The sequence below is a fragment of the Callorhinus ursinus genome, unplaced genomic scaffold (assembly GCF_003265705.2).
Source record: "Callorhinus ursinus isolate GAN/ISIS: 27379988/994484 unplaced genomic scaffold, GSC_fseal_2.0 scaffold71, whole genome shotgun sequence".
Taxonomy (NCBI): Eukaryota; Metazoa; Chordata; class Mammalia; order Carnivora; family Otariidae; genus Callorhinus; species Callorhinus ursinus.
In genome coordinates, this window is record NW_027397133.1 from 5,436,335 (window position 1) to 5,540,559 (window position 104,225).

The 104,225-nt window shown below is 40.2% G+C and overlaps 1 protein-coding gene and 1 pseudogene across 1 annotated transcript; both read left to right on the forward strand.

Annotated features, from left to right (window-relative positions):
- Positions 1-25,422: 25,422 nt before the first annotated feature.
- Positions 25,423-62,639, forward strand: ZNF235 (zinc finger protein 235). Its single transcript, XM_025849502.2, has 5 exons — positions 25,423-25,505; positions 26,958-27,020; positions 29,855-29,981; positions 30,957-31,040; positions 58,872-62,639. Exons 2-5 carry the CDS (start codon positions 27,006-27,008, stop codon positions 60,809-60,811), a joined length of 2,166 nt encoding a protein of 721 aa, XP_025705287.1. The 5' UTR covers positions 25,423-25,505; positions 26,958-27,005; the 3' UTR covers positions 60,812-62,639.
- Positions 62,640-75,740: 13,101 nt separating this feature from the next.
- On the forward strand, positions 75,741-77,599 carry LOC112806951 (interleukin enhancer-binding factor 3 pseudogene; annotated as a pseudogene).
- The last annotated feature ends 26,626 nt before the right edge of the window (positions 77,600-104,225 follow it).

The following is a 104,225-nucleotide window of genomic DNA, read 5'->3' on the forward strand; positions in this document are numbered from 1 at the left end:
TTTGCCTTTGGCTCAGGTCATGATCCCAGGGTACTGGGATCGAGTCCCACATTGGACTCTCTGCTCAGCAGGGAGTCTGCTTCTCCCTCTTCCCCTTCCCTGGCTCATGCCCTCTCTCTTTCTCTCGCTCACAAAAATAAATAAAATCTTAAAAAAAAGAAGTAGGTGAAGTGATACTTAAAGATGAACACAAAGAAGAAACATTTTCAAGGTTTTTTTTTTAAGATTTTATTTATTTATTTGACAGAGAGAGACACAGCAAGAGAGGGAACACAAGCAGGGAGGAGTGGGAGAGGGAGAGGCAGGCATCCCGCAGAGCAGGGAGCCCAATTCGGGGCTCAATTCCAGGACCCTAGGATCATGACCTGAGCCAAAGGAGGCGTTTAACGACTGAGCCACCCAGGCGCCCCCACTTTCAAGGTTTTATACAGGATCTACTCCTTTAGATACTGCAATGCTTTCTCCAATCCTCTGCTACTGAAGCTTTCATTCATCTAAAGAGACCACATTTCTTTAGAGTGAGCAATTAAAACCAAGGAAATTCGAGAAGTTTTTGCGGCTTCTACATGACCTGATTAACATTTGCATTTTTGTCGTTTCTTGGTACCTTGGAATCCACAACTCATGCCAGCCAACACTGTTAAGAGTTCCAGATGCATCCAGGTACACATGGAAAAAAGAAAGTGCAGTCCAAGTAAGATTGACATTGTGTTCCTTAAATTTGTTGTCCAGTGCAGTTCAGGCCAATCCTCCCTCAAGATCTCCATTTTTAACCTACACATGGCTTCCATTTTATGGTTTTTATTTTGTGTATTTCAAACTTTACTTTTCTCTCCTATACAAGATATTTTCTTGACCATTGCTGATTAGTATAGTTACATGTATAATTTTTTAAAAAGCGAGAAAAAGGAAAGACTGGGCTTGACCGGAGGCGCAGAATTCATCCAAAATGAGCCTGATTACAGGTTTCCACAATCTAAAAGTACAGCGTTCCTTCGAAACCTTTCCTAAACCAAAATGGCATGGCAGAAGAGTATCCTCCACTTTCTGAACATTGGAACTACTTAGTTTTTATGAAAGACTTATATTAGTATGGTAATGGCTTTTTTCGTAAAAGCGAAAATGCTCTTTGAATTTCTTCTGGGTAGCAAAGCCAGTACTAATGTAAGTCTTTTATAAAAGCAAAGTGGGGCAAAGCGAACTTTAGGAAACAAGAGATAGCTGTATTCAAAATACCAAAGGGCCAGCTGGCAGGAAGCACTTTTGCGCCAGGCAAGCGTGTCTGTGGCGCTCAGTCCACCAGACTTCTGGGTTTTTGGAGACGTTTCGGCTCCAGAAAGACATGTCTATGGAATATTTTCCCCTCCAGGATTCTGGGAAATTTAATCCCAAATAGTGTGGTAATCCACATCTCTGCCAGAGTGTCGGAATTCTAGTCATTGTTACCCTTGGGCATTGCAAGAAGCAGAGTCCAGACGCTCCCAATGGCCCCAAGCACTTGTGTCCCTGGGAAGCAGGACCCGTGGACTCGCTCTCCCCGGACACTCCGGAAAGTGGAGTTTAGAAGCTCGGGGTAGTGGGAGGACTTCTGTTCCCTAAGGGCGGGGCTGTGGGTTGTGTCCTCGTAGGCATTCTGGGAAATGTAGTCCCGGAACTCCATGTAGTCTCAGGCACTTCCGTTCCCGAGAAGCCAGTCCTGGGAAATTCTGGGAAATGTTGATCTAGAGGGGCTAGTGGGGGCGGGCACTTCCGGCCCAGGTGGGCGAAGTTGTGACCATCTTTTCCCTCCCACTGGTTGTCAGTCGGGTATCCCGCTTCACTTTGGAACTTTTTTAAACCTGCTCTTGAATCAGCAACAACTCGTAGTCAGTTTGGAGGGGTGGGGAGGGAGGAAGAGCTGATGCTTGAGCTATGGGGAGAACAGTTGTAGTTCACTTAGACGGAGCCTTCTCGCGTTTGGGAAGGTTCTTGCCTCCCTGGGGCGGTGCAGCTTGGGTTGCAATTATCCGCGTTCCACTCCCCGCCGCCTCGCCCACCTACCAGCCATATAACAGTACAACATTGGGAAGAGTTACTTAATCTCTCTGTGCCTTTGTTTGCTCATCTGTAAAATAAGTTGAGAATAGTGCCTTGCTAATAGTGTTGGAATGGCCAGTGTAGTTTGTTCCAGCAATGGTGATATTTCACAGCCTCCTTTCCTTCCCCAGCCCTGATTTCTCAAGAAGCACTGCGTGGAAGTGGAGGTAGTGACCCCTTGGCTCTTGGCAGCAGGGCCCCATGTGAGTAGGACTTAGCATTCTTCTCCTACAAAAATATTCACGTAAGTTGGAGAACATGTGGAATGTGTACTTGGTCATGAGTAATGCCAGTAAGTAAGCCTTAGTTTTTAAGTTCCAGTCTAAGGGCTTTCTTTGTACTGTGAAAAATAATAAAGGGAAACCTCATTTAAAATGGAGTGGGGAGACCAGAAAGGGGAACTCTCACACCCTATACCAATTGAGGTCAATCACAGAAAGAATTGTCAATTACAGACCCTTACAGAAGAATCTTCAACAGGAAAAGAATTAACTAAGGCCCCCACAGGAAAAGAGGTACATTGCATCTCCTACAAGGAATTGCCCCAACACCTTAGCCAATGAGAAACCTCATCACTCTGAACTGTTGCCTTTCTCCAATGGACTTTCATTCAAAACCCCTCCCAATTTCCTCCTTCTCTATAAAATAACGTGCCTCTCCTTTGTTGCTCTTGACTATGGTTTTGCCATAGCTTCCATGTCCCAAATTGCACTTGTCTGCTATTCCCAAGTAAACCCGTTTTTCCTAGTAAAATAACTTTTATTATTTTTTAAATTTATTTATTATGTTCAATTAGCTGTTTTATTTTTAAGGTCAACAATACAAATTACATTTAGAGTGGTGCTATGAAATGTATATTGCTATTTAGGAATTAGTACTTAAGCTTTTAGTTTATTAATTTATTTAAAAAAAAAAACCAAGGGAGCCTGGGTGGCTCAGTTGGTTAAGCAACTGCTTTCGGCCCAGGTCATGATCCTGGAGTCCCGGGATCGAGTCCCACATCGGGCTCCCTGCTCGGCGGGGAGTCTGCTTCTCCCTCTGACCCTCTTCCCTCTCGTGCTCTCTATCTCTCATTCTCTCTCAAATAAATAAATAAAATCTTTAAAAAAAAATAAAATAAAAACCAAACCTATAACATGAGACCATAAGTAACAGCATTTATGAGGAAACTGTATTTCCAAAAACAAATTTAATGAGAAAGGTGGTAATGTTTTAAATTTTTGTAAATCTCTTTAATTTTTCTGCCTTTAAGAAAAACAGCTAGATTTTCTTATCTTCTGTGTTCTATCTATTGTGATAATATTGTTTTGGTTGAAGTAGTGAAGATAATCCAGCCTCAGTTAACCCATAGTTACAGTTGGAAAATAATTACTTTATCTTTTTCAAACTTTATTTATTTTAGGGGTGAGGGGCAGAGGGAGAGAATCTCAAGGAGACTCCCCACTGAGCATGGAGCCGGACCAGGGGCTCCGTGTCATGACCCTAAGATCAAGACCTAAGCCAAAATCAAGTGCCAGCCACTTAACCAGCTGAGCCATCCAGGCACCCCAGAAAATACTTTAATACACTACAGTATCTTCTTTGATACTACACCAAAGCTCCACAAGTGATAGTTTCTTCTTCTTTTTTTTTAAGTAGACTCCATGCCCAGCGTAGAGACTGACAAATGATAGTTTCTTAAAGATTATTGCAATGTAGAACCTGAAACCATGTCAGTGTACTTTTTGTGCTCTGTTACATTAAAATCCTTTAGTCATCTTGTACTTTGAGGGTTTTTTTTTTAAGATTTTTTTAAATTTATTTGGCAGAGACACAGTGAGAGAGGGAACACAAGCAGGGGGAGTGAGAGAGGGAGAAGCAGGCCCCCCACCCCAAGCAGGGAGCCTGGTGCGGAGCTCGATCCCAGCACACTGGGATCACGACATGAATGGAAGGCAGACGCTCAACAACTGAGCTACCCAGGCGCCCCTTGTACTTTGACTGTTTTATACATTCGTGGTTTTGTGACATTATGTATTGCTCATTTAGAAAATATTAAATGGCTGCGTTTTGCATATCTTTCAGATATTGACACATTTGATTTTACAATATTTTAAAAAATTACAATCATCAATATCACCACTCATATCATCAGAAAAGTTTTGTTTCTAAAGACCTTAAGTCTTTAAGTAATGGGAACTTGTCAAGCTCTCAATGGTGCAATTTTTTCAAAGTTCTGATAATTTGCTTTACCTCATAAATTTTGTCATTGACAACAAATGCTGTCAGTAATTTTCTCTCAAGTGAGTCTTATTTTGTTCATTTCCAAAAGTTCTGCCAAATATGTAGGTGTGAGCAACTGTAGTTTGTCAGTTCTTTCAAGAGAGGGGTGTCCAATGGGAAAAGACGCCTAATTCACCTCATAGCTCAAAGAATGGCACAACTGCTTTTCCTATGAACAATCATTGTATGCAGCAGTGCTTTATGCTCATCTGATAAGTAAGTAAACATAAATTTTACCACAGAATATTACAAGAACATATACTCAAGGATTGAGATGCAATAAAATTTATAAGTTTACTATTTCATCAAGTAATTCTTAAGTGAAACTTGGGGCTCCTGGCTGGCTGAGTCAGTTAAGCGTCTACCTTCAGCTCAGGTCACGATCCCAGCATCGTGAGACTGAGCCCCACATCAGGCTCTCTGCTCAGCAGGGAGCCTGCTTCTCCCTCTCCCTCTAACCCTCACTCATGCCTGTTCTCTCTCTCTAGTGCTCTCTCTCTCAAATAAATAAATAAGTAAAATCTTTTTTAAAAAAGAGTTCATAATAGTTGCTGACTTACAAGTGTTTAGAAATCTAGAAAATATGATTAGGTGTACATGTTGTGCATTAAGATATAAGCTCTATGAGAGCAGAGACGTTATTCACTGCTGAAGCTACAGTCTTTTTTTGCCCAAAAAGCTTATGTTTTATTTTTTAAATATTTATTTTATTGCTTTAATTCCAGTACAATCAATGTACAGTTTTATATGAGTTTCAGGTATACAGTATAGTGATTCCCCAATTCTATACCTTACTCGGTGCATCATGGTAAGTGTTCTCATAATCCCCCTCACCTATTGCACCCATCCTCCACCCACCTCCCCTCTGGTCACCATGAGTTTTTCTCTATAGTTAAAGAGTCTGCTTATTTTTTTTAAAGATTTTATTTATTTATTTGACACAGAGAGAGAGAGAGAGAGAGAGAGAGCACGAGCAGGGGGGAGCAGCAGGCAGGCAACGGGAGAAGGGGAAGCAGGCTCTCTGCTGAGCAAGGAGCCGATGTGGGGCTTGATCCCAGGACCCTGGGATCATGACCTGAGCCAAAGGCAGCTGCTTGACCAACTGAGCCACCCAGGCGCCGCAAGAGTCTGCTTTTTTGTTTGTCTCTTTTTTGTTTGTTTTGTTTCTTAAATTCCACATATGAGTGAAATCATATGGTATTTGTCTATTTATCTTTCTCTGAATGACTTATTTCACATAACATCATACTTTCTAGCTCCACCCATGTTGTTGCAAATGGCAAGATTTCTTTCTTTTTTTTGTGGGTGAGTAATATTCCACATAGATATACATATATATAATAATGCTGCAATAAACATAGGGGTGCACATATGTTTTTGAATTAGTGTTTTTGTACTCTTTGGGAAATAACCTGTGCTGGAATTACTGGGTCATATGGTAATTCTATTTTTTAGTTTCTTGAGGACCCTCCATCCTGTTTTCCATGGTGGCTGCTTGAGTTTACATTCCCACCAACAGTGAAGGAGAGTTCCTTTTTCTCCACATCTTTGCCAACATTTTTTATTTCTTGTGTTTTTGATTTTAGCCATTCTGACAGGTGTGAGGTGACATCTCATTGTGGTTTTGATTTACATTCCCTGATGATAAGTGATGTTGAGCATCTTTTCATGTGTTTATTTCTGGGCTATTTTGTTCCATTGATCTGTGTTTATTTTTGTGTCAGTATTATACTGTTTTGATTACTATAGCTTTGTAGTATATCTTTTAATATGGGATTATGATGCTTCCAGTTTTGTTCTTTTTCAATATTGCTTTGGCTATTTGGGGTCTTTTGTGGTTCCATACAAATTTTAGGATTATTTGTTCTAGTTCTGTGAAAAATGCTGTTGGTATTTTGATAGGGATTGCAATAATCTGTAGGTTGCTTTCGGTACTCTGGATATTTTAACAATCAATATTCATTCTCCCAATCCATGAGCATGGACTATCTTTCCATTTGTTTGTGTGCCATCTTCAATTTCTTTAATCAGTGTTTTATAGTTTTCAGAGTACAGGTCTTCTTTCACTTCCTTGGTTAAATTTCTTCCTAGGTATTTTTTAAAATACCTTGTAAAATAGGATTGTTTTCTTAATTTCTCTTTCTGCCACTTCCTTATTAGTGTATAGAAATGCAACAGATTTCTTTATATTGATTTTGGATCCTATGACCTCATTGAGTTCATTTATCAGTTCTAGTAGTTTTTTGGTGGAGTCTTCAGGATTTTCTATATATAGTGCCCTGTCATCTGCAAATAGTGAAAGTTTTACTTTTTCCTTGCTGATCTGGATGCTTGTCATTTCTTTTTCTTGTCTGATTGCTGTGGCAAAGGCTTCCAGTGCTGTGTTGAATAAAAGTGGTGAGAGTGGATGTCCTTGTCTTGTTCCTGACCTTAGGGGAAAAGCTCTCTATTTTTAACCATTGAGTATGATCTTAACTGTGGCTTTGTCATGGCCTTTATTATGTTGAGGTATGTTCCCTCTAAACCTACTTTAAGAGTTTTAGTCATGAATGGATGTTGTACTTTGTCAAATGCTTTTTCTACCTCTACTGAAATGATCATTTGGTTTTTATCCTTTCTCTTGTGATGTGATGTTGATTTGTGAATATTGAACCACCCTCACATCTCAGGAATAAATCCCACTTGCTTGTGGTGAATGATTTTTTAATGTATTGTTTGATTCAGTTTGCTAATATTTTTTGAGGATTTTTTGCATCCATGTTCATCAGAGATACTGGTCTGTAGGGTTTTTTTGTAGTGTCTTTATCTGGTTTTGGTATCAGGGTAATGCCTCATAGAATGAATTTGGAAGCTTCCCTTTCTCTTCTATTTTTTTGGAATAGTTTGAGAAGAATAGGTACTAACTCTTCTCTCAGTGTTTGGTAGAATTCACCTGTGAAGCTGCCTGGTCCTGTACTTTTGTTTGGTGGGACTTTTTTGATTACTGATTCTGTTTCATTGCTGGTAGTTGGTCTGTTCGAATGTTCTATATTTCTTCTTGATTCAGTTTTGGGAGGTTATATTTTTCAGGGAATTTATCCATTTGTTCTAGGTTGTCCAATTTATTGGCATATAACTTTTTCATAATATTCTCTTATAATTATTTGTATTTCTGTGGCGTCAGTTGTTATTTCTCCTCTTTCATTTCTGATTTTGTTTGAGTCCTCTCTCTCTCTCTCTCTCTGATGAGTCTGGCTAAAGGATTATCAATTCTGTTGATCTTTTCAAAGAACCAGCTCCTGGTTTCATTGATCTGTTCTACTGTTTGTTTGTTTCTATTTCATTCACTTCTGCTCTAATCTTTTTATTTTCTTTGAAGTAAATATTTATTATTTAAAGGTGTGATCACTGTGGCCATATCTTTCTTTTTTAAATTTTATTTTATTATGTTAATCACCATACATCATTAATTTTTGATGTAGTGTTCCATGATACATTGTTTGCGTATAACACCCAGTGCTCCATTCAATATGTGCCCTCTTTAATACCCATCACCAGGCTAACCCATCCCCCCACCCCCTCCCCTCTAGAACCCTCAGTTTGTTTCTCAGAGTCCATAGTCTCTCATGGTTTGTCTCCCCCTCCAATTTCCCACCCTTCATTTTTCCCTTCCTACCATCTTCTTTTTTTCTTTTTTTCTTTTTTTAACATATAATGTATTATTTGTTTCAGAGGTGCAGGTCTATGATTCAACAGTCTTACACAATTCACAGTGCTCACCATAGCACATACCCTACCCAATGTCTATCATTCAACCACCCCATCCCTCCCACCCCCCACCACTCCAGCAACCCTCAGTTTGTTTCCTCAGATTAAGACTTCCTCATATCAGTGAGATCATATGATACATGGTCTAATCTTTATTTCCTTCCTGCTACTGATTTGAGGTTTTGTTTGTTCTTTTTCTAGTTCCATTAGGTATAAGGTTAGGTTGTTTATTTGAGATTTTTCTTGCATCTGGAGTTCAGCCTGTATTGCTAAACTTCTGTCTTGGAACAGCTTTTCCTGCATCTCCAAAATTTGGGACTGTCATGTTTTCATTTTCATTTATCTCCATGTTTCTTTTTATTTCCTCTTTTTTTTGAGCAGTACAAATAGGAAAGTTTATTAAAGTGAGAGTATACTCTTGAGACGTGAGAGTGGTGCCTGGGGTTTGGGTCTCTTTTATATTCAGTTAGCCAACATATAGAACATCATTAGTTTCAGATGTAGCATTCAGTAATTCATCAGTTGCATATAACACCCAGGGCTCCTCACATCACGTGCCCTCCTTAATGATTTCCTCTTTGATTTCTTGGTTGACCCATTCATTATTTAGTAGCATGTTATTTAACCTCCATGTATTGTGTTCTTTCCAAATTTTTTCTTGTGGTTGATTTCTAGTCTCACAGTGTTGTGGTTGGAAAAGATGTAAGGTATGACGTCAGTCTTTTTGGATTTGCTAAGACTTGTTTTGTGGCCTAATTCATTTGGGACACATTCCTCTGTCTCCTCATTTTGTCTAACTCTCTGTATCTGTTTCTATGGGTTAGGAAAGTCAGCTATGTCTCTTGATCTTGAAAGTAGTGACCATATGAAGAAGAGGTCCTGTAGTGCCCTGCAGTGCAATACCCCCTATTCATGAGAACCTGGCACTTCAAGTATGTTTCCTCTGTGTTATGTGCACCTGACTGTTGTGGCTGAGCTGCATTTGCCTTCAGTCCAGTCATGTGCAGTGCCTCTATTTCCTGGCTATGGGCAGGGTTTGGTCCTTGTGTTGTTAGTGGGAAGTCTGAGGCCACCTTGGGCTTGAGTTGGGTCAGATCAGGCATTTGCCAGAGATGCAGTAGTACTGAACTGCAAGGCACTCTCCCTGTGTTGTCTCCTGAGAAGCTTTCATTGTTTGGCAGGGCCTGCAATCAGACCAAATATTTGCCCCCCAGCCCATTGCTAGGGCCACAGTTGGATGGATATGTGTGCTTATCTTTCCTTATCCCTGGAAAAGGAGTTACTTTGGAGTGGTACCAGCCTCTGTTGTGGCTACTTGCAGACTGCCATGCTTGTGTCACCACTTTGGATGGACTCCTACTGAGGGTGTGTGCAGGAGAGTGCAAGGCATATGATGTTAGCCAGGTTTGCACAGGTCTGCTTTGGGGGACCTGTAGCCACTTTGGAATACTGCTGAGGGTGGGCTAGAGGGGGTCATCTGCAGGAGATGTGGTGGTGGAACACACTGTTAGCAAGCTAGGTGGAGAGTGTTCACACTGCACTGGTTCTTGCAGGTATCTGTGTATCTAGACTGGGGGTTGTGGAGGGAAATTGTGCCTGCCAGTTCTTTTGATCTTGCAGAAGTCTCCTAAAAATCCCTGCCCCTCTAGCACATGTTCTGAGATTAATAAATAAATCTCCTTCCCATATACCCCAGGCATTTTTCAAAATGCTGCTTCTATGCTGTATCTCAGTGGGGCTGTTTGTTATGCTCTTTTTAAGTGGGAGGGTGGGGAGGCTCTGTTTCCTATCACCCTCCAGTTCTCCCAGAGCCAAGCCCCACTTATTTTTAAAGTTCCAGGTATTAAAGCCCACTGATTGTAAGAACTCACGAGGTTAAGCCACTGGTTTTCAAAGCCAAATGTTCCTGGGATTTGTCTTCCCATTTGTCTTCCCCCATGCCTAGGGTGCCTGATATGGTCTGCTTCTCTCGCTTCTCTGTTCTTGAGGCATCCTCTCTCATGTACAGCCCTGCAGGTCAGCTTGGTTCCTATCCACATCTTCACCCTTCCTACCCTTTTTGATGTGTCCTCTTCTCTACATTTAACTGTAGAGAGTCTGTTCTGCCAGTCTAAGGGTCATTTTCTGGGTTACTTACACTGATGTGGGTGTTATCTAGACGTATCTGTGGGACAAGGAGAGCTTAAGATCCTCCTACTCCCCCCTTCCTGAAGCTACACAGTCTTACCACTGCTTAGCACTTTGTAGTTGTGCCCAGAACTTACTCGTTAAACAGGTAAAAGGGAGAAAATGATATTGAGTTAATCTCAAAAATTTCATATAAAATTTATTCAGAAGAATCCTGCAAAAGGTCTTAATAAAATGAATTCAGGTAAATAAAATGAAGGCCAGTGATACTGCAGTCTGTGGTACTAATTGGGCATGACACTGTTGTGATCAGCTGTATCCTCTCCAAGGCCTCTGTTCCTGTAGCTCGAGTATTTGGGGGGTGATCAAAGAAAAAGACATGACCACGAATTGGCAGTAACACACAATGAGTTTTATTTGGGTGGTGCTTTGACAGATATTCATGTGAGGGGGAAGTTTCTCACAACACAAGAGCTTCCAGAGACAACAGGGTTGTGGCCCCCACCCAGAAGACGAAGAGGCAAGGGAACTTGAAAGGGAAACAGAAACTGGAAAGGGAATTTATAGGTCCAAGTGATGGTGCAATAAGGAGTCTCTGGGGCAAAGACTGCAAAAGGTGGGAGCAGTTTAGGGTCTGTTATAGCTGTAGGATTTGCTTTATCTATGGCTGGCAGACACTGGCTGCAGTTTTGCAGAATATACAAAAGAAGCATGCCCTAAATGATTAAAAATGTGCTTATTTGGGCTATAATTAAACAATTGAATGTGTTTAATTGGATTTGAGTGTGGCACCATCAGGCTTCTAAGCTAGTGGTCCCAGCATGCTCTGAAGAACTGAACAACATAGGGCCAAGATACAGAGGCCATCTTTGGCTAATTTATAAAACAGTTCTCAAGTTGGTTTCTTATCATTTGGGATTCTGTCTAGTGTTCCACTGCTTATATACAATGTGAGTTTAACCATCCTTTGTGATTTTTATGACAGTACAGCCTAACTGAAAATTATTTTTGTTAGCTTTTCAGTAACAGGATACTACATAACACTTGAATCTTATGTCCCCACTACAGTGTTAAAGTAGAATTTTAATGTAACACTTAGAAAGTGTCAAAAGTACATAATGAAAAATAAAAAAAGTAGTTACTAATGACAAAAATTGTCATAGTAAACTCTCAATTGGTAATTGCTTTTTTATTCTGTATATTTTCTTTCTTTCTTTCTTTTTTAAGATTTTATTTATTTATCTGACCGAGAGAGAGATAACAAGAGCAGGAACACAAGCTGGGAGAATGAGGGAGGAGCAGGCTTCCTGCCGAGCTGGGAGCCTGATGCAGGGCTCCATCCCAGGACCCTGGGATCATGACCTGAGCCGAAGGCAGACACTTAACAACTGAGCCACCCAGGTGCCCCTATTCTGCGTATTTTCACTGAGGCTTTGATATGATTGTATTCAGAGTGTGGTAACATTTCTTCCATCAACTTTTCAGGTAGGGTTATGTTGAATTTAAAGGATAGTAGTTTTCTCAAGTTCCCTATCCAATATTCTCTCTCCCAACCCCCAAAGGAAAAGATTGTTTTTTTAATTGTTAGCATTTGGTCATTTAATTTTTCTTTTAAAAGTAGGCTCCATGCCCAGCATGGAGCCCAACATGGGGTTTGAATTCATGATCCTGAGACCAAGACCTGAGCTGAGATCAAGAGTTGGACACTTAACCACCCAGGCACTCCTGGTCATTTAATTTTCAAATGTATTCATTATTGGGACAGGGTTGACGTCTTTACACACTTTTCTCTATGGGTGCCAGTAAAAACATGCATAGAGGTTGGAAAGGAATTGGCCAGTATATTTTAAACTGTTTAATGTGTATCTCTTAGATCTACAAATCCTAGAATAGGAAATTTAAAACAGAAAAGATAAGTATTGTATCAATGATGTCATTGAGTTTTTACAAATGGTTATAACAAGTGTTCATCAATAGGATTCCGAAAAGATTTGATATATTCTGTAACAACATGGAGTTGTTAAAATGATAGCATAAACATGACAAAACATGGGACACCTGGCTGGCTCAGTCAGTGGAGCATGTGACTCTTGATCTCGGGGTTGTGAGTTCGAACCCCATGTTGGGTGCGGAGATTACTTAAAAATAAAATCTTAAAAAAAAACATGACAAAACATAATGTAATTTACAGAAAACAGGTTTTAGTTTTCACAGATTAATATCAAAAATATGTGTTTGTGTCTGTATACATGCATCAAATAACGTGCAGGATACCTCACATAATTATTCTGATAAGGAAGATTTTATGTGGGTTTCTTCTGTCTTTTAGATTTTGCAGTGAATGTCACTTTACCAAAGTAGTAAATCTATATGAAATGTAGTATCTGAAATTATTAAGTAAATATTAATCCTTTCTTAATTTCAGTTTTGGATTGTCCATTGCTAGTGAATAGAAATTTTTTATGTTCATCTTCTGTAGTCTTGCTGAGCTTACTTATTAGTTCTAATAATTTTAAGTCAACTTCATAGGATTTTCAATATACAAGATTGTCATATGCAAATATAGTTTTACTTCTTCCTTTTCAATCTGAATGCCTTTTTTTCTTCTTCTTGCCTACTGGCCCTGGCTAGAAACTCCAGTACAGTGCTGAAGTAGCAAGAGCAGATATTCTTGCATTATTCCTGAAACCATTCAGTGTTAGCTGAATGTGGGTTTTTCACAGATGTCTTTTATCCATTTGAGGAAGTTTCTTCTATTCCTAGTTTATGGACTTAATAATGTGGGTTTTGTCCTTTATTCTATCATTGCATTAATGATAACTCAGATATTAAACCAACCTTGCATTCCTGAGATAAATCCCACTGGTCATGCTGTATAATCCCTTTTATGTACTGCTGGATTAAGTTAGCCAGTATTTCATTCAAGATTTTTGTATCTATATTCACAAGGAATATTAGTCTTTAGTTTTCTTTATGATGTCTTTGTTTGATTTTGGTGTTAGAGTAGTACAGGCCTTTTAGAATGAGTTGAGAAGTTTCCCTTGCCTTCTATGTTCTGGGAGAGTTTGCAAAGAATTGGTGTCAATTTTTCTTTAAATATTTGGTGGAATTCACCAGTAAATCCATGGGCCCTTTTGTAGGCCTTTGAGGCTTACCCCAACCTGAGGAGGGCTCTTCTTAGCCATCTCTCTCTCTAAGAGGTATTCTGATTTGGTTGCTGCTACCATGGAGGTACCAGCTTCCTCTTAATTCCTCTTCTCCAAAATCTCCCTTGTTTTGAACAATGACCTTAGGCTTGAACTCACCCACACTCTTTCAAACAAAGTCAGTCCCTTTAGGGAGAGCTACAGAGTTCTCTGTTCTTATGGTCTACCTCTCCTCCTGGGCAGAATGACACTCCTCTGGGGCCCACAGGGGCTAGGACAGTGACCCTCCTCTCCATAAGCAAGGTACTATATAGGGATAGTAGCCCTTGGTTTATTAGCTAGCTTTTCCTGAGGTAAGACTTCTGTCCCACGAGCAGACTGGGACAGGATCAGTCAGGGTCCATTTTTCTGGTCCTCACTCCAAGTGGGGACTGAGTGTGGAAAGGAGTCCCAGACCTCTTGGCCATGCTTGCCTGGAATAGCGTTTCTGCAATATAAAGCTGGAGGGGAAGACAAATGATGTTAGCTTGTCCCTCCTGGGTAGAAACCATAGCCCTATACTGGGAAATGGAGGGATAGGGTCTTTTCTTCTTGGCCCTACTTGCCTAGAGTAGAGCTTATGTCACACTGAGCTGGGGGATTCAGTTAGAGGAGATGATTCATGGCTGACATAGCATGGACTCATTGGTCCTAATGAGATTTAGTGGATTTTCTTGAATAAGTGTTTCTCCATGTCCTGTATGCCTTTGGGACAATTTACAGAGACTAAGTGATTGTTGTTTTCAAATTTTCACCATTTTGGTGGTTTTTCTGGGGCGAGGCCCTGTGGAGCTCCTCACATTGCTATTCCAGAAGTACTTCTGAAAAACTTCACAAGAGACAGGGAATTAGATGCTTACACAACTGTGGGCAGGGCTAAGGAAAATAAAGATCAGCATCAAAATGGGTGGTTTTCAAGAGCTTCCCCTGAGACTTCTGTCAGTCATAAGACTTTCTGGGATGACTCCATCAACAATCTGAATTTGTAGCAGGAAAGTGGGTGATCTGGAAATTGTTTTATACTTTACTTCTTCCTCCAACCACCTTCAGAGAATAATTTCTCTCTTCTTCCACCTTCTAAATATTACACAAGGGCTTCCTTAATTGTTATTTGTAACTTAGAACCATGTTGGGAGGAGTATCTGGGAAATGGAGAGATACTGACTTATTTTCTTCAATGTAGAGTAGTCCTTAGAAGGGATCAGTGATGGTGCCAGGTCAACAACAGCCAATCCAACACAGGACTTTAAGGACTTGGCATACAGCACAAGTCTCAAGACACATCAGAATCCACACACCTGCGTCCAAACCATATAAAGGCATACCTCAGCGATATCACAGGTTTTGTTCCAGACCAACACAATAAAGTGAATATCACAATAAAGCAACTCAAATGAATTCTTTGGTTTCCCAGTGCATGTAAAAGTTATGTTTACACCATACTGTATTCTATTAAATGTGCAATAGCATTGTGTATAAAAAAGTACATACCTTAATTTAAAAATATTTTTTTTATTGTTGAGAGAGAGAGCACAAGTGGGGTGGGGGCAGAGGGAAAGGGAGAGAGAGAATCTCAAGCATGGAGCCCAATGCAGGGCTCGATCCCACAAATCCCTGAGATCATGACCTGAGTCGAAATCAAGAATCTAACACCCAGGGCGCCTGGGTGGCTCAGTTGGTTAAGCAACTGCCTTCAGCTCAGGTCATGATCCTGGAGTCCCAGGATCAAGTCCCACATCGGGCTCCCTGCTCAGCGGGGAGTCTGCTTCTCCCTCTGACCCTCTTCCCTCTCGTGCTCTCTATCTCTCATTCTCTTTCTCTCAAATAAATAAATAAAATCTTAAAAAAAAAAAAAAGAGTCTGACACCCAACCAGCTGAGCCACTCAGGTGCCCCTAAAAATATTTTAATGCTGAAAAATGTTAACCATCATCTGAGCTTTTAGCAAGTCATAATCTTTTGGCTGGGGGAGGGTCTTACCTCTATCTTGATGGCTGCTGACTGATCGGGGTGATGGAGCAGCTGTGGCAATTTCTTAAAATAAGACAGCAACAGGCGTGCCATGTCAATTGACTCTGCCTTTTACTTGAATCTTTAGAGGCCATTGTAGGGTTACTGATTCATCTATTTTCAGTGTTATTTTGTCAGGGAAGAAGGGGCCCTGCGAGAGGAAAGGAGACGGGACCAGCTGCTGAGTGGAGGAGTTAGAACACATTTATTGACTAAGTTTGCCATCTTATATAGGTACAGTTCCTGGTGCCCCAAAACCATTACAATGGTAACATCTAAGATCACCCATCACAAATCACCATAAGAAATATAATAATGAAAAAGTTTGAAATATTTTGAGAATTACCAAAATGTGACACAGAGACATGAAGTGAGCAAATGCTTTTGGAAAAATGGGGCCAATAGATTTGCTTGACACAGGGTTGCCACAAACCTTCAATTTGTAAAAAATATATATAAAATATCTGTGAAGCGTAATGTGATATGCAATAAAACAATGTATGCCTGTATGTGTTGCTGCAGTAAGGGCTACAAGTTCTTACCTGCTTGTAGACATCAGAGTGGTTGACCATCCCTATCAGTGATGTGTGAGGCAAGGGTTTTAGTGATAGCTCAGATGGAATATTTTCAGTGTGTCAAAAAAAACCCAAAGGATTAGAAATCAAAAGGAAAACCAACAACACACATATTTAAAAAATCAAAAGGTAAAATTAATAGAAAAAAATTGCCACAGGAAATGAACATGCAAGTCACTGAAATAAAAGTCCAAATTGTCAGTGAAGATATGAAAGGATATTCAACCTTCTTGGTAATTGAAGAAATCAAAATCACAACCAGATCCATCCCTCCAAGGTTATAAAAATTAATTTTGATATCAACTATTAAAGGAATGGAGAAGCAGCTACTCTCATAAACTGCTAGTGGAAGTGTAAATTAGTGCAGTCACTTTGAAGGATTACTCAGCAGTAGCTATGAAATACTTAAATGTGCAGACCACATGACCTTACAATTCCATTCCTAGGCCTCTTTCATAGAGGGTGCTCATACTTGAATGATCACAAGCATGCATGAACACGATGTTTTCTGCAGCTTTGTTGTAATAGTGAAAAACTGAAAACAATTTCAGTATCTTCCATCAGCAGGAAGATTAAATAAACCATATGGGCACATTTGTAAAATAATTATGCAGCATATAAAGTGAATGATATTGTTTTCATCTTATAACAACATAATCTACACATTTAAATGGATAGAAAGTAGTCTTAAAGGATAGATACTAAACTGATGTTGGCTTCTACCTCAGGGAGTGGAAATGGGAGAGTACTAGGCAGCTATGGTGGTCAAAGGAGAATTTTGCTTTATCTCTAATGTTATGTTTACAAGAAAATAGTTTATTGTTATTTTTATGATTAGAATCAGTGTGAACATCACTACTAACAATAATGGAAATTAAATTAATAAATGGCCCATGGCATCATAGGAATAGAAAATGCAGTTTCTCAAGCTTGAATGAATGGAGGAAATATTTCTCAAAGTTTAACTAAATATACTATCAACAGAAGTGTGTACTGGGTGATATTCCAGATTGGCATCCTTTCAGGGAAAGCAGGCTTTTTGCCCCACAGAGAGCCATTGTTGCAAGTTGGGTTCTTTGGGCAGAGGCTCTGAAATGGACATGCAGATTGTTGATACAAGTACTCTTGAGATCACCACCTGAGGAAGGGCCAGGAAGAAAGCAGGATTGGGCAGGGGGAGACACTGACCTGCAGTTCAGTCTAATAAAAGATTCATCAGACCCCTTGGGGAGCATGAAGATACAGTGGCCCTTCAGAGTTGTCCCAAGTTGGAGCAAAGCGCTAGGTCATTATACCCCCACGTCAGCTAGTCATTGGATGTGGGTCACCCCAGGAAAGACATGTGGCTTAGGAGATGTGTCACTTTAGCTGAGGAAGTTCCAAATGCACTTAAAATATTTGTTGAATGGGGGCCACTTGGTGGTTCCGTTGGTTGAGCATCTGACCCTTGATTTCAGCTCAGGTCTTGATCTCAGGGTCATGAGTTGAAGCCCTGTGTTGGGCTCCACTTTGGGCATGGAGCCTACTTAAAAAAATATTTGTAGGGGCACCTGGGCAGCTCAGTTAGTTAGGCATCCAACTTGTGGTTTTGGCTCAGGTCATTATCTCATGGGTCTTGAGATCAACCCCTGTGTCAGGCTCCATGCTCAGCCGGGAGTCTGCTTGGATTCTCTCTCTCTGCCCCTCCCCCCTTGATAAATAAATAAATCTTTTAAGAAATATTTGAATGAAGGAATGAATGGAAAAAAGTACAGTATTTCAATGCCCCAAGTTTATAATTCTTGCCAGACTTTCTCATTCTGGATATTTGCTTTCTCTTTTTTTTTCTTCCTTGCTTCCTTTCAAACAATTGATTTAAATTTAGTTACTACATAATCACAATTACAGCTGGGATGTATGCACCTCTTGAGCACAGCAAAACTTCTCAAACCTTGACATCAGACTGGATACTGACATCCGCACTTCCTCACTCTTGAGACACCCACTGAGGCCTTTTCCAACGAAGAGGAAGAAAGCTCTGGCTCCCTCACCTGGACTACAGGGAAGCCCATAGTGTTATTCACCTACAGGTCTGAGCAGCTGTGGGCTGTCTCAAAAAATACAGGTAACTGGGAATTAGGAGTAGAGAGGAAGGGGGGCCCATTCAGGACATCCTATTCCTGTAATGAGTTGTTTGTTTGACTGTTTTTCTATTGGCTTGTGCCTCTTCTAGTATTTTTAATATAAGCCCTCTGTCAGATATATATGTACTGTACATATCTTCTCCCACCCTGTGATTTACCTCTTCACTGTCTTATGACCTGTTTGTTTTTTTAAAGAAAAAATTTAAATGCATATAATATAACGAACCATTCTATACTTATTACTGAGTTTTAACAAATAACTCCTCATAGCTAATCTTATTTTATCTCTATCTCCACCTGCTTTTCCCAGCCTGTATTATTTTGAAGCAATTTCCAGACATTTCCTCCACATGTATCTCTAAGAGAGAAGAATTTTATTTTTAAAACATACCACAATACATTCTCTTCCTCTATTTCTTTTACCCCTTCTTCTCCTCTCTGCCCCAAAGAATAAAACATTCCTTAACATCAAATATCCAGTCAGTATTCATACTTTCCCGAATGTCTTAGAAATGGGATTTTAAAAGTATTTTTGTTCACTGTTAAAATGAGGTCTCATAATGTTTTGTGATGAACAGATGCATTCTTAATTTGAATAGGGTCTAATGTAGCAATCTTTCCTTTTATTATTAGTGGACTTAGGTGCTTAATAACTTTTCCTACCCTGAGATCATAAAAGTATTCCCCTATGTTATTAGGTGGTACGATGACTTCTGATTCTAACTACCCAGAGGTAGGTCAGACTGCACATTTTAAGGGCACAGTCCCCATAAGACTTCAAGTCCTCTCAAGAGCTGCAAGTTCAGGGGCTCCAATGCCACCATTGCTTCTGACCAGCTGACCACCAACCCCTCAGGTTTGATAATTCACTGTAACAACTCAGAACTCAGGAAAGCACTATATTTACAAATTATAGTTTTATTTTAACAAAAAGATATAAATCAGGACCAGCCAAAGGGAGAGACAAATAAGCCGAGGTCTGGGAGGGACATGTTGCCATCTCAGCACACAGATGTGTGACAGCACACAGACTATTGCCAACTAGGGGGGAGCACCTGGGTGGCTCAGTCAGTTGGGCGTCTGCCTTCGGCTCAGGTCATGATCTCGGGTCGTGAGATCAAACCCCAAGTTAGGCTCTCTGCTTAGCGGGGGTCTGCTTCTCCCTCTGCCTCTCCCCACTGCTTGTGCTCTCTCTCTCTCTCTAATAAATAAATAAAATATTTTTTTAAAAAGAATATTGCCAACTAGGGAAGCTCACCTAAGCTTCAGTGTCTGTAAACTTTATTATGTATACATGATCGATTGAATCATTGGTCTTGTGGCTCAATCTCTAGCCTCCTTCCTCCCTACAGATTGATATCACCTGGTTCAAAGTCCCAGCCCTCGAATCACGTGGTTAGTTTTTCTGGTGTGATCAGCCCCCATCCTGAGTCATCCCATCATCATAAACTATCTAGGGGCCCCCCATAACTCATCTTTCCAGCATAAACTAGCAGGTGTAGTCTGAGGGACCCCCATGAATAAGAAAGACTCCTATCACTCAGCAGATTCTAAGGATTTAATGGCTGTCTTCCAGGACCTGGAGACAGAGTTCAGCCAACCTATTTATTATACAGGTGCATACAATTTAGAATTGTTCTGTGTTCCTAGTGAATTTAACATTTTATCATTATGAAGGGTCTCTCTAGCAATGTTTTTTAAATGGCTGTATTGATATAATTCACATATAAAATTCACCCTTCTAAAGTATACAATTCAGTGGGTTTTCAGTATATTCATAGAATATGCAACCATTATTCTTACTCCAGAACATTTCCATCACTCCAAAATGAAACTTGATACCTATGCACAGTCACTCCCATTCTGCGTTTCTCCTAGCCCCTGGCAACTACGGATCTACCTTCTGTCTCTATGAATTTGTCTCTTCTGGACATTTCATGTAAATGGAATCATTTAATATGTAGCCTTTTGAGCTGGTTTCTTTTATTTAGCATAATGTTTTCAAGGTTCATCCATGTATCAGTACTTCATTCCTTTTTTATGCCAAGGTATATTCCACTGTGTGGATAGACCACATTTTATTTACCCATTATCAACCCATCAGTTGATAGACACTGGTTTCCACCTTTTAGGATATTGTGAATAATAGGCTATGAACATCCATGTGCAACTTTTGTGTGGTCTGTCAATGCTTTTTGCCTTAAAATATGTTTTGTCTGATATTAACATTAAAAAATTTGTCAGAATAATTTCAGGCTTAAGGTGTTATCTTTTGTCCAAAGAGGATATTCACCTGACTCTCAGGTAGCTGAGGGTATTAGCAAATTCAGGATTCTTTTTATACAGTTTCAAGGATATAGCTAATTTGGATTTGGGCTTCAGACCCCTGCCAGGGCAGATCTATAAGCTGTTTACTCTTTCCCCTAGGTGCAGTGGTTCCTGGTATCCAACACAAAATATAGGAGTTTTTTTTTATTAAAGATTTTATTTATTTATTTGACAGAGAGAGAGAGATAGCGAGAGCAGGAACACAAGCAGGGGGAGTGGGAGAGGGAGAAGCAGGCTCCCCGCGGAGCAGGGAGCCAATGTGGGACTCCATCCAGGACAATGGGATGATGACCTGAGCCAAAGGCAGACACTTAACGACTGAGCCACCCAGGCGCCCCAAAATATAGGAGTTTTATCAGTTACCTACTTTTGGCAGGTCCTGGACTCAAACTTTTATAACCCTATACCCATGCCCATGTCAAAAATAAGTGTCTTGCTTCTCAACCTTACTGTTTCCAGAACTGGCCTATGCCCCTGAGGGGAATAGGAGCTCCAAGTAACCAGCTTTCTCTCTAGATTTCCCTATTCTCCTGAATTACAGGCGTATTCATTCTGTACACATTGTCAGCTTACTGATGCTTACCAATAGACTTTGTGTGTGTGTGTGTGTGTGTCTAAGTTAATGGTAATTGCCTATTTTGCCATTACTCAAAATGGAAGCCTCTGTTATATTTTTTAATTTGGCAGTCATTTTTGTCTTTCCTTTTATCAGATTGATCCTGTTTAATATAAGAAACTGCAAAACAAATATTACCAAACATTTTTACTTTTGAGAGGAATCCTTTGATCTTAAAAATGGTTAATCCTTAAAATGGTTCTTTTCTTTAAAACCATTATTTTTCACATATTTACTGTTATTTTTCTATTCAGAGGAACACTGCCCAGGATTTGAATTGGCTTCATTTGGCCTTGTTCAGATATTTCCAGTATCATCCATGGCTTTTTTGTCAAAAGAGATGAACCTAAATCTAATCAGGACTTTAGATGTAAACTTTACAGGAATTGAATCACTATATTGTACACCTGAAACTAATATAACACTGTATGTTAACTAATGGAATTAAAAACTTGAAGAGGTGCCTGGGTGGTTCAGTCGGTTAAGCGCCTGCCTTCAGCTCAGGTCGTGATTTTGGGGTCCTGGGATTGAGCCCTGCATTGGGCTTCTTGCTCGGCAGGGAGTCTGCTTCTCCCTCCACTACTCCCCCTGCTCTTGCTCTCTGTCTCTTGAATAAATAACATCTTTTCAAACAAAATAAAAACTTTAAAAAATAGGGGTGCCTGGCTTGTTCAGTCAGAAAAGCATGCAACTCTTGATCTCAGGGTCATGAATTTGAGCCCCAAGTTGGGTGTAGAGATTACTACTACTACTACTAATAATAATAATAAACAACTTAAAATAATAAACTTTACGGGAAACACATAGGATGGAGGAACAAATTATTTAATGACACAAAACATAATTGGAGAGATCCAGGATGTGGGACATCATGACAACTGACCCGATTCCTCAACAGGTCAAAGGTTTGAAAAAAACAGAAGGGTAGTATTCAAGAATAAATGTGCCTGAGCAGATAAATAGAATGAATGGACTCTGTTTGGACATTGACTTGAACAAAGCAGTTATGAGATTTTGGAGGTAATTGACAAATTTGAATAGGGATTGGGTATGTCAAAAAGCAATTTCTGCTTACTGAATAAAACAAAGCAGAAGGATGTGTTTACTGCAAGGCTTTTGACCTGCAAACCAGGAAACTCGAGGCTACAGAAACAATGAGTTCTGAGTTGTTCACAGGCTAAGGGATATTTATGGGATAAATATAAAAGTCATTTGGCCTTTTTAGTTGATTGGTTGCCTAGTCATCTTCTTTCTTATTTGGATCAGGGTAGCTGAGTTAAGGAAAGGAAGTCCAGAGATGGCCATGAAGAGACCTGGCATTTGGGAATTGGCTGGTGTCTTCTGTTGATTTCTGGGAAGAGATGTAAATTCCTTGAAGGTTAGGTTATAAGTTTCCTTTTTTGCACTTGCATTAACCATCTCCATTTTGTCCCTGATATAAAGAGACTCCATCTTAGTTTGTTTCTGTAACCAAACTAATGTGAGTTTGCTCCTTGGTGAGTTACAGATAGAGACTGTACCAGGTGGAGTTGTCACACAAGGGAAATTTTATTTGCAGCAAATAAGGCGATCACAGGAAATAACTTCCAAAGCTGTGACTCCCCTAGCAGGGATGAGAGGTTTCTTTTTAGGGGTTAGAATGAATATTCAGCAAAGGGAGAGTTGTCATTGTATGCAAAGGTGGGCATAGGTTATGCATACTATTTAGAAAACATGCCTATACAGGCATTCTGTATTATGTAAATGAATCTTGAGTTCCTTCTAGGGTGAAAACCTTAGTAGTATAATGAAGCAGAGGTAACTGTCGGACAAGGGTAAGGGGCTATGGGCATTCTCTGAGACCCAGTATAAACTGAATGAAGGTCTTGGTCACATTGTCTTGGGTAAGGAACGCAGGGTCTTGCTTACTTTTGAAACAGCACTGGGAGTTCTACCACTGATTTATTGTCTCTGATATGGTTAGGCAATATCCTGGGCTGCTAGAGACAATTTTTGCATTTTCTTTGTTCCCTTAAAATCCACAACTACTGAGGTTTTTGCATTTCTTTGTAATTCTGACACCTCCTAGGAAGTTCTCAAAAGGTGTGCTAAGGCAAGTAGAGCCAGTAGGGCATGGATAATGGAAAATAGCTGGGGGTCTAAAGTAACTTCTGCCATGAAAGCCGTCTCTGCTTTCTTTTTCTGGAGACCCCTAACTCTTTCTGCTTACAGTTCTACAGGTATTAGGAGATATGAAGGATTTATTGGTAATTATTTATTGAGTGTGATAATGATATTGTGGGTTTGAAAGAAAATATTTTAAGCATATATTTAGCAAAGTATTTAGTGGTTAAAAACATGATGCCAGGGGTTTGCCTGGGTGGCTCAGTCGGTTAAGCATCTGCCTTCTGCTCAGGTCATGATCCCAGGGTCCTGGGATCGAGTCCTGCATTGGGCTCCTTGCTCAGTGGCGAACCTGCTGCTCCCCCTGCTTGTGCTTTTTCTCTAATAAATAAATAAATAAAATCTTAAAAAAAAAAAAAACATGATGCCAGGGATTTGTTTGAAAATTCTGTAACTAAAATTTAAAAATGACAGATGAATTAGATGGTTAAAACAGTATTAACTTAAATTTGGGATATGATTATATGGGGTACATTTCAGTATTCCCTGCTTTTGTATATGCTTGAAAACTTTCATAATAAAAAGCTACAGATGCGTTTCTGGCTGAGGAGAAAAGTTGTGGCTTCCTGGTTTCACTTGGGTTATCAATCACAAAATATTTATGTCTGGAGCAAAACAGTAAAAGTATGTAATGAAATAATCTGAAGCTGAACGTGAATTACAAAACAATTTAAATTTTATATAGACACACATCACTGTATTTTCTGAAATTCCCTGCAATAGAGCTATTTTCATCTGCCACAACTATAGAAAGAGAAAGAGAAAGAGAAAGAGAAAGAAAGGAAGGAAGAAAAAGAGAGAAAGCAAAAGAGAAAGAGAGAGAAAGAAAAGAAAGAAAGAAAGAGAAAAAGAAAGGGGAAAAAAAAAAAAAAAAACAACTAACGAACAGGATTAAGGAGTCACTTGCCCCCAGGACAGCAAACTAAGACTTATTTCCCAGGAGTGGAATTTTAAACCCATCAGCCTGGAATTCCCTGGTCAGCATTAGTGAGGTAATTTGCTTGGTAAGACTCCCTGCCTTCCCCTAAGACAAGGTAACCTGGCCTGAAATAATCCTTTCCTTCTTTCTTTTCTTTCTTTCTTTTTTTTTTTCTAATAACCTCCTTATATGGGAGCTCCCTTCCATTTACTAGAAGGGAATGCTGCTCAATTCATGAATCGTTAAATAAAGCCAATTAGATCTTTAAATTTGATTTTTTAACACAACTCATTTTTGTAAATGAAATTCAAGATATTTCTCTTTGGAGCATAATCAATGTTTGTATCAACTTTTTCTAAATTCCCAGCTTATTGGAATGAGTAGCTCATGCCACAAAACAGTGTCAAGTGCCCTTAGGTGCCTTGTGGAATAAAGGAGGCAGAGGAGTCAGATTCCCCTTATCTCTGTTCCCTCCCCTCCCCACAAGACACACTGCGTGGACAGCTTGGACAGTGAAGAATGAAACTTCCTATCTACCTCCCTCCCTTCCCACAATTTACCGTCTATGTTAACCTGTTAAGTTGTCATTAGCACGCCTTTACTATTCCAGGAGATTCCTGTCCAAGCAAATTGCTTGATTGTTCATCACGGGTTACATCAACTCTTCAATCTTCTATCAGCTCTTCAATCTCTTCGAAAGAAAGCAACAGTTGGCACCTAAAAACCCTTGCTGTTCCCCCCAATCCTGAACTGTAATACCATGATCCTTGCGCAAACCTAATCAAGTCCGTCGCATTGAAACCAAACTTGTAATTCTCAGTGAATTCCAACCTTGACTTCGTGGCCGCGTCAAGGGGCTGTATGTAAATTACGTTTATTATCGACGGTTGTATTGGTGATATCGGAGGAGCTGACATTTGATGCAGGTTTAAGATCTTAAGTTCGGCGTTAGGCGGTTCAGCCTGAGTCATTACGTTTTCCATTTTTAGCCTACCCCTTGCTCCCGCTAAAGATTTTGGTTAACTTCACAGTGCAAGCTTCGTTTTTCTCTTTTATTCCACCGAATTTTTTCAATTCGCGATTACTTTCTCGTGAGCTTTAAGAAATGTATAAAACAAAAATAAATCTGACAGTTACAGCGCCAGTGAATGACTCAAACTGAACCCCCTCTCGGTCCGAAACGAGAGCCAGCTGGTGGGAAGCGCGGTCCCGCGAGCTGCATTCTGGGAAATGTAGTCCAGCAGGTGCGCGAAACCCGAGGCGCTTCCCCTTGGGCATTCTGGGAAGTGTAGTCCAGCAGCTGGGTACAGTCGGAGGCTCGGCGGCATTTCCGCTCCGGGAAGGCGAGGTCGGGGCCGAGATTGCTGGCCGTGAGGTGAGTTAACCCGCGTCCCTGCGGTCCCTCCGAGGCTTCTCGGCCTCGGCGTGGGGCCAGCAGCCAGCCGGCCCTCGCTCCTGGGGAAGGGGAGCCGCGGCCGGAGGCTGAGGGCGGGGACAGAGGCAGCGGCGGCAGAGTGCTACTGCTCGGCGGAGCCTCCGCGTCAGGGCGGGCGCGCGTGGCTAGCGGAGTTTGAAGGTCTCCCGCGCTCTCGGCGCCCTCAGCCTGGGTCCTGGACCTGCCAGCTGGCTCTGCGTCCGCCTCGCGGTAAACCCTGGGCGAGTGACAGAGCATCTCCTTGCCTTGGTTGCCTCTTGGCTAAAGAGCGTTAGTGTCTTCCCAGTGGTGGTCTGAGAATTAGATATGAAAGCTAAAAATCAGTGCCTAGTGCAGTATTGGATGGATCCATGAATTCTGTCATCATACTCGGGCCGCCTGTTGTTGGGAAGATCCTGAGAGCCCGCGTGGGCTTGGAGCCCCACCTGCAGCTCCGCTGGCCCTTCACTGATCTCTGCTGCGGGGCCGGTCCTGGATTCCTGGACTCTTCCGAGACACTTGTTTAGGAAGGAGAGTTATCTTCAGCCGGACCCTGAGGAAAGTTCTCCGTGGTTTATCGCAGAGAAACTATCGTGATTAGGCTTCGCAGAGTACCTGCAGCGTAGCGAGTCCTTAACTGTTCACAACGTGTCGTTAATTTAACAGATGCGTGTCGTTAATTTAAATGCAACAGGATTTCTTAGTCTGCGGTTTTTATTAGTCGTTATTTGCCTCCGTGCACACGGGAGAAGAAACTTTGTTGAGGCCCTTCCAGCTTAATAACATGCTCAAGTAATTACACCTGTTAAAATGGTGTAATTGGGGGGGAAAATCATGGCAGCTTATCATTAGCCGCAGAACAAATTATCTCTGGGACAACCAGTCAGAATTAGACTTTCCTAGGGTAACGGTAACTCATGGCTCTGAATTCTGGGTTTCATAAAACACTCATTTTCTGAACACATCTGCAAGGGAGGTTTTATGAAGCACAATAGCATCTGCTTGTCTGACACTGCAGGAAATAGGGAATACCGGCATTATTATGATCCCCATTTACAGGTGACTGGATTGAGGCACAGGAAGATTAACACCTCGCTCAGGGTTTACACTGCTAGGAAGTAGAAAGCAGTAAGTAGAAATGCAAAACTTGAACCCAGGGACTTTGGCCCCATTAAGTTATATTAAATTATATTGCCTGGATGTCTCTCATTACCTCTCCTACCCAGGCTCAGGAATCTACCAGAAGCACTTGGGTTAGGGACTGTTCATGAACAAAGGCAGCTGACTGAGGGGGCCCAGGGGATGCTGGAATCCAGCCCCTGTTCTAAGTTCTGCCTGGAGAAAGCAGCTTCCTGTTGGCACAAAGCGCCACACCGACTACCAGCTCCCTCCTGATGACTTTCCCTTCCACAGTTTTGCCTTTCCAGAGCTCTGCCTCTCCCCAGAAGGAAAAGGAGAAAAATGACCAAGTTCCAGGTAAGTTGGGTTTGCCTTTCTGTTACTTAAAATGACATTTCATAAAGATTGGATGCATTTTTCCCTTGCCTGGGAAGGGTAAAAAGGGACCCAAGGCACCTAATTGTTGTATACCAGGCTCTTTTTATTTCCAAATAATAGTGTGAAAAGTAATAGATATTTAAAAAAAAATAACTCCCACATTACAAACGTGTTTACGCATCAGCAGTTTTAATTGTCCCGCATTCTTTCTCATTTGTGTTGACATGTCTAGATTTATAATCATAGTTTAAGTACCATTTTGGGTTTTTCAAATGTAATTTTATATTACCTACAATTTAAATGGTCACATCATTTCCCAAAATTTACCTACTGCTTTATCCCATTCTCCATTTATATGTGGATTTTACCATTTTAAAGATGTTTGCAACAACAGTTTGCTAACATATAACCTTTCTTCCTGTACAGAAACAATGAGATTTCAGCCTTTTTTTTTCCCCACTCTTTAAAGTTCCAGGGACTCCATGGTTTTCTCACATGTGGTGCCTCACATTTTGTGATAAGAATGTCTAAAGTACGGTTTGGTGCAGCAGAGTCCACCTCAGACTGAACTCAGAGAAAATAATTTTAGTTGCTTTCAAACAAGAAGAGTTAGATTTGGAGTGTGCCTGGCTGGCTCAGTCCATAGAGCGTGCGACTCTTGATCTCGGGATCTTGAGTTCAAGCCCCACATTGGTCATAGAGCTCACTTAAAAATAAATAATTTTAAATAATAAAAAAAAGCTAGATTCCCTTTTTTATTTTAAGTTAAACTGTGTGTGTATTATAGTTAGATGTTTATTTTATTCATTGACATGTTAATATGTTTAGTTTTAAAAATCCTTAGTACTAGGGATTTGCCAGGCATTTACTCTGTGGAACAGCTGTGTGAGGATATAGATGGTCTTACCTGCATTTTAACATGAAGAAACAGATTTGTGAACCTTCAGATACCTACTGAAATCCACTCAGTGCCCAGTGACACTAAAGTTTCTGTTGTCTAAGCAGGGAGTTTCAGGTGTTTAATCACAGTAAATGGAAAGACCCAGAAGAAAAGAGACTTCTATTTGGGGACCTGAGGCAGGCTGCATGTGTGCATGTCTGGTAGGCGGAAGGCTACAAAAATAATATTGTCCTCAGCTAATTCCTTTCCTTAGTGGCTTTCTCTCCTTTGTCAGATATATCAACTAGTTGTTTAATATATAGATGCTCAGAACTCTAGCTAGAGTTGAGATAATTTTTATTGCCATACAGAAAAAGTTGTGAGACATATAGGAAACAGGAGCTGGGGGTGGGGTGAAGGTGGGAATTTATACATACTAGGAAAAAGGCTTAATATTCTCAGTAGGAATTTTACTGATATATAAGATACTCCAGTAGGATTATAAACAAAGGAAATGAGCAGGTAATATATTTTAAAAAATCAAAAGATTTTTTATTATTTGAATATAGTAAAGACAATTTTTTTAAATTAAATAAGTGGAGGGCGCCTGGGTGGCTCAGTTGGTTGAGTGTTTGACTCTTGGTTTCAGCTCAGGTCATGATCTCAGGGTCGTGAGATCAAGCCCTGAGTCAGGCTCCGAACTCAGCATAGAGTTGGCTTGAGATGCTTTCCCTCTCCCTCTGCCCCTCCCCCTGCTCGCATACACACACTCTCTAAAATAAATACTTTTTTAAAAATTAAAAAAAATTTAGTGGAAAAATTTTTAAAAAGTTTATCACTTACCAAATTACCCAAGATTTTAAAAATAAGATATTGTCCAATTTTGGCCAGAAGATAGAGAATCAGGGATACTTCTAATCTCTTATAGGAAGAGTTAATTGGGAAAATTGTCATTATATTAGCAAAATAAAGGTGCATATTTTTCAACAGTGCAATTGCCACTTCTTGGAACTTATCCTAGGGAAATAGGAAGCCACAAGACAGTTGGCTGAGATCTGTATAAAAATGTTTTCTGCAGCATTAATAATTAAAAAACATTGTTTCATTACTTGGAATCATTAAATATATTCTAGATCACCACTTTTATGGAATACTATGCAACGAGGAACAATGATGGTAGCAGTAATAATGATGGCTGACATTTGTTGAGTACTTAATGTGTGTCAGATGCTGTCCCTAAGTCCTTTATGTATTCTCTTTGGTCCTTTCAAGTACCTTATGATGTGGTACTATTACACAGATAAGGACATTGAAGTATTGAGAAGTTAGGTGACTTGACCAGGGTCCCAAAGCCAGTATTGGACAGAGCCTTAGAGGCATGTAGTCTCCAGAACATATGCTCTTAACCTTGACACTGAATGCTGCTGTGGTTGACAGATAGGGCATGCTCCTGAGATCATAGAGAATGAACTGTGCGCCTGCCTGGGAGGGGTGCTGAAGGCCTGTTAGATGTGCACACGTGGACAAAATAGTGGTACTGCCCAGTGAGAGAAGGAGACAGGCACTATTAAATACTGTTGGGATGAATTCCTGCAACATTTCTTATAAAATTTGGCACTATCAGTCAAGTTCTAAAACGTGTATATACCATGATTTGATCATGACAGTTCTAGAGACTTAACTATATAAAGGGCACCATGTCACATGTACATAGGTATTTTTCTTTTTCTTCTCTTTTCTTCCCCTCCCCCCATGACTCTCGAATTTTTGGTATGATTGTGGAAGGGGAGGAGGAGAAACTATTAAGAAGAGTTGCTCAGATCCCTCAGAATCTGGAACAACTTCCCACATAGCTCCTCCACCTCCTCAGTGTTACCCTGCTCCCCGTGGCCACCGGGTGCGAGATTGAGGTTGCGTGTGCTCGGTGTTGTAGGAGACAGTGACATTCAAGGACGTGGCCGTGGTCTTCAGTGAGGAGGAGCTGGGGCTGCTGGATTCCACCCAGAAGAAGCTGTACCGAGATGTGATGCTGGAGAACTTCAGAAACCTGGTCTCTGTGGGTGAGCACAGGATTTTTCTGTAACTCATCCCCTCAAGCAGGGTTTCTTAACCTTGGCACTATTGACATTTGGGGGCAGATGATTCTTTGTTTTAAGGACTGTCCTGTGGATATTAGGATGTTTAGTGGCATCCCTGGCCTCTGCCCATTAGTTCATGGCTTCAGGACTCCTCAGAGACCAGAGTTTTCCAGTCCCTTTGGAGAATGGAGACAAGACATTTCTAGTCTTTTTCCAAGGCAGACGTTGTCACATGTAAATGAACTATAAATGAACAGTTAAGCTTGTCTTCACCTGGCTCCATATTTCATAGATATTTTTTATAAGCTTGTCTTCACCTGGCTCCATATTTCATAGATATTTTTTAAACGTGTAGATCATGACCTATTGGTGGGTCAGGAAACTAATTTAGTAAGTTGCATCAGCAGTCTTACAGAATACTTACAGTACTGAGTAATAGTATCAGAGCTCCTTAGAATGGTGCACGTTGGTGCACATGGTAGCAGTAACAGCAGGCTGTTTCTAGTGAGGGGTGTCAGACTGGGAAGGATGTGACAAAAACAGACATTGGTTAGAAACCGCTCATTTGAGGGGTGCCTGGGGGTATCAGTCGGGTAAGCATCTGACTCTTGACTTTGGCTCAGCTTACGATCTCAAGGTTGTGAGATGGAGCCCTGAGTGGGGCTCTGAACTTGGCATGGAGTCTGCTTAGATTCTCTCCCTCTGTACCTCCCTCCACCCCCTCTTAAAAAAAAAAAGAAGAAACAGTTCATTTGATCATTTATTTCCAGACTTTGTGTGGTAATGATGTATCTCTAATGATACCAAGTGTATTTCTTACTATGGGTGGTGATAAGAAAGTGTTTGATAAACACTGCTTTGGGGAGGGGTAAGCCTTATCGTATTATGGGATGAGAACCAAAATTTTTCAGTACTTTTGCCCTTAATGTTTTTCACTTTTATCTTATCTTTTTATAGGGCATTCATCCTCCAAACCAGATATGATATCCCAGTTGGAGAGAGAGGAAAAGCTTTGCATTAAGGAGATCCACACTGAGAGAGGTAGGCACTCGGGTAAAAATTGTGCAGCTGGGGTCTTTGTAGGTGGCAGCACCATCGTTCTGCCTGTATTCTGGATAATCTTCATGCAGCAGCCAGAGAGACCCTTTGAAAACATTAATCATATCATGTCACTCATCTGTTTCAAACCCTCCACAGGCTTCTCCCTTCCCTCAGAATAAAACTGAAAGTGTTCGTGGCACCAGGGTGGCTCAGTCATTTAAACATCCAACTTGGTTTGGGCTCAGGTCATAATCTCAGGGTTGTGAGATTGAGCCCTGCATTGGGCTCCATGCTCAGTTTGGAGTCTGCTTGAGATTCTCTCTCTCCCTCTGCCCCTGCCTGTGCTCTCTCTCTCTCAAAACAAAACAAAAACCAAAATGGGTGCCTGGGTAGCTCAGTTGGTTAAGTGCTTTCAGCTAAGGTCATGATCCTAGAGTCTCAGGATCAAGCCCTGCCATCAGGCTCCCTGCTCAGTGGGGAGTCTGCCTCTTCCTCTGCCCCTCACCCTACTCATGCTCTCTCTCTCTCAAATAAATAAATAAAATCTTTAAAAAAAAAAAACAAAAAGAAAAACCAAAGTGTTCAAGCGGCCTGGAAGGCCCTCTGGTATGTGCTCATTCCCCCAGCTTAAACATTCATTCTACCTTTTTCTCCAGTCATCTCCCCCCACCCCACTGCTGTGTCTGCCAGCCTCACTTTTGCCTCAGACAGCACAAATATGCTCTACATCAGGACCTTTTCCATTCTCTTCTCTGGCTGGAATGCTGCCAGCCCGTACACATCCAGTCGCTCTGGCTTTCTTACTCATGTCGGTGAGAAGTCCTTTCTTCCAAGGCCTTCTCTGACCACCGCTTAAAATGCCATCTCCCGTCACTCTCCATATCCTTGACTTGCCTTAATTGTGTGTAAGCGCTATACCACCAGGCTTACTAGCATATATGATGTTTAAATTGTGGTAAAATATACATAACATTAAATTTATTTTAACCATCTCTAAACGTACAGTACAGCCCAGCGGCATTAAGTACATTCACGTTGTTGTGCAACCGTCAACACTGTCCATCTCCAGAATGTTTCCATCATCCCAGACTGAACTCGCCACATCAAACAATGACTCCCTGTTCTTCCCTTACCCCAGTTCCTAGTAACCACCGTTCTCCTTTCTGTGTCTATGGATTTGACTCTTTCAAGTACCTCACATAAGTGGAATCATGCAGTATTTGCCATTGGTGTCTGGTTTATTTCTCTTAGCATAATGTCTTCGAGGGTGATCGTGTCGTATGTCAGAATTTCCTTTTTTCATGACTAATATTTCACTGTACATACCACATTTTCTTCATCCGTTGATGGACGTTTGGGTTGTTTGTACCATTTGGTTATTGTGAATAATGCTGCTGTGAACATGGGTGTACAAATATCTGTTCAAGTCCCTGCTTTCCATTTTTTGTGTACATACCCAGAATAGAAATGCTGGATTGTATGGTAATTTTAAAAAAATTTTTATTTGAGGGCGCCTGGGTGGCTCAGTCATTAAGCGTCTGCTTTCGGCTCAGGTCATGATCCCAGGGTCCTGGGATCAAGCCCCACATCGGGCTCCCTGCTCCGCGGGAAGCCTGCTTCTCCCTCTCCCACTCCCCCTGCTTGTGTTCCCTCTCTGGCTGGGTCTCTCTGTCAAATAAATAAATAAAATCTTTAAAAAAAATAAAAACTAAAAATTTTATTTATTTGAGAGAGAGAGAGTGCATGCATGCACGGGGTTGGGGGGGGCAAAGGGGCAGAGGGAGAGAGAGAAGCAGACTCCGTTGAGCGGAAGTCTACCAAAGGCAGATACTTAACTGACTGAGCCACCCAGGCACGCCTCATATGGTAATTCTATTTTTAATTTTTGAGGAACTGCCATACTGTTTTTCACAATAGCCACACTATTTTATGTTCCCACCAGCGATACACAGGATTCCAGTTCTCATCCTCACCGACATTTGTTGTTTCCTGTCCTGTGGGAGTTTTTTCTTAATAATAACCACCTTAATGGGTATGAAGTGGTATCTTGTTTTGATATGCATTTCTCCAATAATTAGTGATACTGAGCGTCTTTTCATGTGCTTATTAGCCATTCGGGTGTCTTCTTTGGAGAAATGTCTGGGCAAGTCTCTTGTCCATTTTTGAGTCAGGTTGGTGGTTTTCTGTTGAGTTTTAGGAGTTCTCTGTATTCTGAATATTAATCCCTTACTGGATATGTGATTTGCAAGTATTTTCTCATTCTGTGTGTGGCCTTTTTACTCTACTGATAGTGTCCTTTGATGCATAAGAATTTTTAATTTTCATGACATTTTCAAAGTGTTTCTTTTATTACCTGTGCCTTTAGAATATTATCCAAGAAATCATTGTCAAGTCCAGTATCATAAAGCTTTTGCCCTATGTTTTCTCCTAGTAGTTTTATAGTTTTAGCTCCTGTGTTTAGATCTTTGATGCATTTTGAAGTAATTTTTGAATATAGAATAAGGAAGCGTCTGACTTCATTCTTTTGCATGTGGATATCCAATTTCTCTAGCACCATTTATTGAAAAGACTGCCCTTTTCCCATTGAATGGTCTTGGCACCCTTGTCAAAAACCATTTGACTTTGTATGTGATGGTTTAGTTCTGAGCTCTCTAGACTATTCCCTTGGTCTGTATGTCTTTATGCCAGTACCCCACTGTTTTGACTACTGCAGCTTTATAGCAAGTTTTGAAACTAGGAAGTGATTACCTCCAACATTTTTTTTTTTTAAAGGTTGTTTTGGCTACTCAGGATCCCTTGAGATTCCATGTGAATCTTAGGATGGATTTTTCTGTTTCTGTATTGTTGGGATTTTGATAGAGATTGCACTGAATCTGTAGATCCTAAACCTTCCAATCCATGAACATGGTCTGTCATTCAATTTTTTTGTTTTTAATTTATCAGTGTTTTGTAGTTTTCAGTGTACATGTCTTTTACCTCCTTGGTTAATTCCCAAGTAGTTTATTCTTTATGATGCTATTGTATATGGAATTGTTTTCTTAATATCCTTTTAGATTGTTCATTGTTTATATATAGAAATGCAACTGATTTTGTGCATGACTTTGTACCTTGCTACTTTGCTGAATTCATTTATTAAACAGTTTTTATATGGAATCTTAAGCATTTTCCACATATCATATCATCTATGAACAGTTTTACTTCTTGCTTTCCAATTTGGATGCCTTTTATTTCTTGCCCATTTCTCTGGCTAAAACTTCCAGTACTATGTTGAATATTAGGGACAGAAGTAGGCATCCTTGCCTTATTCCTAATATTAGAGGAAAAGCTTTCATTCTTTCACCATTGAGTCTGATGTGTACTGTGTGTTTTTCATTTAAGACTTTTATTATGTTGAGGCAGTTTCCTTCTATTCCTAGTTTGTTGAGTGTTTTTATCATGAAAGTATTTTGAGTTTTGTCATATGCTTTTACTACATCAACTGAGATGGTTATGCCGTTTTTTCCTTTATTCTGTGAATGTGGCATATCACATTGATTTTTTTGTGTGTCAGACCATCCTTGCATGTCAGGAATAAATCCCACTTGGTCATGTGGTAGTATTCTTTTAATATACTACTGAATTTCATTTGCTAGTATTTTTTAGATCAGTGTTCATGAGGGATATTTGTCTTTAGTTTCTTTTCTTACTGTGTCTCTGTCTGGCTTTAGTGTCAGGCAGTACTGGCCTTACAGAATCAGTAGGAAGTGTTCCTTCCTCTGCCGTTTTTTGGAAAAGTTTAACAAGGATTGATATTCTCCATTTTTATTTTTTAAAAGATTTTTATTTATTTGAGAGACAGAACGAGAGAGATCACAGAGGGAGAGGGAGAAGCAGGCTCCCCGCTGAGCAGGGAGCCTGACATGGGGTCTGACCCCAGGACCCTGGAATCACAACCAGAGCCAAAGGCAGATGCTTAACCAACTGAGCCACCCAGGCACCCCAAGGATTGGTATTCTTTAAATGATTGGTAGAATTCACCAGTGTAACCATCTGGTCCCTGCTTTTCTTTGTTGGGAAGTTTTTGATCACTTATTCAGTCTTTGTAGTAGTTATAGGTCCACTTAGGCTTTCTGTTTCTTTGTGATTCAGTCTTAGGTTTGTTTCTAGGAATTTGTCCATTTTGTCTAGGTTATCCAATTTATTGGCATACAATTATTCATAGTGCTGTCTTAAAATCTTTTTTGTTCCTCTACAGTCAGTAGTAACATCCCCACTTTCTAATTTTAGTAATTTGAGTCTTCTCTCTTTTCTTAGCCACTCTAGCTAAATTTTTGTCTATTTTGTTGATCTTTTGAAGAACCAACTGTTGTTTCTCATTGATTTTCTCTATTGTTTTTCAATTCTGTATTTTATTTATCTCTGCCCTTTGTTATTTCCTTCTGCTAGCTTTAGGTGTTTAGTTCTTTTTCTTTTCTTTTTTTTTTAGAGAGAGAGTGTGCGCATGAGCAGGGGTGGAGGGCAGAGGGAGAGGAAGAGAGAATCTCAAGCAGGCTTCACACTCAGTGCAGAGCCTGATGTGGGGCTTGGTCCCATGACCTTGAGATCATGACCAGAGCTGAAATCAAGAGTTGGACACTCTACTGTTTGAGCTATCCTGGCACCCCAGTTTGTTCTTTTTTTAGTTCCTTATGATGTAAAGTTTCATTGTTGATTTGAGATCTTTTTAATTTTTTCCAGTATTATTGAGGTAAAATTGACATATAACACTGTCCACATTGTACAACATAATGATTTGATATTTGTATATATTACAAAATGATTAATAAGCTTAGTTAACATGCATTACCTCATATAGTTAATTTTTTTCCTTGTGATGAAAACTTTTAAGATCTACTCTTTAGAAACTTTTAAACATATAATACAGTATCGTTAACTATAGTTATCATGTTGTACATCTCCAGAACTTACCTTTTTTTTTAAAGATTTATTTGAGAGAGAGGAGGGGAGAGGCAGAGAGAGAGAGAGAAAGATAGGGAAGGACTTTTGCCATTTTATTTGTTTCATGTATGTCTTTTTTTTAATTTAAATTCAATTAGCCAATATATCATTAGTTTCAGATGTAGCATTCAGTAATTCATCAGTTGTGTATAATACTGAGTGCTCATCACATCACATGCCCTCCTTAATGCCTAGCACCCAGTTAAATTCAATTAGCCAACATATAGCACATCATTAGTCTCAGATATAGTGTTCAACAATTTATCAGTTGCATATAACACCAGTGTCTTAAACCTTTTTTGCCCCTATTTCATTATCACATTTGTTTGTGTTTGATTTTTTTTGTAGTGACACATTTCAATTCTATAATTTTTTAAAGATTTATTTATTTTAGGGCGCCTGGGTGGCTCAGTTGGTTAAGCAACTGCCTTTGGCTCAGGTCATGATCCTGGAGCCCCGGGATTGAGTCCCGCATTGGGCTCCCCACTCAGCGGGGAGTCTGCTTCTCCCTCTGACCCTCCCCCCTCTCATGCTCTCTCTCTCTCTCATTCTCTCTCTCAAATAAGTAAATAAATAAAATCTTAAAAAAAAAGATTTATTTTAGGGGCGCTGGGTGGCTCAGTCATTAAGTGTCTGCCTTTGGCTCAGGTCATGATCCCAGGGTCCTGGGATCGAGCCCCGCATCGGGCTCCCTGCTCAGCCAGGAGTCTGCTTCTCCCTCTCCCACTCCCCCTGCTGTGTTCCCTCTCTCGCTGTGTTTCTCTCTGTCAAATAAATAAAAAAAAATCTTTAAAAAAGAAAGATTTATTTTAGAGAGAGACCATGTAAGCAGTGGGAGGAGCTGGGTGGAGGGTAAAGAATCCTCAAGCAGACTCTCCACAGAGCACAGATGCAGGGCTCAGTCCCACGACCCTGAGATGATGACCTGAGCTGAAATCAAAGAGTCAGACCCTTAACCAACTGAGCCACTCAGGCACCCCTCAATTGTGTAATTCTTACACCAGTTCTAACATGTGGAGGTTATTGCCATACTAAGCAATTAGTCAAGATACCAGCTGGGTGTCATACATTTCTACTCAATTTTGACACCATCTGTCTAGAAATATAGCATCAGATCCTACAGGTTAAGGGCTTGGTCCTACAAGATTCTCACTCCTCACCCTTCAACGGCCTTTCAACAGCCAGTCACAAGTCCAGGTTGTTAACTGTGCTTTAGAGGTTCCTGCAGCCCCCACCTCGGGTTCAGTTAATTTGCTCAGTGGCTCACAGAACTCAGAGATATAGTTTATTTACTAGATTGTCAGTTTATTCTAAAAGGATATAACCCAGAACAGCCACACGGAAGAGATGCACAGGGCAAAGTATGTGGGAAGGGGTGCGGAGCTTCCAGGCTCTCTCTGAGCTCACCACTCTCCCTGCATGTCCACTGACCTGAAAGCTCACTGAACCCCTTCCTTTCAGGTTTTTAGGGAGGCTTCATTACTTAGGCATGATCAGTTAGGTCATTGGCTATTAGTGATTGATTCAGCCTTCTGCCCCTCTCCCTTTCCCAGAGGTCAGGAGGTGGGACTGAAAGTTCCAAACCTCTAGTCATGGTTGATTGCCCCACATCATGGCAACCAGCCTGCCATCCTTAGGGGATTTCCAAAAGTCACCTCATTAACCTAAACTCAGATATAGTTGAAAGAGGTTTATTAGAAAGTACAGGACCCATGTCACCTGTATGGCTGCAGAAGGGTTTCAGGAACTGAGAACAAAAGACCAAATATTATAACAGAGATATTCCTGTTGTTCTTTTGTCTTAGGAAATTCTAAGGGTTTTGGGATGTGGGCCAGGAACTGATGACCAAAATACATATTATAAATCACAATATCATATTTTATAGTATTCAGTGGATATGTTTTATTAATCTTTAATTTTTCAGAAGTTTATTTTTTGATGCTAAATAGAACTGTTTCATTTTTCAGTTATTTGCTTTTACAACTTAGGAATATAATCAGTTTTTGACGTCAACCTTGTAGGCTGCAGTCTTCCCATGTTGGTATATTCTAGAGGCATTTTTGTACTTTTTTTTACATTCCTAAAGATTTTCTATGTAGAAAATTGTGACACAAAAATGTACATTCTTTCTTCTTTTCCAACGTGAACACCTTTTTTTGATGGCTAGTTTGTTCACCTGAATGCATGTGGACAGCATTCAGTCTTTCACCACTGATAATGGTGTGAGCCACAGGTTTTCTTATTGCGTTGAGTTCCCGTCTGTTCTTAGTTTCAGAATTTTTATCATGAATGGGGATCAGTATATGTATATATGTATTTCATAATATGCTTAGTCTGCATTTACTGAGATGATCATAAGATTTTCTTCTTTATGCTGTGAATATGGTAAAATGCATTGGTGATTTCACATGTTAAAACAACCTTGCATTCCTTCTACTAAACAAAATTCAGCTGACTACATTTTCAAGATCTTACTGGCTTTATTCAGTGATTCATGAATCCGGCAACATTCATTACAGGAGATAGAAAAGCTCCCTGAGGAGCTATATAAAATAAGAGACTTTTATAGGCAGAAGGGAACAGGAACCAGGAAGTTAGATGAGGCAAAAAGAAAAAAAAAAAAGCCAATTGATTATTGCAGGGTTAGTTTCCCTTAAAAAGATAGCAGGGGTGGGGCACCTGGGTGGCTCAGTTGGTTAAGCGATTGCCTTCGGCTCAGGTCATGATCCTGGAGTCCTGGGATCGAGTCCCGCGTCGGGCTCCCTGCTCTGCGGGAAGCCTGCTTCTCCCTCGGCTTGTATTCCCTCTCTTGCTGTCTCTCTCTCTGTCAAATAAATAAATAAAATTAAAAAAAAAATAGCAGGGGTACCTAACTAGAGCAGATGGGGATTGGTTTAAGATTTTGTTTCTGGGTCAGCCAAAATTGTAATTAAGTCTCGGTTTGGTGGCATGGGGCTTGCAACTCCATTTGGGGCCTGTTGTCTTGTTTTAACATGTGGGGATTAACCCCACTTATTCATGTACTAGTATTCTTATTACGTTTCTAGAAACAAAGAAGATTTGACCTTTGTTAAGGATTTTTGCACCTGTGTTGAGGAGGGCTTTTGTCATTTTCTTGGGACTTGATGTCTTTGTCTGGTTTTGATATCAAGGTAACACTGCCCTTAAACAGTAACTTTCAAGTATACCTTCCTCTTCTGTTTCCTGAAAGGACTTTGTATAGGACTGGTATTACTCTTTTCCTGAGTGCTAAGTGGAATTCACTGGTGAAGTCATCTGGTCTTTTTGTGTGAGTGTGATAATTTATGAATTAAATTCCTGAACTATTTAGATTTTTTGCTTTTCTTGCAACAGATTTGGTAATTTGTATGTCTCAGGGTATTAGTACCTTCTTAAAAAATCTAAGTTGTTGAATATATCTCCTTATTTTAATGCCTCTAAGATCTATAGTAAAAGTCTATCTTTTATGCCTGAAGTTGAATTTTCCCTATTGTTTCCATTTATTTGATTTTTACTCTGATTTTCTTAATTTCCTCTTTCATGACTTCTTGAGATGGAAACTTAGAAAACAAAAAGTCTAAAATCAAAAATCTAATATAAACGTTTAAAGCTATAAAATTATCTGAATGCTATTTAACTGCACATCAGAAATTGTGATTATTTTCATCATTTCAAAATTTTTTTGAGAGCCAAATTGAGACTTTTTTAAAATTTATTATGTTCAGTTAACCACTGCATAGTATATCATTAGTTTTTGATGTAGTGTTCAGTGATTCATTAGTTACATATAACACCCAGTGCTCATCACAGCACGTGCCCTCCTCAATACCCATCACCCTGTTACCTCCTACCCCCACCTCCTTCCCCTCTGAAATCCTCAGATTGTTTCCTGGGGTCCATAGTCTCTCATGGTTCATCTCCCTCTCTGATTTCTCCCCCTTTGGATTTCCCTCCCTTCCCCTATGGTCCTCCGTGCTATTGCTTATGTTCCACATATGAGTAAGACCATATGATAATTGTCTTTGCTTGACTTCACTTAACATGATCCCCTCCAGTTCCATGTGGATGCGAATGGTGGGTATTCATCCTCTCTGATGGCTGAGTAATATTCCATTGTATATATGGACCACATCTTCTTTATCCATTCGTTTCATCTTGGCTTCTTCCACAGTTTGGCTATTGTGGACATTGCTGCTATGAACATTGGGGTACATGTGGCCCTTCTTTTCACTACATCAGTATCTTTGGTGTAAATACCTAGTAGTGCAATTCCTGGGTCGTAGGGTAGCTGTATTTTTAACATCCTGAGGAACCTCCATACTGTTTTACAGAGTGGCTGTACCAGCCTTGTATACCCACCAACAGTGTAAGAGGGTTTCCCTTTCTCCACATCCTCGCTAACATTTCTTGTTTCCTGTTTTGTTAATTTTTGCCATTCTAACTGGTATAAAGTGGTATCTCATTGTGGTTTTGATTGATATTTCCCTGATGGCTAGTGATGTTGAGCATTTTTTCATGTGTCTAAATATTTTCTAATTTTCCATGCAATTTCCTGTTTGACATGTGGGTCAGAGTGTATTTAACTTTGATATATTATTAGGACATTTCTGGATATCTTACTGGCTTTTTTTAAATCTAATTTTTTTATTGAAGTATAGTTGACATAATGTTACAGTAGTTTCAGGTGTACAACATAGTGAATAGACGACTGTATACATTGTTACTGTGTGTCACCATACAGCACTGTTACCTGACCGTTGACTGTGTTCCCTATGCTGTACTTTTCATCCCTATAACTCATTCATCCCACAGTTGGAATCCTGTACTTCCTACCCCCCCTTCACCTATTTTGCCCATCCCTCAACCCCCTCTGGCAAGCACCAGTTCTCTCTTATTTATGGGCCTGTTTCTGCTTTGTTCACGTGTTTTAATTTTTAGGTTCCACATATAAGTGAAATCAAAAGGTATTTGTCTTTCTCTGACATATTTCACTCAGCACAATACCTTCAAGGTCTATCCATGTTGTTGCAAATGGCAAGTTTTCATTGTTTTTTTATGACTAATCCATTATGTGTATGTATGTGTGTGTGTGTGTGTGTGTGTACATCTTCCTTATTGGTTCATCTGTTGATGGACACTTGGGCTGCTTTCATGTCTTGGCTCTTGTAAATAATGCAGTAAATATAGGGGTGCATATATCCTTTTGAATTAGTGTTTCATTTTCTTTTGATAAATATCCAGTAGTGGAATTACTAGCTTATGTGGTAATTCTAATTTTTTGAGGAACCCTCATACTGTTTTCCATGGTGGCTGCAAAAATTTACTTTCCCACCAGCAGTACACAAGGGTTCCTTTTTCTCCACATCCTCACCAAAACTTATTATTTCTCATCTTTTTTATTCTAGCCAGTCTGACAGGAGTGAGGTGATATCTCATTGTGGTTTTGATTTGCATTTTCCTGATGAGTGATGCTGAGCATCTTTTCATGGGTCTCTTGGCCATCCATAGGTCTTCTTTGGAAAAATGTCTATTCAGGTTTCTGCCCATTTTTTAATTGGATTATTTGGGTTTTTGGTGCTGAGTTATAGAAGTTCTTTATATATTTTAGATATTAACCCCTTATCAGAGCTATCATTTGCAAATATCTTCTGTTCACTAGGTTGCCTTTTTATTTTATTGATGGTTTCCTTTGCTGTGCAAAGGCTTTTTATTTTGATGTAGCCCCCATAGTTTATTTGTGCTTCTGTTTCCTTTGCCTGAGGAGATAATCTAGAAAAATGTTGCTAAGACTGATGTCAAGGAGATTATTGCCTGTGCTCTCTTCTAGGATTTTTATGGTTTCAGGCCTCACACTTAGGTCTTGCATCCATTTTGAGTATATTTTTGTGTATAGGATAAAGTGGTCCAGTTTTCCCAGCACCAGTTATTCAAGAGACTGTCTTTTCCCCATTGTATAATTTTGCCTCCTTTGTCATGCCCTCCTTAATGCCCTTCACTGTTTTACCTCATCCCCCCACCCCCCTCCCTTCTGTAAGCCTCAATTTGTTTCCCAAAGTCCAGAGTCTCTCATGGTTTGTCTCCCTCTCTGATTTCTTCCCATTCAGTTTTCTCTCCCTTCCCCTATGGTCCTCTGCTCGTTCTTTATGTTCCACATATGAATGAAACCATATGATAATTGTCTTACTCTGCTTGACTTCACTTAGCATAATACCCTCCAGTTCCATCCATGTTGATGCAAATGGTAGGTATTTATCTTTTCTGATGGCTGAGTAATATTCCATTGTATATATGGACCACATCTTTATCCTTCATCTGTTGAAGGACATCTCAGCTCCTTCCACAGTTTGGCTATTGTGGACACTGCAGCTATGAATATTGGGTGCAGGTGCCCCTTCTTTTCACTACATCTGTGTCTTTGGGGTAAATACCTAGTAGTACAATTGTTGGGTCATAGGGTAGCTCTATTTTTAACGTCTTGAGGAAACTCCATACTGTTTTCCAGAGTGGCTGTACCAGCTTGCATTCCCACCAAGAGTGTAGGAGGGTTCCCCTTTCTCCACATCCTTGCCAACATCTGTCATTTCCTGACTTGTTAATTTTTGCCTTTCTAACTGGTGTAAGATGGTTTCATTTTGGTTAAAGTGGTTAACTTTAGGGGTTCAGATTTGTTTTGTTTCACTGATTTTTTTTTTTATGGTCTAATTGTTTTTTCAGCAACTAAGAGAAGTGTGTTGAAATCTCTAACTGTGGTTTTGTCCATTGCTCAGTTTTTGCTTTATTTTGTAGTCTTTGTTAGATACATAGGCATTTGTAATTGTTACATTTTGCCATATTGACACTTTTGTTACAGCTCTGTCTTTAATGGTGTTCTATTTTGTAGTCACTTTTTTTCTGATATTAGTTTAGCCACTTAAGCTTTCTTAGGCTTTGCAGAATGTATTTGTATGTCTTTCTATTCTTTTAATTATTTGTATTTAGAATAGGTTTTTTGTTGACAGCATATAGTTGGATCTTTGTTTTTATGTGATCTGCCAACATCTGCCTTCTGATTTTAGAGTAGTACATTTACACACAGTGTATTTATTTATTTGGGTGTGTTTACATTTGCCATCATGCTTTTGTTTTAGTCTTCCATTTTTGCTCATCTGTTCTTTCCTGTAATATTTTGGGCAGACTGAATATTGTTTAGTTTTGCTCTAATGTCTCTATTGACTTGTGGCTGCTGCTTTTTCAGTCCATGCCCTTGGGGTCTTTGCTACATCAGCATAGTTGAGAGATCTGCCAAAGATGTGGGCAGAGTTTAGTCCTAGTTAGGGACTGACCCTCTGTGATTCCCCTACCTTTGATTTTTCTCCCTTAAATTTCCAGTGGTATTTCTAGCCTTGAGTTCTGACCTCTGACACCTCAAACTGTGTGTGGGTTAAGTAATGCATTGAGTCAAAAGAGAATCAAACGCAAATTTTACCCCGTGCCATTAATGGTCAGCCAGGGATTTGGGAGGAACTTAGATTAATGTTACTCCTGTGGCTGTCAGGGCAGAAATTCTGGAAGCCAAAGTTTCCTACTCCCTGGCCCTGAACAGTTTTAGCTTTTTTCTGTCTGATCTGGAAGGGGGGTTAATTTGGGAAGCACTCTAAAGCAAAAAAAGTCTTTAAAAGTTGTACAAAATTCTCATTCCCATTTGTAATCTCTCCCTCTCTCCCCTTCTTGTCCCACACCTGTCCCTAGGCAACTACTGATCTACTTCCTGTCACTCTACATTACTTTGAATTTAAAAAAATTTTTTTATAAATGGAATCACACAACATTTTTTTCAGTTGTCTTATTATACTCAGTATAAGTTGAGATTCACCCATGTTGTTGCATCTATCAGCAGTTCATTCCTTTTTATTTCCAAGTAGTAGTCCAGTGTGGATATACTACAGTTTATTCATTCACCTGTTGATGGAGGTTTGTTTCCAGCTTTGGGCTATTACAAATGAAGATCCTGAATGTTCTTCTATCCATGTGTGTATTGCCATAGGCCTTCATTTTCCTTGGGTAAGAATAAGGAATGGAATGGTTGGATCATGTGGTTGGTATATATGTTAATTTTCATTTTTTTCACTGATTGTGTACATATATATAACACACAATTTTTAATTTTTCACACCACTTTTAGGTTTACAGCAAAAGTGAGAAGATAGTTCCCATAGATCATGCACACATGCGCATGCACACACATCAGCTTTCCCCTACCAACATTTGATACTAGAGTGGTATTTTTGTCATAACTGATGAACCTACACTGATACATCGTTGTCGCCCAGTGTCTATAGTTTACAGTAGAGGTCACTCTTTGTCTTGTACGTTTTGTGTGTTCAGATTTATAATGGTATGTATCTACCCTTAAAGCACCATACAGAATAGGTTGCCTTACAATTCTCTGTGCTCCACCTGTTAATTTCCCTTCCCCTCTCTCCACGGTCAACTAGCGATCCTTTTGTCTCCACAGATTTGCCTTTCCCAGGACGCCATACAGGTAGACTCTTGGAGCCTTTAGTTGTTTCAGACTCACTTCTTTCACCTAGTAACTTACAGTTACTTGAAGGCTCGGTAGGTCTTTTATTTTGAGCACTGGATAATAGTCCATTGTCTGGATGTACCAGTTTATTCATCCATTCAGTTGATTGCTTCCAAGTTTTGACAGTTACAAATAAGGCTGATGTAAACTTCTGTGTGATGATTTTTGTATGGACGTGTTTTCAACTCATTTGGGTAAAGACCAAGGTCCACAATTTACTTTTGTAGTTTTAAGAGAAATTGCCAAATTTTCAGCAACGGTGAATTGAGAGTTCCAGTTGCCCTACATCCTCACCAGCAATGGTGTTGTCATTGTTTGGGATTTTGGCCATTCTAACAGGTGGAGTGGTATCTTAATTTGCAGTTCACTAAAGACATATGACAATGTCGAACACCTTTTCATGGGCCTGTTTGCTGTCTGTATAATTTTCTTTGGTGATGTGTCTGTTCAGGTCTTTTTACCCATATTTTATTTTTTTTAAAGGTTTTATTTATTTGACAGCGACACAGTGAGAGAGGGAACACAAGCAGGGGGAGTGGGAGAGGGAGAAGCAGGCTTCCCGCTGAGCAGGGAGCCCGACATGGGGCTCGATCCCAGGACCCTGGGATCATGAACCAAGCTGAAGGCAGACGCTTAACGACTGAGCCACCCAGGCGCCCCTACCCATATTTTAAGTGGATTGTTTTCTTATGGTTGACTTTGAAGAGTTCTTTGTGTATATGTTGAGTAACATTCCTTTACCACATATATTTTTCACAAATATTTTCTCCCTGTCTGTGGCTTGTCTTACTCTCGACAGTGGCTTTCACAGAGCAGAAACTTAGGAGTATGACAGTTTTGTATTTACATTAAGGTCTATGATTTAATCTTTGTGAAAAGTTTTTTTTTTTTTGCATGTGAATGTCCAGTTCCAGCACCATTTGTCAAAAAGACTATCTTTGCTTCATTGTATTGCCTTTACTTTTTTGTCAAAGATCAGTTGATTATATTTGGGCCTATTTCTTAGCTCTTTGTTCCAGTGGTCTATTCATCTGTTCTTTTGCCAGTACTACACCATCTTGAATACTGCAGCTTTAGATAGTAAACTTAGAAGTTGATTAATGTCAGTCCTCCAGCTTTGTTGTTCTTCAATATTGTTCTGGCTCTTCTGGGTCTTTTGTGTTTCCATATAAACTTTTAAATCTGTTTGTCAGTATCCACCAAATATCTTGCCAGGATTTTGATTGGGATTGCAAAGGACTGACATCTTGACAGTATTGAGTCTTTTTATCCCTGAATGTAGAATATTTTTCCATTTACTTAGATTTTGTTCATCAGAGTTTTATAATTTTTCTCATACAGATCTTGTTAGATTCATACCTACATAGTTCATTTTGGAGGGTGCTAATGTAAATGATAATGTGATTTTAATTTCAAATTCCATTTGTCCATTGCTTATGTATATGAGAGCAATATACTTTTCTATATCTTGTGTCCTACATCTTTGCTGTAAGGGTTTATTCCAAGAGTTTTTTTGGTTGATTCTTTGGGGGTTTCTACATAGACAGTCATATCATCTACCAACAATGAGTTTTATTTCTTCCTTTGCAATCTGTACCCTTTTTACTTCCTTTTCTTGCATTTGCTGGGACTTACAGTATTGAAAAGGGGTACACTTCAAATCAAAAGCGATTTTCAAAAAAGACATCCTTTTTCCTGATTTTAATAGGAAGGTTTTGGGTTTCTCACCATTAAGTTATGGATAAAGAAGATGTGGTCCATATATACAATGGAATATTACTCAGCCATCAGAAAGGATGAATACCCAACTTTTACATCAACATGGATGGGACTTAAGGAGATTATGCTAAGTGAAATGAGTCAAGCAGAGAAAGTCAATTATCATATGGTTTCACTTATTTGTGGAACATAAGGAAAAGCACGGAGGACATTAGGAGAAGGAAGGGAAAACTGAAGGGGGGAAATCAGAGGGAGAGATGAACCATGAGAGACTATGGACTCCGAGAAACAAACTGAGGGTTTTAGAGGGGAGGGGGTGCGGGGGTGGGCTAGCCTGGTGATGGGCATTAAGGAGGGCATGTACTGCATGGAGCACTGGGTGTAAAACGAAAACAATGAATCATGGATCACTACGTCAAAACCTAATGATGTACTGTATGGTGACTAACATAATAAAATTAAAGATATTAGCTGTTAGTTTTACAGTTGTCCTTTATCCAGTTGAGTAATTTCTTCTATATTCGTAGTTTGCTGAGAGTTTTTATTATAAACGAGTATTGGATTTTATCAAATGCTTTTTCTCTCTTGATAGTATCATGGGATGGATATTAATTTTCACGTTTTGAACCAGTCTTACATGCCTGGTGCACTTGGTCACAGTGTGTAATTCTTTTTATACATTGTTGCATTTGATTTGCTAATATTTTTGATGATCTTTGCATTTTTTAATTTAGGTTAGTCACCATACATCAATTTTTGATGTAGTGATCCATGATTTATTGTTTTCATATAACACCCAGTGCTCCATGCAGTACGTGCCCTCCTTAATACCCATCACTGGGCTAACTCATCCTGCCACCCCCCTCCCCTCTAAAGCCCACAGTTTGTTTCTCAGAGTCCATGTGTTAATGAAATATATTGGTCTGTAGTTTTCTTGTATCTTTGGTTTTGGTGTTAGGGTAATGATGGCCTCATAGAATGAGGAAACATTCCCTCTGCTTCTGTCCTCTGAAAGCTCTTGTAGAGAATTAGTATAATCCCTTTCTTAACTGTTTGGTAGAATTCACACGTGAACCCATCTGGGTCTGGTGCTTTCTGTTTTGAAAGATTTAGGTCTATTCAGATTGAGATTTGGCAAATTGTGTCTTTCAAGGAATTGGTCCATTTCATCTAGGTTATTAGATGTGGGCATAGAGTTATTCATAGTGTCTGTTATTTTCATGTCCATAGTATCTGTATTGATGCCTTTTTTTTTTTTTAAAGATTTTATTTATTTATTTGACACAGAGAGACACAGCGAGAGAGGGAACACAAGCAGGGGGAGAGGGAGAAGCAGGCTTCCCACAGAGCAGAGAGCCTGATGTGGGGCTCGATCCCAGGAGCTTGGAATCATGACCTGAGCCAAAGGCAGATGCTTAACAACTGAGCCACCCAGGCGCCCCCCTTTTTCTAATTTTATTGTTATGTTAGTCACTATACAGTACATCATTAGTTTTTGATGTGGTGATTCATGGTTTTTGTATAACACCCAGTGCTCCATGCAGTACATGCCATCTTTAATACCCACCCATCACCAGGCTAACCCATCCCCCCACCCCCTCGCCTCTAAAGCCAACAGTTTGTTTCTTTTTTTTTTTTAAGATATAATTGACCTAAGCACTAAAATTTTAAGGTGAATATCATGATTTGATTTACATATATTACAAAATGACTTACCATAGCAAGTTTAGTTAAAATCTATTACCTCACATAGGTTTTTAAAAAACGGTTTTTTGGGGCGCCTGGGTGGCTCAGTTGGTTAAGAGACCGCCTTCAGCTCAGGTCATGATCCTGGTGTCCCGGGATCGAGTCCTGCATCGGGCTCTCTGCTCAGTGGGGAGTCTGCTTCTCCCTCTGACCCTCCTCCCTCTCGTGCTCTCCGTCTCTCATTCTCTCTTTCTTGCAAATAAATAAAAATCTTAAATAAAAATCTTAAAAAAAAAAGTTTTTCCTTGTGATGAGAACTTTTAGGATTTACATTCTTAGCAATTTTCAAATATGCCATAGAGCAGTGTTAACCATATTCATTGTTACAGTACATCCTCAGTACTTATAACTGGAAGTAGGGACCTTTTGATCCCTTTCATCCGTTTCCCCCATACTCAGTAACCACAAATTTTATCTTTTTTGAGTTTTTTTCCTACCTATGAGAGATTATACAGTATTTGTCGGACTTATTTCACTTAGCATAATGCCCTTGAGGTCCTTCTGTGTTGTCATAATGGCAAGATTTAATTCTTACGGATGGCTGCAGAATATCCCCCCCCCCAACTTAAACACAATTTCTTTACGCATTCATCCATCAACGGACACTTGTTTCTGTGTGTTAGCTATTGTAAATGCTGCTGCAGTGAACATGGTGCAGATCTCTCCCCCGCATACTGATTTTGTTTCCCTCAGATATATACCCAGAAGTGGAATGCTGGGACATGTGGTAGTTCTGTTTTAAATGCTTTGAGGGGGGACACCTGGGTGGCTCAGTCAGTTAAGCATCTGCCTTTGGCTCAGGTCATGATCCCAGGGTCCATCGGGCTCCCTGCTCAGCAGGGAGTCTGCTTCTCCCTGTGCCTGCCGCTCCCCCTGCGTGTGTGTGTGTGTGTGTGTGTGTGTGTGTGTGTGTGTGTCTGTCTGTCTCTGCATCCTCTCTTTCTCTCTGACAAAATCTTAAAATCCTTTGAGGCACCTCTACACTGTTTTCCATACTGGCTGCCCCAGTTTACAATCCCACCAACAGTGCACGAGCTTCCCTTTCTTCTACATCCTCTCCAACATTTATTACCTCTTGTCTCTTTTGATGCTAGCCATTCTAACAGGCATGAGGTGGCACCTCATTGTGGTTTTGATTTGCATTTACCTGATGATTAGTGATGTTGAACATCTTTCATGTACAGGTTTCCCCTGCTCTCTGAAAGGGGGTTCCTATGGGAAAAAAATATATATATAAAAGGACGTCATTCATAACAGCAACAATGACAAAAAAGATAAAACTCTTTGGGATTAACTAGAAATATGCCAGATTTATATGAAGGCAATTATAAAACTTTCCTGAAGGCCATGAAGAATGGCCAGAATCAGTGAAGAGACATATTGTGGTCCTGAATGGGAAGAGTCAATCAATAGCTTAAAGAAGTCAGTCCTTCCCAGATTAATTATACAGCCAATGCAATATCAATAAGAATGCATGAATTAAAAAATATTTTGTAAACAAATGGCATAAAGAAACAATTACCAATAATTTCTATGGAAAGTTTTTGGCTGTTCCCAGACCGCAAAAATAACCTCTCTCAGGCTTTTTTGGTACCTAAGACACATCTTGCTAGTGGATGCACAGAATAAGTTGAGATAAAGCACAGATGCTCCCAGACACAGTTCAGAGCTATAGTGGCTTCAATGCCGAGATGCTGAATGGAGTTCCTGAGAGCCTAGCTGTTTGCCACTGAGGGTACACACTGCGTCTATAAGGGCTCACTGCAAAACAAACACTAAATTCGATGTTCACTTTTCACCTATTTTCATAAAAGTGAAAATCCTCTTTGGGTTTCTTTTGGTTAGCAAATACCAGTACAGATGTAGGTTTTTGTCAAAATGAAGAGTTAACACAAACTTTCAGAAAGCAGGTGATACCTGTAACTGTTGGCTATTTGAATACAGGCGTACCTCACTCTACAGCACTTCGCAGATACCGGGTTTTTTGTACTTCTATTTGTGGGTTTGTTTTTTTTTTTAAATGTTAGTCACCATACAGTACATCGTTAGTTTTTGATGTAGTGTTTCATGATTCATTGCGTATATACACCCAGTGCTCCATGCAGTACGTGCCCTCCTTAATACCCATCACCGGGCTAACCTATCCCCCCATGCCCCACCCCCAAAACCCTCAGTTTGTTTCCCGGTGTCCATAGTCTCTTATGGTTCATTTACCCCCCCCCCGATTTTCCCCCTTCTCCTAATGTCCTCCATGCTATTTCTTATGTTCCACAAATAAGTGAAACCATAGGATAATTGACTTTCTCTGCTTGACTTATTTCACTTAGCATAATCTCCTCCAGTCCCATCCATGTTGATGCAAAACTTGGGTATTCATCCTTTCTGATGGCTAATATTCCATTGTATATACGGACCACATCTTTATCCATTCATCTGTTGAAGGGCATCCCGGCTCTTTCCACAGTTTGGCTATTGTAGACATTGCTGCTATGAACACTGGGGTGCATATGGCCCTTTTCACTACATCTGTGTCTTTGGGATAAATACCCAGTAGAGCAATTGCTGGGTCATAGAGTAGCTCTATTTTTATACACTGAAGGTTTATAGCAGCCCTGCATCAAGTCTTTCAGCACTGTTTTTCCAACAGCATTTGCTTGCTTCATTTCTCTGTGTCACCTTTTGGTAATTCCCACAATATTTCAAACTTTTTCATTATTATATTTGTTGTGGTGATCTGTGATTATGCCTTGTTCCTGATCTGTAGAGGAAAGTGTTTCATCTGATTTTTGAATGTTAAACTAACCTTGCATTCTCGAAACAATCACTCCATGATTTAGTGCCCTTTTTATACATCATTGGATTTAGCTGGCAAAGCTTTGTATGGATCTGTAGTTGTCTTTTCTTGTAATGTCTGTGTCTGATTTTGGTGTCAGGGTAACGCTGGCCTGATAAAATACCTTGGGAAGTAGTCACTCTTATACAGACTCCTCCAGAAGAGTGAATGTCATGATTACAGTTTTGTAATTCAGCTTGAAGTCCGAATTTTGATGCCTCCAGCTTTGGGTTTTTTTCAGTATTCCTTTGGCTATTTGGGGTCTTTTCTGGTAGGTTTGTTTTGGAGATATTTTCCTTTGTAAGAGTTAGGTTTCCTTGTTTGCAACCAGGAACTGGGGAGCCTCCTCCCACCCTTGCCACACACTCACCAGGAGGGGTGGGGCGGGCAAAAACTCTGGGAAATTGGGGGCGGAGCAAGATGGAGGAGTAGGAGACCTGGATTTCATCTGGTCTCAGGAATTCAGCTGGATACGGATCAAACCATTCTGAACACCTACGAACTCAACAGGAGGTCAAAGAAAAGAATAGCAACAACTCTCTGAACAGAAAAGTGACCACCTTCTGGAAGGTAGGACGTTCGGAGAAGTGAATACGAGGCGATATTCGGGAGGGTAGACAGCAGGGAAGGGGGCCTCCGTCCGCCGCTTCTGGCAAGTGATAGAGCCCTGGAGCAGCCAGGGCGGGACAATTCCGCCTCAGGCAAAGACATTTGGGAACCACGGCAACAGGCCCCTCTCCCAGAAGATCAGCACGAACAGCCAGCCAAGACCAAGTGTACCCATCAATGAGAACAGAACTCCAGCACTAGGGGAATACTGCACATAGAATTCATGGCTTTTTTACCATGATTCTTTAGTCTTTCAAAGTTAATCTTTAAGTTTTTTTTGAATTTTTCTTTTTCCCTTTTTCAACCATTTTATCCTTTTAAAAAAACATTATTTTTAGAGTCATATTCTAGCCCTACAGTAGTTACCCTTATTTTTGGCATATATATATACATATATGTATATATAATCTCTTTAAAATTTTGAGATGGTTTCTTCTAACAGATCAAAATATACCCTAAATCTCTAGTGTATGGCTTTGTTCTAGTCTCCTGCCTGATCACTTTTTTTTAATCTTTTTTCAAACTTATCAATTCCTTTTATAAAATTTTTTATAATTTTCATCTTTATAGTCATATTCCATCCCTTCATCGTATCAACCCTTATATAGAAGTCTTTAAAATTTTGGGAGGCACTTCCTTCTAACAAACAGACCAAAATACACCCAAAATCCAGTGTGTGGCACTGATCTATGCACCAGCTGGATCATATTTGATCATAGTTTTTTTTTTTTTCCCTCTTTTTTCTTTCTTTCCCTTTTCCCCTGGTTTCAGGTCTTTTCTGATTTGTTTAGAGTATATTTTCTGGGGACATTGTTACCCTGTTAGCATTTTGTTCTCTCATTCATCTATTCTCCTCTGGACAAAATGACAAGATGGAAAAAAATCACCTCAACAAAAAGAACAAGAGGTAGTACCATCTGCCAGGGACCTACTCAATATAGACATTAGTACGATGTCAGACCTAGAGTTCAGAATCATGATTTTAAAGATACTAGCTGGGCTTGAAGAAAGCATGGAAGTTATTAGAGAAACCCTTTCTGGAGAAGTAAAAGAACTAAAATCTAACCAAGTCGAAATCAAAAAGGCTGTTAACAAGGTGCAATCAAAAATGGGGGCACTAACTGCTAGGATAAATGAGGCAGAAGAGAGAATCAGCAATATAGAAGACCAAATGATGGAAAATAAAGAAGCTGAGAAAGAGAGAGATAAACAACTACTGGATCACGAGGGCAAAATTTGAGAGATAAGCAGTACCATAAGACGAAACATTAGTATAATTGGGATCCCAGAAGAAGAAAGAGAGGGGCAGAAGGTATATTGGAGCAAATTATAACACAGAACTTCCCTAATGTGTGGAAAGAAATAGGCATCAAAATCCAGGAGACACAGAGAACCCCTCTCAAAAATCAATAAAAATAGGGCGCCTGGGTGGCTCAGTTGGTTGGGTGACTGCCTTCGGCTCAGGTCATGATCCTGGAGTCCTGAGATCGAGTCCCGCATCGGGCTCCCTGCTCAGCGGGGAGTCTGCTTCTCCCTCTGACCCTCTTCTCTCTCGTGCTATCTCTCATTCTCTCTCAAATAAAAAAAATTAAAAAAAAAACAATAAAAATAGGTCAACACCCCGACATCTAATAGTAAAACTTACGAGTCTCAGAGACAAAGAGAAAATCCTGAAAGCCGCTCAGGAGAAGAGATCTGTAACCTACAATGGTAGAAACATTAGACTGGCAACAGACATATCCAGAGAGACCTGGCAGGCCAGAAAGGACTGGCATTATATATTCAGAGCACTAAATGAGAAAAATATACAGCCAAGAATACGATATCCAGCTAGGCTGTCATTGAAAATTGAAGGAAAGATAAAAAGCTTCCAGGACAAATAAAAACTAAAGGAATTTGCAAACATGAAACCAGCCCTACAAGAAATATTGAAAGGGGTGCTCTAAGCAAAGAGAGAGCCTAAAAGCAGCATAGACCAGAAAGGAACGCAGACAATATACAGTAACAGTCACCTTACAGGCAATACGATGGCACTAAATTCATATCTTTCAATAGTTACCCTGAATGTAAATGGACTAAATGCCCCAATCAAAAGACACAGGCTATCAGATTGGATTAAAAAACAAGACCCATCGATATGCTGTCTGCCAGAGACTTGTTTAGGACCCAAAGACACCCCCAGATTGAAAGTGAGGGGGTGGAAAACCATTTACCATGCTAATGGACACCAAAAAAAAAAGCTGGGGTAGAAATCCTTATATCAGACAAATTAGATTTTAAACCAAAGACTGTAATAAGAGGTGAGGAAGGACACTATATCCTACTTAAAGGGTCTATCCAACAAGAAGATCTAACAGTTGTAAATATCCATGCCCCTAACATGGGAGCAGCCAGTTATATAAGGCAATTAATAACAAAAGCAAAGAAACACATTGACAACAATAATAGTGGGGGACTTTAACACCCCCCTGACTGGAATGGACAGATCATCTAAGCAAAAGATCAACAAGGAAATAAAGACTTTAAATGACACACTGGACCAAATGGACTTCACAGACATATTCAGAACATTCCATCCCAAAGCAACAGAATACACATTCTTCTCTAGTGCCCATGGAACATTCTCCAGAATAGATCACATCCTAGGTCACAAATCAGGTCTCAACCGGTACCAAAAGATTGGGGTTATTCCCTGCATATTTTCAGACCACAATGCTTTGAAACTAGAACTCAATCACAAGAGGAAAGTCGGAAAGAACTCAAATACATGGAGGCTAAAGAGCATCCTAATAAAGAATGAATGGGTCAACCAGGAAAGTAAAGGATTAAAAAAAATTCATGGAAACAAATGAAAATGAAAACACAACTGTTCAAAATCTTTGGGATGCAGCAAAGGCAGTCCTAAGAGGAAAGTATATAGCAATACAAGCCTTTCTCAAACAAGAAAGGTCTCGAATACACAACCTAACCCTACACCTAAAGGAGCTAGAGAAAAAAACAGCAAATAAAGCCTAAACCCAACAGGAAAAAGAGAAGTAATAAAGATCAGAGCAGAAATCAATGAACTAGAAACCAAAAGAACAGTAGAACAGATCAACGAAACTAGGAGCTGGTTCTTTGACAGAATTAACAAGATTGATAAGCCCCTGGCCAGACTTATCAAAAAGAAAAGAGAAATGACCCAAATCAACAAAATCATGAATGAAAGAGGAGAGATCACAACCAACACCAAAGAAATACAATTATAAGAACATATTATGAGCAACTGTATGCCAGCAAATTAGATAACCTGGAAGAAATGGATGCATTCCTAGAGATGTATCAACTACCAAAACTGAACCAGGAAGAAATAGAAAACCTGAACAGACCTATAACCACTAAGGAAATTGAAGCAGTCATCAAAAATCTCCCAACAAACAAAAACCCAGGGCCAGATGGCTTCCCAGGGAAATTCTACCAAACATTTAAAGAAGAATTAATACCTATTCTCCTGAAACTGTTCCAAAAAATAGAAATGGAAGGAAAACTTCCAAACTCGTTTTATGAGGCCACCATTACCTTGATCCCAAAACCAAAGACCCCATCAAAAAGGAGAATTACCAATATCCTTGATGAACATGGATGCAAAAATTCTCACCAAAATACTAGCCAATAGGACCCAACAGTACATTAAAAGGATTATTCACGACCCACACGACCCACCCACACACGACTAAGTGGGATTTATCCCTGGGCTGCAAGGTTGGTTCAACATCTGCAAATCAATCAACGTGATACAATACATTAACAAAAGAAAGAACAAGAATCATATGATCCTCTCAATAGATGCAGAAAAAGCATTTGACAAAGTACAGCATCCTTTCTTGATCAAAACTCTTCAGAGTATAGGGATAGAGGATACATACCTCAATATCCTAAAAGCCATCTATGAAAAACCTACAGTGAATATCATTCTCAATGGGGAAAAACCGAGAGCTTTCCCCTTGAGGTCAGGAATGCAGCAGGGATGTCCACTCTCACCACTGCTATTCAACATAGTATTAGAAGTCCTAGCCACAGCAATCAGACAACAAAAAGAACTCAAAGGCATCCAGATTGGCAAAGAAGAAGTCAAACTCTCACTCTTTGCAGATGATATGATACTTTATGTGGAAAACCCAAAAGATTCCACCCCAAAACTGCTAGAACTCATCCAGGAATTCAGTGAAGTGGCAGGATATAAAATCAATGAACAGAAATCAGTGGCATTCCTATACACCAACAAGACAAAAGAGAGAGAAATGAAGGAGTCGATCCCATTTACAATTGCACCCAAAACCATAAGATACCTCGGAATAAATTTAACCAAAGAGGCAAAGGATCTGTACTCAGAAAACTATAAAATACTCATGAAAGAAATTGAGGAAGACACAAAGAAATGGAAAAATGTTCCATGCTTATGGATTGGAAGAACAAATATTGTGAAGATGTCAATGCTACCTAGAACAATCTACACATTCAATGCAATCCCCATCAAAATACCATCCACTTTTTTCAAAGAAATGGAACAAATAATCCTAAAATTTGTATGGAACCAGAAAAGACCCCGAATAGCCAGAGGAATGTTGAAAAGCAAAGCTGGCAGCATCACAATTCCAGACTTCCAGCTCTATTACAAAGCTGTCATCATCAAGACAGTATGGTACTGGCACAAAAACAGACACATAGATCAATGGAACAGAATAGAGAGCCCACAAATGGACCCTCAACTCTATGGTCAAGTAATCTTCGACAAAGCAGGAAAGAATGTCCACTGAAAAAAAGTCTCTTCAACAAATGGTGTTGGGAAAATTGGACAGCCACATGCAGCAGAATGAAACTGGACCATTTCCTTACACCACACACAAAAATAGACTCCAAATGGTTGAAAGACCTAAACGTGAGACAGGAGTCCATCAAAATCCTAAAGGAGAACACAGGCAGCAACCTCTTCGACCTCAGCCGCAGCACCTTTTTCCTAGAAACATCGCCAAAGGCAAGGGAAGCAAGGGCAAAAATGAACTATTGGGATTTCATCACGATAAAAGGCTTTTGCACAGCAAAAGAAACAGTCTACAAAACCAAAAGACAACCGACAGAATGGGAGAAGATATTTGCAAATGACATATCAGATAAAGGGTTAGTATCCAAAATCTATAAAGAACTTATCAAACTCAACACCCAAAGAACAAATAATCCAATCAAGAAGTGGGCAGAAGACATGAACAGACATTTTTCCAAAGAAGACATCCAAATGGCCAACAGACACGTGAAAAAGTGCTCCACATTGCTCGGCATCAGGGAAATCCAAATCAAAACCTCAGTGAGATACCACCTCACACCAATCAGAATGGCTAAAATTAACAAGTCAGAAATTGACAGATGTTGGCGGGGATGCGGAGAAAGGGGAACCCTCCTACACTGTTGGTGGGAATGCAAGCTGGTGCAACCACTCTGGAAAACAGTATGGAGGTTCCTCAAAAAGTTGAAAATAGAGCTACCATACGATCCAGCAATTGCACTACTGGGTATTTACCCCAAAGATACAAATGTAGGGATCCGAAGGCGTACGTGCACCCCAACGTTTATAGCAGCAATGTCCACAATAGCCAAACTGTGGAAAGAGTCAACATGTCCATCGACAGATGAATGGATAAAGAAGATGTGGTATATACATGCAATGGAATATTATGCAGCCATCAAAAGGAATGAGATCTTGCCATTTGCAACGTGGATGGAACTGGAGGGTGTTATGCTGAGTGAAATAAGTCAATCAGAGAAAGACATGTATCATATGACCTCACTGATACAAGGATTTCTTAATCTCAGGGAACAAACTGAGGGTTGCTGGAGTGGTGGGGGGTGGGAGGGATGGGGTGGCTGGGTGATAGACATTGGGGAGGATATGTGCCGTGGGTGAGCGCTGTGAATTGTGCAAGACTGTTGAATCACAGATCTGTACCTCTGAAACAAATAATGCAATATATGTTAAGAAAAAAAAAAAGATAGCAGGAGGGGAAGAATGAAGGGGGGTAAATTGGAGGGAGAGACAAACCATGAGAGACGATGGACTCTGAAAAACAAACAGCATTCTAGAGGGGAGGGGGTGGGGGGATGGGTTAGCTTGGTGATGGGTACTAAAGAGGGCACGTTCTGCATGGAGCACTGGGTGTTATGCACAATGAATCATGGAACACTACATAAAAAAACTAATGATTTAATGTATGATGATTAACAATAAAAAATTTAAAGAAAAACTGGGAAATTTTGTAGAGCTTTGAGTACATCTTTTACTTGGTTAAACATTGTATTATTGCTGCAGCTTACCTGGTTTTCAGAGTTCTCACAAAGTCGTTGTCTGTGTGGTGTTGTTTATCTGTTGCTCCTGTGCGGTACCGAGGGCTGGACCATCCCATTCTGCCTTCCTGTTTACATCACTCTCTCGTTTAGCTCTTTGAGTGTATTTCAGACAGTTCTAAAGACCTTGTCTGACACTGCTGATACCTGTCACAGACTATTCGTTGCTGCCACTTTATTCCTCCAAATAGGCATTTTTCCTGTTTTTCTTTTTTTTTTTTTTTGGTATGCTTTTGAGACCAGCTCTTTTTTTCAGGGAAGACCTTCACTAATGTGCAGGGTATGTTGTGAACCCCGGGGTCTCCCCAGGGTGAGGGCTTAAGGTCTTCTCAGGAATGTTCTGAGCCTGTGTCTTGCCTGGGCTTATGTGTGTGTGTTTTTCTCAACTCTATCATATACAAAGATGCTTTTAAGTGTCTGAACCTCCCAAAGATTGTCACCCTAGCTTTATGGGGACATAGGTGTTCTTTTGCATTCCTTCACACGTAATCATTCTCCCCAGCCTTCTGCAGGTCTGTAATCCCCCTGCAGCTCCCCCGAGGCCCTGTCTCCAAGTCAGACAGAATCGACACTGGTCCCTCCAGCAGCCCCCAAACAGGTTAGACCAGTGCAAATAAAGTCTGCTCTGCTCTGCCCAGTTTGAAGTAGGGAATTGCGAGGTGGGCTCCTGCATCCCTCAGACTGTACCTTACCAAAAGTAAAACTGCCACTACATTTAAAAGTAGCTGCATATGGAGAATGGGGAAAAGCCCACACAGCCTCAAGGTAAGACATACTCAGTAAAGACCTGAGAAGACCTTAAACCCTCACTTTGGGCTGATCCCAAATTTCCTCCCATTTTAAGTGTATTTTTTTCTACTGGATGGTCCCTTGTTTGCTATAGATCTTTTTCAGCTAGCCTTTTTTTTTTTTAATGTTTTCTTTGGGGAACAAGGGCTTGGAGTTTCTGTTTACCACCTTGCTGATGTCACTCTTTCTGTCCCTAATTCTTTATCCTTATTCTTTCAGGAGGTAGGAATCAAAATGAGGTGGAGACTCTTCATGAAGCAGGAATAAGGTGCCTTTCGTTGGGAGAGCTTTCATGTTGGCAAATCAAGAGACGTGTTGTGAGCAAATTAAACAAAAATCAAGACTCTGTGATAAATATTCAAGGAAAGAGTTCTCAGTTCCCCGACCAGTGTGATTCCCCCTGTCAAGTGGGAGCAGGAATATGTATTCAGGCTTCTGTGGAGGACAGCTGTATCATGAATCTTCTAGAGGATCATTCCAAGATTATTGAAAAGCAAGAATTTCTGGCTGGGAGAGCTCATAATTCTTGGAGTAAAATATATCTCAGTGAAACACAGAATTACCAGAGAAGTTGTAAGACTCAGATGAAAAGCCAATTATGTATATTTGCTCCATACGTTAACATTTTCAGTTGTATTTCACACCACCATGATGACGATACAGTGCACAAAAGAGACAAAGCTCACAATAATGACTGTGGTAAGGTGTCCCCTCTTATCCAGCAGACCTACCACTGTAGTGAATGTGAGAAAGCATTCAGTGATGGCCCCAGTCTTGAACTTCATCAACAGGTACACTCGGGAAAGAAGTCCTCCCCTTACAGTGCACATGAGAAGGACACCAGTTATAGCTCAGCTGTTCCCATTCAGCAAAGTGTTTACACAGGAAAGAAACGCTATTGGTGTCATGAGTGTGGGAAGGGTTTCAGCCAGAGCTCAAACCTGCAAACTCACCAGAGAGTCCACACAGGGGAGAAGCCCTATTCGTGCCTTGAGTGTGGTAAGAGCTTTAATCAGACCTCACATCTTTATGCCCATTTGCCTATCCACACGGGAGAGAAACCCTACCGATGTGAAAGTTGTGGGAAGGGCTTCAGTCGTAGCACTGATCTGAATATTCATTGCAGAGTTCACACTGGAGAGAAACCTTACAAATGTGAGGTATGCGGGAAGGGCTTCACTCAGAGATCACATCTTCAGGCCCACGAGAGAATCCACACTGGAGAGAAACCATACAAATGTGGAGACTGTGGTAAACGCTTTAGTTGTAGCTCAAATCTTCATACCCATCAAAGAGTCCACACTGAAGAGAAACCATACAAGTGTGATGAATGTGGGAAGTGCTTCAGTTTGAGCTTTAACCTTCACAGCCACCAACGAGTCCACACCGGGGAGAAACCGTATAAGTGTGAAGAGTGTGGGAAGGGTTTTAGTTCAGCCTCAAGTTTTCAGAGCCATCAGAGAGTTCACACAGGAGAGAAACCATTTCGCTGCAATGTGTGTGGTAAAGGCTTCAGTCAAAGTTCATATTTTCAAGCCCACCAGAGGGTCCACACTGGAGAAAAACCATACAAATGTGAGGTGTGTGGGAAGCGCTTCAATTGGAGCTTGAATCTTCACAATCATCAGAGGGTTCACACAGGAGAGAAACCTTATAAATGTGAAGAGTGTGGGAAGGGCTTCAGTCAGGCCTCAAATCTTCAAGCTCATCAGAGTGTCCACACTGGGGAGAAGCCATTCAAGTGTGAAGCGTGTCAGAAGCGATTCAGCCAGGCCTCACATCTTCAAGCCCATCAGAGAGTCCACACTGGAGAGAAACCATATAAATGTGATACGTGTGGTAAGGCCTTCAGCCAGAGGTCAAATCTTCAAGTCCATCAGATAATTCACACTGGAGAGAAACCATTTAAATGTGAGGAGTGTGGGAAAGAATTTAGTTGGAGTGCTGGGCTCAGTGCTCATCAGAGAGTTCACACAGGAGAGAAACCCTATACATGTCAGCAGTGTGGTAAAGGCTTCAGTCAGGCCTCGCATTTTCACACACATCAGAGGGTCCACACTGGGGAAAGGCCATACATATGTGATGTCTGTTGCAAAGGCTTCAGCCAGAGATCACATCTTGTATACCATCAGAGAGTCCACACTGGAGGAAATCTGTAGACACGTGAGGTGTGGTGTAGCCTTCAAAGTTCACATCCTCCTCTCTACTGGAAAATCGATGCTGGGAATTGTGGGAAGTTCCTTCAGAATTCAGAAGCCTCAAGGAATCTTCACATGCAAGTAAGCTCTGTAAAGTGCTGTTTTAAGGACTCGGGAGATAAATTCTTTACAAACATCAGATTTCACAGAGAGAAAACCTATAAATACAGTCAATGTTTGAGTTCTGAATGTCCCAATTTTCAGGATGCAACGCAAAAGAATTTCAAAATTCATCTGAGTCTACCCAGGAAAGAGGCCTTATAAATGAAGATTAGGGGCAGAACTTTAATGAAAGTATCATGAGGGACAAGTAAAATTAACGGCAACGGCAATGTAACCTCCATGTAGGGAGGGATGTTTTTCACTGCTTTATCTCTACCATGTAGAAGTGTGCTTGGCTCCTAATAGATGCCCAGCAATTACTGAATAAAGGGAGAAAATCTATCATTAGGACAAGTATTTAAAAATTGTACTCCCCTACCCAGATTTCATAATAACATACTCAAAAGGAATCCTGCAAGTAGCCTTAATGAGATTTCAGGAAACGTTCAAGTACAGAAAATCATGTCATGCTGTCATCCACAGTAAGGCAAATTTGGATGAAATTTGTGAATGGCCCCCATCCTCCATCCAGCCCTGGTTCTTTGTAGTATGTCAGCCCTTGTGTACAGTGTAATATTTAGTATCATTAGTTTGTATTTTATAGACTGATAATACTGTTTTTAACTAATAACATACTACAATTTATATGCCTGGAAATTTTGGACCCTAATTCATTAAGGTAGGATTTCACTGTTACTCTTTGAAAGTGTTAAAAGTAGTTACTAATGACAAGAAGTTTTTTAGTAAACTTGAATTGTTAGTAATTGGTTTCTTCTCATTATTTCCCTTCATGCTTAGGTCAGATTGCCTTCCCTATGCACAGTCCTTCATCCAGACCTGTGTAGGCAGGGGCTTTGGCAGATTAATTTTGTCACACCCCATCCCCACCTCTCCCCCACCCCCCATGGAAGGCAGAGCAAGAAACCAGTTGGGTTTTTATTGAAATTTCATTAAATGTAACAATTTAGGTGGATTACTGTTTACAGGGCATTCTGTGTTCAATACCTCTTGTCAGGAGTGGACATTAACTGGTCAATATATATCAAAATACCCTTTGACCTGGCAATCCTAGCACTAGATGCTTTGCTTAGGAGATTATAGCAAAAGTGAGAGTGTACACAAGGATGTTTATACTGATTTTTTTAAAGGAAATAAGTATTAGCAAAGTAGTGGAATAAATATATTCTAATACACAGCCACACACACACAAAAAAAGGACATGGTCTGTAAGGACAGAGAACCATCATTCATGAGAAAGCTACATTAGAGCCTTCCCAGTATGTGTGGCCCAAGTAATAATATGTATACCTACAGATGTGCTTACATACAAGGAGGTAATATGTAGAGGGACGTTCATGGACATGCTACCTGGTTTGCTCTGGCAGAGAGGCTTAGGGTGGTTTTAGCTTTTTGAAAAATTATCTACAGTGACCATTATTACTGTTTACCAAAACAGTAAGACTGTGAGACAATAAAATTGCACAAATAAATATTCCCTAATGCTAAATCTAATCTAAATCTAAAGCTTGGGGTGCAAGCATCTGCCTTCAGCTTAGGTCATGATCCCAGGGTCCTGGGATCAAGCCCCACATCAGGCTCCCTGCTCTGCAGGAAACCTGCTTCTCCCTCTCCCACTCCCCCTGCTTGTGTTCCCTCTCTTGCTGTCTCTGTCAAATGAATAAAATCTTTAAAAAATAAAATAAAAAATAAATCTAAAGCATAAAGCTAAATCTAATAATCTTATCTCACCATAGGGCATGAAACCTATTTACAGATCCATATGAAAGGATGTTCATTGTTTCATTGTTGGTAATGGCACAATTTGCATTCATCCGTTAGATTGACAAAACAATTTAGGACTTATCCATTCAGTGGAATATTATGCAGAATGCAATGAAAAAATAAACTTATGGTTACTAACATTGGTAAATACCCAGGATATACATAGAAAAGTGGCCAGAGACATAAGGTTTTGTAGGAGATACATATACACGTAAATCTCTAATGCCCCCTTTAAAGGTAACCAGATCATATTCATACCTATAAGTGTATTGTGATCTATATGTAGAATATTCTCATATATGTATAAATATGATCTGATTTTTTATTATATTAGTCACCATACAGTATTTCATTAGTTTTTGATGTAATGTTCCATGATTCATTGTTTGCGTATAACACCCAGTGCTCATTGCAGTACGTGCCCTCCTTAATACCCATCACCAGGCTAACCCATCCCCCCACCCCCCTCCCCTCTGAAACCCTCAGTTTGTTTCCCCAGAGTCCATAGTCTCTCATGGTTCGTCTCCCCCTCCGATTCCCACCCCCCTTCATTTTTCCCTTCCTGCTCCTGATGTCCTCCCTGCTATTCCTCATGTCCCAACGTTCATAGCAGCAATGTCCACAATAGCCAAACTGTGGAAGAAGCCAAGATGCCCTTCAAGAGACAAATGGATAAAGAAGATGTGGTCCATATATATAATGGGATATTACTCAGCCATCAGAAAGGATGAGTACCCACCACTTGCATCGACATGGATGGGATTGGAGGGGTTTATGCTAAGTGAAATAAGTCAAGCTGAGAAAGACAATTATCATACAGTTTCACTTATAGGTGATCTGATTACCTTAAAAGGGGTTATTATAATACATTTTTAAACTTGTAATGTTTTGAGAGTTTTAAAGCCTATATTTTCAATGTATTCTCAACTTTCAAGAAAGATGCAAGAACAACAAAATTCCTATATAGCCTTAGTGTATCTACTGTGATTAGAGTCCAACCAGATCATTCAGTTGTCTAGCACCTGAGCTGAGAGAACCCAAACAGCTTTTGTTCCTCAAGCATGTCTTTCTAGCTTTATGTGGACCCTTTGGCATGGCCACTTCATACTGACTGGATGCTATGTGGAGGCTCAGAGTATCCCAAGAGAAACCAGCAGGAGTACTATGGCCTTGTCTAATCTACCCTTGGAGGTTACAGTGTTAGAATTTGAGGAGGCAGTCACAAAAACCTATCTAGGATCAAGGAGAGGGAGCATGGACTCCACCTCTTGATAAGAGAAATGTCAAGGAATTTGCAAACAAATTTTAAGACTACCAGACTTCGCTTATAATATTTTCTAATCTACAACTTATTCAAATTCCACAGTTGTCCCACATATCAATTTTTTTTTTTCCTATTCCAGGATCAAATCTTAAGATGGGTCATACCCTGCATAATGTTGTCATGTTTCTTTAGTCTTTGAATCTGGATCAGTTACACGGCCTTTCTCTGTCTTTCATGAAATTCGTATCTTCAAAGAGCATGGGGTATTTTGTAGATTATCCCTAAATATGGGTTTGATTCCTTGTGATTAAATTCAAATTAGCATGGCAAGAGTATTCCATGAGTGACACATAGTTCTCAGTGCATTACAACAGGAAACATGTTTTATCAGTGATAGTTTTGATCCCTTGAATATACTGATGACTTCAAGGTTCTCCACTATAAAGTTGCTGTTTTGCCCTTGAAATTAGTAACTAATTTGTGGGGAGATCTTTATGTAATAACTACCTCATTATCTTTCACCTACTAGTTTTAGTGTTCACTGATATTTTTGTCTGAAACATTACTGTGATGATTGCAAAGTGATGGCTTTCTTGGTCCGTCTTCCTCTTATACTTAGCGTTTGGCATTCTATCTGTAGAGCTTTCCCCTCTTCCCTAGGTCTCTTTTCTCTATCATCAATATGAATGCTTGTTTTCTGGTATAATATCATCTTGGGTTTATCTTGTATACTGTCTGCTGCAGCCACAGAGTCTACAGTAGAGACCTGATTCCTTTGAGTGGTTTGGTATTTAGAAACTAAGATCTGGGTGCTGTGTGTTATCATTATTGGGATACCAGTCTTTCATGTTTGTTTATGTATGTATGTGTAAAATGTGGATACCTTCAAGTAAGTATTTCTAGTTTTTCTGTATTCCATGTTAACTTCCAACAGTCAAATTGGCTCCTACTATCATCAATCTATTTACTGATTTGTTCAGTCTTCTAATACATAGCAAGTAGTTTGGAGTTGCTACACAAGAGCATTGTAAAAAAAACAAACCTGATTGTGTTCAGGATTTGTTTACAGTTCTTTTTTCTCTTTAGGCCAAGTATAGATAGACAAAGTACTTTGTTTAAAAGTTAGTTTGCCTATTTCTTTTATCTCCATTCAACCAGTTATATTAGTCATGTGAAACAAAGATAGATTATTTTCTTAAATGTTGATATTCTCTTTCAGGTTCTCCTCTCCCCATCTTGTAATTTATAAAAATTGGGAAGGGAATTAAATTCAGATGAAACTCTAGTTCCAAAAGTACCCTAATATATTTTTTATTTGTATTGATTTTATTTAGATATATGGTTTAGACATGTTTATTAAAGTTTTTGATTTACCGCCTTAGAAATATACAGTAAGTACATTTTTTCATGAAATTAATCTTTAATGACTGTATTATAGTCCTTTGGGTAGACAGGTCACAGGAATGGGGAGGTTATAATGCATGGTGGAAATTGGGTAGATTCACAAAAGTTGGATGGTTTGGAAATGGTTGGATGGCTTGTAAATGGTTATATTTTTCTTTATATTTGAAATGTGCCAGGATTAAAATTTATATATATTTTTATATATAAATGAAAAGAGAGCTAGTGAGTATAGACTTTTAGGGTCAAAGAAAGTTTACCAACTCCACAGTTGCTACAGTTGCTCTGAGGCTTGGACAGTTTAATGGGAAATAAATTCTACCTGTAAATGAGGCATTGTTAATAACATTATGAAAGTTCAATGAAGAAAGTTGTCACCCCACCAAGGACTCAAACTCTTCCAAATGGTATCCTGTTTTCTCTCATGCTCCTTGCACTATTTACCAGGCTTGGGCAGAGGATGTATGTATCTTTGTTCATTTTCCCTTCCAAATGATTATCTCCCTCTCCCCTCATTAATTTGCACAAACTACCCACTATTCCTTCATGCAGCCACCTATCAATCTGTTCATTCTTCCTTGTTCCTTGATTTTATCTCCAGAACCAGTCTTGCTACCTTGTCACTACTCTTGTCAGACTACTTGTAGATTATTATATCCACTTCCAAAACCCTGGCCTCTCAGTTCCTTGACTACTCTGCCACCAATGGTCTTGTCTTCCAAAGCACCTCAGCTCCTGGCTCCAAAGGTAACATCTTGCCAGCAAGAAAGTAAACGGAGGGAATGTGATGTAATGAGCACTGGGTGTAATATGCAACTGATGAGTAACAGAACTCTACATCTGAAACTAATGATATACTATATGTTAATTAATTGAAATAAGATAATGTAAATGGAAACCCCTCTGTAATCTCAGATTCAAAAATTCCATTCTATCTAATCACCAACTCTTGTTTTACCAGCTTATACCCTCTTTGTTCTCATTTTAATAACTCTTGGAACTCACAAGGACCTAAAATCCATTACTTCTACCCTGTTTTCACTCTCTCTTAATTCTCCCTATATCTGGAAAGGAGAACAGACTTCCATTTACATCCCAGTGTCCAAAACTGTGTCTCATGTCAACCTCTTAACACAGGAAGAAATACTTCAAGAGTGTTTATGTTTCCCAGTCTATAGAAGAGGCAGAGAAGAGCAAATTGGGTTAGGAATATATGCTAGATGAAGCAATCTACAATATGTGGTCCAGATAGGCTGTGACTTATGTGTATTTTTGCCCACTAGTTCCAACCCCAATTTTTATCTTTCACTTAATATTGCAATTCTCAGAAAAGGCTATTACAGTAATAATGCCACCACTAGGGATTTAAAAAAAAAGTTTCAGACTTTTGAGATTGATCAATTGTTAGAATAACTTATCTGTGCAACATTTCATGAGTTGTCATGATGTAGCTGGAAAACACGGCTTTAGAGGTGCACTGCTTAATAGTGTAAATATATGTAAACAAGTAACCATAAGTAACCATATATGAATTTTATGATAATGATAGAAGCATTTTAAATGTGCTGGCCAAGTAGTTCCTATTACATTAAAACTCCAGCTGATAACAAGTATAAATTCTAGACCAAATATTAAAACTATCCAAAGGCACTGGAGAATGAACAAAAGCAGGCAGATTCTGGAGATGGGTCAACAGTTGGAAGAAGGAAATAATATAAGGTCAGTTTCCTACTTTTTATGGCTTTAACCCTGAAAGCAAGTCCAGTCTGCACTATTTTAGGGCAGCTAAAACATACATGGAAAACCCTAAGTTTTCCAACAAAAGGGTACAAGGCCTATACGTAACTGCTATTGGAAAATGAGGTGTGTAGGATATTCTGGAAGAGGGCCAGGGAAGGGAAGCTCCAAATTCTGTGTAGAAGCACTTCCCAAATATGTGGCTGACTCCTCAGCTATAAAGGACAGAGAATATTTAAAGGAGCCAAGCCAATACTAACACAAGTGAATTAAAAATTGAGTTGCCACCCAGAGGAAAGTTGAGCCCAACTAAATTAAGTGCCTAATAAAAATATTTTTTAAAATACTCTGGAGGAACATAATGAAATCCAGTTTCCTCAGTATATTAATCATAATGCCCAGGATATAATTTAGATATTTGAGAAAATGAAAACTGGAAAACATGACCTATTCTCAAGAGAAAACAGATCAATGGAGATCGATGCCAAGATGATCCAGATGTGGGAATCAGACAATGATTTTTAAAAGCTATTATTTAAAAAAAGCTATTATAGGGCGCCTGCGTGGCTCAGTTGGTTAAGCGACTGCCTTCGGCTCAGGTCATGATCCTGGAGTCTCAGGATCGAGTCCCACATCAGGCTCCCTGCTCAGCAGGGAGTCTGCTTCTCCCTCTGACCCTCTTCCCTCTCGAGCTCTCTATCTCTCATTCTCTCTCTCTCAAATAAATAAAATCTTTAAAAAAAAAGCTATTATAAACTATGCTTAAACTGTAAAGGAAAATATCCTTACCATGAAGGAAAAAATAAGAAACCTTAACTAAGAAATAAAGACTATCAAAAAATAACCAAATACAAGTTCTAGGGGGTTGACAGAGGAGTAGGAGGACTCTAAGCTCACCTCTTCCCACAGATACACCTAGATAACACCCAAATCTGTGTAAATACCCCAGAAAATGACCCAAAGACTAGCAGAACAGACTCTCCAGAACTACATGTAAAGAAGAGGCCACATCAAAGAGGGTAGGAAGGGCAGAGACACGGAAGCTAAACGAACCTGTGAAACGGCCTGGGGGGGGGGGCAGAGGACACACCATGGATGCAGAGGGGGGAGAAAACCAGACCCCAATCCAGGCACCCAGGCATGGGGGACCCACACAGAAGAAAAATCTCCGTAACATTTGGCTTTGAAAACCAGAGGAACCGAATTTCATGAGTCTTTAACTATCAGCGGAACTGAACAACTGGAACTTTAAAAATTAGCAGGTGGCTCTGCAAGAGCTTGGAGGGCAATAGGAAACTGAGTTCTTATCCTTAAAGAGACAGCAAAACAAACAGCCCTACAGAGATACAGCATAGAAGCAGCAGTATGAAAAATGCCATGCATTCTCCTGTGGACCTGCCCTGCCCTAAGCAGGAATTTTGGGTGGCTGCAAGTCCCCTCTTTAGCTGACCAGTGCTGACCTTGCTGGTATCATGCACCCTGTCCCCACATTCTCCTGAAGACCTGCCCCCCCCAAGTATGTCCTTGGCCAGATCCTATCCAAAGCAGTGCCACAAGCCTGGCAGTGTTCAAGCATCCCTGACAAAGGCCACCACACAACCACACACACACCTGTTGGACTGTGGCCCCAGCAGTGGGCATGGGGGCAGACATTGTTTCTGAGTACAGACCCCACCCACCAATGAAAGCTTCTCCAGGACAACACAGGGAGAGTGCTGTTCAGTGCTGTTGCAGCTCTGGAAAATGCCTGGTCTGACTCAGTTTAAGCCCAAGGCAGCCCCAGACTGGCTCACTAACAACCCTGCCCTCAACAGGCAAAGAGAACCATTGCAGATGATTGGACTAAAGGCAAAGCAGCTCAGCCACAGCAGCAGAGTGCATATAACACATATAGGAGATACTCCTCTAAGTTCCAGGTTCTGGAGAACAGGGGACATTTCACTGCAGGGCACTACACTATCTTTTCTTCATAAGGCCACTACTCCCAAGAGCAGGAAACATACCTGACTTTCCTAACACATAGAAATAGTCACAGAGAGTTAGACAAAATGAGGAAACATAGGAATATGTCCCAAATGAAAGAAGAGGACAAAATCAAAGAAAGAGCTAAACAAAACAGAGATAAGTAATATGCATGATAGAGAATTAAAGTACTGGTCATAAAGATATTCACTGGACTTGAGTAAAGAGTGGAGCAGCTCAGTGAGACCCTTAACACAGAGTTAGAAAACATAAAAAAGAACCAATCAGAGATGAAGAACTCAGTAACAGAAATTAGAAATACACTAGATAGAATGAATAGACTTGAGGAAGCAGAAGAATGGATCAGCAACCTGAAAGATGGAGTAATGGAAAGCAATCAAGCTGAACAGGAGAGCAAAAAAAAGAATAATGAAAAAAAAATGAAAATAGATTAAAGGAACTCTGACACAATCAAGCCTAATAACATTCACATTATTGGGATCCCAGAAGGGGAAAAGGGGGCAGAAAAATTATTTGAAGAGATAATAGCTGAAAATCCAAATCTGGGGAAGGAAATCAGATCCAGGAGGCAGAGAGCCCCCAACAAAATCAACTCAAGGAAGTTCACATCAAGACATATAGTAAGTGAAATGGCAAAAAGCAGTGATAAAGAGGGAATTTTAAAAGCATGAGGAAAGAAAATAGTTATGTACCAGGGAAACCCCAGAAGGTATTCAGCTCATTTTTCAGCAGAAACTTTGCAGGCCAAGAGAGTAGAGGGTGCCATGATATATTCAAAGTACTAAAAGAAAAAAACCTGCAACCAAGAATACTCTATTCAGCAAGGCTATCATACAGAATAGAAGGAGAGATAAAGAGTTTCCTTTCCCATACAAACAAAAGTGAAAGGAGTTCATGGCCACTAAAGCAGCCCAATAAGAAACGTTAAAGGGGACTATTTGAGTGGAAAGGAAAAACCATAAACAGGAGTAAGAAAAACAGAAAGCACAAAAGGAAAAAAGTATATCTATAAAAATCAGTCAAGGGACTCACAAAATAAAAGGATGTAAATTATGACACCATAGACCTAAGATGGAGAGTTGAGGGGAGTAAAGAATGAGTTCAAACATAAGCGACCATCAACTTAATATAGACTGTAAATATGTAGATGATATTATATACAAACGGAATGGTAACCATGAATCAAAAACCAGTAACAGATATGCAAACAATAAAAAGTCAAGTATATCAATAAACAAAGCTAACAGAGAGAAGACAGCAAGAGAAATAAAATAGAACAAAAACAACCACAAAACAAGTAAACTGGCAATAAGTACACAGCTATCAATAGTTACTTCGAATGTAAATGGACTAAATGCTCCAATCAAAAGACAGTGAAAGCATCAAAAAATTAAAAATAGAACTACCATATGATCCATCAATTCCACTACCGGTATTTACTCAAAGAATACAAAAACGGTAATTCAAAAAGCTATATGCACCCCTGTGTTTACTGCAGCATTATATACAATAGCTGAATTATGAAAGCAGTGCAAGTGCCATTGATCAATGAATGGATAAAGAAGATGCGGTGTATATATGTACACATGTTCCTGACCACAGAGGAAAATCTTTCAGTTTTTCCCCACTGAGATGATATTAGCTGTAGGCTTTTCATATATGCCCTTTATGATGTTGAGGTATGTTCTCTCTATCCCTACTTTATTTTGAGGGTTTTTATCAAGAATAGATGCTGTACTTTGTCAAGTGCATTTTCTGCATCTATTCTAATCCTCTCTTCTATTAGTGTGGTGCATCAATATTGATTGGTGAAAATATTGAACCACACTTGCAACCCAGGAATAAATCCCATTTGGTCATGGTGAATAATTCTTTTAGTATACTGTTGGATTTGGTTTGCTCGTATTTTATTGAGAATTTTTGCATCCCTGTTCATGGAGGATATTGGCCTGTAGTTCTCTTTTTTTAGTGAGGTCTTTGTCTGGTTTTGTGTCAGGGTAAAGCTGGCCTCATAGAATGAATTTTCAAGTTTTCCTTCCATTTTTATTTTTTTTGGAATAGTTTGAAAAGAACAGGTATTAACTCTTTAAATGTTTGGTAGAATTCCCCTGTGGAGCCATCTGGCCCTGGACTTTTGTTTGTTGGGAGATTTTTTATTACTGACTCAATTTCTTTGCTGGTTATCAGTCTGTTCAAGTTTCCTATTTCTTCCTGTTTTGATAATTTATATATTTCTAGGAATTTAGCCATTTCTTCCAGGTTGCCCAGTTTGTTGGCATATACTTTTTTTTCTTTTACTTTATTTCCTGAACCCCCTTGTCTCCAAGTCTTAGTAAGCAACGGTTTCTTCATCTGAAAACTGTGGATAATACTTGTCCTGTCTACTTTAGAAGAGAAACAAAAATTATGTTTAATATGGTACTGGCACAAACAGACATATAGACCAATGGAACAGAATAGAGAGCCCAGATATGGACCCTCAACTCTATGGTCAAATAATCTTCAACAAAGCAGGAAACACTATGCAATGGAAAAAAAGACAGTCTCTTCAATAAATGGTGCTGGGAAAATTGGACAGCTATATACAGAAGAATGAAGCACGACCATTCTCTTACACCATACACAAAGATAAACTCAAAATGGGTGAAAGACCTCAATGTGAGACAGGAATCCATCAAAATTCTAGAGGAGAACAAAGGCAGTAACCTCTTCGACATCAGCCACAGCAACTTCTTTCAAGACCCGTCCCCAAAGGCAAGGGGAACAAAAGCAAAAATGAACTTTTGGGACTTAATCAAGATAAAAAGCTTCTGCACAGCAAAGGAAACAGTCAACAAAACAAAGAGGCAACCCACAGAATGGAGAAAATTTTAGAAATGATACTACAGACAAAGGGCTGATATCCAAGATCTATAAAGAACTTCTCAAACTCAACACCCAAAAAACAAATAAGTCAAAAAATGGGCAGAAGACATCAACAGACACTTCTCCAAAGCAGACAGACAAATGGCTAACAGACACATGAAAAAGTGTTCATCATCATTAGCCATCAGGGAAATTCAAATCAAAACCACAATGAGATACCACCTTACACCAGTTAGAATGGCAGAAATTGACAAGGCAAGAAACAACAAACGTTGGAGAGGTTGTGGAGAAAGGGGAACCCTCTTACGCTGTTGGTGGGAATGCAGAGCCACTTTGGAAAACAGTGTGGAGGTTCCTCAAAAAATTAAAAATAGAGCTGCCCTATGACCCAGCAATTGCACTCGTGGGTATTTACCCCAAAGACACAGATGTAGTGAAAAGAAGGGCCATATGCACCCCAATGTTCATGGTAGAAATGTCCCTAATAGCCAAACTGTGGAAAGAACTGAGATACAATTCAACAGATGAATGGATAAAGAAGATGTGGTCCATATATACGATGGAATATTACTCAGCCATCAGAAAGGATGAATACCCAACTTTTGCATCAACATGGATGGGGCTGGAGGAGATTATGCTAAGTGAAATAAGTCAAGCAGAGAAAGTCAATCATCATATGGTTTCACTAATTTGTGGAACATAAGGAATTAGCATGGAGGACATTAGGAGAAGGAAAGGAAAAATGAAGGGGGCGGAATCGGAGGGGGAGATGAACCGAGAAAGACTATGGACTCCGGGGAAACAAACTGAGGGTTCTAGAGGGGAGGGGGGGTAGCGTATGTGTTAGCCTGGCGATGGGTATTAAGGAGGGCACGTACTGCATGGAGCACTGGGTGTATATATGCAAACAATGAATCATGGAACACTACATCAAAAACTAATGATGTACTGTATGGTGACTAACATAATACAAAAATTATGTTTAGTATGAAAACTTACTGAAAACAGAAAAGGGATAACCTGCAGGGTTTCAAAGAAGTTACATATTGAGAACTCAGTTTTTCATAATATTCTAATTGTTTGTATTTCTGTGGTGTTGTTTGTTATTTCTCCTCTCTCATTTGTGATTTTATTTGGGTCCTTTCTCTTTGCTTTTTGATAATTGTCTGGCTAGGGGGTTATCGATTTTATTAATTTTTTTCAAAGAACAAGCTCTTGCTTTCATTGATCTGTTATATTGGTTTTTTTTAACTTTATCATTTATTTCTGCTCTAATCTTCATCATTTCCTTCCTTCTGCTGGCTTTAGGCTTCATTTGTTCTTTTTCTAGCTCCTTTGGGTGTAAGGTTAGGTTGTACCAAAAACCATAAGATACCTAGGAATAAACCTAACCAAAAAGGTAAAAGATCTGTACTCTGAAAATTATAAAACACTGATAAAAGAAACTGAAGAAAAGGACACAAAGAAGTGGAAAGACATTCCATGCTTATGAATTGGAAGAACAAATATTGTTAATAAAATCATGAATGAAAGGGGAGAGATCAAAACCAATACAAAGGAAATACAAGCAATTGTTAGAACATATTATGAGCAACTATATGCCAACAAATTAGGCAATCTGGAAGAAATGGATGCATTCCTGGAAACATAAACTACCAAGACTGAAACAGGAAGAGGTAGAAAATCTGAACAAATAACCAGCAAGGAAATTGAAGCAATAATCAAAAACCTCCCAAAAAACAAGAGTCCAGGGCCAGATGGATTCTCAGGGGAATTCTACCAAACATTTAAAGAAGAAATAATACCTAGTCTACTGAAGCTGTTTCAAAAAATAGAAATGGAGGGAAATTCCAAACTCGTTCTATGAGTTCTGTATTACCTTGATCCCAAAACCAAAGACCCCATCAAAAAAGAGAATTACAGACCAATATCTCTGATGAACATGGATGCCAAAATACTCAACAAGATATTAGCTAGTAAGATCCAACTGTACATTAAAGGGATTATTCACCACAACCGGGTGGGATTTATTCCTGGGATGCAAGCGTGGTTCAACATTTACAAATCAATGTAATAGAGCACATTAATAAAAAAATAAAGAACCATATGATCCTCTCAACTGATGCAGAAAAAGCATTTGACAAAATACACCATCATTTCTTGATTAAAACTCTTCACAGTGTAGGGGTAGAGGGAACATTCCTCAGTATCATAAAAGCCATCTATAAAAAGCCCTCAGTGACTATCATTCTCAATGGGGAAAAACTGAGAGCTTTTCCCTTAAGGTCAGGAACACGGCAGGGATGCCCACTCTCACCACTATTGTTCAACATAGTATTAGAAGTCCTAGCCTCACCAGTCAGACAACAAAAAGAAATAAAGGCATTCAAATTGTCAAAGAAGTCAAACTCTCTCTTCACAGATGACACAACACTTTATGTGGAAAACCCAAAAGACTCCACCCCAAAACACTAGAAGTCATAGAGCACTTCAGCAACGTGGCAGGATACAAAAATCTATGCACAGAAATCAGTTGCACTTCTATACACTAACAATGTGACTGAAGAAAGAGAAATTAAGGAATTGATCCCATTCACAATTGCACCAAAAACCATAAAATACCTAGGAATAAACCTAACCAAAGAGGTAAAGGATCTGTACTCAAACTCCAAACACTTATGAAATTGAGGACAGAAAGAGATGGAAAAACTTTCCATGCTCATGGATTGGAATAATAAACATTGTTAAAATGTCTATGCTGCCCAGAGCAATCTACACATTCAGTGCAATCCCTATCAAAATATCATTGACACTTTTCACAGAACAAACAATCCTAAAATTTGTATGGAACCAGAAGAGACCCCGAATCACCAGGGGAATATTAAAAACAAAACAAAAAACCAAAGCCGGGGGCGTCACAATGCCTGACTTCAAGCTCTATTACAAAGCTGTCATCATCAAGACAGCATGGTACTGGCACAAAAACAGACACACAGATCAATGGAACAGAATAAAGACCCCAGAAATGGACCCTCAACTCTGTAGTCAACTAATCTTCAACAAAGCAAGAAAGAATATCCAATGGAAAAAAAAGTCCTCTTCAAAAAATGGTGCTGGGAAAACTGGACAGATTTTCCAAATACCCAATATTAAAGGGGACTTTTTGAGTAGAAAAGAGACCGTAAGTGACAGTATGAAGGCAAAAAACACAAAAGCAGGATTGATGAATATTTCAGTAAAAAATCAGTCCAAGAACTCACAAAATAAAGTATGATACCATATACTTAAAACGAGTGGATGGGGGTGGGTGAAGTAAAGAACGTATTCAAACTTAAACATCAAGTTAATATAGACTGCTATATGCAGAAAATGTTCTATGCAAACCTAATGGTAACCACAAATCAAAAACAACTAATAAACAGGCAAAGAACAAAGAGGAAAAAATCCAAATATATCACTAAAGAAAACCAGCAAACCATAAAAGAAAGGATCAGAGAAAGTATTCAGAAACAACCACAAACAAGTAATAAATGGCAATAAATATATATCAATAATTACTTTGAATGTAAATGGACTAAATGCTCCAATCAAAAGACACAGGGTGACAGAACAGATTAAAAAAAAAAAAAGACCCATCTACATACTGTCTACAGAGACTCATTTTAAACCTACAGACACCTGCAGATTGAAACTGAGGGGATAAAAAAGCATTTATCATGCAAATGGACATCAAAAGAAAGCTGGAGTAGCCAACTTATGTTGGATAAACTAGACTTTAAAACAAAGACTGTAATCAGCAAGGGGGAGGATTCCGCTGAGGAAACGGAAGCAAAGCCGGCTGTGGTGGCCCCTCCGCCTGTGGTGGAAGCTTCCTCGACTCCCAGTGCTGCCTTCCCCTCAGATCCCACCGCCGAGAACGTAAAACAGCAGGGGCCGATCCTGACCAACCATGGCAAGAACCCTGTTATGGAACTTAACGAAAAGAGGCGTGGCCTCAAGTATGAGCTCATCTCCGAGACCGGGGGCAGCCATGACAAGCGCTTCGTCATGGAGGTCGAGGTGGACGGACAGAAGTTTCAGGGTGCTGGCTCAAACAAAAAGGTGGCAAAAGCATATGCCGCTCTTGCCGCACTAGAAAAACTGTTCCCTGATGCCCCTCTCGCCCTGGAAGCCAACAAGAAGAAGAGAGCCCCCGTCCCCGTCAGAGGTGGACCGAAATTTGCTGCTAAGCCACATAACCCTGGGTTTGGCATGGGAGGCCCCATGCACAATGAAGTGTCCCCACCCCCGAACCTTCGAGGGCGGGGAAGAGGAGGAAACATCCGAGGTCGAGGTCGAGGGAGAGGATTTGGTGGCGCCAACCATGGAGGCTACATGAATGCTGGCGCGGGCTACGGCAGCTATGGGTACGGAGGCAGCTCGGCGACAGCAGGCTACAGTCAGTTCTACAGCAACGGAGGGCATTCTGGGAATGCCGGTGGTGGCGGCGGCGGGGGCGGTGGTGGCTCCTCCGGCTACAGCTCCTACTACCAAGGCGACAACTACAACTCACCGGTGCCCCCGAAACACGCCAGAAAGAAGCAGCCGCACAGGGGCCAGCAGAAGCCGTCCTACGGCTCGGGCTACCAGTCCCACCAAGGCCAGCAGCAGTCGTACAGCCAGGGCCAGTACAGCAACTACGGCCCCCCGCAGGGCAAGCAGAAGGGCTATAACCATGGACAAGGCAACTACTCCTCCTACTCAAACTCCTACAGCTCCCCCGGGGGCGGGGGCGGATCAGACTACAGCTACGAGAGCAAATTCAACTACAGTGGTAGTGGAGGCCGGAGCGGCGGGAACAGCTACGGCTCAGGCGGGTCGTCCTACAACCCAGGGTCACACGGGGGCTACGGCGGTGGCTCTGGGGGCGGCTCCTCATACCAAGGCAAACAAGGAGGCTACTCGTCACAATCAAACTACAACTCCCCGGGGTCCGGCCAGAATTACAGCGGCCCTCCCAGCTCCTACCAGTCCTCACAGGGCGGCTACGGCAGAAACGCAGATCACAGCATGAACTACCAGTATAGATAAAGCCCCCCCCGAGGGGTGAAGATTTGTACCTTCTGCACTTACCCCTCGTTGTAAGATTCAGTTTTATGCATCACAGTTAACATGTCAGCTGGCCTCCAGGCCCCCTCCACCCCAACCTGTCCACGTTGCTGTGTTGTGAGGTGCAGCTGGTCACTGCCGTGACCCGTCCTGTGACCCATATTTAGCCGTGTTTGGGACTTCCATGTCTTCAATGGTTTGTTAGTTGCCATCACAACTTTGTCCGAGTAGAGTTTTTTGAGTTCTTGCAGTTACGTATCCCTCTGTCTATTTACAATTGGTGTTAGTGTTAACTCAGTTTGTCTTTAAATAGCTACAGAAGGGGTACATCATCTGTTAATGCTTTTGTGAAGTGAGTTAAACGAGCTTTCTGTATTTTAATGCTTTAGTGTTTCAGTTTTATAAGTGAAGATTTTATTTTAAAAACCAGTGGGAAAGAGTGGGTTTTTTTTGTATGTCTGGATCATTCAGGCAGTACATCTGAATTAAGCTGAATGTAGACAAATAAAGAAAAAGAAAACTCTGAAAAAAAAAACAAAAACAAAGACTGTAACAAGAGACAAAGAAGGACACAATAACAAAGGGGAAAATCCAAAGAGAGGATATAACATTTTTAAGTAACTATGTACTTAACATAGGAACACCCAAATACGTAAAACAATAACAAACTTTAAGTAACTAATCAATAGTAATACACTAATAGTAGGGGACTTTAACACCACACTTACATTGATGGACAGATCATCCAATAAGAAAATCAACAAGGAAACAATGGATCAGGTGGATTTAACAGATGTATTTAGAACATTCTATCCTAAAACAGAATACACATTATTTTCAAGTGCACATGGAATATTCTTCAGAATAGATCACCTATTAGGCCACAAAACAAGTCTTAACAAATTCAAAAAGACTGAAGTTATCCCATGCATCTTTTGTATCCTGAGACTTTACTGCATTCACTTATTAGTTCATATGGTTGCAAATGGCAAGGTTTTATTCTTTTTGATAGCTGAGTGATAGTCCATTGTGTATATATACCATATCTTCTCCATCCATTTATCAATCAGTGGACATCTGGGCTCTTTCCATAGTTTGGCTATTGTTGATAATGCTGCTATAAAACATCAGGGTGCATGTGCCCCTTCAAATCAGTATTTGTGTATCCTTTGGGTAAATACCTACTAGTGCAATTGCTAGGTCACAGGGTAGTTTTATTTTTAACTTTTTGAGGAATCTATACTGTTTTCTAGAGTGGCTGTAGCAGTTTGCCTTCCTACCAACAGTGTAAGAGGGTTCCCCTTTCTCTGCACCCTTGCCAACAGCTGTTGTTTCCTGTGTTAATTTTAGCCATTCTGACTGGTGTAAGGTGATATCTCATTTTGGTTTTGATTTGTATTTCCCTAATGTTGAGTTAAAATGCATTGTTTGATTTAGTTTGCTAGTATTTCATTGAGGATTTTTTGCATCTATGTTCACCAAAGATATTGACCTGTAGTTCTCTTTTTTGTGGTGTCTTTATCTGGTTTTGGTATCAGGGTAATGCTGGCATCACAGAATGAATTTACAAGTTTTACTTCCTCTTATTTGCAGATAGGAAAAAATAACATGATGGAAACAGATGCAAATACTAATTAAAAAAAAACCTAGAGTGTCTGTATTATTATAAGAATAGACTTTAGGAGGCGCCTAGGTGGCTTAGTCATTAAGCGTTTGCCTTCAGCTCAGGTCATGATCCCAGGGTCCTGGGATAGAGCCCCGCGTCGGGCTCCCTCCTCAGCGGGAAGCCTGCTTCTCCCTCTCCCACTCCCCCTGCTTGTGTTCCCTCTCTCGCTGTCTCTCTTTGTCAAATAAATAAAACCTTTTAAAAAAAAAAAGAATATACTTCAGAACAAAACTATTAATAGGTGTAAATAAAGACATTCCTCAAAGATAAAGGAGTAAATTTATTAAGAAGACATAACCATTGTAAATACATATACATCTACTTAAGGTACTTAAAAATACATGAATCAAAAGAGGATCGAAATTAAAGATAATTGACACAGCCACAATTGGAGTTGGAGACTTCTCTGTAAACAACAGAAGTAAACAGATAATCTGTAAGGACATAGAGAACCTGAGTTTACCAACTAAAGTGGTGCAAGAATTTATAACATGAGGTGTTTATATTGAAAGAAGAAATCAAGGACCTAAGCTTTCACATCCAAATACTAGAAAAAGAGAAGTCAATTAAACCCAAAGTTTAACTTGGAAAAAAATAATAAAGCAAAGACATGAACAGACACTTCTCCAAAGAAGACAGACAAATTGCTAACAGACACATGAAAATATGTTCATCATCATTAGCCATCAGGGAAATTCAAATCAAAACCACATTGAGATACCACCTTACACCAGTTAGAATGGCAAAAATTGACCAGGCAAGAAACAACAAATGTTGAAGAGGTTGTGGAGAAAGGGGAACCCTCTTACACTGTTGGTGGGAATGCAGAGCCACTTTGGGAAACAGTGTGGAGGTTCCTCAAAAAATTAAAAATAGAGCTACCCTATGATCCAGCAATTGCACTCCTGGGTATTTACCCCAAAGACACAGATGTAGTGAAAAGAAGGGCCAAATGCACCCCAATGTTAATAGAAATGTCCCTAATAGCCAAACTGTGGAAAGAACTGAGATACAATTCCACAGATGAATGGATAAAGAAGAGGTGGTCCGTATATACAATGGAATATTACTCAGCCATCAGAAAGGATGAATACCCAGCTTTTACATCAACATGGATGGGGCTGGAGGAGATTATACTAAGTGAAATAAGTCAAGCGGAGAAAGTCAATTATCATGGTTTCACTAATTTGTGGAACCTAAGGAATAGCATGGAGACCATTAGGAGAAGGAAGGGAAAAATGAAGGGGGAGGGAATCGGAGGGGGGAGATGAACCATGAGAGACTATGGACTCTGGGGAAACAAACTGAGGGTTTTAGAGGGGAGGGGGATGGGAGGATGCGTTAGCCCAGTGATGGGTATTAAGGAGGGCACGTACTGCATGGAGCACTGTGTGTTATATGAAAATAATAAATCATGGAACACTACATCAAAAACAAATGATGTACTGTATCGTGACTAACATAATAAATTTAAAAAATAAAAATAAATAAAGCAAAAATCATGAAACAAAATCCAGAAACAGAATGGAGATGAATCCGTGAGACAAAAATTTTGATTCTTTGACAAGACCAATAAAAATCAAATCTCTAGCCACTCTAATTAGGAAGAAAGAGACAAGATCAAAATTATCAATATCAGGAATGAGGGTGGGCCTCATTAGAGATATTAAAGACATTAAAAGATAAATTATGAACACATTTGTACCTATAAAACCTAGATGAAAAATTCCTTAAAAGATATAAAATACCCATTATAAACCCAAGAAATATAGAGCCATTCTATTCCTGTATTTAAAAAATGGAATCTATAGTTAAATGTGTTCCTTAAAATACAAAAAACTAATTAAAAATTCAAGTCTCAGATTGCTACATGGGTAGATTCTACCAAAGAGTTAAATTAATACTAATTCTATACAAAATCTTCTGGAGAATTGGAGGAAATTCTTTTCCATTCATTTTATGAAGCCAGCATTTCTTTGATATCCAAACCAAATATATTACAAGAACGGCAAACTGTGTTTTTTTGCACAGCAAAGGAAACCATCAATAAAACAAAAAGGCAACCTACTGGAGAACATGTTTGCAAATGATATATCTGATAAAAGGTTAATATCCAAAATATATAAAGCACTCCTACAATTCAATGCCAAAAACACAAATAATCTGATTAAAATGGGCAGAGACCTGAATAGACATTTTTTCAAAGAAGACATACAGATGGCAAATGGACACATGAAAAGATGCTCAACATCACTAATCATCAAGGAAATGTAAATCAAAACCACAATGAGATATGGAGGTCAGAAGAAGTTGCACATTTTCCAAGTGCTGGAAAAACAAGCAAAAAATTCATCTTCAAATTATATATCCAGCAAAACTATCCTTCAAGATGAAGGAAAAATAGTGACATCTTCAGATGAAGGAAAACAAAGAATTTGTTGCTAGTGACCTACCTTTAAATAATGGCTGAAAAAAATTTCAAACAGAAAGGAAATGGTAATAGAAGGAATGTTGGAACATAAGAACAACAAAAGGAACAGAAATATTGCTTATCAAACAACACCCAAAAAAACAAATAATCCAGTCAAGAAATAGGCAGAAGACATGAACAGACATTTCCTCAAAGAAGACATACAAGTTGCCAACAGACGCATGAAAAAATGTTCAACATCACTTGGCATCAGGGAAATACAAATCAAAACCACAATGAGATACCACCTCACACCAGTCAGGATTGCTATAATTAACAAGTCAGGAAACAGCAAATGTTGGAGAGGTTGTAGAGAAAGGGGAACCCTCTTACACTGTTGGTGGGAATGCAAGATGGTGCAGCCACTCTGGAAAACAGTATGGAGGTTCCTCAAAAAGTTGAAAATGGAGCTACCCTACAACCCAGCAATTGCACTACTGGTATTTACTCCAGAAATATGAACGTAGTGATCTGAAGGGGTACCTGCACCCCAACGTTTATAGCAGCAATGTCCACAATAGCCAAACTATGGAAAGAGCCCAGATGTCCATCAACAGATGAATGGATAAAGAAGATGTGGTATATACATACACACACACACACACACACACACACACACACACACACAGTGGAATATTAGCCATCGAAAAAGATGATATCTTACCATTTATATCAACATGGATGGAACTGGAAGGGATTATGCTGAGTGAAATGAGTCAGTCAGAGAAAGACAATTATCATATGGTTTCACTCGTGTGGAATATAAGAAATAATGCAGATGATCATAGGGGAAGGGAGGGAAAACTGAATGGGAAGAAAGGGGAGATAAACCATAGAGACAACTCTTGACTCTGGGAAACAGAGGGTTGTAGAAGGGGAGGTGGGGGGGTATGGGGTAACTGGGTGATGGGCATTATGGAGAGCACATGATATGAGCCCTGGGTGTTATATGCAACTGATGAATTACTGAACTCTACATCTGAAACTAATGATGTATGTTGGCTAATTGAATTTTAAAAAAAGAAAAATGGCCACACACAATAATCTTTCTGAGTTTTATAAAACATAGTAGATGATTGAAACAAATACCATACCACCACCTGCTATTCAAGACAGTGGTATTTAAAAGTAGGGAAGGTAAACGATCCTAAATGGAAGTAAGGCTTCCACACTTCAACATAATAGCCAAAGCAACCATTAAAAACAAAAACAAAAACAAAGAGATACACTCAAAAACACTGTAAATAAACCAATATCCTAAAGCCCCAAATATCTACTTGGGATTCTGCACATCATATAGCTAAATGTATATAAAAGTATAAAGTCACTCAGGGAAAAGTCCTGGACGGGTACCACCTCACTCCAGGTGGATTAATATCTGAATCTAACTGGGAATGTAGATCACGAGAGCTTGGTGGGTCTCAGTTTCCACATCTTTGAAATACAAGTGGCTGGAGAGATAGATCTGTAAAACCAACTGGACCATTTCCAGTGCTAAAATTTGATTATTCCATAAATTACCAATCTCCCTTCTTCTTATCCAGCCTGTTATTCCTGATGATTCAGAGGTCTCTAAAAATGCTCTGAAAACTATGGAAAGTCTACAAACAAAAATGGTATTTGTAGGACACACTCAAGACTCTCACAGATCCTGAGGTAGAAAGAAGTGAGAAGAACCGGAGACTTCAAATATCACATATACTATTGGAGCATGGATGGTTTCCACTAAAGGAATCATTCATTGCTTTCCCCACCACGGGTAGGGAACAGAAGCAAGCAAAGCAGATTCAACCATTTACTGCTGTTCATTTAGCATTCTTCTGGGATCAACCTATATCAAATCTCTGAAACTAAATGATGTGAAAATTATCCAATACCTATCACAGTACACAGTACAACTCAACATACTTTCACTTCCTCCTCAGCTCACCATGCTACCCTATTCTGTTTGCATAAATAGTCCAAAGGTAATTTACCTTTGGGAAGTGCTAGGTAATGTATGGATGGTTTGGTACGTTAGACAAAGAAATGCATTTAAAACAAAACTATGCCCTTACTATGTTTTACAGATAAGTATACACCTTATTTTTATCATAAAGTTTAAAAGGCCTGTTTTTCTATATGTAATATATAAGGATTTAAAAAATTATAAATTTCCTTCAATCTCTTATGTTCTGTGACCAGAATAAATTATTTTTCCTAAACAGAATCAGGCAAAATCCTTAAACAAGACAGTGTAAGCTTACTGGTTAAGAGTTTGGGCTTTGGTGTTATGTTTACCTGGGCTAAAATGGTCTGGTTTGTGTATTTGTTAGCTAAGTGGCCTAGTTTAACACCCTCGGCCTCTGTATCTTCATTTGTGAAAGGAATATGGAAATACCTAAGTTACAGGATTGCTGTAGGAAACAATGCGTCAAAGGCTTTGGCATATAAGCATTCTACCATGGAAAACTTTGTTTCCATAATTTACCTCTGACAACACAGTGAAGCATTTAAAACAAGATGTCAGATTAGTTAGGTTTATGGCACAAAAGTAGATCAAGTTCTATAGTCAGAGAGGTTACTTCTGAAACCATAATTCTCCTGTGTTACTTGGGACTCTGAGGTCACTTACCACGTGACTATAATGCTGAGTCATTCTTCTGTCTCCTACATTAGGACAGTGAGAACCCTTCCCACATTTGGTGTAATGTGTTCTCTAAAATAGGGTTAAATTCTACTTTTATAGTATAAATCTGACACTGGTGATTTTTTAAAGCTTATTTCAAGCCATGAATTCTTTTCTTTGAAAGAAAACTTTTGAATAAAGACAAGTAATCATTTTAAGAATATCATCTCCATAATTTTAGCCTGTACTAGAAATGCAAGCATATCTTTTCTGTTTTTAATACCAACCCAGTATATCCAAAATGGTCACCTTAAAAAATTATCTGGGGTGCCTGAGTGGCTCAGTCAGTTAAGCGGCTGCCTTCGGCTCAGGTCATGATCCCAGAGTCCTGGGATCGAGCCCCGCGTCGGGCTCCCTGCTCGGCGGGAGAGCCTGCTCTGCCTACTTGTGCTCTCTGTCAAATAAATAAAATCTTTAGAAAAAATAAATTATCTAATAAAAGCACACATTCCAAGAAAAACAATGAGATATCACCTTACACCTGTCAGACTGGCTATTACCAAAAAGAAATAACAAGTGTTGGCAAAGATGTGGAGAAAAAGGAACCCTTGTGCACTATTAGTGGGAATTTAAGTTGGTGCAGCCACTGTGGGAAATGGTATGGAGGTTCCTCAAAAAATTAAAAATAGAAATACCATATGATCCAGTTACTGGATATTCACCCAAACAAAATGAAAATACTAATTGAAAAAGATGTATGCACCTTTACATTTACTGCAGCTTTACAACAGCCAAAATGTGGAAACAACCCAAGTGTCCATCAATAGATGAATGGATAAAGATGTGGTGTGTATGCATGTGTGTGTATTTTATGCTTATATACATATACACATATATACAGTATTTATATATATAGTATATATGTATAAATGGAATATTTATATTTGGAATGGAATATATATATATAATGGAATATTACTAAGCATAGAAAGAATGAAATAGGGGCACCTGGATGGCTCAGTTAAGTGTCTGCTTTCAGCTCAAGTCATGAGCTCAGAGTCCTGGGATCAAATCCCTCATTGGGCTCCCTGCTCAAAGGGGAGTCTGCTTCTCTCTCTCCCTCTGCCCCTCCCCACCCACCACTAGTGCGCTTTCTAATAAAAAAGCAACTAATGAATCATTGAACACTACATCAAAAACTAACGATGTACTCTATGTTGCTTAATTGAACATCATAAAAATAAAAATCTTTTTAAAAAATGAGATATTGCCATTTCCAATAGCATGGATGGACCTAGAGGGTATTATGCTAAGTGAAATAAGTCAGAAAAAGACAAATGCCCTATGATTACACGTATGTGTGGAATTTAAAACAAAAAACAGAGGCAGACTCAAATACAGAGAACTGATGGTTGCTAGAGTGGAAGGAGTGGGGAAATTCAGGATTCCAGTTAAGGAATAAACAAATCACAGGGAGTAACAAGTATTGCATGGGGGCGGTGAAGAGAAAAACGAACTATAAAGATGGATAAATGTCACAAATATACGTGAAAATTTTACCCAAACATTAGGAAATTGCATCCAGCAATATTTATAAAGAATAAATTCGTGACCAAGTAGGGATCATTCAGGGAATGCAATGTTGGTTTAACATTTAAAATTTTGTCAATATAATTCACCATGTTAATATGATACTAAAAAAATGACATGGACATTTTAATAGCTATAAAACTTAACACTCATTAATGGTTAACATTCTCAATTAACTATGAATAGAAGGATTGCCCTCTCATAAAAGGGATCTATAAAAACTCTACAGCTGGGGTGCCTGGGTGGCTCAGTTGGTTAAGTGTCTGCCTTCGGCTCAGGTCATGATCCTGGAGTCCCAGGATCAAGCCCCACATCAGGCTCCCTACTCAGTGGGAAGTCTGCTTCTCCCTCTCCTCCTGCCCCCCTCTCCCCCCACTCCTGCTTGCTCTCTCATTCACTGTCTCTTTCTAATAAATAAAATCTTAAAAAAAAAACTCTACAGCTAATGTCATACTAAATACTGAAAGAATGAATGCTTTCTTGCTAAGATTGAGAACAAGGCAAAGATGTCCAGTTTCACTACTTCTGTTCAATATTGGACTGGAGGGTCCAAGTTAGTGCAAAAACTAATAGGTGTACAGACTAGAAAGAAATAAAACTTCTGCACAGCAAAGGAAACAATCAACAAAACTAAGAGGCAACCCACAGAATGGGAGAAGATATTTGCAAATGACACTACAGATAAAGGGCTAATATCCAAGATCTATAAAGAACTTCTCAAACTCAACACCCAAAAAATAATCCAGTCGAAAAATGGGCAGAAGACATCAAGAGACACTTCTCCAAAGACTTACAAATGGCTAACAGACACACGAAAAAGTGTTCAACTTCAGTAGCCATCAGGGAAATTCAAATCAAAACCACAATGAGATAACACCACCTTACACCAGTTAGAATGGCAAAAATTAACAAGACAGGAAACAACAAATGTAGGCGAGGATGTGGAGAAAGGGGAACCTCTTACACCCTCCGTCGGTGGGAATGCAAGCTGGCACAGCCACTCTGGAAAACAGTATGGAGTTTCCTCAAGACGTTAAAAATAGAGCTCCCCCACGACCGAGCAATTGCACTACTAGGTATTTACACCAAAGATACAGATGTAGTGAAAAGAAGGGGCATATACACCCCAATGTTCTAGCAGAAATATCCACAATAGCCAAACTGTAGAAGTGAGATGCCCTTCAACAGATGAATGGATAAAGAAGAGGTGGTCCATATATACAATGGAATGTTACTCAGCCGTCAGAAAGGATGAATACCCACCATTTGCATCAATATGGATGGAACTGGAAGGGATTATGCTAAGTAAGTCAAGCAGAGAAAGACAATTATCATTTGGTTTCACTCATATGTGGGACATAAGCAATAGCACGGAGGACCATAGGGGAAGGGAGGGAAAACTGAAGGGGGAGAAATCAGAAAGGAAGACAAACCATGACAGACTCTGGACTCCGGGAAACAAACTGAGGGTCTCAGAGGGGAGGGGGTGGGGGATGGGGCAACCAGGTGTTGGGTATTAAGGAGGGCACATGTTGTGATGAGCACTGGGTGTTATAGGCAACTAATGAATCATTGAACACATCAAAAACTAATGATGTACTATACAGTGGCTAACTGAACATAAAAAGAAATAAAGCTATTTACAGATGACACTGTCATCTATTTTAAAATACAGTGTACTAATGATGGAGTGACTGAGGTATGGTAAAGTCAACAGGTCAGGAAACAATTGCCATCAAAAAGATATAGGCAATAACAACTTGGTGAATTTCTTGGGTCAAGGTGGCAGGTCAGACTGTTACGAGGGTATAAACTAACAGTTTGATAAAGTATATGTAAAAATTAGTGGTATTTGTATGTAACCAATGGGAAGGAGTCCTGTTGCAAATATGTTCTAAATCATATAGCTGATTTGAGTGTATGTTGCTCATAGTGTGTTGGGTTGCTTGCCAATTGAAACATCCATCCTTAGCCAATAGGCAAGCCTTCTAATTTGGCTAATTACTCAGGGCTCTTTACCTCAATTGTTGGACTGGTCAGTGATAGGCAGGGTCTTTATTTTTTATTTTTTATTTTTTTAAGATTTTATTTATTTGACAGAGAGAGACAGCGAGAGCAGGAACACAAGCAGGGGGAGTGGGAGAGGGAGAAGCAGGCTTCCCGCCTAGCAAGGAGCCCGATGCGGGACTCGATCCCAGGACCCTGGGATCACAACTTGAGTCGAAAGCAGACACCCGAAGACTGAGCCACCCAGGCGCCCAGGCAGGGTCTTTAGATTGTAGGGCTTCTATTAGCTAAACCTGATGGCATGCAAGCTTCAGCATTTACCATATCTGGTCGAAACTGGTTTACTTGGAGGGTTTGAGCCTCCTGGTTGCAAACCAATGAATGCATCCAAATCAATAGTAACCAGACCAACAGTCAACAGAATGGTGCGTGGCTGCACTGGATAGGCTTTGTTGTAGGATGTTGAGATTCCTGGGCATGTATTATTATACCATGTCTGATTTCATCATTATGGGATATGACATTGCAATGGGCTGAATTGTGTCCAACCCCCCACACAAACAAATTCATATTTTGAAATCCTAACACCCAGTACCTCAGAACTTGACTATATTCGCAACGCAGGCTTTTAAAGAGGTGATGAAATTAAAATTAAGTCTTTGGGGATAGACCTTAATCCAATCTGACTGGTGTCCTTACAAGAGGGGGAAACTTGGACAACTCAAAGAGACACCAGGTATGCTCAGCAGAAAGAGAAGACAATGTGAGGACACAGCAAGAAGGCACCATCTCCGAGTCCAGGAAAGGGGCCTCAAAAGCAGCAAACCTGCCCACGCCTTGATCTTGGACTTCCAGCCTCTAGAGAAAATGAGTTTCCGTTGTTTAAGCCACCCAGTCTGTGATATTTTGTTAATCCTAGCGCTAACAAACTAATAGTGTTGATTTTATGTCCAAGAGTAATATGTACTAGGTGAATTTTCTGTCTCCCTTTCTCGCAATCCACACGGTCTTTGGGGATGGTCCTGGAACATGAATTTCCCAAACGGGATCAGAGGGAAAACAGATTATCCACCCCTTATAACATGAATATTCAGGAAAGTTTTTGGGGGGTGGTGGAAGTTTAGGCTCAAATGGGTCCTAGGAGAGTACCTTCCATCTGGTTTCCAGCCCTTAGGGGATGGGGGCAAGATCAAAAATTTATAAAGACAGAAACAGACCTTATTAAGGGGACTCAAACATAATCAGTCTTTATATACATAGAAGATCTAACATTAAATATAGGAAAGGGTGATGAAAATATTTTTTTGTGTTGGTGTGAGTCTGCCAAGGAGCCTTGAAGTAAGAGAAATTAAGATGTGGGACAAGATATAGACCCATTTAGGGGTCCATTTGCTGGGCCGCAATTTAAAAAGGCATTGTTTGGGGTCACCATTAGGTCTCTTAATTAAATGGACTATCTGGGACCTATGAGAAATATGAAAATTTTGTCAACCTCTTTTCCTAGAGCTAGCAATGCCTATTTGGGGAAGTGAAATGTGTGCCTTGGTAACCATCAGTAATTCCTGGAATTCTGAAGAGGAAAAGGAGTATCCTCGCAAGGCCATGTTTTAGGGCTTTAGAGTATGTAGAGACATGTGGAACTGGATTTAGATTCTGGGTATCTGGGACAAGAGATTCCCAGAGTCCTTTATCCTAGAGGGGACAGTTTTTAGGCAATGGTCCAATAGATGGTGATAAACATGAAGATGGGCCATTTGTTGGCCAGGGCATCAGTGCTAAGATGACCACCTAAGGTTTGGCCAATTGTGTTTATCAGGGACATCCTGGCTAAGGGATGGAAAGCAGCAACATTCTACTGAGCTCCATATGGTGGTTCTTTAGAAAAAGAATGAAGTTAGAAGACTCGCACTACCTAATTTCAGGACTTACTCTAAAGTTACAGCAATCAAGACAGGTTGCTATTAGCATGATAATAGATATGCAGCTCATTGCAACAGAGAATCCATTAGTACCACACATAACTGTCAGTGAATTTTTGATAAAGGCACCAAGGTAATTCAATGGAGAAAGGGCACTTTGAACAAATTATACTGAAATAATCAAACAACTACATGTTAAGATATATGAACCTTCATCCTTTGCACCATATTTATGAAATTACTAAGATTGCATCATAGACTTACATGCAAAACTAGATATCAAACTTTTACAAGAAAACGTAGGAGAAAACCTTTATAAACATGGGTTATTCAAAGATTTATATTGTACACACAAAGGATGAATCAGAAGAAAACTTGATAAATGTCATTAAATTAAAAACTCACGACACTATTATAAAATTTCAATGTTGGGGCGCCTGGGTGGCTCAGTCGTTAAGCATCTGCCTTCAGCTCAGGTCATGATCCCAGGGTCCTGGAATCGAGCCCCGCATCGGGCTGCCTGCTCAGCGGGAGCCTGCTTCTCCCTCTCCCACTCCCCCTGCTTGTGTTCCCTCTCTCGCTGTCTCTGTCAAATAAAATCTTTAAAAAAAATTTCAATGTTAAGCTACATTGTGAGAGAAGATGAACTGATAAAGGACTCGCATCCAGAATTTACAAAGAAGTCTTAGAATTCAGTAAGACAACTGATTTTTTAAATGGAAAATTTTCAAACACTTTAAAAAAATATAAGAATGGCCAATAATCACATGGACGTGCTCAATATCTTTAGTCCTAGGGAAATCCAAGTTAAAACTACAATGAGGGTCACACCTATTAGAATGATTCAAACAAAAAATTTGAAAATACCAAGTTCTTTTGAGACTACAGAGCAACTGGAACCATTGCACAAAATACAACAGCTCTTTGGAAAATAGTTTGACAGTTTGCAATAAAACTGACTAAAAATCACCTTAAGATCCAGCAATCTCACGCCTAGGTAGTTATACCAAAGAAACGAAAACACACATCCAAACACTACATGCAAAGCATTTATAGCAGCTTTATTCCTAAGTGACAAAGGCTGGAAATAAACTAAAAGGAGGTGGAGAAACTGGAACCAGCCATCCATTCCTGGTGGGAGTGTAAAGTAGTACAACCACTTTGGAGAACAGTCCATCAGTTCCTCACATGGTTAAACAGAGAGTTACCATATGACCAGCAATTCCACCTCTACCCAAAAGAAATACCCCAGAGAAACGAAAACATAGGTCCACATAAAAAACTTGGATATCTATGTTTCTTCTTCTTCAAAGATTTTATTTATTTGAGAGAGAGAGAGAAAGAGAGAGAGAGCACACATGAGAGGGGGGAGGGTCAGAGGGAGAAGCAGACTCCCCGCTGAGCGGGGAGCCCGATGCGGGACTTGATCCTGGGACTCCAGGATCATGACCTTAGCCGAAGGCAGTCGTTCAACCAACTGAGCCACCCAGGCGCCCCATGGAAACCTATGTTTACAATAGAATTATGCGTAATAGCCAAGAGGTTGAAACAATCCAAACTGCTGAGCAGACAAAATGTGCTACATCCACACCCTGGCATATTGCTCAGTCCTAAAAAGAAACAGTGATGCATTCTACAGCATGGATGAACCCTGAAAACATTACATCAAATCAAAGAGGCCAGTCATAAAAAACTACACACTAGATGATTCCATTTTTATGGTGAGAGTGGTAGTTAAATGGTACAGGGTTGCTTTTTGAGGTGATGACAATGTTCTAAGATCGTGGTGATAGTTGCACCTACCTGAATATAGCAAAAACCACTGAATTTTACACCTTAAATGGATAAATTCTATGCTATACGAATTACATTTCAAAGTGTTATAAAAAATGGGCAAAGAAAGCACCAATCAAAAATCATACTTTTTCTAAAATTTCTATAATTGCAACTGTAGTTATGAAGGTTTATTTCAAAGGAGCATTGAAAACAGCTGATTTAAAAGCAGAATAAAGGTAGGAATTCTTTTACACTATTTGTGAGGCAAAAGAATGAGAACCATAAGTGAAATCAAATAAAAAGTAAATATCTGATATATTACAGATACTAAATATTTGGTGTCATCTCTCACTCTTCATGAAATTGAGAAAAAGATGTGTCCACTCATTGCAAAAGGAGATAAAAAAGCACAACTCACCTGAAACTCGGTCATTGTCTCCTTTTTCTGGGGAAGGACAGAGTCTCAGGAAGACAGAGCTAGAGAAAGGAAAAGAAGTCATGAGGGAAAGGCCAGGAAATCTCTAGCCTATTTGGCATCTTTGTGAAAATTAAAAAAAAAAAGTGCCCCTTACATGAAACAGACACGGCCCCACATGGATTGGTGAGTGGAGTATGCGCTGGATTCTGGCTACTGCTAGTTTCCCCTGGGATGAGAACAGCAGGGTCTGGTAGCACCAACGACTTCCTTGGAGCTCCCAGGCTGGCCATTCCGGTCCTGGGCAGTGTGAGAAGGGGAGGCACGACCGTGTATTTTGGCCCTGGTGCCAAAACGCCTGAGTTTAAATCATGGCCATGTTACTACCCGGTCAAATACCTTTGACTTAATTCGGTCATCTGCAAGGTGAGGATAACCATGTGACCACCTCATTGGGTAGTTGTGAGGATTAAACGTGTGGGTAGAAGGAAAGCGGTTATAATTCTGCTTGCGGGGGTTGGGGGGACCCCCCAGTCTGATGGCAGCTGCAGAAAATCAGAGGCTAGTCCCCTCATAGAGCGATCTCTGCAAATGGGCTTGTAAGACCCCTGAACCCTAGGGAATTTCATCTTTGAAAACTGAAATCCTTGGGGGCGCCTGTGTGGCTCAGTCATTAAGCATCTGCCTTCGGCTCAGGTCATGGTCCCAGGGTCCTGGGATTGAGCCCCACATCGGGCTCCCAGCTCAGCGGGAAGCCTGCTTCTCCCTCTCCCACTCCCCTTGCTTGTGTTCCCTCTTTTACTGTCTCTCTGTCAAATAAATATTAAAAAAAAAAAAAAAAGAAAACAAATCCTCACTGGCAGCTTTAATTATTTGTTGCCTGGTAGGTTTTTTTACGTTTATATTTGTTTTATAAAAAGGTTAATAATTGCTGGTGGACTTTCTTCTGGAAGCCAGAAGAGGCTCGTGAGCGCTGTGAATTGTGTAAGACTGTTGAATCACAGATCTGTACTTCTGAAACAAATAATGCAACATATGTTAAGAAAAAAGAAAGAGAAGATAGCAGGAGAGGAAGAATGAAGGGGAGTAAGTCAGAGGGGGAGACGAACCAGGAGAGATGATGGACTCTGAAAAACAAACTGAGGTTTCTGGAGGGGAGGAGGGTGGGGGGATGGGTTAGCCTGGTGATGGGTATTAAAGAGGGCACATTCTGCATGGAGCACTGGGTGTTATGAACAAACAATGAATCATGGAACACTACACCAAAACAAATTATGTAATATATGGTGATTAACATAACAATAAAATTTTTTAAAAAAAGCACATCCCTCTTCCTTGTTCATAGACTTGTGCAAACTAACTTTTATGTGTCATGTTAAAGACGGAGTCCCTGTTTAACAATACTTGAGTAGTGATAACAAAACACAACCCCTAGAGTTGTTTGGGGGCTTTTGTGCGCATATCTATGGGAGATCTGGCACAGTAGATAAATTCTCCATAAATAACGAGGATTTTGATGACGGTTGCTCCCACTTAACAAACATGAAGACTGAGGTTCAGTGAGACTAAGTTACCCAGCTTGGGAAGTGGCAGTGGCTGGATCCGAATCCAGCTGAGTCTAGAATCTCTGCTCTTTGTTACTGGGCTGCTCTAAAGACAAACAGAGGAACAGGGATGATCCCCGTATGGGTGAAAGGACAGTCCAGAAAGTGGATTTGTTTCCTGTGGCGGCTATAATAACCTAACTGTGTGCTAATTTAAACCAACATAAATACACTTTCTTACAGTTCTAGCAGTCAGAAGTCCAAAGGGAGTGTTACAGAGTTGACATCAAGGTGTCAGCAGCTCTGCTTCCTTTTGGAAGCTCCACGGAGAGAATCCATTTCTCGCCTCCTCCGGCTTCTAGAAGCTGCTCACGGCCCCTTCCTCCACCTTCAAAGCCAGCTGCATAACATTTCTCCTTTCCTCCAACCACCCATCTTCCTCTTATAAGAACCTTGTGATTACATTGGGTCCACCTGGATAATCCATGCTACTCTCCCCAAGACCCTTAACTCAATCACACCTGCAACTTCCTTTTTGCACCATACAAGGGAACATAGTCACAGGCTCCGGGGATTAGGACATGGACATTTTTGGGGGCTGCTATGCAACCCACCATGAGTGGAGGACAAACACAGAAAAGAGAAGGCTCCTGCTGGCAAATGACCCGTTTGCCAGATAATAAGACATAGAGAAGGGGGTGGTTTCTGGAGCCACATCTGTGAGGTTCTAACACCGACCTACCTCTCTGGGCTTTGTTGCCTCATCTATGTAAAAGGAAGATCATCGTAACTTCCTTGTAGGGTTGTTGTGAGGCATAATGCAGTAAAGATAGAGAAAACACACAGAGCCGTGCAGGGCACACAGGCTTCTCCCTGGCTCCAGGAGCATCGGAAATGCCTTCAACCGGGAGTTGCACAGGAAAACCCACTGGACCAAAGAAGGGTCTGGTGCGCCTGGCTCAGTTTTGCCCATGACACCAGCAGGGTCCCTCCTCTAGACCCAACTTTCCAGACACGGTCTTCCCCGAGTCAAGTTTTCTCACCACTTTGCTCAGGCCAGTGTCTCCACCAGACCCTCTTTCCCTTCATTTCTGAAGGGCAGGCATGACAACTTGCACGTGCCCCTCAAACCCTACTCAGGTGTTGACTTCGTGAAGCCTTCCATCACCCTCCAGGGATATTTTATTAATTGACCCCCTGCACTGCCTGAGGGACGATTAGTTCTTCCTCAGCTTCGTATCAACAGTCCCCCAAACACAGGAAGGGCGGACTGCAAAATGAACAGAGGGATGTGTGAGCCCCAGATTGGGCAGTGGTGGTGTGGGCTAGGTGATGGTTGAGGTTCCCGGGTCTGGGGATTTGGAGAGCAACAGTGTAATTTTCTGGCTGCTACTTCTGGGTTTCTTACCTACTGCTCTCAAGCATCTCAAGGGGATCTTGGGATATCTTCGAAGACATGAAACATTTCCCGTGAAGCCCTGCTTTGGCCACCTGCTCCTCCCCTACAAAGTGCCTGTTCACCCTGCCTTAAAAGAAAAGCTCTTTTCTGTCTCAGTTTGAGACACCTTCAGATTTCTGAAATTGGAGCATTCTCCCTACTGCAAGCCCCTTTGAACGAAGTCTCTCCTAATTGAAGTCCAGACGTGTTTCTATTTGACACACGGTCTCACGAGCTAGGAATGCAATCAGTCTCTGAACTGACATCTAGTGTGGATCAGCAGCTCAGTGTCAGGTGACCCCATCAGGTAATAAGCCCTTCGCTGGGGGTATTTCCATGTGATCCAGAGGGTGCAGCAGCATCCACTTTTTTTTGATTGAGATATATTTGGCATATAACATTGTGTAAATTTAAGGTGTGTAACATGTTGATTTGATACATTTATATCAAAATAGGATTGCCACTGTAGCATTAGTTACCATGGTGTCACAGATTTATCATTTCTTCTAGGGTTGAGAACACTTAACATTTAGTCTCTTAGCAAGCTTAATGTTTATAATACAGTTATGTTGTTTATAATCCTTGCACTGTGTATTAGGTAACCAGATGTAGCCTTAACCAACATCTCTCCCAGTCCCCCACTGCTAGCCCCTGGTAACTGCCATTTTACTCTGCTTTTATGACTTCAGTTTTTTATTTAAAAATATTTTATATATTTATTTATTTGAGAGAGAGAGCACAAGTAGGCAGAGCAGCAGGCAGAGGGTGAGGGAGAAGCGGGCTCCATGCTGAGCAGAGAGCCCCATGTGGGGCTCGATCCCAGGACACTGGAATCATGACCTGAGCCGAAGGCAGACGCTTAACCGACTGAGCCACCCAGGTGCCCCGTGACTTCAGTTTTTGTTTTGATTTGTTTTGTTTTAGATTCCACATATAAAAAGTATATGGTGGGGCACCTGAGTGGTTCAGTTGGTTAAGCAGCCAACTCTTGGTTTCAGCTCAGGTTATGATCTCAGGGTCCTGGGATCAAGCCCCATATTAGGCTCACTCTCTCTAATAAACAAATAAATCTTAATATATATATATATATATACACACACACACATATAGGTATTTGTCTTTCTCTGTTTGACTTATCTCACTTAGTATAATGTCCCCCAGGTTTATCCATGTTGTCCCAAATGACAGAATTTCCCTTTTTATCATGGCTGAATAGCATTTCATTGTATATACACACCACATCTTTTTTATCCATTCATCAGTTGGTGGACACTTGGGTTGTTTCCATATCTTGGCTATTGTGAATAATGCTGCAATAAATATGGGGGTGCAGCATTTCCTGCATAACGGGCTTTCATTTCCTTTGGGTATATACCCAGAAGCAGGAGCACCCATGATGTTTTGTCACAGTTTAGGGTCCCCCAGAGGGTGCAAGAGTCACATGGTCTGAGCTTGTTTCCTGAGTGGAGCAATTCTATCCCACTTCAATTCAGCACAGTACACGCTGGGGCTGAAACAGCTCAGGCAGACAAGTATCGGGTTTCAGCCCAGAGACAGATCTAGGCAATGAGGGTCTGTGATTTCAGCATTCCAAAAAAGCTTTTCTCTGGCAGCAGCAACGCTGAGACTATAGGGTCAGACAGCTGTGCCCAAGTCCAAGTAAAGATGTCCAAAGCCCTTTCTACCTTGTCATTCTTAGAGTCCAAACTGACCTCTCAAAAATATGCACACCAAGTTGGAGAAATATCTGCCTCTTAGGGTCAGATATCTGATTTTCCAAGCGCTCATTACCAACTAAAATCTGCTTTTGAAAACTCCAAAAGTGTATCTCCACATGGAGATGGCCTCTCTTTTCATGTTGCCTCCTTTTCCCAGAGGCTCCAATAGGCAAGACTCATAACAAAAATCATCATTTACAGAGACTCATTCTGTTCCCAAAATTCAAAGTTTAAATTTCAGCCTGCTCACAGGCAGCAGGAAGCAAGGGAGTGTGGCTCCTGACACATTCTCTGTGGTTTCCCCTGATTGGGATGATCCCTCTAGTGTTTAGGTTATAAGCACATAAATTTGCATCAGTTTTTATCATACAACCAGGGGCAATAGCCACAAAATACAAAAGCTATATCTTTAAAAGTCCTCCTTTGGGGAGCCTGGGTGGTACAGATGGTTGAGCGTCCAACTCTTAGTTCTTGATTCTGGCTCAGGTCGTGATCTCAGGGTCATGAGATGGAGCCTTGCATCAGGTTCTACTTGAGTTTCTCTCTCCCTCTCCCTCTGCCCCTCCCCACCTCAAATAAATAAACAAATCTTTTTTAAAAAGTCCCCCCTTTTACCCTCTCGTTGTAAGCTTGCTCAAACCCTGAGCAGTAGATCTAACATTTACAAGGTTAGCAACAGCTGGGGAGGGAGGTTGTGACAATGCCACCGAGTGTTGTCTATCGGGGAAGCTCAGTGCTTCCCTCTTCTACTCTCTCTCTCTCTCTCTCTCTCTCTCTCTCTCTCTTTTTTTTTTTTTTTTGGTCTGGTTTATCCATAACTTTGTTTCATGGGGTGAAGTCTATAAAAAAAAAAATAATCCAAGCTTCCAAGAGTCCTCTCCATATGGAGTCACACAGGAGACACTTAATTCCCCAGCAACAAGTTGTGACAAGACATGTGAAGTGTTGTGAAGTGTGTCTATGAAGGAAGCCCATTAGACACTCAGTACCCAAGATTTCTCTTGCAGGCTGGTCACACAGGCACACTCTGCCTGGCCCACGTTCAAATTCCTGACACCCAGAAGGAAAGCAAGTGTTCAGCATAAACCACATTATTTGCGCAGTCTAGGCATAGTGCATAGCCTTTACCACTGAGGGGATGGTGAAAACCCTACAGAAATCAAGTTCCCAGATGTCAGAGGTCATGAATATCTTTTACAACCTCTGTCCTCTCATTGTTTCCTTATATTTGACACAGAGAAGTTGACGGTGCTTACTATTTGGTAATGGGATAGAGAAATACGTTTTTCACGAACCTTTTGTCAGAGTATATTGGTAGAACCTTTCTGGAAGACTCTCAGACAATGTGACTCAAAATGTAAAATGTGACAACACAACGCTAGTGAGGATGTGAAGAAATGGAATCACTCATACGTTGCTGGTAGGAATATAAAATATCACGGATACTCTGGGAAAGAGTTTGGTAATTTCGTTTAAAACAAACCATGCATTTACATTGCACTCTTGAGCATTTATCCCAGAGAAACAAAAACTTGTGTTTATGCAAAAACCTGTATGTTAGTGTTTACAGCAGCTCTATTCATAACATCAAAAACCAGAAACATCCCAAATGTCCTCTAACGGGTGCATGGTTAAACAAACTGTTGTACATCTATCCCATGGGATACTAGTCCGCACTAGAAGGAACTATGAAAATTAACAAAAGGAAACCTCACTAAAATGGAGTCAGGAGGCCAGAAGGGGGAGCTCTCACACCGTCTCACTCAGCGTCAAGCAGTGTCAATTGCAGGGGTGCCTGGTTGGCTTAGCAGGTTGAGCGTCTGCCTTTGGCTCAGGTCTCGATCTCAAGGTCCTGGGATCAAGCCCCAAGCTGGGCTCCCTGCTCAGCGGGGAGTCTGCTTCTCCCTCTCCCTCTGCTGCTCCCCCCACTTGTGCTCCCTGGGTCTATCTATCAAATAAGTAAAGATCTTTTTTTAAAAAGTGTCAATTACAGGGGCGCCTGGGTGGCTCAGATGGGACAGCTCTGTACCTTGAATGCAGTGGTAGTTAATAAAACTACATAAAATTGCATACACACACACATACACACAAACACTCTGCTTGATTATTTATTGAGACTGTATTGTATCTATGGATCAACTTGAAGAGATTTGATATCTTTTTGTCTGTCATTTGTTTGGGTCTGCAATTTCTCTCAGTAATGTTCTGTTGTTTTCTGTGTTGATCTCACATTTCTCTCATTAGGTTTAGTTCTGCCTATTTGATACTTTCAATTTCTTTTTTTTTTTAAGATCTTATTTATTTGAGAGACAGAGAGAGAGAGCACGAGTGGGGTGAGGAGCAAAGGGAGAGGGAGAAGCAGACTGCCCACTGAGAAGGGCGCCCCATGCAGGGCTCATGACCTGAGCTGAAGGCAGACGCTTAACCAACTGAGCCACCCAGATGCCCCACTTTCAATTTCTTTATAAATTCTTTTACTTCTAATATTGTAATTGTTGTTAGTATATAGGAATACTATTGAATTTTTTATTTTCATTGTATGTTGTGGCTTAAATTTACTAATTCTAATATATTTTTAAATTTTTTTAATTTATTTTTATTTTTTAGACAGAGCATGTGTGGGGGGGGGCGCAACGGGAGAGGGAGAGGGAGAAACTTAAGCAGGTTCCATGCTCAGGGTGGAGCCCCAGGTGGGGCTTGATCCCACGACCCTGAGATCATGACCTGAGCTGAAAGAAAGAGTCCATCAGTTAACCAACTGAGCCATCCAGGCGCCCCTCTATTTTATTTGTAGATTCTTTTGGATTTTCTACATACATGATAATATCTGCAAATAATTCATTTTCTTTCTACTTCTTGTTTAGTCATTGTTTTCTTGCATTGGCTAATATCCATAATTATAGATAATATGTGATAGTAAACATTGTGTTATTCTTGATCTCAGGGGATTGCTTTGGTATGTAACTATTAAGAATTGTTTGCCGGGGCGCCTGGGTGGCTCAGTTGGTTAAGCGACTGCCTTTGGCTCAGGTCATGATCCTGGAGTCCCGGGATCGAGTCCCGCATCGGGCTCCCCACTCAGCGGGGAGTCTGCTTCTCCCCCTAACCCTCCCCCCTCTCATGTACTCTCTCTCTCTCTCTCTCTCTCAAATAAATAAATAAATCTTTAAAAAACAAAACAAAACAAAAAAAAGAATTGTTTGCCAAGGTGGGCGCCTGGGTGGCTCAGTTGGTTGAGCGACTGCCTTCGGCTCAGGTCATGATCCTGGAGTCCCAGGATCGAGTCCCACATCGGGCTCCCTGCTCAGCGGGGAGTCTGCTTCTCCCTCTGACCCAACCCCCTCTCATGCTCTCTCTCTCTCTCATTCTCTCTCTCAAATAAATAAAATCTTTAAAAAATTATTTAAAAAAAGAATTGTTTGCCAAGGTTTTGTGAGTGTGTGTACCATCTATTAGACTAGTGAGACAAAGATCTATGAGTTGTTATTGTGAGCTGGGTATAGTTTCCGCTGCTTGACATGTATTAAGTCTTTCATTCATAACATTCCAAATATTAGCCTCATTTAACAATGAAGAAATAGAGGCAGAGAGGTTCATTTACCTGTATAAGGTCACACAACTGTTAGATGGTCACACCAGTATCCAAACCTCAGCAGTCTGAGTTCACATTTGTATTCTTAGGCACAATACCCAAGCCCAGATGATTTCACTGAAGAATTCTACCAAATATTTAAAGAATAATCAGAACTAATTCTTCACAATCTCTTCCAGAAAATAGAAGAGGCCAATATAATCCCAATACCAAAATTAGGAAAAAAAATATGGAGGATAAGATAAAAAAAAATTAAGAAAAAAAACGACTAAAATGAAACATTTGAAGCAATCACAGAAATTTGATTATTTTGTTAGGTTTGATAATGGCTTTGTGGTTTTATAAAATATAGCTAATATTAAAGAGATGCCTATTGAAATAGGTGTGAACTAATATATCAGGGACTTGTTTTAAATTATCTCAGCATTTAAAATAAAAAGTAAAATGGGAAAGATTAAGCAAATGTGGTAAAATCCTGGTAACTTGAATTTGAGAGATGAGTATGTAGGGAACTGTTATATTTTCTCTTTTTGAGATTTTTTCATAATTAAGAATTAAAATCTTGAATTTTGACAACCTGTGGAAATCCTGCTACTTGAGTGAATGAGGGCAATGGTTTTAACCGTCTCAAGCCTACTTTCTCGTGTTACAATAAGGATTTACCATCACTTGCCTCACTGAGACTCCAAAACATAAGAATGGTGTCCCTGCAGCACTCCCCACCCAACCCCCCGTAGATGTTAAGCTTTCTTCATTGGACAGACTTATCCATCTCTGAGACTGGGCAAGGTATACAATGAAGAAAAGACATCTCACTTCCCTGGAATTCTCTGAATGTCTTCTTTTGGAACAGGAGAAGGCAAATGACAGAAAAGAATCCATAAAACCAGGTCTGCCTGACCCTCCTGCCTACTCAGTCTGGGAATAACCTGGTAGGAAATGTAACATTGAATCAGCTAGGACAACTGGCTCCTCCGTACCTGAAACATTTCCTCACACACCTTTTCCTTGAAGATATCTTCACCTTTCTCCATGCCTGCATTTTCTAAGTCTCCCAAGTTCAGCCACACTACCTAGCCCTAATTACCAAGGACAGGAAGTTCCAGAATTACTGATTTGGAAAGAAATCAGAGAAAGGATTTTTATTGACAGAGTTGTCTGGTTTGACCTTCAAAAGCAAGACTTGTTCATGTCTGCCTGGGACCTGTTGCCATAAGGGCTCCCAAAACTCATTCTCTCCAGCAAAGATTCTATCCTCTGAAGCCTCACTGTTTCTATAAATATTCACTGCACAGTCATTACACAATAAAATGATGTCTGCCTTGGAGTTGCTCAGTCCCTTGAGCTTTCAGGCTAGAGAATAAACAGCATTAGCCACATCTAATTTGCTTTTAAGGCCATCTTCTAAATTCTTTTTTTTTTTTTTAAGATTTTATTTATTGGGCGCCTGGGTGGCTCAGTTGGTTAAGCGACTGCCTTCGGCTCAGGTCATGATCCTGGAGTCCTGGGATCGAGTCCCGCATCGGGCTCCCTGCTCAGCAGGGGGTCTGCTTCTCCCTCTGACCCTCTTCCCTCTTGTGCTTTCTATCTCTCATTCTCTCTCTCTCTCAAATAAATAAATAAAATCTTTAAAAAAAAGGATTTTATTTATTTATTTGACAGAGAGAGAGACACAGTGAGAGAGGGAACACAAGCAGGGGGAGTGGGGGAGGGAGAAGCAGGCTTCCCGCGGAGCAGGGAGCCCGATGCGGGGCTCGATCCCAAGACCCTGGGATCATGACCTGAGCCGAAGGCAGACGCCTAACAACTGAGTCACCCAGGCGCCCCCATCTTCTAAATTCTTAATGAGTTGCTGTATTTATCGAATCCAGGACTGTGTGAGTTTTTTTAATAGACTGCAGCTCTCTGGTGAAATTCTCCATATTTTCATGAACATAATAAAAGTTATTTTAAATCCACATTTGATAACTCCAATTTTTGGATCACTATGGGTCAGTTTCGATCACCTTTTTGTTTTGGGGTCATTTAACCTTTATTTTTCCTGAAAAGAATTTAGATTTTAGTGCCAGACACTGCTTATCAAAATATGTGGAGGCTCTGTCTGGTATCTTTATCCACAGAGGATTTCTTTTCTTCTGCTAAGCAAGATAAATACCAGGAGGCCATTTTTATCTCATCAAGATTGTATATCCTAGGGAAACAGTCTCGTGTACTTTTGGAAATCTGCCCCAGTATACACCAAATCTAAAAGTGATTATTCTTGGGGCGCCTGGGTTGCTCAGTCGTTAAGCATCTGCCTTCGGCTCAGGTCATGATCCCAGGGTCCTGGGATCGAGCCCCACATTGGGCTCTCTGCTCCGCGGGAAGCCTGCTTCTTCCTCTCTCACTCCCCCTGCTTGTGTTCCCTCTCTCGCTGTGTCTCTCTGTCAAATAAATAAATAAAATCTTTTTTTAAAAAAGTGATTATTCTTGGATACAACACTGGTTCTAGAAATTTCTTCACAAGAACATGAAGACAGATGTCACTGTTCTAGATTTTCATTAGACTGCTTAGAAGATACAAACTGAACGTTCGTCAGTAGGAAATTGGTTAAAATGTGATATGTCTGCATTACTGCAATACCACACAATTAAAATGTTATAGACCAATATTGATAGAAAATGCTTCCAACATATTGAGTGAAGAAAATCAAGTTACAACACAGTATGTATATTATCCTGGCTTTGTAAAACTGGATAGATCTGTATCCATATGCACAGATAACCTAAAAACGTCCAGTATTGTTTATGTATGTTAGCAGGGTTACATCAGTGCCTTTTCTGAATTATTTTGCTTATCTAAAAATTTCAGGCATTATTTTTTAGGAAAAAAAAATCTAATTTTACACAGGAGAAAAGAAAAGTTTCTCCAGAACACAGATGCATGATAAAAATGGCAAATGGTAACTCACAGTAACCCTATAAGTATTTGCATTTAGATAGGGTATATTTAGGAAAATGCCAAGCCTCTAGGTTGACTAACAGGGACAAGTTCAGAGAACAACTGCTTTAGAAGTATATAGAAAAGGGGGGAGGGTGTGCTAGAAGAGTTAGTGGAGTGTCAGTTCTTTAAATAAATTTCCTAAGAGTGGGTTGGAAAAAAACGATGTGAGAACCAACTCAACCAGAAGGGCAGAGGTGAGGAAATCACAAAAGAATTGATCCAGAGCCATTTCAACGGGGCCTGTGTCCTGTCCTACCGATATGCTTTTTAATTATGCACACCAATAAATTCTCCTTTTGTCTCAGCTAGTTTGAGCTGGGTTTTCTATTTCTTACAACTGAAAACATTCTGCTATAAAGAGCCAGGAGATCCAGTAGCCCACGCGAGGATCTGGTAATGACAAAGCACAGTGTTTGTTTTGTTTTGGCTTTTGTTTTTTAAAGATTTTATTTATTTATTTGTCAGAGAGAGAGAGAGAGAGAGAGAGAGCGAGCACAAGCAGGGGGAGCTGCAGGCAGAGGGGGAAGCAGGCTCCCCGTGGAGCAGGGAGTCTGAAGTGAGACTTGATCCCAGGACTCTGGGATCATGACCTGAGCTGCTTAACCAACTAAGCCACCCAGGTGTCCCAACAAAGCAGAGTGTTATGGGCACTGGATATCTGTTGGTAACATGGAACTTAAATATCCAGTGTCCTGGAAGGTAAGGTCCAGAAAAAAAAAAATTGTGGGAAACTTCTCTCTCTCTCTCTCCAATAAATATACACCAAAGTAAACTGTTCAACCAAGCAAACTTGAAAGCTACTGAAGCAGCTGGGAAGTGTGGGGTGCTATCCAAAATGTTCTGTGCCTTAATAGCTTAGTTCAATGTCCAAAATGCATGCTAAAATGTGTTCCCCTTTTCCACATCCCTTTCTCATGATCTTTTATGGAATTAAAAACAAGTTCCTCTTTTTTTCATTCTGTCTGTTCTTGTCACAAAAGACCCAAAAGAGATAGTGAGGTGTATGCTATACAAACTGATGATGTACAGGGAAAGTCTTAAATGGTAAGGTGAAAACCTACGCTTATTACGGCTGGAAGAGTGAAGATGTGCAAATAGGAGTCAACTGAAAAAATAATCTTATGCTCAAATTGCAGGTCGCATGATTTTACGTATTTTTATGAAGTTGTCACTTCCTTCAATTGTTTTAAAACTTCTTACAAGAATCCTTTTCCTGGGGCGCCTGGGTGACTCAGTATGTTAAGCATCTGCCTTCAGCTCAGGTCATGATCCTGGGGCCCTGGGATCGGGCTCTGTGTTGAGCTCCCTGTTTATCCGGGAGTCTGCTTCTTCCTCTGTCCCTCCCCCTGCTGCTCATGCTCTCTTAAACAAATTAATAATAATAGTAGTAATAAAGAATCCTTTTCTTGGTACAACTGATTATGACT

Coding starts and splice junctions, on each gene's coding strand:
- ZNF235 (XM_025849502.2), top strand. Junction 29,982..30,956: donor CAGAAACCTGGTCTCTGTGG/GTGAGCACAGGA, acceptor ATCTTTTTATAG/GGCATTCATCCTCCAAACCA. Junction 31,041..58,871: donor GGAGATCCACACTGAGAGAG/GTAGGCACTCGG, acceptor TTATTCTTTCAG/GAGGTAGGAATCAAAATGAG.